The 144,179-nt window shown below is 37.2% G+C and overlaps 1 pseudogene; it reads left to right on the top strand.

The window, feature by feature from the left end:
- LOC102175554 lies at positions 128,755-129,486 on the top strand (annotated as a pseudogene).

The raw sequence follows: 144,179 nt of genomic DNA, 5'->3' as shown, positions 1-144,179 counted from the left end.
CTATTGTTTTACTAATGCTTAAAGCTCATAAATTTACTGATGGGAAAGATCTTACTGTACTGACTTCTCATGATGCAAGTGGGATCTTAAACTCTAAAGTTCAGAGTGACAATGGCTCCATCTTTAAAACCATTGTAACTCAAGCAGTGTCAAAAACTCTAGGAATAGAATATCACTTACACTGCTCCTGGAGACCCCCATATTCGGAAAAAGTTGAAAAAGCTAATGACATTATTAAGAGACATCTGCTTAGGCTAACTCAGGAAACATAATTCAGTTGGTTAAAAGTTTTACCCATACTTTACTGAGGGCTTGAACTGCCCTCCCCGAAATGGAATTATATCAATGACAGACCATTTTTGTGAACAGATATTGTCATAGATCCTAAAGTCTTAGAATGAACTATGTGACTCAGCTTTCAGATTTTCAACCTCCTCATCAATTTGAAGGCTTTGCATGGTGGATTTCTCTGCTTCAAGGCAAAGACTTTCTTCAGCTCTGCAAATACCTTCACCATGACAATTATATGTGATGCATTCTCTTGATCTGATGACATCTAGCAATCCTAAGATTGACTGATGTGACTATGGACATAATGTAACTTTTAATTTTGATTTTGTTTTGACTTGGTTTAATGACTTTTGCTACACATAAGAAGATAAATGGGTCTAGATCTAGTGGTTTCCTACCTGATGCTTATCAAATATGGGATGAGGTCATATGGCTAACTCATGAAAAAGGTTGCCTACTATCTACTACTCACATAGTCTAGAAACAAATAGGGCCATCCCCAGAAGTTAGCCAACAACTTAATTATAATGACTGGAAACCAGTGGGATTTTGCCCTCCAAAATATGCAATGTAATCATTCCTGTGTTTTTCAGTCCCAGTTCAGGTCCTCCTTTTGCCTGGCCAGTAACTCACTGGGACTGGATCCCTCAGTGATGCTGGTTTGCTCCAAATGAGAACTACTAGATATGTGGCTCTTATGTATGGGCGTGGCTTTCCCTGGCTGGATAGGGAGATACAACCGAGGTCTAGCTTTTACTCATGGCTTCATATATTCAGAGCTTCCACTCAGCTCAGTTTAGTCACTCATTTGTGTCCGACTTTTTGCAGTCCCATGGACTGCAGCACACCAGGCTTCCTTGTCTATCACCAACTCCTGGAACTTACTCAAACTCCTGTCCATTGAGTCAGTGATGCCATCCAACCATCTTATTCTCTGTCGTCCCCTTCTCCTCCTGTTTTTGATCTTTCCCAGCATCAGGGTCTTTACCAGTGAGTCGGTTCTTCACATCATGTGGCCAAAGTATTGGAGTTTCAGCTTCAAGATCAGTCCTTCCAAGGACTATTTAGGACTGATTTCCTTCAGGATGGACTGGTTGGATCTCCTTGCAGTCCAAGGGACTTTCAAGAGTCTGCTCCAACACCACAGTTCAAAAGCATCAATTCTTCAGCACTTAGCTTTCTTTACAGTCTAACTCTCACATCCATAAATGACTCCTGGAAAAACCATAGCTTTGATTAGATGGACATTTGCTGGCAAAATAATGTCTCTTTTTAATATGCTGTCTACATTGGTCATAACTTTTCTTCCAAGGAGCAAGCATCTTTTAATTTCATGGCTGCAGTTACCATCTGCAGTGATTTTGTAGCCCAGAAAAATAAAATCTCTCATTGTTTCCATTGATTCCCCATCTATTTTCCATGGAGTGATGGGACCAGATGCAATATCAGTTTTTTTGAATATTGAGTTTTAAGCCAACTTTTTCCACTCTCCTCTTTCACTTTCATCAAGAAGCTCTTTACATCTTCTTTGCTATTTGCCATAAGAGTGGCATCATCTGCATATCTGAGGTTATTGATATTTCTCCTGACAATCTTGATTCCAGCTTATGCTTCCTCCAGCTTGGCATTTCACATGATGTACTCTGCAAATAAGTTAAATAAGCAGAGTGACAATATACAGCCTTGATGTATTCTTTTCCCAATTTGGAACCAGTCTGTTCCATGTCCAGTTCTAACTGATGCTTCTTGACCTGCATACATATTTTTCACGAGGTGGTCAAGTGGTCTGGTATTCCCATCTCTTTAAGAATATTCCATGGTTTGTTGTGATCCACACAAAAGAAGGCTTTGCCATAGTCAATAAAGCAGAAATAGATGTTTTTCTGGAACTCTCTTGCTTTTCTGATGATCTAACGGATGTTTAATTTGGTCTCTGGTTCCTTTGCCTTTTCTAAATCCAATTTGAAAATACGGAAGTCCATGTACTATTGAAGCCTGGCTTGGAGAACTTTGAGCATTACTTTGCTAGCGTGTGAGATGAGTGCAACTGTGCGGTAGTTTGAGCATTTCTTTGGGACTGGAATGAAAACTAACATTTTTCAGTCTGTGGCCACTGCTGAATTTTCCAAATTTGCTGGCATATTGAGTGAAGCACTTTCACAGCATCTTTTTTAGGATTTGAAATAGCTCAAGTGGAATTCCATCACCTTTACTAGCTTTGTTCATAGTAATGCTTCCTAAAGCCCACTTGACTTTGCATTCCATTCTATCTGGCTCTAGGTGAGTGATCACAACATCATCATTATCTGGGTAATGACCTTTTTTGTATAGTTCTTCTGTGTACCCTTTACCACCTCTTCTTAATATCTTCTGCTTCTGTTAGGTCCATACCATTTCTGTCCTTTATTGTGCCAATCTTTGCATGAAATGTTTCCTTGGTATCTCTAATTTTCTTGAAGAGATCTCTAGTCCCCATTCTATTGCTTTCCTCTATTTATTTGCATTGATCACTGAATAAGGCTTTCTTAGTCTATCCTTGCAATTCCTGGGAACTCTGCATTCAAATGGGCATTTCTTTCATTTTCTCCTTTTGCCTTTTGCATCTTTTCGTTTCTCTGGTGTTTGTCCAACCTTCTCTGGACAGCTTCCAGAGAAGCTTACTAACCTGCCATAACTTAAAACTCTTTGGTCAAGATATGTGTTTCACTGTATGGTTATCTGGCTGCAATATTCGTTCCCTCTGTGGGAACTACATATATTATGCTAAAAATTCATGCTCTGACTACATTTAGCCCTTAAAGCTGAACAAATACAAATTCGAAAAGTGGTTTTACAAAATGAGCTTCCCTGGTATATCATATGGTAAAGTATCTGCCTGCAATGCAGGAGACCAGGGTTCAATCCCTGGGTTAGGAAAATTCCCCTGGTGAAGGGAATGCCAACCCACTCCAGTAATCTTGCCTGGAGAATTCCATGGATAGAGGACCCTGACAGGCTAGAGTTCATGTGTTCACAAAGAGTCAGCTTGACTGAGTGAATAACACTGCTACTTAGATATTCTAATGGCTGCACGAGGATGAACTTGTGCCATTATTCATACCCAATGTTGTACGTGTATATCAGATATGAGTACTAATGTTACTCTCTTTACTAAACACATGAACAAGATGATTCAGGATCTCGATTCTCCTGAAGTGCTAGTCACCTCACTTTGGGAAACGCTGACAAGCTCCCCATGGTAGAAATCTATCTTAATTGTAATAATTCTAATTGTTCTGTTTGTCCCTGCATCTATAACTGTGTAACTGGATTTGTTTCTGTCTGAAAGCTTTTAAGTTACAAATGGTTGTCAAGACTCCTTCAAGTGTCACAGCCTCCTCCAACTATCACTTAGGGCCCATGGATCAGAGACCCTCAATATGAGGGTTAGGAGAAAATGCTGTCTCAACAATTTAGGAGTGATGCCCCTCAGGAGCAGGAAGTAGTTATTGAATGAAAATGATACCATTTTCCCTTGGCCACATAATTCTGCAAAAAGAAAAGGGGAGAGAGTCAGTTCCTAAGCAGGTTGATGAGAAGTCCAGTGTTCCCAAGTAGGAGAGAGGGGCTTGGGACTCTCGAGGAAGAAATAGGGGTCTGGAATTCTCAGGCAGGAGGAGAGGACAAATATCTTTTTTTTAACCTACATTCCTTAGTTTTAGTCACATAAAATATATATTTTTTTCTTTAAGCTGGGAACTAATGATCACACAACAAGCCCAGCAAGATGGTAGGAGGGGCAAAATTGCATTTAGAATCAAACCCCATACACACCAGAGATACTCAGAGGACACAGACATGCCTTGTGCGCACCGCCCATCACAAGACCACCTCCCTCCCCACCCCCCCACCCCCCACCCCACCCCCGCCACATTCAGTCTCTTCCATTGGGGAGCTTCCATAAGCCTCTTATCCTTCTCCATCAGAGGGGAGACACTCTGAAAACAACAGTCACAGAAAACTAACCAATCTGATCACATGGAACACAGGTTTGTCTAACTCAGTGAAACTATGAGCCAAGCCATTTAGAGCCACCCAAGATGGATGTGTCATTATGGAGAGTTCTGACAAAATGTGATCCACTGGAGAAGGGAATGGCAAACCACTTCAGTATTCTTGTTTTGAGAACCCCATGAACAGTATGCAAAGGCAAAAATATAGGACACTGAATAGTGAACTTCCCAGGTAGGGAGGCACCCTACTAGAGAAGGTGGAGAAACAACTCCAGAAAGAATGAAGAGATGGAATCAAATCTAAAACAATACTCATTTATGGATATGACTGTTGATGGAAATAAAGTTCGATGCTGTAAACAGCAATATTGCATAGAAGCCTGGAATGTTAGGTCCATGAATCAAGGCAAATTGGAAGTGGTCAAACAGGAGATGGCAAGAGTGAACATTGACATTTTAGGAATCAGCAAACTAAAATGGACTTGAATGGTTGAATTTAACTCAGATGACCATTATATCTACTGCTGTGGGCAGGAATCCCTTAGAAGAAATGGAGTAGCCATCATAGTCAACAAAAGAGTCAGAAATACATTACTTGGATGCAATCTCTAAAACAATTGAATGATCTCTGTTCATTTACAAGGCAAACCATTCAATCTCACGGTAATCCAAGTCTATGTCCTGATCAATAATGCTGAAGAAGCTGAATGAACAGTTCTATGAAAACTTACAAGACCTTTTATAACTAACACCCCAAAAACATGTTCTTTTCATTATAGGGCACTGGAACGCAAAAGTAGTAAGCCAAGAAATACCTGGAGTAACAGGCAAATGTGGACTTGGAGTACAAAACTGAAGCAGGATAAAGGCTAATAGAGTTTTGCCAAGAAAATGCCCTGGTCATAGCAAATAAGCTCTTTCAACAACACAAAAGAAGACTCTACACATGGACATCACCAGATGGTCAATACCAAAATCAGAGTGATTATATTATTTGCAGCCAAAGATAGAGAAGCTCTATACAGTCAGCAAAAGTAAGACCAGGAGCTAAATGGCTCAGATCATGAACTCTTCATTTCAAAACTCAGATTTAAATTGAAAAAGATCGGGAAAACCACTAGACCATTCAGGTATGACCTAAATCAAATCGCTTACAACTATACAGTGGAAGTGACAAATGGATTCAAGGGGTTAGATCTGATAGACAGAGTGCCTGAAGAACTATGGATGGATGTTCGTGACATTGTACAGGAGGCAGTGATCAAGATCATCCCCAAGAAAAAGAAAGGCAAAAAGGCAAAATGATTGTCTGAGTAGGCCTTACAAACAGCTATGAAAAGAAGAGAAGTGAAAGGCCAAAAAGAAAAGGAAAAACATATCCATTTGAATGCAGAATTCCAAAGAGTAGCAAGGAGAGATGAGAAAAACTTCCTCAGTGATCAATGCAAAGAAATAGAGGAAAATAATAGAATGGGAAAGACTAGAGATCTCTTCAAGAATATTAGAGATGCCAAGGGAACTTTTAATGTAAAAATGGGTACAATAAAGGACAGAAATGGTATGGATCTAACAGAAGCAAAATATATTAAGAAGAGGTGGCAAGAATACACAGAAGAACTGTACAAAAAAGATCTTCACGACCCAAGTAATGATGATGGTGTGATCACTCACCTAGAGCCAGACAACATGGAATGCAAAGTCAAGTGGGCCTTAGGAAGCATCATTACAAAGTTAGCGAAGGTGATGGAATTCCAGTTGAGCTCTTTCAAATCCTAAAAGAGGATGCTCTGAAAGTGCTGCACTCAGTATGCCAGTAAATTTGGAAAACTCAGCTGTGGAAACTGGACTGGAAAATGTCAGTTTTCATCCCAGTCTCAAAGAAAGACAATGCCGAAGAATGCTCAAACTACCACACAATTGCACTTATCTCACACACTAGCAAAGTAATGCTCAAAGTTCTCCAAGCCAGACTTCAACAGTACATGAACCATGAACTTCCAGATGTTCAAAGTGGATTTAGAAAAGGCAGAGGAATCAGAGGTCAAATTGCCAACATCCACTGGATCATCAAAAAAGCAAGAGAGTTCCAGAAAAACATCTATTTCTGCTTTATTGACTATGCCAAAGTGTGTGGATCACAGTCAAAACTGTGGGAAGTTCTTAAAGAGATGGGAATACCAGATCACCTGACCAGCCTCTTGAGACATCTGTATGCAGGTCAGGAAGCAGCAGTTAAAACTGGACATGGAACAACAGACCAGTTCCAAATAGGGGAAGGAGTATATGAAGGCTGTATATTGTCACCCTGCCTATTTAATTTATATGCAAGTACATCATGAGAAACTGGGCTGGTTGAAGCACAAGCTGGAATCAAGATTATAGGGAGAAATATCAATAACCTCAGATATGCAGGTGACACCATCCTTACGGCAGAAAGCAAAGAACTGAAGAGCCTGTTGATGAAAGTGAAAGAGGAGAGTGAAAAAGTTGGCTTAAAACTCAACATTCAGAAAACTAAGATCATGGTATCCAGTCCCATCACTTAATGGCAAATAAATGGTGAAACAGTGGAAACAGTGACAGACTTTATTTTTGCAGATGGTGACTGCAGCCATGAAATTAAAAGATGATTTCTTTTTGAAAGAAAAGTTATTACCAACCTAAACAGCTTATTAAAAAGCAGAGACATTACTTTGAAGACAGAGGTCCATCTAGTCAAGGCTGTGGTTTTTCCAGTATTCATGTGTGGATGTGAGAGTTGGACTATAACGAAAGCTGAGCACTGAGGAATTAATGCTTTTAAACTGTGGTGTTGGAGAAGACTCTTGAGATTTCCTTGGATTACAAGGAGATCCAATCTGTCCATCCTAGAGGAGATCAGTCCTGAGTGTTCATTGAAAAGACTGATATTGAAGCTGAAACTCCAATACTTTGGCCACCTGATGGAAAGAACTGACTCACTGGAAAAAACCCTGATGCTGTGAAAGTTTGAAGGCGGGAGGAGAAGAGGCCGGATGACATATGATAGATAGTGGGATTGCATCACAGACTCAATGGACATCAGTTTGAAGAAAGTCCGGGAGTTGGTGATGGACAGGGAGGCCTGGCGTGCTGCAGTTCATGGAGTCGCAAAGAGTGGGAGTCCACTGAGCGGCTGAAGTGAACTCTGAATGATTACACAACAAACAACTCAGTTCAAGCTCTGTACTATGGATTATATAGCGACTGTGTATCTTGTTTGATGACAGTTTCTCCTTCCTGAAAACCCTGTGACTAATGCTGTTATTTTAAAATGTATCTTATTGAAGTGGTCTGGTAGGATCTTTCTATTGTTACTTCTAATCCTGTCATCTTAAAATGTAAATTATGGGAATGGGTTTTGTAAGATCTTTAGAACTTTGAGACATTATCTTGATTCATTGTAATAACCAATTTAAAAAAGTATATAATTACCTTGCTAAGGCTAGTGACAGGGGCACTCTCCATCCCCCTTCTGTTGTCTGTATCAGAAGTTTCTCTGTCCCTTTTTATACTTTAATAAAGCCCTGACACAAAAGTTCTTGAGTGATCAAGCCCGGTGCCTGGTCAGAAGGCCTGATCTTGTTCAGAGATCAAGAATCTAACAGCATTTCCCATCAGCTATCCTAACATAAATAAAACAACTGTGCAATTCTTTACCTGTAGAGAGTAAAATGCACTCATACTGCTTCCTGTTTTATTTTTACTTACAGACTGTATATAGAAGAAAGTGAAATTTTAAAAATTTAATATTTAATTTTGCTGTTTTAAGAGGGAGGATTAGTTCCCTGTGCACAATTCCCATGATCTAATGAGACCTCCCTGAGTCCTCAAACCATAACTAATCTTTACTATTTCAACAATAAGGGTGAGAATGCATTCATATTATACTTCTATTACAACAAGCAGGGCATTTTCTGATCACTAAATGCTTCACATCCAGGAAATATATAGAATAGAGAATTTTTTTGAAACTAGATCACCTTAAGTCTTAGTTAAAAAAAAAAAAGAAGTAAAATTTAGCAATACAGTGAAAAACTACATAGAGAAGTGCTAAGAAAAAAGAAATTACTTTGATAAATAATTTAAAGTTTTAATAATACATTTTTTACACACATTGATACTAATAAAAGAGTCTATCCTTTTTTTTCTGTTCCTTAGAAATTTCAAGTTTTCTGCCCTCCCTCTACTGAAAGCATGTATAAATTAGTATTTCCATTATTTAAAAGATGATGTATTACCTCTTTTTAAGTCTGTCACCAGGTTTAAAGGAAATAATAACAGCATTCAGAAAAAAAAATGTTTTATTCCTTTTGTGCTTATAATGCCATCAAGTTTTAAAGAATTCTCACTTTTTCTCCATAAAAACTATTTAGACAAAGAATATACATGTGTGAATATCTATTTTTAACTATTCTTGGAATTTTTTGGTATTTTATACATATGCCTTTGGGGATGGGAGCAGATGCTAGTAATGTTACCATTGGTGCTATAAAACATAGAATTTGATTAAATAATTGAGACGGTACTTGAAAAGGTAAAGTGTTAATATATAAGTGTAAATAATTACCCTGTTATAATGTCGACAACTCATGTCATCTTCTATCAATTTATCCAACTACAGTAATAGAGACAAATAAAAGAAAAGGAAAACTCATGTTTTAAAAATATCTGTTTGAAATATTTCATTAACTGCTAAAGTAAATACACATATCAAAAGGCCTTTTATACTATATATGTGTATATGATATTCTCTCTATATATATTCTACATTTAAATACATTTATCCTATATTTAAATTATTTATTTTGTATATGTTTACTTCAGTTCAGTTCAGTTCAGTCACTCACTCATGTCCGACTGTTTGTGACCTCATGGACTACAGCACGCCAGGCCTCCCTGTCCATCACCAACTCCCAGAGATTACTCAGACTCATGTTCTTTGAGTCAGTGATGCCATCCAACCATCTCATTGTCTGTCAGCCCCTTCTCCTCCCACCTTCAATCTTTCCCAGCATCAGAGTCTTTTCCAGTGAGTCAGTTCTTTGCATCAGGTGGCCAAAGTACTGGAGTTTCTGCTTCAACGTCAGTCCTTTGAAGGAATATTCAGGACTGATTTCCTTTAGGATGGACTGGTGGGATCTCCTTGCAGTCCAAGGGATTCTCAAGAATTTTTTCCAACACCAAGGTTCAAAAATATCAATTCTTCTGCACTCAGCTTTCTTTATAGTCCAACTCTCACATCCATACATGACTGCTGGAAAAACCATAGCCTTGACCAGATGGATCTTTGCTGGCAAAGTAATGTCTCTGCTTTTGAATATGCTATCTAGGTTGGTCATAACTTTTCTTCCAAGGAGTAAGCATCTTTTAATTTCATGGCTGCAGTTACCATCTGCAGTGATTTTGGAGCCCCCCAAATAAAGTTTTACTTATTTGTGTAATATATAAAATATTTGAGCTTTAAATATTTTAATAGGCTTCTCAGGGTGTGCTAGAACACACCAGCCAGTGCAAGAGACGTAAGACACAGGTTCTGTCCCTGGGTCATGAAGATTCCCTGGAGGAGAGCATGGCAATCCACTCAACTATTCTTGCCTAGAGAATCCCATGGACAGAAGAGCCTGGCTGGCTACAGTCCATAAGAGTCTCAAAGAGTCAGGTATAACTAAAGCAAATGTATAATAAATATCATTAATAGTGGATCAATATCATGAGATACATTTCTAATCCACAAACTTTAGTAAGCATATAAGTGAGGCTCAAAGAAAATCAGACTTTTCTCTCAAAAGTATGCAGTTAGTTAGATTCCCCAAACCATAAAATATGAATCCATCACTGATTGTCAAATTTTTAAGGTCATTTTTTTTTTGATAAGTAGAAAATCTTATCCTCATCTTCTGCATTCTGATGCATTTCTTCCACCACAGTACCTCAATTTGCTTTTTTTTTTTTTCTTAAGATGATAATGTCTTTTCTACAGTCTAGAATTTATCCCTACCATCTAGATTTTGTATACCATGGCTTAATTCTTTATTATTTGAAATATAAAGTAATGCTTTCCATTCACATTATAAATTGCATGATAACATCAACCCTCCCCCCGCCCTTTTTTTTTTTTTTTTTTTTAAAGAAAAAAGCACATTTTTAGCCTTTATAAAATACCAGTACCTCCCAACAGGGAGAAGAAAATTATAGGAGCTAGGCCTTCTCTTTTCATTCTCTTTTTTCTGTATCTCATTATTTCATTATTTTGCTCTTCTATCAGCTAAAAATCACCTTCTTAAATGATCATTCTCTAAAAAGTTTTGAAGAATCTCATTTGTTTAGGGTTATTCTGTATGTCAGTAGCTCAGACAGTAAAGAATCTGCCTGCAATGCAGGAGACCCAGGTTTGATCCCTGGGATTGGAAGATCCTCTGGATAAGGGAATGGCAACCCACTCCAATATTCTTACCTTAAGAAATCCATGGAGAAAAGAACCTGGAGGGCTACAATCCATGGGGTGGCAAAGAGTCAGCCACAACTGAGTGACTGCAGACAAATCAGTCATTCTGTCTTGGAGTTCCCAGGTGGCCCTAGTGGTAAAAAAAAAAAAAAAAAAAAAAAAAAAAATCTTCTGCCAATGTGGGAGAAGCAAGAGATATAGGTTTGAACCCTGGATTGGGAGGATCCCCCTAAAAAGGACATGGCAACCCATTCCAGTGTTCTTGCCTGGAGAATCCATGGACAGAGGAGCCAGGCAGGTGACCTTAGGGGCGCAGAGTCAGACAGGACTGAAACGACTTAGGAAGCATGCACACAATCTGTAATTACCTTGTTTTTGAGGGTGATGGCGCATAGTAGGTGGTGAAAATTATTATAATTACATCAGTAACTGTGTATGAATGAAATACTGGGATTTTGTCATTTATGGAGCATTTTCTATGTGTTAGAAATATGGCATAGTTATACTCTTCTGATAATCCCATAACATTAAATGGTACATACTACTATCTTGATTTTTTTTTTTTTTGAGATAAGAAAAATGAATTTTAGGAAGTCTAGAAAATTCCCAAGGTACTTACTACTGGAAGAAATATGTGTTCAGTCCAGTCAGTCACTCAGTTGTGTCCGACTCTTTGTGACTCCATGAACTGTAGCACGCCAGGCCTCTCTATTCATCACCAACTCCCGGAGTCCACCCAAACCCATGTTCACGGAGTCGGTGATGCCATCTAACCATCTCATCCTCTGTCATCCCCATTCTCCTCCTGCCCTAAATCATTCCCAGCATCAGGGTCTTCTCAAATGAGTCAGATCTTCACACCAGGTGGCCAATTTTATTGGAGTTTCAGCTTCAAAATCAGTCCTATCAATGAACACTCAGGACTGATCTCTTTAGGATGGACTGGTTGGATGTCCTTGCAGTCCAAGGGACTCTCAAGAGTCTTCTCCAACACCACAGTTCAAAAGCATCAATTCTTTGGTGTTCAGCTTTCTTTATAGTCCAACTCTCACATCCATACATGACCACTGGAAAAAACATAGCCTTGAACAGACAGACCTTTGTTGACAAAGTAATGTCTCTGCTTTTCAATATGCTGTCTACGTTGGTCATAACTTTTCTTCCAAAGAGCAAGCGTTTTTTACTTTCATGGCTGCAGTCACCATTTGCAGTGATTTTGGAGCACCCCAAAATAAAATCTCTCACTATTTCCCCATCTATTTAGAGTGGGTAGAATTTATGAATTACATATTTTTATGCTGTAATTTACCATGCAAAAACTTTTCTTTAGCCAAAACTACTTCCTATAGTTCTGGCATTTATTATGGTTAATTATAGGTAAGATGATTTCCCTGGTAGCTCAAAAGGTAAAGTCAGTATGCAATGCAGAAGACCTGGGTTTGATCCCTGGGTCAAGGAAATCTCCCAGAGAAGGAAATAGCAACTGATTCCAGTATTCTTGCCTGGAGAATTTCAAGGACAGAAGAGCCTGGTGGGCCTCAATCCATGGGTTCACAAAGAGTAAGACACACAACTAGTAACTAACACACACACAGGTAAAATGACCACACCTAGATTTTAAGAGGGTGATTTCAACACAAACACAGCTTCATTCACTTTTATGTTAAATCTTCCCTGAATTTTTTTACTCTGAACTTTTGTTTGATTCTAATAGCAGATGGTGATTTCAGCCATGAAATTAAAAGATGCTTACTCCTTGGAAAAAAAAAGTTGTGACCAACCTAGACAGCATATTCAAAAGCAGAGACATTACTTTGCCAACAAAGGTCCGTCTAGTCAAGGCTATGGTTTTTCTAGTAGTCATGTATGGATGTGAGAGTTGGACTGTGAAGAAGGCTGAGAGCCGAAGAATTGATGCTTTCGAACAGTGGTGTTGGAGAAGACTCTTGAGAGTCCCTTGGACTGCAAGGAGATCCAACCAGTCCATTCTGAAGGAAATCAGCCCTGGGATTTCTTTGGAAGAAATGATGCTAAAGCTGAAACTCCAGTACTTTGGCCACCTCATGTGAAGAGTTGACTCATTGGAAAATACCCTGATGCTGGGAGGGATTGGGGGCAGGAGGGATTGGGGGCAGGAGGAGAAGGGGACGACAGAGGATGAGATGGCTGGATGGCATCACTGACTCGATGGACACGAGTCTAAGTGAACTCCAGGAGTTGGTGATGGACAGGGAGGCCTGGTGTGCTGCGATTCATGGGGTTGCAAAGAGTTGGAAACGACTGAGAGACTGAACTGAACTGAATAGCTTTTAAATTTTTCCTTAATATTTTATAACTTTTAATTTGTTTTGATTTTAACTTAGCCCTCAACAAAGGCGAGAGACTTAATTTCCAAAATCACAACTTAACAGGTACTTATGACTTTATGCTTATTTTTGTTCATTTTATAATATATGCATTTGTAATGGACTACATCTTGAACTTCAAGGAGTTCAATTCTAAAGGAAAATTCTAAAGGAAATCAACCTTGAATATTCGTTGGAAGGACTGTTGCTGAACTTGAAGCTCCAATACTTTGACCATTTGATGCAAAGAGCTCTCTCATTGGAAAGACCCTGATGTTGGGAAAGATTGAAGGCAAAAGTAGAAGAGGGCAACAGGGGATGAGATGGTTAGATAACATCATCAACTCATTGGACATGAATCTGAGCAAACTCCAGGAGATAGTGCAGGACAGGGGAGCCTGGTGTGTCCATGGGATCACAAGAGTCAGACACCACTTAGTGACTGAACAACAACAAAATTGAATAGTTATTCTGTTCACTTGAATAAACACTATTAAGAAAAAAATTAAATTATCCATATTAAAAAAAATTAAGCATCTTGTTAAAAGTATCATGTTTATCTGTATAATTAATAGATCTATACTGTTTCTGATGTCTCAGTGGTAAAGACTCTGCCTGGCAATGCAGGAGACATGGGTTAGATCCCTGGGTCATGAAGATGCCCTGGAAGAGGAAATGGCAACCCACTCCAGTATTCTTGCCTGTGAAATCTCAAGGATAGAGGAGCCTGGTGGGCTACAGTCCATGGGGTCACAAAGAATTGGACGCAACTGAGCCACTGAGCATGTACTACTTTTTCATCCTGTCTCATGTTGCTCTTTGCTGCTTTTTTAAAAATCTAGAAATGTCATGAAACTTATGACTGAGTACTTTCTTTTTTACAATTGAATTGTGAATTCCACAAAGTTACAAAAGTAGCCATTTAAAAAATTTGTATTCCACCATATGTATATTACCTTTTGCTTAGGAATCAAATATTATAATATTTTTCCAACTACATTTATTAGCTATATATATTAATCTACTTTTTAAACTAAGGACATTCTTTTTATAGAATATGTAAAATTTTCATTTAGAGAAACAGCAATAATTAAAATAATTATCCAAGATTAAAATAATCTTAAATCTCTTTTAAAATAATTATATAAGATTTTGTATTTGATTTCTGAACCGTTCTGGAACTGTATAATCAATGCATATAAAAGAAACATTGAATTCTTGCATAAGTCTAATACAACCTGCAGGTATAATTAAACATTTTAAACTGAAATATATAATTCAAGAAACAGATGGTTCAGTTGAAAATATTTACAGAATATGTAAACTGTTTGAAGAATTTGGCCTCTGTTTTAAAGTGTTAGTTTTATCTCACTGAATTAAATATATGACCATAGAATAAGCCTAACCATTAGAAAAACATTTGCAATAAACAAAGATTCATGGAAGATTGATAGGTTCATCAATGAATGAGAATTCCAGAAACCTTGAACAAAAGGTGAAGAGAAATAGTGGAGAAATGTTACTTGCATCAGTCTAAAACTGGGAACTCCAGTCAAATATGGAGGCTATGTCTTAAACTTGTATTTTTCTTCTGCACACTGCTGGATGTAATTGCACTACATTTTTGCAATTTTTGCTCCACACAGTTATCACTGTCAGTAGAGATGGTATGGACTGGAGCTACAAGGAGATGGAGAAAAGAGAATCCTGTTGGAATAATGAAAGACAAAGGTTAATGAGACTCCAAATGTTATAAGCACAAAAAAGGATACTGAAAAAAGAAGACACTGAAAATATCATTGTTGTTGTTCACTTGCTAAGTCATGTCTGACTCTTTGTGACCCCATGGACAGTAGCATGCCAACCTTCTCTGTCCTCCACTATCTTCTGGAGTTTGCCTGGATTGAACATATAGGATAAGTAAAATTCAATAAATGATAGAATGGGTCGAGTCAAGAAAGTGAAAGAGTTTTCTATGATTCTTGGGGCTTTAAACCTCAGAAATGACCATGCTATTAATATTATCCAAAATTTGCAGCAGCAGAAGGCAGGTTTCTGAGAGGAATGTTTTTACTTTCATGTTTATTTTAATTTATTCTAATTGAATTTGAGCAGAGCATCTATCTCTATAATTTGACAATTAAAAAGTTATTTCTGTCTTAATGATTTCAACATACTCTTTAATATTAGAAAATTCACTTTTAATAAATATCTAGGGAGACATAACAGAAAAAGAAAAAAATTTCACCTACCATGTCAGCACAATTAGTGTAATTACAAGGGAGATATGAAAACTTGATAATAATTAATGATTGCCATTTGAGTGTTAATCTTTGTTGGAAATAATATAAGATGCTATAAACATTTTATTTTATTTTTTCAATTTTTATTTTTACTTTATTTTACTTTACAATACTCTATTGGTTTTGCCATACATTGACATGAATCCACCACAGGTGTACATGAGTTCCCAAACATGAACCCCCTTCCCACCTCCCACCCCATATCATCTCTCTGGATCATCCCCATGCACCAGCCCCAAGCATCCTGTATCCTGCATCAAACATAGGCTGGCGATTCGTTTCTTACATGATAGTATACAGGTTTCAATGCCATTCTCCCAAATCATCCAACCCTCTCCCCCTCCCAAAGTCCAAAAGTCCGCTCTACACATTTGTGTCTCTTTTGCTGTCTCGCATACAGGGTCATCATTACCATCTTTCTATATTCCATTTATATGTGTTAGTATACTGTATTGGTGTTTTTCTTTCTGGCTTACTTCACTCTGCATAATTGGCTCCAGTGTCATCCATCTCACTAGAACTGATTCAAATGTATTCTTTTTAATGGCTGAGTAATACTCCATTGTGTATATGTACCACAGCTTTCTTATCCCTTCATCTGCTGATGGACATCTAGGTTGTTTCCATGTCCTGGCTATTATAAACAGTGCTGCGATGAACACTGGGGTACGCGTCTCTTTCAATTCTGGTTTCCTCAGTGTGTATGCCCAGCAGTGGGATTGCTGGGTCATAAGGCAGTTCTATTTGCAATTTTTTAAGGAATCTCCACACTGTTCTCCATAGTAGCTGTACTAGTTTGCATTCCCACCAACAGTGTAAGAGGGTTCTCTTTTCTCCACACCCTCTCCAGCATTTATTGCTTGCAGACTTTTGGATCACAGCCATTCTGACTGGTGTGAAGTGGTACCTCATTGTGGTCTTGATTTGCATTTCTCTAATAATTAGTTTTGTTTCAAGATCCAGTAGCCTAACAAAACTACAATACACACATAAAGAGTAGCCTCCCAAACTGTTTGACATCTGAAGAAAATTGGCATATAAAACATTTATCAGTAAGTATTCTGTATTTTTCTACAGACAAAAATGTTTGTCTTTTCAAACAAAGGATATATTTCTTTGACTCCAATTATAGTAAAATCTAAATAAGAGCTTAAATAATCACTTTGAAATGAAATGCAGCTTTTAAGGATATTAAAAGAAGAGACTGATAATGTATTTTTAAAATCTGAAAATAAATGGGAAATTCTTTATTATTTTTTTTATATTTTTGGCTGCACCATGTGTCTTGCAGGATCTTAGTTTCCTGGACAGGGACTGCACTCCACTCTAACAGTGAAAGCAGAGTCCTAACCATTGGATCAACACTGAATTCCAAGGAATTATTTCTAAAATAAATACTAGTACTTCAGGAAAAAATGGCAAGCAGTGTGATATTTTTTAAAATTTAAAATTAGTATCAATATTTTCTCTTTGGGAGCTGTGTCAGATAGCAGTTATTTGCTTCTGATTCACCATTTTTAATGTTAGTTACAATTTGAAATTTCTGAAAAGTGTGAATTCCCCCCACACTGTTAAGAATTACAAATAATGAAACATTATATTTTGAGCAACACACTGTGCTATATAGCAAGTCCTCAAGAGCCATCTATCCTAAACACAACAGTGTGTACATGCCAATCCCAAAATGCTATCTCTGCTCAACATTGTGTAACAACCTAGATGGGAGAAGAATTTTGAAGAGAATCAGTTCAGTTCAGTTCAGTTGTTTAGTCGTGTCCGACTCTTTGTGACCCCCTGAATCACAGCACGCCAGGCCTCCCTGTCCATCACCATCTCCCGGAGTTCACTCAGACTCACGTCCATCGAGTCTGTGATGCCATCCAGCCATCTCATCCTCGGTTGTCCCCTTCCTCTCCTGCCCCCAATCCCTCCCAGCATCAGAGTCTTCTCCAATGAGTCAACTCTTCTCATCAGGTGGTCAAAGTACTGGAGTTTCAGCTTTAGCATCATTCCTTCCAAAGAAATCCCAGGGTTGATCTCCTTCAGTATGGACTGGTTGGATCTCCTTGCAGTCCAAGGGACTCTCAAGAGTCTTCTCCAACACCACTGTTCGAAAGCATCAATTCTTCTGCGCTCAGCCTTCTTCACAGTCCAACTCTCACACCCATACATGACCACAGGAAAAACCATAGCCTTGACTAGCCGGACCTTAGTCGACAAAGTAATGTCTCTGCTTTTGAATATGCTATCTAGGTTGGTCATAACTTTTCTTCCAAGGAGTAAGCGTCTTTGAAAAGAATAGATACATATAAATGCATAACTGAATCACTCTGCTGTACAACTGAAAGTAGCACAACATTGTTAATTAACTATACTCAAATATTAAAAAAAAATTAAAGAAACACCATATTTTGTAGATTCTCTTGCTGCCAGCATAAAGAAATGACGTAAATTGAGCCAATAACATATCTACAGCTCTCACCCAGGTTTACTGATGTGAAGAAATAGAAATCATGTGGCACATTATTTTATAAATGCTGACTGGAAAGTGCAATATCAGAGGATTTAGTCTTATTTCTTACATACTCTATATCATATTTTTCAGCTTGTTTTAAAGAAAGTCTGAATTGAGTTATCTTAATTAAATCAGGGAAACACCATTCTTTCTCCTTTTTCAAATTCAGTATGTTTCAAATATTCAGTTCCAACACTATCTGTATCAGAATTACCTGAATTGTTCATTGAAAATGCTGACAGCTTAACCTCCCCCAGGACAATAATATTAGAATCTCTTGGAGTGAATTTTAGGACTATTTAATTCTAACAGTGGCAACAAACATTTCTGAGATACTTCGAAATTCGAGAACCATATTCTTTGCAGCCAAAGATGCAGAAGCTCTATACAATCAACAAAAACAAGACCAGGAGCTGACTATGCTTCAGAAAATGAACTCCTTATTGGCAAATTCAGACTTAAAATGAAGAAAGTAGGGAAAACCACTAGACCATTCAGGTATGACCTAAATCAAATCCTTTATGATTATACAGGGGAAGTGAAAAATAGATTTCAGGGACTAGATTTGATAGATAGAGCACCTGATGAACTATGGACTGAGGTTCGTGACATTGCACAGGAGACAGGGATCAAGACCATCCCCATGGAAAAGAAATGCAAAAAAGCAAAATGGCTGTTTGGGAAAGTCTTACAAATAGCTGTGAAAAGAAGAGAAGTGAAAAGCAAAGGAGAAAAGGAAAGATATACCCATCTGAATGCAGAGTTCCAAAGAATAGCAAGGAGAGATAAGAAAGGCTTCCTCAGCGATTAATGCAAAGAAATAAAGGAAAACAACAGAATGGGAAAGACTAGAGATCTCTTCAAGAAAATTAGACATACCAAGGGAAGATTTCATGTAAAGATGGGCTCGATAAAGGAAAGAAATGGTATGGACCTAACAGAAGCAGAAGATCTTAAGAAGAGGTGGCAAGAATACACAGAAGAACTGTGCAAAAAAGATCTTCATGACCCAGATAATCACGATGGTGTGATCACTCACCTAGAACAAGACATCCTGGAATGTGAAGTCAAGTGGGCCTTAGAAAGCATCACTACGAACAAAGCTAGTGGAGGTGATGGAATTCCAGTTGAGCTCTTTCAAATCCTAAAAGATGATGCTGTGAAAGTGCTGCACTCAATATGCCAGCAAATTTGGAAAACTCAGCAGTGGCCACAGGACCGGAAAAGGTCAGTTTTCATTCCAATCCCAAAGACAGGCAATGCCAAAGAATGCTCAAACTACCACACAATTGCACTCATCTCACACACTAGTAAAGTAATGCTCAAAATGCTCCAAGCCAGGCTTCAGAAACACATGAACCATGAACTTCCAGATCTTCAAGCTGGTTTTAGAAAAGGCAGAGGAACCAGAGATCAAATTGCCAACATCTGCTGGATCATGGAAAAAGCAAGAGAGTTCCAGAAAAACATCGATTTCTGCTTTATTGACTATGCCAAAGTCTTTGACTGTGTGGATCATAATAAACTGTGGAAAATTCTGAAAGCGATGGGAATACCAGACCATCTGACCTGCCTCTTGAGAAATCTGTATGCAAGTCAGGAAGCAACAGTTAGAACTGGACATGGAACAACAGACTGGTTCCAAATAGGAAAAGGAGTATGTCAAGACTGTATATTGTCAACCTGCTTATTTAACTTATATGCAGAGTACACCATGAGAAACCCTGGGCTGGAAGAAGCACAAGCTGGAATCAAAATTGCTGGGAGAAATATCACTAACCTCAGATATGCAGATGACACCACCCTTATGGTAGAAAGTGAAGAGAAACTAAAAAGCCTCTTGATGAAAGTGAAAGAGGAGACTGAAAAAGTTGGCTTAAAACTCTTCAGAAAACTAAGATCATGGCATCCGGTCCCATCACTTCATGGGAAATAGATGGGGAAACAGTGTCAGCCTATTTTTGGGGGCACAAAATCACTGCTGATGGTGACTGCAGCCATGAAATTAAAAGACATTTGCTCCTTGGAAGGAAAGTTATGACCAACCTAGAGAGCATATTGAAAAGCAGAGACATTACTTTTCTAACAAAGGTCTGTCTATCAAGGCTATGGTTTTTCCAGTGGTCATGTACGGATGTGAGAGTTGGACTGTGAAGAAAGCTGAGCGCCAAAGAATTGATGCTTTTGAACTGTGGTGTTGGAGAAGACTCTTGAGACTCCCTTGGACTGCAAGGAGATCCAACCAGTCCATTCTGAAGGAGATCAACCCTGGGATTTCTTTGGAAGGAATGATGCTAAAGCTGAAACTCCAGTACTTTGGCCACCTCATGCAAAGAGTTGACTCATTGGAAAAGACTCTAATGTTGGGAAGGATTGGGGGCAGGAGGAGAAGGGGATGACAGAGGATGAGATGGCTGGATGGCACCACTGACTCAATGAACGTGAGTCTGAGTGAACTCCGCCAGATGGTGATGGACAGGGAGGCCTGGCGTGCTGCACTTCATGGGTTCGCAAAGAGTCGGACACGACTGAGCGAGTGAAGTGAACTGAACTGAATTGAACTGGTACAGCAATAATAAAAATTGTATCATCATTTTTTTTTTTGCTTCTCAATGTTTCTTATAATGTTTGCAGTGTATTTAGATATAAATGCATTTATTTCATTTATTTTAATGTTGAAACAACTGAACTCATGGCCTCCTTCACATATAAGAAGAGATTTTGGATACATTAACTGTTTACTTCCCAACATTACCCTATTAATTTTTGTTTATTTAAAACATTTATTGGTCAAAAAGTTTATTGCTTTTTTCTTTCAGATGGCCTTAGTAGTTCTTAAGATGTAAAAGTGAAAGTGACTAATCATGCCCCACTCTTTGGGACCCCAAGGACTAGAGCCACCAGGCTCCTCTGTCCATGGAATTCTCTAGGCATGAATACTAAAGTGAGTAGCCATTCCCTTCTCCTGGGGATCTTCCCAACCCAGGGACTGAACCCAATAAACATTGAACACTATAAAAATCCCAAAAGCCCTTTTCAATGGGGGGGGGGGAAAACCCTGCTAAAAATGTTTTGGCATTATGAAAGACCAAAAGTGTCCACAGAAATCTTCAGAAAGAAGAGCAAATGTAGAGACATTTTACTTCTTGATTTTAAATTTGGTTACAAAGCTATAGTAAGCAGAACAACATTATACGAGCCTAAACCATACACATATGCCAATGGAACAGAATAGGGACCCCAGAAATAATCCCACACATATAATTTCAATTAATCTTTCACAAGGATGCCTACACCAGGCAATTGTGTAAGCAATGCTGTCAATGAAAGGTGACAGGAAAACAGAATAGCCACATGCTAAAGAGTGAAACTGGATTCCTAACTTATACCACTTACAAAAATTAACTTGAAATAAATTAAGGACAAATTTAAAACCTAAAACCATAAAATTCAAAGAAGGAAGCATAAGGAAGAAACTCACTGACACTGGTCTTAATGCTTGTTTTGTTGTGACACCAACAGAAAAGGCAATACAAAATAAAATTAAACAGTTGAGATTACACCAACTTAAACAAAACAAAACAAAACCAAAGAACTTCTGCATAGTAAGCAACTAGAAAAATGATTAAAAAAACATTTTATGAAATGGGAGAAAATATTTGCAAAGGTGATAAGGGGTTAACATCCAAAATATTTAAGGAATTCATATGATTCAAAAGAGAAAGCCTCCCAACTAACCCAATTTAAAAAATGGACCTGAATAGACATTTTTCAAAAAATGGCATACACATGACCAGCAAGTAAACAAAAGAGTTTTATTTTGTTCATTCATAAGAGAAATGCAGGTAAACCACAATGCGGTATCATCTTACCAGTTAGAATGGCTATAACTAAAAAAACAAGATACTTTTTGGTTAGGATGTGCGGAAATGAGTACCCTTGTAGATTATTGGTAAGTATGTAAGTTGGAACAGCTATGAATAAAAATAGTATGGAGGTTCTCCAAAAAAACAAAAAGTGGAACTACCGTGTGTGTCCTTTGTCTCTCAGTCATGGTCAACTCTTTGTGACACCCTGAAGCTCACCAGGCTTCTCTGTCCATGGGGGTTTTCCAGGCAAGAATACTGGAGTGGGTTGCCATGCCCTCCTCTAGGGGATCTTCCCAAACCAGGGATCAAACCCAGGTCTCCCACATTGCAAGTGGATTCTTTACCATCTGAGCCCGCAAGGAAGCCCAAGAATACTGGAATGGGTAGCCTATCCCTTCTCCAGCGGATCTCCCTGACCCAGGAATTGAACCAGGTTCTCCTGCATTGTAGGTGGATTCTTTACTAGCTGAGCTACCAGGGAAACCCAGAACTACCATATTATCCCACAAGAAGCCCAAGAATACTGGAGTGGGTAGCCTATCCCTTCTCCAGAGGCTCTTCCTGATTCAGGAATTGAACCGGGGTCTCCTGCATTGCAGGTAGATTCTTTACTAGCTAAGCTACCAGGGAAGCCCAGAATTAGCATATTATCCCACAATCCACTTTTGGTTATATATCTGAGAAAGCAAAATCAATACCTTTTAGCGATATCTGTATTCCCAAATCCATTTCAGCTTCTTGACAATAATCAATACATTGTAGCAACCTGAGTGTCCATCAAATTGCCAACATCTGTTGGATCATCTTTTTATTGACTATGCCATAGTCTTTGGCTATGTGAATTGTAACAAACTGTGGAAATTCTTAGAGAATGGAATACCAGATCACCTCATCTGCCTCTTGAGAAATCTGTATGCAAGTCAGGAAGCAACAGTTAGAACTGGTCATGGAACAACAGACTGGTTCCAAATTGGGAAAGGAGTTCGTCAAGGCTGTATATTGTCACCTTGCTTATTTAACTTAAATGCAGAGTACATCATGAGAAATCCTGGGCTGGATGAAGCACAAGCTGGAATCAAGATTGCTGGGAGAAATATCAATAACATGAGTTTGGGTACATTCTGGGAGTTGGTGATGGACAGGGAGGCCTAGTGTGCTTCAGTCCATGGGGTCACGAAGAGTCAGACACGACTGAGGGACTGAACTGTCTGAGTATCCATCTATGGATGAATAAATAAAAGTATGTTAATACACATACAATGAAATATTATTCAGTTATGAGAAAAAGGAAATCTGTCATTTGCTACAACATGGAGGGTGCTATTCTAGATCGAGAAATACTGTATAATATCACTTACATATGGAATCTTAAAGTTGAATTTATAGGAACAGAAAGTAAAATAATGAAACTGATGCTGGGACTAGGGGAAACAGGGAGAGGATTGTCAAAGTGTACAAGTTTTTCGTTACAAGATGAATAAGTTCTGAGGATCTAAAGCTAATAAAACTGTATTGTATGCTTGAAATTTGCAAAAAAAATGAAGATGTTAAATATTCTCACTCTGTAAAAAAGAAAGGTAACTGTGTGAAGTGATGGATGTGCTAATTAACTTAACAGTGGTAATCATTTCACAATATATTTGTTTATCTAGTCATCACATTTCACATTTTATACAATTTTTACTTATCAGTTGTGTCTCAAAACATAAATTTTGATATAACATTGTTATCAAGTCAGATAGCTAAAGATGATTGAACAACACTTAAAAATTTTCTTTAAATCTTATTATTTTTTTAAAGTGCTGATAATTTTTTAAAGTTTCTGATAAGAAAGCTTTTCTCCTTAATTATCATATGGCATGAATGTCTGGGTAGCGGAATCTATTATATTAGGTGAAATTCTAAGCTGCCATTTAGAATGGGTTGTCAAAACTCATACAAATTAAATTAATATCACCAAAAGTAGCCTTATAATAATTTAAAGACAACCAAGAGGCACAAAAGAAGCAAAAAGAAGCCTAGACACTGAGAGCAACTCCCTCTTTTTCCATAGTAGCCTTGTATCCTTGCCCAGAATGATGGATCAGGTCTGTGAGAGAGTCTGTGGGTCATCTCACATAGCAGCAACATTTTGAACATCTCTACTTTATACCTTAGAGAGTTACAAAACTTATCCTGCCTAATAAATTCATAGATCTGGATATTAACTATAAGTAATCTTTTGCCAGGGTTACCTAGCTAAGAACAGTCTGTAGGCTTTAACTTTTGCAAATATCATTAGCTTATTATCCAGAGTTCCAATTGAGATAGATATTTAGAGCAGGTCACCAGAGAGTTCTCTCTCTCTCTCTCTCTCTCTTTTTTTTTTCCCTGGGGGGCATATCTCAGTAAAGGGAGTAAACATAGCTATAGCTTTGATCAGCTGCTTGCATTGCTTCCTCTCTAGATTCATTTAGTGATCAAATCATCAAATCTGAAGGAGGATTCATCATAGGATAATCTCCTGTAGAGTCTGCTAAAGTGAAGGCAAAAGTAGCCAGCTTTAAGCTTAAAATAAAGTCTAGCTTACTAATAAACCTCTTAGTACTATCTTTTATACTGAAAATAAAAATAAATAGATAGGCAACCTCAAAATATAAATTGGAAACAGCTGAAAAGAAAATTAAAATACAGACAAAAATAATAAATACACATGATATTGGTAATCACCCAAAGAATTATATCAACCAAAACATACTAAAATATAATAATGATTATAAGCAAAAGACTTTGACAGCTTGACTGCTTCAGTTGGGGTGCATAGAGTGCTAAAAACATTTCCCAAAGGGAAAAGAATGTAGAAGAAATATCTTCTTTCCCTTATAAGCCAGAAAAGTAAGTTGCTTTTATCTTTAAATCCCAGAAACCTATATAGGAGGAATCAATCAATAAAACCTATTTGGAATTTTCCAAGTATTTTAATATTATATTTCCTAATTTTGTCATTCTCATTGTTCTCCATAGTTGGATTTAAGGCAATAGATAACTATATGGAAATATTTAACATTTCTGATTACAGTCTTTTAAAAATATAATCAGCCAACCTGTGACTATCTTTTGACTGTAACAGCAATAACAGCTGAGCAGATAATGGATAGTATAAGATATAATGAAAGCATTAGTAGCTCAGTTGTGTCTGACTCTTTGCAACCCCATGGGCTGTAGCCCACCAGCCTCCTCTGTCCATGGGATTCTCAGAGACGAATACCAGATTGGGTTGCCATTCCTTTCTCCAAGGGATCTTCCTGATGCAGGGATTAAGCTCATGTCTCCTGTATTGCAAGTGGATTCTTTACCATGTAAACCACAAGGGAAGCCATAAAATATAATACTTTTGTTAATTTCTTTTCTGTCTGTCTTATAAGGACATGCTCTAAATTATCATATATCTTTTTGAGTGTGAAATGGGAATTTGGTACTAATTTTTGTGAAAATAGAACAGCAAATTAGAGTATCATTTTTATGTTGATGATGATTTGACTTCACAGTTTTTCTAATTTATGACTTTGATTTTCATTCTATTATAGAATTGGCTTTTTGGTGTTGATAAGAGTAAAGGTAGTACAAAAAGTTGATGTATTTTCTTGACAGAAATATATTTGAGGTTAATTTAATTGTGTTTATATTTGAGTCTTTACTGATATCTAAAGACATGCAGATTTTCCTTCTACTATGGACTACTGCTTCTAGTAAAGGGTCTTTCCTTCCAGGTACTACAGAAATGAAAATAAAAGGGTGTTGTCTGCTTACCTAGGTCATCTAATAGTAAAATTGGAAATTGTTTAGTTCCACTGTGTAGAAGGTATTGCATTTTTTCATTTATTATCTTCTTTTACAACAAAAAATTTTTCAAATGTGAGTACTGCTTTAGTTTTCTCTCAAGAAAAAGTCATGAACATCCAGTGGAATTAAAAATATTTATTAAGATGGTATTTCCATAAATAGCATGTCAGGGTATAAATCCTTGTGGTTATAGTTCTTTTACAAGTATAAATTTTTTAAAATTATAAATTATGTATAAATATCCAAATCAAAATAATAGCAATAATAAAAGGTGACTGATCTTATTGATTTCCTAAAACAACCGATTAAGTTCTATTTTATTCTACTCATGTATTATGACTTTAGCAATATCAGTGACAAAGTGGATATTGAGAGACAATGGTGTTTATATAGTATTAATGTCACATCTTTGTTATTCAGTTCAGTTCTGTTCAGTTGCTCAGTCATGGCCAACTCTTTGCGACCCCATGAATCGCAGCACACCAGGCCTCCCTGTCTATCATCAACTCCCAGAGATCACCCAAGCTCATGTCCATCGAGTCGGGGATGCCATCCAGCCATCTCATCCTCTGTCGTCCCATTCTCGCCCTGCCCCCAATCCTTCCCAGCGTCAGAGTATTTTCCAATGAGTGAACTATTCACATGAGGTGGCCAAAGTATTGGATTTTCAGCTTCAAAATCAGTCCTTACAATGAACACCAGCACTGATCTCCTTTAGAATGGACTGGTTGGACCTCCTCGCAGTTAAAGGGACTCTCAAGAGTCTTCTCCAACACCACAGTTCAAAAGCATTAATTATTCTGTGCTCAGCTTTTTTCAAAGTCCAACTCTCACATCCATACATGACCACTGGAAAAAACCATAGCCTTGAATAAATGGACCTATGTTAGCAAAGTAATGTCTGCTTTTCAATATGCTATCTAGGTTGGTCATAACCTTCCTTCCAAGGAGTAAGCATCTTTTAATTTCATGGCTGCAGCCACCATCTGCAGTGATTTTTGGAGCCCCGCCAAAATAGAGTCTGACATTGTTCCCACTCTTTCCCCATCTATTTCTCATGAAGTGATGGGACCAGAGGCCATGATCTTAGGTTTATGAATGTTGAGCTTTAAGCCAACTTTTTCACTTTCCTCTTTCACTTTCATCAAGAGGCTTTTTAGTTCCTCTTCACTTTCTACCATAAGGTTGGTGTCATCTGCATATCTGAGGTTATTGATATTTCTCCTGGCAATCTTGATTCCAGCTTGTGCTTCTTCCAGCCCAGCGTTTCTCATGATGTACTCTGCATATAAGTTAAATAAGCAGGGTGACAATATACATCCTTGATGTACTCCTTTTCCTATTTGGAACCAGTCTGTTTTTCCATGTCCAGTTCTAACTGTTGCTTCCTGACCTGAATATAGGTTTCTCAAGAGGCTGAGCTTTCCAAATTTGCTGGCATATTGAGTGCAGCACTTTCACAGCATCATCTTTCAGGATTTGAAATAGCTCCACTGGAATTCCATCACCTCCACTAGCTTTGTTCCTAGTGATGCTTTCTAAGGCCCACTTGACTTCACATTCCGGGATGTCTGCTTTAGGTGAGTGATCACACCTTCGTGATTTTATGGGTCATGAAGATGTTTTTTGTACAGTTCTTCTGTGTATTCTTGCCATCTCTTAATATCTTCTGCTTCTGTTAGGTCCATACCATTTCTTTCCTTTATCTAGACCATTTTTGCATGAGATGTTCCCTTGGTATCTCTAATTTTCTTGAATAGATCTCTAATCTTTCCCATTCTGTTCTTTTCCTCTATTTCTTTGCATTGATCACTAAGGAAGGCTTACTTATCTCTCCTTGCTATTCTTTGGAACTCTGCATTCAGATGCTTATATCTTTCCTTTTCTCCTTTACTTTCACTTCTCTTCTTTTCACAGCTATTTGTAAGGCTTCTCCAGACAGCCATTTTGCTTTTTTTGTATTTCTTTTCCATGGGGATGTTCTTGATCCATTTCTCCTGAACAATGTCATGAACCTCAGTCCATAGTTCATCAGACAGTCTATCTATCAGATCTAGTCCCTTAAATCTATTTCTCACTTCCACTGTAAAATAATAAGGATTTGATTTAGGTCATACTTGAATGGTCTAGCGGTTTTCCCTACTTTCTTCAGTTTAAGCCTGAATTTGGTAATAAGGAGTTCATGATCTGAGTCAGAGTCAGCTCCCGGTCTTGTTTTTGCTGACTGTATAGAGCTTCTCCCTCTTCGGCTGCAAAGAATATAATCACTCCGATTTCAGTGTTGACCATCTGATGATGTCCATGTGTAGAGTCTTCTCTTGTGTTGTTGGAAGAGGGTGTTTGCATTCTCTTGGCAAAACTCTATTAGCTTTTACCCTGCATCATTCCGTACTCCAAGGCCAAATTTACCTGTTACCCCAGGTGTTTCCTGACTTCCTACTTTTGCATTTCAGTCTCCTATAATGAAAAGGACATTTTTTAGGTGTTAGTTCTAAGAGGTCTTGTAAGTCTTCATAGAATCATTCAACTTCAGCTTCTTCAGTGTTACTGGTTGAGGCATAGACTTAGATTACTGTGATATTGAATGGTTTGCCTTAGAAACGAACAGAGACCATTCTGTCACTTTTGAGATTGCATCCAAGTACTGCATTTCGGACTCTTTTGTTGACCATGATGGCTACTCCATTTCTTCTAAGGGATTCCTGCCCACAGTAGTAGATATAATGGTTATCTAAGTTAAATTCACCCATTCCAGTCCATTTTAGTTCGCTGATTCCTAGAATGTCGATGTTCACTCTTGCCATCTCCTGTTTAACTTACCTTGATTCATGGACCTGACATTCCAGGTTCCTATGCAATATTGCTCTTTACAGCTTTGGACCTTTCTTTTATCACAAGTCAGGCCCACAGCTGGGTATTGTTTTTTCTTTGGCTCCATCCCTTCATTCTTTCTGGAGTTATTTCTCCACTGATCTCCAGCAGCGTGTTGGGCACCTACCAACCTGGGGAGTTCCCCTTTCAGTATCCTATCATTTGCCTTTTCATACTGTTCATGGGGTTCTGAAGGCAAGAATACTGAAGTGGTTTGCCATTCCCTTCTCCAGTGGACCACATTCTGTAAGACCTCTCCACCATGACCCACCCATTTTGGGTGGTCCCACACAGTATGGCTTAGTTCCATTGAGTTAGACAAGGCTGTGGTCCATGTGATTAGATTGACTAATTTTCTGTGATTATGGTTTCAGTGTGTCTGCCCTTTGATTCTCTCTTGCAACACCTACTGTCTTACTTGGGTTCCTCTTACCTTGGACGTGGGGTATCTCTTCACGGCTGCTCCAGCAAAGAGCAGCCGCTGCTCCTTACCTTGGGCTAGGGGAATCTCCTCACAGCTGCCCCTCCTGACCTTGATCGTGGAGTAGATCCTCTCAGCCCTCCTGCATGTGTAGCTAATTAGCCACACACGCAAACAATGAACAGCCACAAATATAAATTTCATTATGTGTCCTCGGTTTTTTTATTAGCACTCTTGTCAATGTAAAGCTAAGTTAAGTACCATGCATGTTAAGTTGCTTCAGTCATATATGACTCTTTGCAACCCTGTGCACTGTAGCCCTCCAGGCTCCTCTGTCCATGGGATTCTCCAGGCAAAATATTGGAGTACATTGCCAAGCCCTCCTCCAGGGAATCTTCCTAATCCTGGGATTGAACCTGATCTCTTATGTCTCATGCATTTTCTCCACAATTTCGTGATCCTATGGTACTAAGGTGGTGCATTATGAAAATGTGCCAAGGCCACTTTATATATAAATATTAGTAGACATGGAAAAAAATATTAAAGCTTTGAAAGTTTGGAATTGAAAATAGAGTATCTACAATCCACTTATTTAAAACTTTAACAGTATTCTGCACTTTGTTTCATGGGTTCTTTAAAGGTAAAAATGCCTGGATGTCATGTGTCATATAATGATTCAAATCTCTTCTCTATTTGAACTTCTGAAAAACCTTGTTCATGCAGTACATTATACTGTAATTTGGGCAAGCACAGAAGAGTGCACTGTAATTAAATATTCTAAAACATTTTCTTTTGGATCGTCATCATAATTAAAGATAATAGAATATGCTTTTTTGTGATTTTTTTCGGGGGCCGATACCACATAAATGTAAGTTAAAGAAAACTTGTATTGCACTGTGATGTCTCAAGAATACTTGGAAAAAGGATGGATAAATATAAAAAGAAATATGAGGACCATTTTATATGCTACCTAAGGAACATAAATTCCTGTGTTATTTTTGTTTTTTAAAATATTTATATTTTCCATCAGACTTCACAATATTTAGCACTTTGGAATGCTAAAATGCTCCTCTCTGCATTAATGCCTTACATATTTTACCATGAAGTCTATTCTAAAAGTGACATACAGCTAGATAATGCCTTTATATTGGTGCTTAAACAGACAATAAGAATGCCTGGAGCAGTCCTGGTACTGGTGAGATCACATTATATAACATGTTAGAAACTAAATATATGCAAAACAATGGAGAAAAGAGAAATTGCAGTGTTACTCTTGCATTTAATAAGCATCATCTTGAAGCTACAGGCAAGCGTTGCCTGTGTTCAAATGATTCCAGGTTAGAATTTCAGTTTTGTGATTTAGAAATGTGATTTTGAGAAATTTTCTTAATCAACCATAAATCAATTTCTATACACATGAAATGTGATAGTAATACTTACTTAATAAAATTATGTTGAAAATTAAAATGGTCACTGTACTTAACATAGGGTTCCATATGATCCAGAGTAGGTATTGAGTAAGGAAATATATTTCACATTATTGGCAACAGAATTAGCAATGGCTTTCTGGCGCAAATTACCATCTAGTTTTATCTTTGATTAATGGGGAAGGGTGATCAAAGTGGGAAGGGGAAATCTACTTTATTACATTTATAAATAGTTGTTATTCAAAAAGTTTTATATAGTTAATTCCTTGGACCTGGGGAGTAATTTTCCCATGGAAACAATACTATAAATGGTAGTTAAATCTCAGACAAGCTCACAGAACTCTATTTAGCCCATAATGTAGTTGAAATAATGTGTACTTGCAATGGAAAATAGTAGAAAAATAATGCTGTTGCAAGACTACCAATTAGACAAAACAGAGAAAAAATTGAATAAAAATTACTTCTTTTATTGATTCTTGGGTTGACTAAAAACATTTGATTAAAAGAGAATGATCAACTGAAATTTCTGTAGAAATTCTAAAAGGGTCACTTTATAGCATTTCAGAAGCTTTAGAGGAAGATTATACTACTCATTTAAAAAATCTGACTTCATTTTGTTTTCTTTTTCCTTTCCTTTGGCCACTTCAAATGCAATAAGGAAATAAGATGAACAGAAAAAATAAATATGGAGAAAACATTCTATTGATACTGGAAGAGAGAAGGAGTTCAGAATAGGAGAGAAGAAAAAGCAGGTTGTTGGAGAGGAGAGTTGATGTAATCAGAAAGGAAAGGGGAGAGAAAGACTAAATGGAACAAAGAAGGAAGTACCAAGGAAAAGAAGGAGCGAGGAGTGGAATTTTTGGAAAGGTTTTATGCAATACGAGACATGGGAAAATAAATTGGATCATAGCATCTGATTGCAATATGAAGCAGCCTACTACAAATGTGAAATTTCATTCATATCTTAAATTTTCTAAAAACTTATGAGAAATTTGCATTTTATGAGATAAAATGTGAATGCACTGGGAATCAATGACTTTTCCTAGGATCCGTCAAATAACTGAGATCGTGGGGCAAATTGTCACTTAGAAATCTGGAATATAGTAGAATAGTGAAAATCATAGTCCAGATCAGCTCACTTGGAGGAATATTTACATGGTCATTTTGACAAATTTGGTTTCCTTCATAGCTCAGTTGGTAAAGAATCCACCTGCAATGCAGGAGATCCTGGTGTGATTCTTGGGTTGGGAAGATCCGCTGGAAAAGTGATAGGCTACTCATTCCAAAATTCTTGGGCTTCCCTGGGGGCTCAACTGGTAAAGAATCTGCCTGCAAAGTGGGAGACCTAGGTTCGATCCCTGGGTTGGGAAGATCCCCTGGAGAAGGGAAGGGCTATCCACCCTAGTATTCTGGCCTGGAGAATTCTATGGATTATATAATCCATGGGATTGCAAAGAGTCAGACATGACTGAGAGACTTTCACTTTTACAAATTGCTGGATGCGTAGTGATAAACCCTGGTGGACTGTTTTAAAGGACCTCTATACTTTTGTGGGTTTACCTGTAAGACTCATTGGGTACTAGTATGATGATCCTAGAGAAGTCCTCTCATGTTTTCTCTTTTGAACAAGTGACAGCAGGATATAAACTAGAACTAATATATCCCTGTTATAAAAGGGGAACTCTGTTTGATGCTCTGTGGTGACCTGGATTGGAGAGGAATCCAGATGGAAGTGTATTGAGTACAGTTTTGGCTCATTCACTTTGCTGTACAGCAGAAACTAGCACAACACTGTGAAGAAACTATAACCAAATAATATTCTAAAAATACATAAAAATAAATATTACAATTAATTCATGGGTACAGAGGGCTGATTGTAAAATTAGATGCAGATTTTTGATTGTGTGGTGGTTGGCATCCCAATCCCTGCCATTGTTTACGGGTCAATTGTAACTGAACAACAAATGTATCCTTTAGTCTAATCCCTATTCTAAAAGGAAAACTAATTTACCAGAGCCTTCTTTAACTGGGAAAAGACATACTAGCCAACTTAAATCCTCTGGCTTCCCTGGTAGCTTAATTGGTAAAGAACCCACATGCAATGCAGGAGACACCAGTTGGATTCCTGGGCTGGGAAGATCCCCTGGAGAAGGGATAGGGTATCCACTCCAGTATTCTGGCCTGGAAGATTCCATGGAATGTATAGGCTATAGGGATGTGAAGAGTGGGGCACAACTTAGTGCCTTTCACTTTTCAGTTTCAATCCTTCTAGCTTTCCTAAGAGGAGGAAAAAAATAAATAAATAAATAAGAAACACTTCTGATCATCACTGTTCCACACACTTAGCTTCAGATGAACATGAAGAGAGGGAAAAAGTTAGAGACAGAAATGTATAATGTAGCTCCACTTCCCATGAAGTGTTACTTGATAATGGACTTAGATTAGTTGTACAGATTCATTAGGTATGCCACAAACTCTAGGACAACCACTGAAAACAATTTAAAAGAAAAATAATTGATATGCTAAGGGAGAAGAGAAAATTGAATCTTTTAATGCTCAGTCCTAACCAGAAAGGGCAGACATAAAAGAAGGAAGATTTAAAAAAAACAAAGAAATAACAAACAGAAAACATGTACAATAAACAGAAAACAGAAACATGGTAGATATTAATCATACTGTTTAAATAGTCACTTTAAACATAAATGGCCTAAAGAAAATTATTAAAGGACAGAAAATATCAAAGTTGATTTTAAAAGACCTGGCAATGCATTGTCTATAAGATATCTACTTTAAAAACCAAGCTAGGTTGAAAGTAAAGATATGGAAAAAAAAATGATACTAATCAAAGGAAAGGGAATGATTATATTAATTTCAGAGAGAGCAGACTTTAGAGCAAGGAAAATTAACAGAGGTAAGAAGAGTCATTCTATAGTGATAATTTGACCAGTTTTCCTAGAAGATAATAACAATCCTTAACATGTGGGCACTGAACAGTGGGAGATCAAATTACATGAGACAAAACTGATAGAACAACCAGGAAGATTAAATTAATCTATTATTATAGTTGAAGATTTCAGGACCTATCCATCTTTCAGTAAAGGCTATAAGGTAGACAGAAAATCAGTAAGGATGTGACTTGAGCAGCATTATTAATCAACCATACCTAACTGACATTTAGAAAATGCTTCATCCAACAACAGTAAAATACATATTAGTCTTGAATTCATGTGGGTCATTTACCAAGAAAAATCACATTATGGATCATAAATCACATCTCAACAAACTTAAGACAGGAAATAGTACTCAAAGTGTGTTCTTAAACTACAATGGAATTAAATAGAAATCAGTACTAGAAAGATAGCTGTTGCTGCTGCTGCTAAGTCGTTTCAGTCATGTCTGACTCTGTGCGACCCCATAGACAGCAGCCCACCAGGCTCCCCCATCCCTGGGATTCTCCAGGCAAGAACACTGGAGTGGGTTGCCATTTCCTTCTCCAATGCATGAAAGTGAAAAGTGAAAGTGAAGTTGCTCAGTCGTGTCCGACTCTTAGCGACCCCATGGACTGCAGCCCACAAGGCTCCTCCATCCATGGGATTTTCCAGGCAAGAGTACTGGAGTGGGTTGCCATTACCTTCTCTGAGAAAGATAGCTAGAACATGCAAAACTGTTTACAGATAAAATCACACATATTTAATAATACATGAGCTAAAGAAATATCAGGAGAAATATTATAAATTTTAAACTAAATCTAAATGAAAATGAAAACATTCCAAAACAATAGAGAAAATTTTATAATACCGAATGCATATATTAAAAAGAGTAGCTGAAGCTAATTTAACCTTCACCTTATGAATTTAGAGAAAGAAGAGTAATTTAAGTCTAAACTAAGCAGAAGAAAGGAAAAAAGGTGCACGGGGATGATCCAGAGAGATGATGTGGGCTGGGAGGTGGGAGGGGGGTTCAGGAGCGGGAACTCATGTCCACCCGTGGTGGATTCATGTCAATATATGGCAAATCCAAATAAAGTAAAAATTAAAATTAAAAAATAAACAAGCAAAAAAAAGTTATAAACACTTGACACTGAAAACAAACTAATATCTCTTATGAACAAAGATGCAAAAATTCTCAACAAAATATTAGGAAGTCACAGCCAACAAATTATACTCCAAGACTAATGGGGAGGAGATATACTAATTGTACAAAGCTAGTTGATAATTAAAAAAATCAGTTAATATAATTCACCAATAAATAGGCAGGGTAATGGTGAAAAGTCATATAAGCATATCAACTGATACAGAAACAATTAACATGTGACAAAGTCCAATACTCAGTGATGAAAAAAAAAAAAACTCGGCAAATTAAGAATAGAGAAAAACTTCCTCAACTTGATAAACAACATTTAAAAAAAAATCTTTTAACTACGACCAACCTAGATAGCATATTCAAAAGCAGAGACATTACTTTGCTGACTAAGGTCTGTCTAGTCAAGGCTATGGTTTTTCCAGTGGTCATGTATGGATGTGAGAGTTGGACTGTGAAGAAGGCTGAGTGCTGAGGAATTGATGCTTTTGAACTGTGGTGCTGAAGACTCTTGAGAGTCCCTTGGACTGCAAGGAGATCCAACCAGTCCATTCTGAAGGAGATCAGCCCTGGGATTTCTTTGGAAGGAAAGATGCTGAAGCTGAAACTGCAGTACTTTGGCCATCTTATGGGAAGAGTTGACTCGTTGGAAAAGACTCTGATGTTGGGAGGGATTGGGGGCAGGAGGAGAAGGGGACGACAGAGGATAAGATGGCTGGGTGGCATCACTGACTCGATGGACGTGAATCTGAGTGAACTCCGGAAGTTAGTGATAGACAGGGAGGCCTGGCGTGCTGTGATTCATGGGGTTGCAAAGAGTCCGACACGAATGAGCGACTGAACTGAACTGAACTGAACTAAACATAATAGTTAATGGTTAGAAGCTGGATGCTTTTGTCTTAACACTGTGAACAATGTAAAAATATTCTTTTTTACCATTCATATTCAACATCATACTGGAAGACTTAGCTAATTCAATAATGCAAAGAAAAATTATACACAATTTGGACAAGGTGAAATAAAATGATCTTCATTTATAAACAGGTTGATAGGCTATGTATAAAATTGTAGTAATTGACAAACAAAAACTTCTGGAGCTAATATGCAATTATAGTCAGGTCACAAAGTACCAGGTAATCAAACATGTCAATTACTTTCCTTAACAACAGCAAAGAACCATTAAAATTTGAAATTAAAAACACAGGGCCTTTTACCTTAGCGCCCACAAATTAAATGTTTAAGTAAAAATCTAACAAGACAAATGCAGGATCTATATTTAGAGAAAAATGCAAAATTCTGATGAACTGAAAGAAAAATTAAATGGAGATATAATATTTAATAGTCATGAACTGAAAGACTCAACATTTTTAAGATGTCAATTATTCTAACTTGATCAATGTAATCTCAGTCAAATGAAACTGTTTTGTAGAGTTCTACACAACCTATTTAAAAGTTTGTATGGAAATTCAAAGATGTAAAATATTCAACACAACATTGAGAAAGTAAAAACTTGATGGTTTTCATTACCCAACTTTAAGAGGCACTTACTATAAAGCTATAGTAACCCAGACAGAATAGTATTAGTGAAAGAATAGGCACATGGTGATCGCTGGGACAGAATGAAGTGTAACAGCAGGGTAATAAGAGGGGGCATACACACTGAAAGAACAGCCTTGACAGATACACACTACCGCGCGTGAAATAGATAGCTAGGGTAAAGCTGCTGCATAATACAGGGAGCTCAGCTTAGTGCTCTGTCACAACCAGAGGGGTGGGATAGGGGTGGTGGGAGGGAGATTCAAGAGGGAGTGGATACACACACACTGACAACTGATCCATGCTGTGGTACAGCAAAAACCAACACAACACTGTAAAGCAATTATCCTCCAATTAAAAAGAAATTTAAAACAAAAACCACAGATAAATGGAGTAGTACGTTCAGTTCAGTTCAGTTCAGCGCTCAGTCGTGTCCGACTCTTTGCGACCTCATGAATCGCAGCACGCCAGGTCTCCCTGTCCATCACCAACTCCCAGAATTCACTCAGACTCACGTATATCGAGTCCGTGATGCCATCCAGCCATCTCATCCTCTGTCATCCCCTTCTCCTCCTGCCCCCAATCCCTCCCAGCATCAGAGTCTTTTCCAATGAGTCAACTCTTCGCATGAGGTGGCCAAAGTACTAGAGTTTCAGCTTTAGCATCATTCCTTCCAAAGAACACCCAGGGCTGATCTCCTTCAGAATGGACTGGTTGGATCTCCTTGCAGTCCAAGGGACTCTCAAGAGTCTTTTCCAACACCACAGTTCAAAAACATCAATTTTTCGGTGCTAAGCCTTCTTCACAGTCCAATTCTCACATCCATACATGACCACAGAAAAAACCATAGCCTTGACTAGATAGACCTTAGTCGGCAAAGTAATGTCTCTGCTTTTGAATATGCTATCTAAGTTGGTCATAACTTTTCTTCCAAGGAGTAAGCGTCTTTTAATTTCATGGCTGTCCTTACCTACAAATAAATGATGCCATAAAGAAAAAGAGTTCACAAAAAGATACATAAATATAGCCAGTGAGTCTTTGCTTAAGAAACAAAGGCAATTAAATGGAAAAAAGGACAATTTTTACAATATATAATAAATGATGTTGGAAGAATCTGACATTCATATACAGACACCCACACACACAGAGTCTAGACACAGACCTTAATATTTTCCCACAATTTAATCTCAAAATGTGTCATAGAACCACAGGTTAAATGCAAAACTATAAAACTACCCTGGCAAAACAAAACAAAACAAAACCCTGGCCTGCCAGTAGTTAAGACTTCGCCTTCTAAAGGAGGGGGTTTATGTTCGATCCCTGGTTGGAAGGCTAAGATTCCACGTGCCTAAGATTACACAAACCAAAATATAAATAATGGAAGCAATATTATAACAAATTCGATAAAGACTTTAAAAGTGGTCCATATCAAAAAAATAATCTTAAATAAAGAAGAAGATAGGGAAAAAGCTAGGTGATCTTGGATTTGGAAATGAATATTTTGATACAAAATTACAGAAAATCACAATCCATGAACTAAAAAAAATTATCATAACTTGGATTTTGTCAAACTTAAAAACGTCTACTCTACAAAAGACACTGTAAGGAGACTGAAAGAGTGATCCACAGACTGAAACAAAATATTTTAATTGGGTTGTTTGGGTTTTTCTTTTTGATATAGAGTTATATAAACTCTTTATATATTTTGGATATTACCCCCCTTATCTGTCATATCACATATTCGACAAACACCTTGTATCTATTTTAAAAACTTCTAAAACTAACCAGTTAGAAAACAACAATGCAAATTATGAACTAGCAAAAATCTTGACATCTCACCAAAGAAAATATTCAGATAGCAAATAAGCATATGAAAAGGTTTCACATCATTTTTCCCTAGGAAATTACTAATTAAAATAAGATATCACTACCCATCTAGGCAGATAACACCACCCTTATGGCAGAAAGTGAAGAGGAACTAAAAAACCTCTTGATGAAAGTGAAAGAGGAGAGTGAAAAAGTTGGCTTAAAGCTCAACATTCAGAAAACGAAGATCATGGCATCTGGTCCCATCACTTCATGAAAAATAGATGGGGAAACAGTGGAAACAGTGTCAGACTTTATTTTTGGGGGCTCCAAAATCACTGCAGATGGTGATTGCAACCATGAAATTAAAAGACACTTACTCCTTGGGAGGAAAGTTGTGACCAACCTAGACAGCATATTAAAAAGCAGAGACATTACTTTGCCAACAAAGTTCTGTCTAGTCAAAGCTATGGTTTTTCCAGTGGTCATGTATGTATGTGACAGTTGGACTGCGAAGAAAGCTGAGTGCTGAAAAATTGATGCTTTTGAACTGTGGTGTTGGAGAAGACTCTTGAGAGTCCCTTGGGACTGAAAGGAGATCCAACCAGTCCATTCTAAAGGAGACCAATCCTGCATCTTCATTGGAAGGACTGATGCTGAAACTCCAGTACTTTGGCCATCTCATGAGACAAATTGACTCATTGGAAGAGACTCTGATACTGAGAGGGATTGGAGGCAGGAGGAGAAGGGGATGACAGAGGATGATATGGCTGGATGGCATCACTGACTCGATGGACATGAGTTTGAGTGAACCCCGGGAGTTGGTGATGGACAGGGAAGCCTGGTGTACTGCGATTCATGGGGTCGCAAAGAGTCAGACACAACTAAGCGACTGAACTGAACTGAAGAAAAGATCCTGGAGAGATTACCTGAAAGGGAGTTCAAACATTTGAGAACTAATAGAGAGGGCAGCCATTCGCAAGCAAGGAAAAGAGATTTCACCCTCTGTTCCTCAAAGGAATAGAGACCTTTCCTGCAAGCAAGGAAACTGAATAGCTCACATCTTAACTTTAGACTTGTCAGCTTCCAAAACTGTGAGAAAATAAGTTTCTATTATTTACATTACCTAGTCTGTGGTGTTTTGTTATGGTAGGCAGATTAACTAAGGCATCAGAGTATAGCAAGCAGGAAAGCTTTAAATGGATAAAAATGTGCTTACTTAAGTTGAGTTTAAAATTGGTACACTTGTGAGATAATGTAACTTATGTTACAATGAAGAAATAATCAACTTCAACAACTGAGATAGAGAAAGCATATTTGATTCATTCATAGGACTCTTACAGAGCTAAACATAGTCATACCATATGATCAACAATCACACACCTATGTATTTACCTAAATGAGTTAAAAGCATGTGTTCACACAACAATGTGCACATGAATGTTTATAGCAATGGTATTCATAATTGCCAAACACTGTTAGCATCCAAGATGTCTTTCAGCATTTAAATAGATAAACTGTGTTATATATGTACAATGAACTATTATTCAGCAAAGAAAGAAATGAGCTGACAAGTCATAAAACACATGGAAAGTCTGAAATGCATATTGTTATCTAAAAGAGCCTAATCCAAAAAAAAGCTATATGTTATAGGACTTCAGTTATATATTTCATAAAAGACAAACTAAAACTAAAGATATTAAATATTTCTGAGTCCATACTGATAAATCAATGGTTGAAAAAATTAACAAATAAGTGAGAAGTAGAAGTATCTCATGAGGAGTAGAATTTAAAATAATTTATGTAGATATTACACCCTAAAAGACAGGGAGCAAAAATCCCACCTCCTTAAGTATGGGCTGGAGAGAGCGATTTCCAAAGAGTAAAGCATGGAAATGGGAGAGGGGAGAGAAATATAACTCAACATCAGAGAAACTTGGAAAAGATACCAACAGCCAGGTGACCCCGGTCAATATCATGAGTCAATAGTCCTGATCAACAGAGTTACCAAGGCCAACAGTCATAAGTCATGTTGATATTATGAAGTGATGAAAATGACAATTAGTTCTGTAATGTTCTCCCAAGTACATAAACCCCAAGTAATCATTAGGAAAAGAATCAAGTTAATTTCAATAGAAGGACATTCTACAATACATATCCATTACTCCTTAAAACTGTCAAGGACACAAACAGAAAGAAAGTCTGGGTAACTCTCATAGCCAGGATAGCCTAAAGAGATATGACAACCCAACATATTTCTGTCTTTCCATGTTGTCTGTTACATTTAAAAGACATAATTGGGACAAGTGTACATGATCACGAGAAATTAGCCTTGAAATGATTTTGAAGAAGAGAATCCCAGGCAAAACAAACATGAAAATACAAAATCTGTAAAATAGGAACTACTCTTGCCAGTTCCAGGAGTAAGACAGATGCAAGTAAGTCATTGAGAATTGCATATTTGAGGAGATTCTGAGTTGATAAGCTCAGTGACATAGCTGATTGTTAGAACACGTGGAACTTTGCACATCACAGAAAAGTGTACAAAGGAGTTCAAGAGAAGACCACTAGACTCCTGTAGAGAGAATGAAAAATATGAGCAGTTCAGACATAGCAACCAAAAAGTGAAGGGTGCTATATATCTTATGAGTAGTTTGGTTTTATTCCATAGAAATTGTAGAGTAGAGATAAATGTTTTTTTGTTTGTTCTTTTAATTTTTATTTTTACTTTATTTTACTTTACAATACTGTATTGGTTTTGCCATACATTGACATGAATCCACCACGGGTGTACAATATGTTTTTGAAAGATAACATTTACAAGGGTAATGATAGAAGAAGGTAGAAAGACACAATGAAGGGACCCCAAGTAGATTAAAGAAAATAAATTTATTTTCATACCTCTCTCAAATTTCTTTCCGCTTCTGAAAATTCCTTTTTTTATTCTTCTTATTAAAATATTTCTAGCTTCTTCAGGTTAATCTGTTCTGTTAACTCTAGCTATAAATAACTCCCTCCTTGACATAAAAATACTTTAGCACTGATCTATGCAATTTGAAATTGATTGCTTCCTATTTTACTAATACATATTATGCCTTTCAATTTAGCTGTAACTCATTGAAGGCAAGGTTATTTCTGTCTTCCAATATCATCTGTTACATTTAAAAGACACAATTGGGACAAATATGTAATCGCTAATGAATTCCAAATTTAAATTCTTCAATCTGGACTTCTCCTGGGGACTCCAGAGCCACACCTTGATTTTTGCAATAGTTCCCTAATTGGTTTTCGTACTTTTTGTTTGCCTACGTTCAATATATTCTTGATATCTCTTAGAATGACACTGTTAAATATAAGCTGAATCCTGTTGCTTTTCTGTTCATTTTAGGGGTTTCTCATCTAAATCAGACTAACAGCCAAGGCTGCATGATTTGCAAAACCTTTTATCACCTGGACCCTGTTATCCCTTGGTGCTAATTTCTGGCTCTCTTTTCTGCTCACTTTGCTTTTGTCACTTGGACTTCTGACTTTCTAGAGTATACAGGATAGTCTCCTTGAACACAGTATGGTCTTTGCTCTTTATGTATCATGGTTTACTGATTTACCAGCTTCATTTCTTTACTCAAGTGTCAGCTCTCAGTGGATCGTTTCTAGCAAACCCTCTACAAAAAAACAAACAAACAAACAAACAAAACAAAAAACTAATTCTTTTATTTCTAATAATTTTCCTTTTCATAAATTTATCATTTTCCAAAATATTTTATATTAATGTATTCATCTTTTTATTCATTAGGAGGAAAGCTCTGTAAGGTTTGCAGTACATTTGTGGTTGTGGTTTAGTCACTAAGTCGTGTCTGACTCTTGTGACCCCATGGTATTTACAGTTCCTAAAAGATCCCCTGGCACATAATCAGCCCTCAAAGGTCACTTGTTAAGTGAAAGAATAAATGAATCATTGAGGATGGTGTGTTGAGTTTATTTAAAACAGAGTAAATGTGATGTCCTGACATATCTCGTTTCAGTTAACGCGATCCATAAAATTATGGCACTAGCTTAGTCACTAATAAAATACTTTAATGTTAATTATGTAAACTGAATGTTTGTTTGAAAGAGAAATCTTTTGTTATAAAAAGAAACTTTCTGTTCAAATTTAAGTAGCTTCAAGTTTCCAAATGATGAGATGTGTCTTTTTCTTGTTTTCTGAATAAAAATCCTTTACTGAAATATATCACAGCAGGAGGATGGATTAGTGCGGTTAAAAGAAAAAAGGAGAAGCTACAAGAGAAACATTCACTTATTTCTTTTTATTGTTGACTCCAACATAGCAGAATCATTTTTTCTCATTTCCTCTCCTTTCTAGCTTGCCTAATTTGCTGAAGCCTCTTCACTTACTGATGTCTTCTTGTCAATCTGACAAACTGGCCCCCTGCCTAGAAAACCTTCACTCTTCACAAGCAATTTTTTTTTCTTTTTTCTACTGCCACCTGATTTTTTCCTTAACCATAATTCCCTTCCCTGAAGCTTTACAATGTCTAATACATTCTTTGTCACACTTCTCTTCACAATTCAGTCCATACTACACAGTACTTCAATGTAATCTTTGTAAAACTCTCACCTAATAAAACTACTGACCTCTTGGAGAAGTATTTCTCTCTTTTACATGTAAAATATTAAATTTGCTTAGCTTTTAAAAGCCAATTCATATATGACTTCATCTGTATGTTTTTCCCTGACCCATCTAACCATAATTCCCCACCCTGAACTGTTTTTTTTTACCTATTTTTCCATTATAGTTTATTAATACTTTGATTCAAACATGTCTTATTTTACTACACATATTTATTTCTATTTCTGCCATTATACACACACACACACACACACACACACACATATATATATATATATCTGAATACCTTGAATATTCTATGAAAGGACTGATGCTGGGAAGAAAGTTGAAGACAGGAGGAGAATGGGACAGGAGAGGAACGGTTGGATGGCATCGCTGAGCCAATGGACATGAGTTTGAGCAGGCTCTGGGAGTTAGTGATGGACAGGGAGGCCTGCCATGCTGCAGTCCATAGGGTCACAAAGAGTGGGACATGACTGAGCGACTGAAGTGAGCTGAGATATATAGAAAATCTTGAAAGAATACTTTGACTTGCTTTCATTTTTGTACTGTTTTTGATCATTGGGTAACTACTTAAAAATAAAATACAGTTATGTTAGGAGCTTTCAATTTATAAAAAAAAATAATAGATACGATTAAGCTAGAGACACAACATTTTGTACGTGTTAAATGTTAACTGATTAATGCCAGCATAACAGTTAATTTTAAAATTAGGTGTATGCTTGCATTTCAACTTATGTCATCCTTATCCTTAGTTTCCCCATGTGCATAAAAGAAAGAAAAAATTAGGAGAGAAAGAAAAAAAAAGACAAGAAAGAAGGAAGCAAGGAAAAAAGAGAGAAAAGGAAGAAAGAAAGCCAGTGAAGGAAGAAGTGAAAGAGAGAAAAGCAAAATAAATAGCAATTAAATAGACAAAGACTATCTGAAAAAGAACTTTAAAAATTCATAGTTTTGCATTTTACCAAGATGAATTTTCCAATCATTTGCTTTTGTAGTCTCACTAGATTCTTTTGATGTCTGCTCGTTTTCTCAAATTTGAGATATCAGTATTTCATTTTATCTTAGCTATAAAATAAAGCAGTTCTTGTTATTTAAGCTTTTGTTAGCTAGCCCCTTTGCCTGCTCTTAACATAGTGAAATGAGAGAGAACAATGGCAGCATTTCCTGGAATACTCTTTCCACATTCTTTGTTCATGGTAGAGAGGTGAAAAAATACCTTCTCACATGGAGAACAAATACAAAGAAGCAAGACCCTCTATGCAATGCTGGCAGTATACTTCCCTCACTCATGCATGAACACTGTTTGATAGAAATGATATAACAGCATATTGATCAGAATGACCAAGGTATTTATCAGTATTTCCAGAAGTCTTACATAAGAGGTCTGTCCTATAGATTTATCTGAAATTTTATCACAAGATATAAAATAAATAACATGTACATTAATGACATTGCAACATTTTTGTAATAGGACTGTATTAGAGTTAAAACAAGAGCCCATTAATAGGAGAGGGAGGCATTAACTATGATTTTATCTTTGCAATGAAATAAAATGTAAGGAAGACAAAAAGATGACCTATGGAATGGAAGAAAATATTTTCAAATGATACTACAGATAAGGGGGTAATATACAAAATAAATGAACAGTTCCTATAAATCAATATTGAAAACATCCAAACAGTTCAATTAATAAATGGGAGAATGCCTAAACAGACACTTTTTCCAAAGCAGACGCACATGTGACATATGGCTAACAGGTTAATGAAGAGATGTTCAGTACCATTGATCATCAGAGAAATGCAAATTGAATCCATATTGAGATACCACCTTACACTTGTCAAAATGTCTATCATCAAAATGTCTACAAATAACAAATGTTGGTGAGGATGTAGAGAAAAGAAGCCCTGGCACACTGTTGGTGGGAATGTGAGTTGGTGAAGCTACTCTGTAAAACAATATGGAGGTTCCTCAAAAAACTAAAAAAAAAAAAAAAAAAAAAGATAGAACTAGCATGTGCAAGAGTGCTCGGTCACTTAATCTTGCCTGAATGTTGACTCTGAGCCCACCAGGCTCCTCTGTCTATGGAATTTTCCAGGCAAGAATACTGGAAACTGAACTTGAAAGTTGCTCAGTCATGTCTGACTCTTTGTGGCCTCATGGACTATTCAGTGTATGAAATTCTCCAAGCCAGAATATTAGAGTGGGTAGCCTTTCCCTTCTCTAAGGAATCTTCCCAACCCAGGGATCAAACCCAGGTCTCTTGCATTGCAGGCAAATTCTTTGCCAGCTGAGTCACAAGGGAAGCCCAAGAATACTGGAGTGGGTAGCTTAACCCTTCTCCAGCGAATCTTCCTGACCCAGGAATTGAATGGGGGTCTCCTGAATTGCAGGTGGATTCTTTACTAGCTGAGCTACTGGAGAAACCAAGAACTACCATATTATCCCACAAGAAGCCCAAGAATACTGGAGTGGGTAACCTATCCCTTCTCCATGGGATCTTCCCAATCCAGGAATCGAACTGGGGTCTCCAGCATTGCAGGCGAATTCTTTACCAAGTGACCTATCAGGGAAGCTGGAATGGGTTGCAATTTCCTCCTCCAGGGAATCTTCCCACTCAGGGATCAAATCTGTGTCTCTTATATTGCAGGCAGATTCTTTACTAAAGAGACACCAGGAGCCCATCCCCCACTCCTCCACTACCAGAACTAGTGTATGAACTAGCATACGATTCAGCAGTTCTACCAATGGGTATATGCATGAAGAAAATGAAAGCACTAATTTGAAAACATAAATATATCTGATATATATAGCACATTTTTAAATAATAGCCAATATATGGTAGAAATCTTAAGTGTATATCAAGTGATGAATGGATAAAGAGTATGGATTCAGTCATTTCAGTTCAGTTCAGTCGTCAGTTGTGTCTGACTCTTTGCGACCCCATGAATCGCAGCACACCAGACCTCCCTGTCCATCACCATCTCCCGGAGTTCACTCAGATTCACGTCCATCGAGTCAGTGATGCCATCCAGCCATCTCATCCTCTGTCGTCCCCTTCTCCTCCAGCCCCTAATCCCTCCCAACATCAGAGTCTTTTCCAATGAGTCAACTCTTCCCATGAGATGGCCAAAGTACTGGAGTTTCAGCTTTAGCATCATTCCTTCCAAAGAAATCCCAAGGCTGATTTCCTTCAGAAGGGACTGGTTGGATCTCCTTGCAGTCCAAGGGACTCTCAAGAGCCTTCTCCAACACCACAGTTCAAAAGCATCAATTCTTCAGTGCTCAGCCTTCTTCAGAGTCCAACTCTCACATCCATACATGACCACAGAAAAAACCATAGCCTTGACTAGACGGACCTTAGTTGGCAAAGTAATGTCTCTGCTTTTGAATATGCTATCTAGGTTGGTCATAACTTCTCTTAAAAGGAGTAAATGTCTTTTCATTTCATGGCTGCAGTCACCATCTGCAGTGATTTTGGAGCCCAGAAAAATAAAGTCTGACACTGTTTCCACTGTTTCCCCATGTATTTCCCATAAAGTGATGGGACCGGATGCCATGATCTTCATTTTCTGAATGTTGAGCTTTAAGCCAACTTTTTTGCTCTCCTCTTTCACTTTCATCAAGAGGCTTTTTGTTCCTCTTCACTTTCTGCCATAAGGGTGGTATCACCTGTTTATCTGAGGTTATTGATATTTCTCCCACCAATCTTGATTCCAGCTTGTGATTCTTCCAGTCCAGCTTTTTTCATGATGTACTCTGCATAGAAGTTAAATAAGCAGGGTGCCAATAGACAGCCTCAATGTACTCATTTTCCTATTTGGAACCAGTCTGTTGTTCCATGTCCAGTTCTATCTGTTGCTTTCTGACCTGCATACAGATGTCTCAAGAGGCAGGTCAGGTGGTCTGGTATTCTCATCTCTCTCAGAATCTTCCACAGTTTATTGTGATCCACACAGTCAAAGGCTTTGGCATAGTCAATAAAGCAGAAATAGATGTTTTTCTGGAACTCTCTTGCTTTTTCCATGATCCAGTGGATGTTGGCAATTTGATCTCTGGTTCCTCTGCCTTTTCTAAAACCAGCTTAAACATCAGGAAGTTCACAGTTCATGTATTGCTGAAGCCTGGCTTGGAGAATTTTGAGCATTACTTTGCTAGCTTGTGAGGTGAGTGCAACTGTGCGTTAGTTTGAGCATTCTTTGGCAATGAAATATTATTCAGCCATAACAAATGACATTCTGTCATGTGCAATGATGTAGATGGATCTAGAGGATACAATGCTTAGTGAAATAAATCTTATAGAGGAACTACTATATTTTATCACTTATATGTGAAATCTAATAAATAAAATAAGCAAATGTATAAAACAAAACAGAAACAGACTCATAGACATAGAAAACCATCTAGTGATTGCCACTGGGGAGAGAAAAGCAGGTAGGGACAAGATAGCAGTATGGGATTAAGAGACACTACTGTGAATAAATCAGCAACAAACATATATCATATAGTACTGAGAATTACAGCCATTATCCTGTAATTAAATGGAGTATAATCTAAAAAAATGAATAACTATATTATATACATGAAACTAAAATAATATTTTAAATCAATTATGCTTTAGTAAAAACATGTACTGGCACATAAATATATTCTAAAAAGATACAAAATAACCTAATATGATTTCTTGTAAACAATAAATCACCTATTGAGAGTTAAATAGAAAGTATATGCATGCAGCTTTATTACATTGAATCAAATCAAAACCCTACACCTTAATATATTTTAGATTCACAAAAGTAAATAGGAATTATTCTTCACTTGAAAGCATGCATTATTAAATTTCAGAGCCTAGGTTCCAAAATCAAGTAGAGATGTTGCATGACTGCTTTAGCAAAACATACTAAGTTGTTCTTTTCCCGAGGATATTTATATGGAAACTAGCATGTTTGTCTTCATTTTTATTTATCCAAATAATGATATCAATCTTCTACATTAAAATTCTGAGAGAAATTTGGCTTTGAGGAAAAGAAACTTTTGCATATCAAATTTAAAGATGATCAAATTTTAAAACACAGACCTCAGAATTCTATAATTGTATATGACTTTTAATATGCCTAAACACTTCAATTTTGCAACCATTAGAGCAAAATCCACTGACACCACTTTTATTTGTTTCTCCACTTGGCTGCACTCCCGCTCTTCCCATCTTCAGCAGAAAGCCAGTCAGCCAAGGGGAAGCCCTGCCCCAGCTGCCGACTGGTATATGCCTCATCACAGCCTGATGCTGATTCTTCTCTCTGAGGAACTGGAAGCACTCCTTCAAGCTGCTGGTAAGCTTCAGTGGAGAGGAGGTAATTGAACAGACTGTTCTTTAGAACTGGCCAGATTTCAGTGTCCATAATGAAAAAACAGACTTCATGAAGGTTTTTATTTTTTGTTTGTTTGTTTTATCCCCTTTACTCTTTAATGGTCTGTTCTTTCAATTGAAAGTTGCCCTATCTGGGTTCCATGGGTCTTATTTTTATTCTAGTTCAAGATGTATAGCCTTAAGCACAATTGCCATCTGACTATGTCTGTAATCTGTGTTGGGTAGTCATTCACTTCCCAAAAGACATCAGGAAGATATTCTCTTGACAGTTCCCAGGTGGCCTAGTGAGACTCTCTTTATAGAATAGGATGTTGTCCAGTGCCAAGTATTCCTCTGTCTCAGAAAAGGTCAGGCCACTCTGTATCAAAAGGGACAACAATTTAATTCAATTTTCATCTGCTTTTTTGATTAAGTTCTCTGGTGTGCATAAGAAGCAGAGGGAGTGATTTCAGCTTGTTTATGCTTGAGCAACATTGTGAAATGAAGGAAGTACTATACTGGGAGTCAGAAAATTTGCACAATGTTTTTTCATCTGTCTCTTGTTGGCTGATCATGCTCTCACATTGGGCCTCAGTTGCCTCCTTGGTAAAGTGCAGTGATAATAATATTTACCCACCTAAAGCGAGGCTTGTATTACTATATGAGGTTCTTTGAAAATCTAGGTTCTAGTCACAGTAAAAATTAAACAAGCTCACCTGAAATTTCCGGTTCCCAAAAGAGGCCCCTATGCTAATAACAGGTAGAACAAAAATATTCCAAGTAAAATGCTCACCACCCAGAGTAGTGACAGGAACCAATCTGTTGAGTCTTTACTTTTTATCCAGCCCTATGAAGGTGATGAATGAAATACTGAACAAAATCAGCATCTCTAACCTCATAGAGATTACTTAGAAATAAAGAGTGAAACACTAGGGGTTGTGATTGATTAGAATACCATGTGCTATGCCAAGCTCTTTATGTTAAAGGGTTCTCACCTGTGAACAATTACTTGTTCTGTCAACAGTATTAGAATAAATGGATGGTCTTAGCAAAACTTTCCTGCTGCCTCAGAATTGGCATCAAAAGCTTTATCTAATGGTATGGAGGCATAAAGATTTCTACTTGCATCCCAAGTTCGGAGAACTTCCAGATGTACTTTCCAAGTAAAGAGGTACAAAGGAGAAAGAGAGAATGTCAATTAATCAATTTACAGGAAAAGGGATTCAAATCCTGGGAAAGCATTCTATTCCTGGAAGATCAACTGTTCCTTATTCCTTTCAAATATCTTTTCAGCCTTCATTTCCTTGGGGAGGTTGTAAGCTCTGGACTGCCTTTCTATATTAGACAGCAGAATTCTAGTGATGCTAAGGCAAGCTCACTTAGCTACTCCCACCTTCCCTAAGATATGTTACAGACAACTTCCAGATTCCCCAAACCACCCTCAATGAACTAGTGCCACACCCACTACTCAGATTCAGGAACAAACCTCAGGATGAAAAAGGTCATTAAGCAACTTGTGCTTCTATTTCCTGACAATCTCTTTCAGGCACTAAAACAATTTTTAGACAAGTGAAAATAACTGGTCTGACTGTACGTGCTATCCCTCTCTGCACTTAAGCCCAGAAATAAAATGTCTTCTTCCTCTTTAGAGTTCAACTAGCTCTTTTTGTCTATAGCACAATGACTGTCATTATTGCAGGCAGAATTCTAAACGTTCAGTCTACTCTCCAGGGAGATTACTCTGCATTATTCAAGCGGAGCCATGCTATCACATTAGCTCTTAGCAGCAGAAGAGAAAGGAACAGGGGTGAGCCAGAGAGATGAAGCAGAACAGAAGGGAGGAGAGTTTTGAAGCTTGAAACAGTCCAGACTCACTGCTGCTGGAAAGAGGTCATGTGGAAAGCACGGGGAAGAAAGTGGACTCTCTATGAGAAAAGACCATTTGTTAACAGCCAGCAAGGAAATGGGGTTCTCAGGTATACAGCTACATAGACCTGGACTCTGCCTAAATAAGTCTGGAATTGGATTTATTGGACGCCAAAGCATCCAGTAAAGAACGAGCCTTGCCAATATTTTGATTTTAGTCCTATAAGATCCATATAAATGGACCTACAAAAACTGTGAGATAATAAGTCTGTGTTGTTTTAAACTGTTAAATTTTGGATAATCTGTCGTGACAACAGTAGAAAACAAATATAGGCATTTCCTCCTCCTACTGTAAGGTACATTTGCCTTCCTGTCCCAGAGGGAAAACCGCAGAAGGAATGTAGGAAGCTCAGTCAGCGAAAGGAGCAAACAGATTGATGGGAGTCAAAATATTATTCATTTCATACTTTTAAACTTGATATTTGTATAATATTCTATAATTAGATTATAAAGGCTTTGCCATACCTTACGCACAAAATAATATCTAAAATACATGTGTGTGTATAAGAGAGAAATATTTGGGTTAATAGTTCTTCATATATTCATATTCATTTTTGAAGTGAATTGAACTTCATAATGTTAGAATAGGGAAAAGGAGTCCAAGATGGCAGTGACTGAAAGACAAAGAAGGGAAAAGTTTGCAAAAACAGAACAAAGGAAGATCCGAAGACCAGAGGAGTGAGGACCTCAGGTGAAACAAACAGCGCTCCTGGCTAGCCCAATTTACATAGGGCAGGCCCTGGGGGGAGGAGACAAATGCTTAAAAGGAGGAAACCTAGAAGGATTGAGGCCTCTCTCCTATTCATCTTTTGGGACCACCTCACTCCTCGAGGGTGTACTATTCTTTGTTTTTCCTAATAAAACTGAGCTGTAATACTGAGTCATTCATCACTTCAAATTTTTGCTGTGGCAAAACAGAACTGGGGAAGTTACAATCTTCCCTGACATCTATAGTGCCATTTCTCAGATTTAACCTGGCTGAAACAACCTCGGCTTGGTCCCTGTGGGACAGAGGCCAAGCACAGCAGAAACCCAACTTGGTGAAAGCTTCCATGGTGGAAGCTGAACATGAAGAAAACCCAGCGCAGGGGAAGTGACAAGAAGCCCACCATGCCAGAAATCGGAACAGCAAAAAACAAACTCGGCAGAAAGCTCACACAGCGCAGTCTCAGATTCCAGAAGACCTTTGGTTAAGGTAGGAGTTACTTGCTCATATGGCTGGAAGGACATATGGCTAACAAAATCTTAACTCCTTTACAATCTCATTTCTTGTTTCCTCAAACACTGTGCAAACAGATGAGTGGCAGTGGGTGTCCCAGGGTGTCCCGAAGGCTCTACTATCTGCTGTGTTTTAGTAGCTGTTGCCCAAGTGGGTGGGGTTTTTTTTGCCCTTAATCTTCTTTGTGCCAAGCATCAGACCAATGAAAATTGTGGGCACAGGTCGGGCATTTAGCAGTTTTTCCAGCAGGATACGAGGGGGATTCCTTGGCACGTTTTTCCACTGCTTTTTTCCTTCCGTCCTTCAGCTCCTCTCTCCATCTATGCCACTGCTTACAAAGTATTGGGCAGGTCACCATCTTTCCATTTCTGAAAGTTATGTTTGAAACCGTTTACCTAAGATTGGGACTCAAACCTGTGTGGCAGGGATTCTGTGCTACACCTAGTCACACAGTCATATCCAGTTGGGACCTGAGCCTGGTCAAAACCCACAGTGCCAGGTTTTAGGACCTAACAAAGCTCAGGCTCTTGATGTCTCATTGCAAAAAATTCAGTGAGACACAGTGATAGGTAAGAGGTGGATTTTTTCAGATTTAGAGAGAGGCACACTGTAGATCCAACCAGTCCATTCTAAAGGAGATCGGTCCTGGGTGTTCTTTGGAAGGAATGATGCTAAAGCTGAAACTTCAATACTTTGGCCACCTCATGTGAAGAGTTGACTCATTGGAAAAGACTCTGATGCTGGGAGGGATTGGGGGCAGGAGGAGAAGGGGACGACAGAGGACGAGACGGCTGGATGGCATCACCGACTCGATGGACGTGAGTTTGAGTGATCTCTGGGAGTTGGTGATAGACAGGGAGGCCTGGCGTGCTGCAATTCATGGGGTCGCAAAGTCGTACACAACTGAGCAAGTGAACTGAACTGACACTCCATAGGGTGTGGGCCATTGCAGAGCAGTGGCCATGGAATGTGGTGCTAATGCGTGTGAGGATCATTCCAACAATATTTGACTTGTCATCTTGGACCCATTTGATTTTAATAGGTTTATGTTTTGCCCTTGGGCTATGTCATTCTTTCAAAACCCTGCCCCCTTCCCTCCTGTTTCATACTCTTTTCCTGAGCCCCATCCAAGCCCACAATGTTGCCTCTACAACCTTCTGGAGGGACAACCAGAAAATTGCTGGCCCTTGGGAGAGAAATATTGTGTAATATCCAATCTCTCTAGACATTCAGGCCTTCATCTTCCACGTTTCCTACAACATGTGCATTGGGACATCTCTCAGTGAACCTGCTAGGACAGGTGAGAGACACACAGTGCCTGCTAGAAGTCCATCTGGTGGCATCCCTTCAGGAGCTGTTGGGCTACCAGGGATAATGTTTATCACTTTGAGAGTTAGCCCTGAAGGCTGTTTGGGCTGAAACCCTTGCCATTCCTCTCCTAAAGTTGCAAACATACCCCCAGATCAAATCTCAACTCCACTTTTATAGAACATCTAGTCTGTTGCCTCTTATCAATTTGTTCTTTAGCCACTTACTAACTCCTGCAAACAGGACCCTGCCCCCTTGTAGGCAATGTCACTCCACCCCACTTATTGTTATTAAAATACTCCTAAAGCCCCTAGCAGGACCAGATAATCTGCTCCTTTGTCATTGCTTTTGTTATTACCTAAAGTGGGTCTATGACAATGAGATGTTTACCATTGGAGACATCCTAAGCTGCTCCTATGAAAGACTAGTGGAGGAAATCAATGACTTGAATTCCCTCAGAACAACAAGAGAATAAGGCTTATGGTTGTTTCACCAGGTTCCCAGTCTCAGGCCACAGGCTTGGATTGCTTTACATCAGGGTATCTATTTCCATCCGCAGTGGACAAACCTGCAATGAGTGAAGATTATGATACCTTAATCCTATCCAGCACTGGTCACAGTGGAGACCTTGGGGATGCCCAGCTCCAGCCTGGGGCCCCAGGTGGTCGACATTCCTCAACCTGCCTAGGGCTCTGGTTCTTGGAAGGTTGTCATGCCTCAACCTGCTTGGAGATCTGCCAGTCCAGGGGTCCCAGGATGTTGACATACCTCGACGTGCTCAGGGATTTGATCTCCAGGAGGCTGTCATGCCTGAGCCTGCTGGGGATCTGCACCCTGGTCTGGGGGCGCCTTGCTTTCAGGTTGCAATAGTACTGGGTAGGATAAGCTTCAGAAAGATTCACCCCTAAGCAATTCTACCCATAAAAATAGAAGGAAGCCTATTAGCTGTGAAACTATGCCTGGTCTCAGCAATAACTCAGGAGTCCAACTAGAACCCCATTGCCTTTCTGGAAAGGCTAAAAGTCCCTCTAAAAGTTTACCAATCTGGACTTAGACTCTTATGAGAGACTGGTGGCTTTAAAGGACAAATTCCTGTCCCAGTGTGCATCAGACATCAGGATAAAGTTACAACAGCTACTGCAGCAGGATCCTGTTGCCTGTTTAGATGAGATAGTCCAGACAGCCACCAATACCTTTTATAACAGAACAGGAGAGGGAGGCCAAGGCCAAGAAAGGGAGAAAAGGAAAGAGATAAGGCATGGCCAAATGCTGGCTGCCCTCCAGGGAAGCCCTATGGCAAACCCCAAGTCCTTGAAGGACAAGGCATGAGATAAATGCCTAATCTGTAGAAAGGCGGGGCATTGGGCCAAAGAGTGTCCAAACCCTGGCAAGTCTCTTAAAATGGCATGCAACAAATGCCATCAATTGGGATATTGGATTGCACTCTACCCTTGGGTCCCAAGAGCCTTAAGGTAAAGCATCAAGCCTTTCCTCACGATGGTTCAACAGTACTGAGGCAGCCCACTCCAACCAGCCCACGTGTCACAGATAACCATCACGGGGCTGGAGCCAAGGGTGCAACTGGATGTGGCAGGTAGATCTGAGAATTTCTTGGCTGACACAAGTGCTACCTACTCTGATCTGACCTCCTACTCCAGAATCTTCTTCCAAACTTGTAATATTTTGGGTGCTACAGGAAAAATAATGACAAAAGATTCACCTAAGCACTTGTGGCACCTGCAACTCCCTTATTGGTAAAATATCTTTCCTGCCTTCAAAATCTTATAGCTATTGCTGTCCTGATAAAAGATGCCTTAAAACACTCTCTTGGGGCAAATTAACTATTTTTACTAGCCACCAAGTGAAATAACTCCTGAATGGGAGAGGTCATTTATGGATGTCTGATCAAAGAATCCTCAGATATCAAGTAGTGCTGATGGAAAATCCAGGTCTGACTATATCACCTTGTGAGTTTCTTAACCCAGCCACCTCTTGCCTACTCCCAAGGGCTCTCTCCCCTTTCACTCTTGCCTATAAACCTTGGACCACTGGACAAAACCCTGAGAGGGATTGTCAGATCCTCTGACCAATCCTGAGAAAATCCGGTACACTGATGGAAGCAGCTTTGTCTTAGATGAAAAAGAAGAGCCGGATATGCACTAGTCTCCAATTTTGAGATTGTAGAGGCTAAACGTTTGCCACCAGGTACTTCCGCCCAATTAGCTGAGCTCATAGCCTTGACTTGAGCTTTAGAGTTGGGAAAAGGAAAAAGATTAGCCCTTTACACTGACTCCAAGTATGCCTTTCTGGTGCTACATGCACATGCAGCTATTTGGAAAGAAAGAGGCCACTTGATCACCTAAGGATCTCAAAGCAAATATGGTGATCAAATCCTTAGGCTCTTGGAGGCAATCCAACTGCCCACTGAGGTTTCAGTCTCCCACTGTAAAGGACACCAAAAAGGGAGCACAGAAGTGGCACAAGGGAGCCAAGCAGTTGATCAGACAGCTAAGAGAGCAGCATTAGAGAACAATGACCTAACAGGGATTGCCACCTTTGTTCCACAGACGAATTTGCCAGAAACTCCTCCATATACTGAAGATGAGACTCTTAAAGCTAAGAGTGAGGGCTTTCAGGAAGATCATATGGGGTGGTTCCAGAAGGAGGGACTCCTTTTTCTGCCTGGGAACCTCCAATGGAAGTTGGTTAACTCTTTACTTGCCACCACTCATTTAGGGGAAAAGGCCCTCCAAATATTATTAGAAAGGTTCTTCAGAGGAACAGGCCTCCAACGACTATATGGTAAGCGGTCTCCTTTTGTCCTACTTGCCAGTTAAACAACCCCAAGGTGCTCGAAGACCCCAGCTGGCCTAGCCCATCCAAAGACGTGGGATCAACCCAGGAGAGGACTGTCAGATGGACTTCACCCAGATGCCAGTTTCTCAAGGGTATAAATAACTATTAGTCATGATAGATTGATTCACAGTATGGATTGAAAGCTTTCCCACCCAGACTGAGAAGGCTGAGGAGGTGTAAAAAAAAACTACACCATGAAATCATTCTGAGACTTGTCTGCCCAGGTCATTACAAAGTGACAATGGGACATCATTTACTTCTAAGGTCACCCAAGGGGTGTCTAAAGCATTGGGCATTGCTTATTATTTCCATTGTGCCTGGAGGCCTCAGTCTTCAGGATAGAAAGAGCCAACCAATTCTTAAAATCAGCAATAAGAAAGAACCCAATGAGAAAGACCTCTGCAGGATGGAAGGAGGCTTTACCAATAGCTCTCCTCCACACCCATATTGTCCCTAAGAAATAGGTTGTTCTTAGTCCTTACGAGACTTTGAGACTTTTTGTTTATGTCAGTTACCTCTTCCTTCATCAATAAGCTCAGTCCCTCTTGTCTTACGCCATGGCCATTGGGCAATTCCAACAGGATATACGCTTGTGGATTGTCAACCAGGACCCAGGCGATTGTTAAGAGCCATCACTATATGCTCCAGAGACTCAAGTCCTAGCTAAAGTCTGGAAAGATAGGTCCCCAAAGGCTCAACTCTAGCCCACATTGAAGGGCCCTACCCTGTAATACTTTCTACCCCCACAGCAGTCAAGGTATCACGACACAACTCCTGGATTCACTACTCACTAGTCAAATAGTGGAAAAAAACATAAGAGGACACTCAATACACCCGTGAGCCCCTGAGAGATCTCAGATACCTATTCAGGACTACAAATGAGTGTCATTCTAATGAACACCCCCAAAATTAAGTTTCTGAGGAAAAGACTTCTCAGGACAGCTCTAAAGAGCCACCACAGCTTGGCAGGGATTGTACTTCAAAAAAGACAGGTTGTACTTCAAAATAGATCTCCTGATCCCTATACAAGGAGGGCCTTGAGCCATGTTAAGTGAGAGGTGTTGTTCCTGGGTTAAAGAAACAACTAACTTAAAGAAAGCCTCATGATCTCAAGGAAAACATTTAGATCCTACTGGATCTCAAAGAACGAACTGGAGAGTTATCAGGGTGGCTATAATCTTTCTTTGGGGGATCCTTCTCCTGGCTAGGGGAAATTTGGAGTTGGCTAGACATAACTTGGCTGACTAAGGTCCATCTAGTCAAGGCTATGGTTTTTCCAGTAGTCATGTATGGATGTGACAGTTGGACTGTGAAGAAGGCTGAGTGCCAAAGAATTGATGCTTTTGATCTGTGGTGTTGGAGAAGACTCTTGAGAGTCCCTTGGACTGCAAGGAGATCCAATCAATCCATTCTGAAGGAGATCAACCCTGGGATTTCTTTGGAAGGAATGATGCTAAAATTGAAACTCCAGTACTTTGGCCACCTCATGCAAACAGTTGACTCATTGGAAAAGACTTTGATGCTGGGAGGGATTGGGGTCAGGAGAAGAAGGGAATGACAGAGGATGAGATGGCTGAATGGCATCACTGACTCAATGGACGCGAGTCTGAGTGAACTCCAGGAGTTGGTGATGGACAGGGAGCCCTGGCGTGCTGCGATTCATGGGGTCGCAAAGAGTTGGACACGACTGAGCGACTGAACTGAACTGAACTGAACTGAATGCCCCTACTAATCCTTGTTATCACCATGTTGATGCTGCTAATGATTGCTCCATGTATTATCTATCATCTAGCTCTTTTTGTCTCTGCTCAAGTCAACAAGCTACAACATGCAGTGCCAGTTTAACAAGGATATATAGAACTACCTCCAACCACAGAAAATCACTCACCCTTAGATGGACACCTCTATAAGGACTCTGAGGCTTGAGACTAGCAAGTGGGGAACGCCCAATGCCCCTCACTGTCTCAACTCAGGGGAAAGTACCCTGAGAGACTTTGATGCCCCTATTCCCAAAGAATTGGGCCTACCATCTCTTGAGGGGGGACTGTTAGGTAGTTTGAATAGGAAAAGGGAGTCCAAAATGGCAGTGGCTAAAAGACAAAGAAGGGAAAAGCCTGCAAAAATAGAACAAAGGAAAATCTGAGGACAAACAGCCCTCCTGGCTAGCCCAATTTACATAGAGCAGTCTCAGGGGGAAGGAAACATAGAAGGATTGAGGCCTCTCTTCCCTTTATCTTTTGGGTTCAGCCGTCCTCACTCCTCCAGGGTGCACTATCCTTTGTTTTTCCTAATAAAACTGAGCTGTAACACCAACTCATCCATCGCTTCAAATTTTTGCTGCAGCGAGACAGAACTGAGGAGATTACAAACTCCCCTGACAATATATTTACTATTCTTTCTCTCAAACCTCAGTAAAACATCATGAATCCTTATGTGTGAAGTATATATAAAGAAACTGAGCCTCAAAAAATTTTAGGGCTCTGCCTAATGTCAATAAAACAAAATTTTGACTACAAAATAGAGCCAACTCCAGGGAAATGAAATGTCTAAAATTATTGAACATGCAAAAATAACCTGAGATCATCAGATCTTGAAGGGGCGGGGGGAAACAACTAGAAGATAGTTTGGCCAGATCTAAAAACACCATTGGAGCAGTTTGTGTCTCACATTTGACAAGATAAGAACAGAGGAATTTTCCATTAATAGACTTAAGTTGTCTTATTATTTCAAAATGAGGCATTTCCATAACAAGGATCAAAGTGACAGAATAGAGTGAAGTAGATCACTATAGCATGCACTCAATAAATATTAAGCATAATTACACTGCACAGTCATCCATTGAACAACTCATCTGAATAGCATTTAAACTTTAAAAAAAAAAAAAAACACTGTTCTTCTTGTCATAATTTTACTAGTTTGGGGTGAGGAGTAAAAACAGGACTAGTCTAGATCTAGTAGGTCTCTTGTACAGGAGGAAGGTCCTATAATACCATCTGTACAATCACACATGTTTCTTCTAAAGGAGCCAAAGAGAAACAAAGGAAAACAATTTAGTATTAGCTGAAGAATTATAGCCCCACACACAGTGGGGCCAATAGATTCTGTACCACCAACGTGGAGTTGCCATTTTCAACTCTCTTTTCTGTGCATCTTCTCAACTATAGAGGTAAGTGGAAGAAGAGGTCCAGGGAAAAGAACAGATTTTATCTCTATCCAACCCAAACTCATGGAAGGAGCTATAAGGCTAACCTAAATCTGAGAAGGAATAGGATTTTGAATCAAATAGTTGATTGAAAATATTTAAAATGATTGAAATTCATGGACTCAAATGAGAAGCAATTATAGTAATCAACTACACAGTGGGAAGGGAGATGTCAAAGTTTGTAGCAAGTATTAGAAAAAATAAGAATGTTTTCTACTTGTACTTTAACGATTTTCAATTCATTGGGCAAACTAATCTCATATTACATTGTTTATATCAATATCTATGTATCTAATACATGTAATTTTAAGTTTAGGAGTATCCTAATAAAACAGCTACAAAAAATTTTTAAATTTATTGAAATGCTCTTCAGATGAGCCATTAAACTCATGTCTGTGCAGGGCAATAATTAATTTATTGAACACTTACTATGAGTAGGACAGTGTTCTAAATATTTTACATGTAACTTTAATCAAATTATCAAAACTACTTAATGGCTTTGGTAAAACAAGACAATTGATACACAGCAAGTTTAAATACTGTGCACAGCTCAAAATTGTTAAGTACCAGAGCTATGATTTGAACACAAAGTTGAAAGCTGGAGTTTTTGTGCCAAATTTCCTGTATGGGAAAAAGCACAAAAGGTTCAAAACAGAAATTCACAGTTTACTCCAAACTGTTTCAAAGCTAGAAGGATAAGTCATAGATAGTGAAAGAATTAACCTACTTCCTCAAACAATATTTATTTGACAATTCCTTGATTCAATTTCACTGGCTTGACAAACATAATAAACAAATTAAAAGGATTGCATCTTCATATCATTTCCTATTCTGAAAACAATTCATTTTCAAAAATCTCTTTGAGGTTACTTCTTTTTCTTTCTCTCTTTTATTCTTCTAGAAATCTTACTAAATACATGTTGGAGACCTACCTTTGATTTTTTGTGCCTTGATTGCTTTTACTATGCAGTCTGTCTCATTACATTGCCTTCTAGGAGATTATAGTAATATAACAGATACACTGAAATTGATTTATTACGTATTTTGGTACCATGTACTGCAGTTGACATTTTACCCATTTGCATTCACAACAACACTAAGATGCAAAAATTGTTATCATTTCCATTTGAAAGATAGTCCAAGAATAATGGGGAGGTTAGAGAATCAAGCCAATTCAGTTTGACCACAAGGCCTGCAGTGTCAGCTCCTGCCTTTATTACTGGTTTCTGTTCATTCATTTTTTTAAGCAAGATTTAGCATACTCTTTATCATTCTTATCTAAATTTTTAAAAATTTAGTTTCAAAGGTGATATTCATCAATTCCAAGATTTCCATGTGATCTTCTTGATCTCTCTGTACACAAAACACCCTACTTGTTTTTCGAAACTTAATTAAACATCTACATTTTGAGGGTTTAAGTTTGTGTTGTTGTGAAAGTTGCTTAGTTGTATCCGATTCTGTGCAACCCCAGGGACTGTCACCTTCCAGGCTCCTTTGTCCATGAAACTCTACAGACAAGAATATGGTGTGGGTTGCCATTCCCTTTTCCAGGGAATCTTCCTGACTCAGTGATCAAACCTGGGTCTCCTGCACTGCAGGCAGATTCTTTACCATCTGAGCCACCAGGAAGCCCCAATTAAACCTTTATCTTTTGAGGGTTTAAGGTTACTTATTACAAAATACTGTTAAACAATCATTTGATCTCTATTTCCTGTGATGTAAAGTTTCCTTCATGTTGAATCTTTCAAATATCAAAAATTCTCTACAGACTGCATCTCACATTCTTTACTAGAGGAATACTTTATCATCAGCCTCAATAAGAGTTCTAATAATATAAGAAGCAGGGATCATACTGTTAGGCTCTTTGGCAGACCTTAGCCTCTGCAGATGAGCAGTCTTAACCTTACACTCACATGTAACACAGATCAAATTCTTATCATTTGTGACAGCATTTACTTTTTCCTCTGAATATTCAAAGTGGCACATGATGGTTTCATCACAAGTTGAGAGCAAATGTAATTAGCACACATTGGTATTTCCCTAGGTTCCAGAGATCATATAGGAAGCCTGGTCTCCTCGCTTCACTTCATCCCTGTATGTATAAGTAAGAGTCGCTCAGTCATGCCTGACTCTTTGTGACCCCATGGACGGCAGCCAACCAGGCTCCTCTGTCCGTGAGATTTTCCAGGCAAGGATACTGGAGTGGGTTGCTTTTTCCTTCTCTAGGGGATCTTCCTGACCCAGGGATTGAACCTAAGTCTCCTGAACAGCAGGCAGACTCCTTACCGACTGAGCTACAAGGGAAACCCAACCCCTGTATATGTAAGGAGTCATCTATCAGTTCCAAGCTGCTAATGGATTAAATTTTTCTTACTCTTGCTTCTTTGGTATTTCTCTTTCTACTTAGGTCCTTACAATCTCTTCTTTCTTTCATTTTTAAGTGTAAGGTTAACATTTTTCAACACTATGAACCAGAATGAATAAAACACTGCAGTTTTTATGGTCACCTGGACCAAAACTGCTTATGTTTTAAAGAAACAAAGTTATAAAAGAAGCATTAAGAATGCAATAGTGGCAATTTATTTTATATATATATATATTTTTTTTCTTTTCTTCACAGAAAAAAATAGAGCTAAAATAGTACTCATCTCTCTGAATAAGTTAATTAAGAATTTAATATCACAAAATATTTTTAAATTAAAAGACAAGTGAATTCAACCATATGTTTGATAAAAAGCCTTAACAGGAATTTTGCCTAACTACAAGAAGATGTTATTTATATGTGATGGAAAATCAAAGTAATTGGAGGTGCATATTTTCAATTTTTCTGTTCTTTGTTATTCAAGAGGTTTTTTTAATTGAATTGAAATAATCTAAATTTTACATTAATTTATTATTTTACCTCAAAAATCTTTCATTTTTGTTTTTCCTGAGAAGATAAGAGAACATAGGTTTTGTTAGAACTGGTTATGAATAGTAAATATAAACTTGCTTGTACAGAAATTTAAATACTCAAGGAATATACTGCTATTCTGTTCATAGCGTAATCATTTATTCCTGAATTGTCTTGTTTTTGTTCATTTCTTCCTCTTTCTTTTAGTTTTCTCTTTCATAAGTATTTATTAATATTTGAAACGTCTCCTAATTCTTAAGTACTCTTCAGCCACCACCACAACAAATTTACTCTCTTGGGTACTTGTTTTAAGAAAAACTCAAAAACATTTTACTTATTGTTTTAAGACTTACTAGCTTCCCAGGTGGCTAGGACAATAAAGAATCCACCTGCAGTGCAGGAAACCTTAGCGCTTAGACTTAGGAAAACTGAGCCCTTAGACTGAGCGACTAAACACAGCAGACAGCAATTATATGACCCTAAGTTGATGATGGACAGGGAGGCCAGGCATGCTGCAATTCATCGGGTCGCAAAGAGTTGGACACGACTGAGCAACTGAACTGAACTGAAGGACAATGATCACAAAAATAATGCCTAAAAGTACAGAGAAAGCAATGATTTAAGTTTTACTTTGGAGAACTGAAAAAAAAAAAAATGGCAAACCAAGTTGAAAGAAAGCAAAAAAGATAAATAATAAAAGTTAAGCAGAATCAATGAGATTTAAAATAGAAAACTAAAGGAGAAAATTTAAACAAATCAAAAAATTGATTATTGAAAAACCATCATAATCAATATCTCCTAGCAAAGCTAACTTAGAAAAAAGATACAAGTTAGTAATATCAGAAATGGAAGGAAGGGCTTTAGATCACTTGGATATTTAAAAGGATAATCAAGGAATACTATGAACAACCCTATGCCACAAATTAAATAAGTGAAATGTACCAGTTTCTTGAAAGACATGATCTGTCAGTCTCACCCAAGAATAAAGAGATAATCTGAATAGGCCCATAGCTATCAAAGAAATTGAAACAATAGTTAATCAATTTCAGTTCACCCGCTCAGTCGTGTCCGACTCTTTGCGACCCTATGAATCGCAGCATGCCAGGCCTCCCTGTCCATCACCAACTCCAGGAGTTCACTCAGACTCATGTTCATTGAGTCAGTGATGCCATACAGCCATCTTATCCTCTGTCGTCCCCTTCTCCTCCTGTCCCCAATCCCTCCCAGCACCAGTCTTGCCAGTGAGTCAACTCTTTGCATGAGGTGGCCAAAGTAGTAGAGTTTCAGCTTTAGCATCATTCCCTCCAAAGAAATCCCAGGGCTGATCTCCTTCAGAATGGACTGGTTGGATCTCTTGGCAATCCAAGGGACTCTCAAGTCTTCTCCAACACCACAGTTCAAAAGCATCAGTTCTTCAGCGCTCAGCCTTCTTCACAGTCCAACTCTCACGTCCATACATGACCACAGGGAAAACCATAGCCTTGACTAGACGGACCTTAGTCAGCAAAATAATGTCTCTGCTTTAGAATACGCTGTCTAGGTGGGTCATAACTTTCCTTCCAAGGAGTAAGCGTCTTTTAATTTCATGGCTGCTGTCACCATCTGCAGTGATTTTTGGAGCCCCCCCCAAAATAGTCTGACACTGTTTCCACTGTTTCCCCATCTATTTCCCATGAAGTGATGGGACCGGATGCCATGATCTTCATTTTCTGAATGCTGAGCTTTAAGCCAACTTTTTTGCTCTCCACTTTCACTTTCATCAAGAGGCTTTTTAGTTTCTCTTCACTTTCTGCCATAAGGTGGTATCATCTGCATATCTGAGGTTATTGATATTTCTCCTGGCAATCTTGATTCCAGCTTGTGTTTCTTCCAGTCCAGTGTTTCTCATGATATACTCTGCATATAAGTTAAATAAGCAGGGCGACAATATACAGCCTTAACGTACTACTTGTCCTATTTGGAACCAGTCTGTTGTTCCATGTCTAGTTCTGACTGTCGCTTCTTGACCTGCATACAGATTTCTCAAGAGGCCGGTCAGGTGATGTGGTATTCCCACCTCTCTCAGAATTTTCCACAGTTTATTGTGATCCACACAGTCAAAGGCTTTGGCATAGTCAATCAAGCAGAAATAGATGTGTTTCTGGAACTCTCTTGCTTTTTCCATGATCCAGCGGATGTTGGCAATTTGATCTCTGGTTCCTCTGCCTTTTCTAAAACCAGCTTAAACATCTGGAAGTTCACAGTTCACGTATTGCTGAAGCCTGTCTTGGAGCATTTTGAGCATTACTTTACTAGTATGTGAAATGAGTGCAATTGTGCAGTAGTTTGAGCATTTTTGGCATTGCCTTTCTTTGGGATAGGAATGAAAACTGACCTTTTCCTGTCCTGTGGCCACTGCTGAGTTTTCCAAATTTGCTGGCATATTGAGTGCAGCACTTTCATAGCATCATCTTTCAGGATTCGAAATAGCTCCACTGGAATTCCATCACCTCCACTAGCTTTGTTTGTAGCGATGCTTTCTAAGGCCCACTTGACTAAGAATATAAATAAAATACTGAAAAATCTAGCTAAAGCAATCAGTGAGGAAAGAAAGAAATAAAATGTATACAGATTGGAAAAGAAGAACTAAAAATGTTTTTGTTCACCGATGAAACAATTGTCCTTGTATAAAATCCAAAAGGAACATCAAGAAACCTCTTGCAAGCAATATGCAATTATATGAAGATTGAAGGATGCAAGGTTAATATATAAAAGTCAATTGCTTTCCTATTTCCCATTATAAACAAATGGAGTTGAAATTAAAAACACAATATTATTTACATTAGTGTCCTTTAATTTATATACTTAGGTATAAGTCTAATAAAATATGTAAAAAACCTATAGGAAGGATACTCACAATTCTGATGAACAAATCTAATAACTAAGTCAATAAATGTATACATATTCATGGACAGGAAGACTCAGTTTTGTCAAGACATAAATTCTGCCTGGGCTTCCAGGGTGGAGCTAGTGGTAAATAACATACCTGCCAATGCAGGAAATGTAGGAGATGTGGGTTTGATATCTGGGTCAGGAAGGTCCCCTGGAGGAGGGCACAGCAATCCACTTCAGTATTCCTGCCTGGAGAATCAGGCAAGAGGACCCTGGACAGAGGACCCTGTTGGGCTACAGTCCATAGGATCACACATTCAGACACAGCTGAATTGACTTAGTAGGCACAAATTCTTCCTAATTTGATCTATGGTTTCATTATATTCTTGTCAAAATCCTAGAAAGTTGCTTCATGGCTAATTTTGCTATAAACTGAAGATTTCTCTAAAAAATAAAGTCTCTTAGAAAATTTAAAGAGGACTAGTGTCAAGGCTTTGTTGAAAAGTTGGAGATTATTTACAGAAGTGAAAATCTATGTGGAAAAAAACTAATACTACATTCCTATGACACCTAGGAATTATCAATTCAATTTAAATAAACATTTGTTAAAATTCTAATATGAACAGTGTGTAATATGATAAAAACAAATTATTGTTTACAATAAGAGCTAAATATATTCCATAGCTTTTAAATTTAACTTATGAGTTATCTTTCAGCTCTTATTTATTTTGACCAACATGAATTAAAAAAAATTATAAGATAATTACTTTACAATGTTGTGTTGGTTTCTTCTGTGCAACAGTGTGAATCAGTTATGAGTATACAAATATTTCCACCCTCTTGAATCTCCCTCCCACCTCCTCATCCAACCCCTCTAGGTCATCACAGAGTAGCAAGATGAGCTCCCTGTGCTATATAGCAGCTTCCGACAAACTATGTATTTAACACACTGCATTGAGTAAACATCAGTGTTTCCTCTTAGTTGTCCCACCCTCTCCTTCCCCCACTGTGTCCACAAGTCCAGTCTCTCTGTCTTCATCTCTCTTCTTGTCCTGGAAATATGTTCATTGGTATCATTTTCTAGATTTCTTATATATGTGTTAATATATGATATATGTTTTTCTCTTTTGGACTTATATCACTCTGTATGACAGACTATAGATTCACCCATTTCACTACAATTGACTCAATTTTGCCCCTCTTTATGTGTGAGTAATATTCCATTGTATTTATAGTACCACACGTTCTTTAGCCATTTATCTGTTCATAGATAACTAGGTTGCTTCCATGTCGTGGCTATTGTAAATAGTGCTACAACAAACATTTCTATCCAAGTCTCTTAGAATTATGGTTTTATCAGGGTATATACCCATGAGAAAAAGAAATGCAAAAAGGCAAAATGTCTGAAGAGGCCTTACAAATAGCTGAGAAAAGAAGAGAAGCTAAAGGCAAAGGAGGAAAGAAAAGATATACCCATTTGAATGCAGACTTCCAAAGAATAGCAAGGAGAGATAAGAAAGCCTTCCTCAGTAATCAAAACAAAGAAGTAGAGTAAAACAATAGAATGGGAAGGATTAGAGATCTCTTCAAGAAAATTAGAGATACCAAAGGAACATTTCATGCAAAGATGGGCACAATAGGATGGAAACAGTACCTAACAGAAACAGAAGATATTAAGAAGAGGTGTCAAGAATACACAGAACTATACAAAGAAAAGATCTTCATGACCCAGATAACCATAATGGTGTGATCACTAACCTAGAGCCAGACATCCTGGATTGTGGGTCAAGTGGGCCATAGGAAACATCACTGCAAACAAAGCTAGTGGAGGTGATAGAATTCCAGCTGAGCTATTTCAAATCCTAAAAGATGATGCTATGAAAGTGCTGCACTCAACATGCCAGCAAATTTGAAAAACTCAGCAGTGGCCACAGGACTGGAAAAGGTCAGTTTTCATTCCAATCCTAAAGAAAGGCAATGCCAAAGAATGCTCAAACTACTGTACAATTGCTTTCATCTCACATGCTAGTAAAGTAATGCTCAAAATTCTCCTAGCCAGGCTTCAGCAATACGTGAACTGTGAACTTCCAGATGGTCAAGCTGGTTTTAGAAAAGGCAGAGAAACCACAGATCAAATTGGCAACATCTCCTGCATCATCAGAAAAGCAAGAGAGTGCCAGAAAAACATCTATTTTTTCTTTATTGACTACGCCAAAGCCTTTGACTGTGTGGATCACAATGAACTGTGGAAAATTCTTAAAGAGAAGGGAGTAACACACCACCTGACCTGCCTCCTGAGAAATCTGTATGCAGGTCAAGAAGAAACAGTTAGAACTGGACATGCAACAACAGACTGGTTCTAAACAGGAAAAGGAGTAAATCAAGGTTATATATTGTTACCCTGCTTGTTTAACTTATATGCTGAGTACATGATGCAAAATGCCAGGTTGGAAGAAGCACAAGATGGAATCAAGATTTCTGGGAGAAATATCATAACTTCAGATACACAGATGATACCCACCCTTATGGCAGAAAGTGAAGAACTAAAGAGCCTCTTGATGAAAGTGAAAGAGGAGAGTAAAAATGTTGGCTTAAAACTCAACATTCAGAAAACAAAGATCATGGTACCCAGTCCCATCACTTCATGGCAAATAGATGGGGAAACAATGGAAGCAGTCACAGACTTTATTCTTGGGGGCTCCAAAATCACTGCAGACGGTGACTGCAGCAATGAAATTAAAAGACACTTGCTCCTTGGAAGAAAAGTTATGACCAACCTAGACAGCATATTAAAAAGCAGAGAGATTACTTTGCCAACAAAGTTCATCTAGTCAAAGCTATGATTTTACCAGTAGTCATGAATGGATGTGAGATTTGGGCTATAAAGAAAGCTGAGCACAGAAGAATTGATGCTATTGAACTGTGGTGCTGGAGGACTCTTGAGAGTCCCTTGGTTTGCAAAGAGATCTAACCAGTCCATCCTACAGGAAATCAGTCCTGAATATTCATTGGAAGGACTGATGTGAAGCTGAAACTCCAATACATTGTCCACATGATGTGAAGAGCTGACTCATTGGAAAAGGCCCTGATGCTGGGAGAAATTGAAGGTGGGAAGAAAAGGGGATGACAGAAGATGAGATGGTTGGATGACATTACCGATGCGATTGACATGAGTTTGATTAGGCTCCGGGAGTTGGTGATCGACAGGGAAGCTTAGCGTGCTGTAGTCCATGGGGTCACAAAGAGACAGACTGAGCGACTGAACTGAACTTATACCCAGTAATGGGATTGCTGAGTCATATGGTAGTTTTGTTCTTAGATTTTAAGGAATCTCCATGCTCTTTTCCATTGTGATTGTATCAATTTAAATTCCCACCAATAGTTCAAGATGGTTCATTTCTCTTTCCACACCCTCTCCAGCATTTATTGCTTCCAGATTTTTAAATAATGATCATTTTTATCAATGTGAAGTGATACCTCATTGTAGTTTGATTTGTATTTCTCTAATAATGAGTGATATTGAGCATTTGTAAAATAATGGAATTAGAGCACTTCCTAACACCATACACAAAAATAAACTAAAAATGATTTTTTTTGATGAGAATAATGAATCTCTCTTTACATCATAGTTTGGCTTGTTAAGTGAAATTATATTTTGAGATTATCTAACGAGGTTAAACTAAATATAAATTGTGCAGGTAATTTGATAATCAAATGAAAGACTTCAATGAGAAGAATCTCATGGATGATATATTTTTATGTATTAATCTGTTTGACTTAAAGTTATTTGAAATTGAAATCAATAGATATTTATTGCCACATAAATCCTAGCAAGTTGTCTGGAATAAAGCACAAAGCAAACATGTTTGTTGAATGTTGCGTAATAGTAAGAAAATTTATGTACCTTTCATATTTTATTGTTTTTTTCACATGTTCTTTAATTTTTCACAGTTTCTTATTTGTGCTATGCTTTGTCACTTAGTTGTGTCTGAATCTTTGTGACCCCATGGACTGTAGCCTGCCAAGCTCCTCTGTCCATGGGGATTCTTCAGGCAAGAATACTGGAGTAGGTTGCCGTGCCCTCCTCCAGGGGATCTTCCCAACCCAGGGATCGAACCCAGGTCTCCTGCACTGCAGGTGGACTCTTTACCATCTGAATATTCATCAAATATATAATGATCAGGTACATTCTATAGAATCATCTACAGCTTCATTCAATGATTCACATGGCTCATCACTGTTTTACCATTAGTGACCACATTTGATCGATAACATGTGAAGGAAAGCAATTGGCACAATGAGAGCTCATTATACTTCAAATAATAAACTTATTATATGGATATAATAAAACTTCAATATAAAATAACATGATAAAATATCAAAAATATTAAAATCTTTGGTGCTTCAATTATTTTCATATAGTTTACCTAACATGAGAGTTTGTACTTTGGCTTTTTATTGATAATTGTAACTTTAATACAATATTTACTATTTGAGATTCTTCAACCTGCAGTGATTCACATGTCTGTTAATAATCTAATTATTTCTTGTTCTATTTAGTAAATTTATTGCATAAAGGAAATCCTACAGTCTGCTCTTGAATAGATGGCAATTATCATAAACTTAAGAATTACTATAAAAGGATATACAATTAATCAGTTCTGTGTTTCACACTACCATGTGCATGCCCTGATGCAATGCTTTCAGCTGTATGGCAGCTGTTCTTTAATGAATTTTTTATATCTCTAAGTAATTCTTTATGATGAATTATGGCATATTCAACCAGAATTAATAATGTACCAGAAGCATGTGTGAAAAAGTAAATTAAATCTTTACTGAAAAATTTAAATTGATTTGAGATTTTAAATTAAAAATAAATATGTAAACAAATTATTTTCAATTTTCAGCTGATGAAAATCCCACCTTGTAAATGTCTTCAGTGACCAAGAATGATACAGTATTTTACTTTAATGAGAAGTAAATGTTCTCTTAATGTAAAAAACAGGAATCACCCACTTATAGTCACAGTAAGAATAAGGTAAGGTCTTTGAAAGAACTACTCAAATATTGCTAAATTTGTAATTTTAACTTTGAGATAACCTTACCTCATATACATCCTATTACTGATGGACTGGCTTTTCAATCCCTGTCACCAGTGGAAATTGTCCAGTAATTTTACTTTTCTTTCTCTCACCTAAATGAACCCTGCAAGGAGAACCTTGAGATCAGTCACTTGATATTGTAGTAAGAATTAAGTAAAATCTATTCAGTTAGCAAATGTTCTTGGAATGCTGATGACTAATGCTGATGTTAGTAGTCTGTGTCCAATCAAGACAGAAAATCCACACAGTAACTTGAACAAGAAAAGGTCAATGTGAAGAAATAATAGCTATTACAAGGAATTGGTGTAACATGGCATAGGGTTGTGAGAAATAAAGCAACACTAAATAATATAGGTACAGAAAAGATAAAAATAGCCACACCCTCTATGGCTAGGTTGAACACCCAAAGGAAAGGCCCCACAGGGCTGAGGTACAGACCATGTGGGAGGAAAAGCCATGACTAATTGGATGGAAGATAATTCACTTTGGTGCAACAGAGGGAAAAACTTGTTGGGAAACTACCCTCTAGCACTTGCCACATTTTCACTCACTGAGATACTGGGGAAAGTTCTTCACTGAGAGGTATCTCACTGGAGACACTCAGGTACAAAACCACTCTAAGTGGATATGTGGTGATGAATGCTATAGGCTTTGGTGCACTACAAAAGTTAAGAACTGAAAAGCTGCAGTGTTAGTTGCTGAGTCCTGTCCGACTCTTTGCAACCCCAGGCTCCTTTGTCCATGGAATTATCCAGGCAAGAATACTGGAGTGGGTAGCCTGTCCTTTCTCCAGGGGTACTTCCCAACCCAGAGATCAATGCTGCTTCTCTTGCACTGAAGGCAGATTCTTTACCTTTTGAGCCTATAGAACTCAGATGCTGAAGAAAGTGTCCACTCTGCATGAGCCCTCTAGGACCTCCTTCAATGTCTTTCCAACCCCCTCTACTGATAAAGCTGAACACTGAACCAGCTGACAAAGCAAAAATATTTTAAAGGCACAGATTCATCTTTACAGAGCAAGTAAGAATTTTGAGTTAGGAGATGAAAGTCAATAAACAAATAACTACCAGAGTGGCATAAATGCAAAAAGGCAATTATCTATGATCCTGAGTCAGTTGTGCTTGAAAATATGATATTCATGTCATGAAAGACACATGACATGAACAGAAGTTGTATGTAAAGTTTAGAGGGAAGAGCATGATCAGAGGAACAGGGGAGAAAATATTGAATAGAAGGAAATGAATGCAAAGTCCCAATTAGCTGTTATGTATCTATTCAGTTTGATGGACTCTAAATTGTGATAGATTTTACTTATTCGACAATTGGGACAATAAATATATTTTAAGTAAAGGGCTAAGGGATTCAAAATGTTCTCTAGGTATATTACTTGTATGTCATGAACAGGACAGATAAAGTCATTGAAATGTCCCTGGGCTTTATCTCTTATCATGAAATCAATAGTTTTATATCTATCTAAACAAAAGCATGCATAGAAAAGCAGATCAAGGAGAGAATAAATGTATAAACTCTTGGTTGGAAATATGTTGATTTTTAAAATACGCCTGTAAATTAGTAGCCCTTACTTTGCTCTATACTTGGGAGCAGAGCAGCCATAGCTGAAAGAACACAGGAGTGATTGTAAAAAAAAAAAATGAGCTCACATGGAGCTACAGTGAAGAAGAAAACTATCCTTGACTACTCTGTAACCTTGTACATAACAGTTTAAGAACATATGCTAATTACTCAATTTCAAAAATCATTTATGCTCAATATTCTTCTCTATTAGCTTTAAGTTAATTGTGGTGCTGTTTTATAATCAATACACAGCAAGTAAACTGAACATAGAATCAAAGGATAAGATATGGATTCCAGTCTAGACTGTGTTCTCTATTTTCGATGTAATGTTAGGCAATGAAAATAACCTTTAAAACAGAGGTGTTAATGTAACACATACTTGCCATAGGAATAAAATAAAATAATGTAGGTGAAACATTTTTATTCACTGGAAAGCACTGTATAAATACAATAAATTTATCTTGATTTAAGTCAACTGTGTTGAAGAATGCTAGTATACTAAATAATGAAAACATCTCTTGAACAATCAATGTTTCACAATTTATTCACAATATCTTTTGTTAATGATATCTAGCTCAAGTTCTTTCAGAAAGAAATCTATTTTTCTGCCCTGAACTGAACAACAAAGAACATATTATCAAAGATAAGGCTTTTTGATAGGCATTTAACAATCTAAAGGAATCCTCATGCATGTTTCATATTTAATTTCTAATTACTCTAATTTTTATATTTTTCAAAGTAATATGCTGCAATATTATTAAATGATTATCTGTACCCACTTTTGCTTTTGTATATGGCTACTCATTCAACTGACATTACAAACATTCTTAATTTCCCAAGATTCATAATTCTAAATATTTTTGACATATTTTAAATTTAATAAGAACTTGATATCTGTTTTAAAATATTTATTTTTAGGTTAAGATTAAATAGGCTTAAAATTTCACTGGTGAGAAACTTACTTAATAAATAAAGTTTAATAAGTAAGTATTTTCTTTTAATATAAATTTATTTATTTTGATTGGGGGATAATTACTTTATAATATTGTAGTGTTTTTTTTTAATTTAAATTTATTTATTTTAATTGGAGGCTAATTACTTTACAATATTGTATTGGTTTTGCCAGACAGCAACATGAATCTGCCACAGGTATACACGTGTTCCCAATCCTGAACCCCTCTCCCACCTCCCTCCCCATACCATCCCTCTGGGTCATCCCAGTGCACCAGTCCCAAGTGGTCTTGCCATACATGACATGAATCCGCATTGGGTGTACATGTATTCCCCATCCTGAACTCCCCCTCCCACTTCCCTTCCCATCCCATCACTCCAGGTCATCCCAGTGCACCAGCCCCAAACCCTGTCTCTTGCATCAAACCTGGACTGGCGCTTAGTTTCACATATGATAATATACATGTTTCAATGTCATTCTCCCAAATCATCCCACCCTCGCCCTCTCCCAAAGAGTCCAAAAGACTGTTCTATACATCTGTGTCTCCTTTGCTATCTCACATACAGGGTTATAATGACCATCTTTCTAAATTCATATATATGCATTAGTATACTGTATCAGTGTTTTTACTTTCTGGCTTGCCTCACTCAGTATAATAGGCACCAATTTCATCCACTTCATTAGAACTGATTCAAATGTATTGTTTTTAATGGCTGAGTAATACTCCATTGTGTATATGTACCACAACTTTCTTATCCATTCGTCTGCTGGTGGACATCTAGGTTGCTTCCATGTCCTGGCTATTATACACAGTGCTGCAATGAACATTGGGGTACATGTGTCTCTTTCAGTTCTGGTTTCCTCGGAGTATATGACCAGCAGTGGGATTGCTGGGTCATATGGCAGTTCTATTTCCAGTTTTTTAAGGAATCTCCACACTGTTCTCCATAGTGGCTGTAGTAGTTTGCATTTCCGCCAACAGTGTAAGAGAGTTCCCCTTTCTCCACACCCTTTTGAGTATTTATTGCTTGTAGACTTTTGGATAGCAGCCATTCTAACTGGCAAGGGATGGTACCTCATCGTGGTTTTGATTTGCAGTTCTCTGATAATGAGTGATGTTGAGCATCTTTTCGTGTGTTTGTTAGCCATCTGTATGTCTTCTTTGGAGAAATGTCTGTTTAGTTCTTTGGCCCATTTTGTGATTGGGTCTTTTATTTTTCTGGAATTGAGCTTCAGGTGTGGCTTATATATTCTTGAGATTAATTCTTTGTCAGTTGCTTCATTCGCTATTATTTTCTCCCATTCTGAAGGCTGTCTTTTCACCTTGCTTATAGTTTCCTTCATTGTGTGAAAGCTTTTAAGTTTAATTAGTTTCCATTTGTTTAATTTTGCTTTTATTTCCAGTACTGTGGGAGATGGGTCATAGAGGACCATGTTGTGATTTACTTTGGAGAGTGTTTTGCCTATGTTTTCCTCCAGGAGTTTTATTGTTTCTGGTCTAACGTTTAGATCTTAATCCATTTTGAGTTTATTTCTGTGTATGGTGTTATAAAGTGTTCTAGTTTCATTCTTTTACAAGTGGTTGACTAGTTTTCCAAGCACCACTTGTTTAACAGATTATCTTCTTTCCTTGTATATTCTTGCCTCATTTGTCAAAGATAAGGTGTCCATAGGTGCATGGATTTACCTCCAGGCTTTCTATTGTGTTCCACTGATTTATATTTCTGTCTTTGTGCCAGTACCATATTGTCTTGATGACTGTGGCTTTGTAGTAGAACCTGAAGTCTGGCAGCTTGATTCCTCCAGTCCCATTCTTCTTTCTCAAGACTGCTTTGGCTATTCGAGGTTTTTTGTACTTCCGTACAAATTGTGAAATAATTTGTTCTAGTTCTATAAAAAATACCATGGGTCGCTTAATAGATAGTGCATTGAATCTATAGATTGCTTTGGGTAGTGTACTCATTTTCACTATACTGATTCTTCCGATCCATGAACATGGTGTATTTCTTCATCTATTTGTGTCCTCTTTGATTTTTTTTTTTCCACCAATGTTTTATGATTTTCTACATATAGGCCTTTTTTTTTCTTTAGGTAGATATATATCTAAATATTTTATTCTTTTCATTGCAATGGTAAATGGAATTGTTTTCTTAATTTCTCTTTCTATTTTCTCATTGTTAGTGTATAGGAATGCAAGGGATTTCTCTGTGTTAATTTTATATCCTGCAACTTTACTATATTCATTGATTAATTCTAGTAATTTTCTGGTGAAGTCTTTAGGGTTTTCTATGTAGAGGATCGTGTCATCTGCAAACAGTGAGAGTTTTACTTCTTCTTTTCCAATCTGAATTTCTTTTATTTCTTTTCCTTCTCTGATTGCTGTGGCCCAAACTTCCAAAACTCTGTTGAATAGTAGTGATGAGAGTGGGCACTCTTGTCTTGTTCCTGACTTTAGGGGAAAAGCTTTCCATTTTTCACCATTGAGGATAAGGTTTGCTGTGGATTTGTCATACATGCCTTTTATTATGTTGAGGTATGTTCCTTCTATGCCTGCTTTCTGGAGGGTTTATATCATAAGTGGATGTTGAATTTTGTCAAAGGCTTTTTCTACATCTATTGAGATAATCATATGGTTTTTAATCATTCATTTTGTTAATGTGGTATATCACATTGATTGATTTGTGGATATTGAAGAATCCTTGCATCCCTGGGATAAAGCACACTTGGTCATGATGTATGATCTTTTTAATATGTTGTTGGATTCTCTTTTCTAGAATTTTGTTAAGGATTTTTGCATCTATTTTCATCAGTGATATTGGCCTGTAGTTTTCTTTTTTGTGTGGCATTTTTGTATGGTTTTGATATTAGAGTGATGGTGGCCTCATAGAATGAGTTTGGAAGTTTACCTTCCTCTGAAATTTTCTGAAGAGTTTGAGTAGGATAGGTGTTAGCTCATCTCTAAATTTTTCATAGAATTCAGGAGTGAAGCCGTCTGGACCTGGGCTTTTATTTGCTGGAAGATTTCTGATTATAGTTTCAATTTCCATGCTTGTGATAGGTCTGTTAAGATTTTTTATTTATTCCTTGTTCAGTTTTGGAAAGTTGTACTTTTCTAAGAATTTGTCCATTTCTTCCAAGTTGCCCATTTTGTTGGCATATAGTTGCTTATACTAGTCTCTTGTGATCCTTTGTATTTCTGTGTTTTCTATTGTGATCTCTCCATTTTTCATGTCTAATTTTGTTGATTTGATTCTTCTCCCTTTGTTTCTTGATGAGTCTGGCTAATCGTTTGTCAATTTTATTTATCTTCTCAAAGAACCAGCTTTTGGCTTTGTTGATTTTTGCTATGGTCTCTTTTGTTTCTTTTGCATTTATTTCTGCCCTGATTTTTAAGATTTCTTTCCTTCTACTAACCCTGGGATTCTTCATTTCTTCTTTTTCTAGTTGCTTTACGTGTAGAGTTGGGTTATTTATTTAACTTTTTTCTTGTTTCTTGAGGTAAACATGTATTGTTATGAATCTTCCACTTAACACTGTTTTTACAGTGTCCCATAGGTTTTGTGTTTTCATTTTATTCATTTCTATGCATATTTTTATTTTTATTTTTTATTTCTTCTGTGATTTGTTGGTTATTCAGCAGCATTGGTTATTCAGCAGCGTGTTGTTCAGCCTCCATATGTTGGGATTTTTAATATTTTTCTCCTGTAATTGACATCAAATATTACTGCATTGTGGTCAGAAAAGATGCTTGGAATGATTTCAATTATTTTGAATTTACCAGGGATAGATTAATGGCCCAGGATGTGATCTATCCTGGACAAGGTTCCTAGTGCACTTGAGAAAAAGTTGAAATTCATTCTTTTGGGGTGAAATGTCCTATAGATATCAGTTAGGTCTAACTTGTCTATTGTCATTTAAAGTTTCTGTTTCCTTGTTAATTTTCTGTTTAGTTGATCTATCCATAGGTGTGAGTGGTGTGTTAAAGTCTCCCACTATTATTTTGTTATTGTTAATTTCCCCTTTCATATTTGTTAGCTTTTTTTTTTTTTTTTTTTGTCTTACATATTGTGGTGCTCCTATGTTCAGTTCAGTTCAGTCACTCAGTCGTGTCTGACTCTTTGCAACCCCATGAATCACAACATGCCAGGACTCCCTGTCCATCACCAACTCCCGGAGTTCACTCAGACTCACGTCCATCTAGTCAGTGATGCCACCCAGCCATTTCATCCTCTGTTGTCCCCTTCTCCTCCTGTCTCCAATCCCTCCCAGCATCAAAGTCTTTTCCAATGAGTCAACTCTTCACATGAGGTGGCCACGGAGGTCAATAAGTGTCTGTTGAATTAATAAATGAGATTTCTAAGAAGTTAAAAAAATATATTAAAAAGACACAAAAATTATAATATATATATTAATTTTGCTTTAAAAATAGCATATTTTTGCAAGGTAATAGTAGGTTATAGAAATGAAAATTAAAGGCATAATAGAGGCCTTAAAAATTAAAAAAAATTAAAAGAAAAAATGATAATAGTAAAAATATATCTAGGACTTTCTCTGGAGCTCTTGCGGACAGTGTGGGGTCAGTTCATTTTCAGATGTTTCTTGATCCCATTTATACTTCTCAAGATCTATAGGCCCCTTCCTATATAGTTGGTGCTAACTACAGGATTTTAATATATTGCACCTGTCACTTCCAAAGCGGTTCCCTCTGTTTATGTTAGCTTCTTCTGTTTGCTGGTCTCTTCAGTGTCTAATTTCTGCCCTGACACAAGGGGGCAAAGATAGTCATTTATTTAGTCTCACTTGTTCAGTAGTGCTGTGGGGAGGGAGGAACACTGTAAACAAATATTACTGGCGTGTTGGGGAGTGCTCACAGTGTATCAGCCACACTGGGTTTGCCCCCACTCATGGCGTGTGTGCTTTCCTGGTCTACACATCTCAGGCTCTAGGTTGCTCTGTCGGAAACTGTCTGAAGTGAGCCCTGGGTTGCATGCCCTTCCCAGGTCTAAGCCGATGAGGTTCAGATTCTCAGGTACTCCACAAAGGTGCAGACTCAGTTGGGCCTGTGTTTTGTGCCCTTCCCAGGTCCGAGCAGCTCAAGTGACCAGGTGTTTGGTGAGCACAGTCTCCCCCAGTTGGAGGGTGCATCTTATCACCCTCCCCATCCCAGCCAATCAGTTTTCTGGGTGTACAACAGACGCGGATCCTCAGGTGTGCCGTGTATCTCTTCTGGGTAGCTGTTCTGTTCTGCGACCCTCCCAGTGGATGTCAACGGTCCAGAATCTGAAGAAGTCTTGGTTAGTAATGAAGCCTGATTGCAGCTTGGTAGAGGATGCCTATCTGAAGCCAGGATTGACCCTTCCAGCTCTGGATGCCCTTGCCTGCCTGTCTCCAGTGGGGGATGGGCCAGTCTGCAGCCAGGCATGGAAGTGTATTCAGTTCAGTTCAGTCGCTTAGTCGTGTCTGACTCTTTGTGACCCCATGTATCGCAGCACACCAGGCCTCCCTGTCCATCACCAACTCCTGGAGTTCACTTAGACTCATGTCCATCGAGTCAGTGATGCATCCAGGCATCTCATCCTCTGTCATCCCCTTCACCTCCTGCCCTTAAACCCTCCCAGCATCAGAGTCTTTTCCAATGAGTCAGCTCTTCCCATGAGATGGACAAAGTACTGGAGTTTCAGCTTTAGCGTCATTCCTTCCAAAGAAATCCCAGGGCTGATCTTCAGAATGGACTGGTTAGATCTCCTTGCAGTACAAGGGACTCTCAAGAGTCTTCTCCAACACCACAGTTCAAAAGCATCAATTCTTCGGCACTCAGCCTTCTTCATAATCCAACTCTCACATCCATACATGACTACTGGAAAAACCATAGCCTTGACTAGACGGACCTTAGTCGGCAAAGTAATGTCTCTGCTTTTGAATATGCTATCTAGGTTGGTCATAATTTTCCTTCCAAGGAGTAAGCGTCTTTTAATCTCATGGCTGCAGTCACCATCTGCAGTGATTTTGGAACCCCCAAAAATAAAGTCTGACACTGTTTCCACTGTTTCCCTGTCTATTTCACATAAAGTGATGGGACCGGATGCCATGATCTTCGTTTTCTGAATGTTGACCTTTAGGCCAACTTTTTCACTCTCCTCTTTCACTTTCATCAAGAGACTTTTTAGTTCCTCTTCACTTTTTGCCATAAGGGTGATGTCATCTGCATATATGAGGTTATTGAGATTTCCCCCAGCAATCTTGATTCCAGCTTGTGTTTCTTCCAACCCAGCGTTTCTCATGATGTACTCTGCATAGAAGTTAAATAAGCAGGGTGACAATATACAGCCTTGACATACTCCTTTTCCTATTTGAAACCAGTCTGTTGTTCCATGTCCAGTTCTAACTATTGCTTCCTGACCTGCATACAGATTTCTCAAGAGGCAGGTCAGGTGGTCTGGTATTCCCATCTCTTTCAGAATTTTCCACAGTTTAATGTGATCCACACAATCAAAGGCTTTGGCATAGTCAATCAAGCAGAAATAGATGTTTTTCTGGAACTCTCTTGCTTTTTCCATGATCCAGCAGATGTTGGCAATTTGATCTCTGGATCCTCTGTCTTTTCTAAAACCAGCTTGAACATCAGGAAATTCATGGTTCACATATTGCTGAAGCCTGGCTTGGAGAATTTTAAGCATTACTTTACTAGTGTGTGAGATGAGTGCAATTGTGCGGTAGTTTGGTCATCCTCTGGCTTTGCCTTTCTCTGGGATTGGAATGAAAACTGACCTTTTCCAGTCCTGTGGCCACTGCTGAGTTTTCCGAATGTGCTGTCATATTGAGTGCAGCACTTTCACAGCATCATCTTTCAGGATTTGAAATAGCTCCACTGGAATTCCATCACCTCCACTAGCTTTGTTCATAGTGATGCTTTCTAAGGCCCACTTGATTTCACATTCCAAGATGTCGGGCTCTAGATGAGTGATCACACCATCGTGATTATCTCGGTTGTGAAGATCTATTTTGCACAGTTCTTCCATGTATTCTTCCCACCTCTTCTTTATATATTCTGCTCCTATTAGGTCGATAACATTTCTGTCCTTTAGGGTTTTTCATGAGATAGCTATCCCACAGTCTGGGTTGCTATCTCAAGTTAGTTCCCTTAGGGACATTCAGGCCTGGTCCTTATCCTAAGCAATGCAGCCCGTGCCTCCCTATCCAGCCCCTGCTTGCTAATGGTGGATGTGAGTGTCTTGGCTGCTTCTCCACTGGGAGTTGCATTAGACATGTAATCTTGGGTTTTAATTATTTGTTTATTTATTTTTCCTCCCAGTTATGTTGCCCTCTGAGGTTCCAAGGCTCCTCACAGACTCGGCAGTGAGAGTGTTTCCTGGTGTTTGGAAACTTCTCTCTTTTTCAAGACTTCCTTCCCGGATGGATCTCTGTCCCTACCTCTTTTGTCTCTCTTTTTATCTTTTATATTTTGTCCTACCTCCTTCTGAAGACAATGGGCCACCTTTCTCGGTGCCTGATTTCCTTTGCCAGCATTCAGAAGTTGTTCTGTGGAATTGGCTCAGCGTTCAAATGTTCTTTTGATAAATTTGTGAGGGAGAAAGTGGTCTACCTGTCCTATTCCTCTGCCATGTTATGACCACCCCTAACAAGTAAGTGTTATTTTTCAGAAAATTGTTTTATATGGGTCATGTATCTCAAGTAATAGAAATTTATGACTAATTTTTATTTTCATTAATCATATATATATTAATATAGTAATGATAATATATTGATATATATTGATATTATATATTATATAGTATTTGCCTTTGATGGAAGAATTCTCATTGTTCCAGATTATGCCATACCAAGATGAAATAAGCCTTAAAGTGCAGCCCCAAATTGGCATTTGTCACAGTGGTTGAAAGAGAATTTTGTCAGGATAAAAGTAATAACATGAGGCTTGATACTTGAACCTTATCAAATTTCATACAGCATGTCTTCTCTGCAGAATAAAATATTAAAACTAAACTATCAATAAGGGGGCCATGGATAAAATGCAAATCAGAGCCTGAAGTATAAAACTAGAAACCTGCTTATATTTATCCAGAATAAAGAAATCATTCACCATATGTTTGAGTTTATTTGAAGTAAGCCTAAGTGTTACATGATAAAGGATGATTCTGAAATAGAATGACCTAGTCAAATATCATGAAAAAGCAAAAGTCACCAATACATAACTGTGAGAAGATAAAATGCAAATATCAGTGTTTAATTCCATTTAAAAATATTTTATTTGATCTCAAGATGGTAATTAACTTAATAATAAGTTTAGGTCACAGAAACTATTGAACTATTAAATAGATTTAGAAATTTAAAAAGCTATTGATTTATTCAAGTGATGTGTATCTTTACCTCATTATGCACTATAATGATTTTACCTACACAGCAGAACATGAGCCTTATTATTAATTACAAAAACTGCATGTGTCACGAAAAAGTGTGCTTTTATTTTTTAGACATTCTTTAAATTTAGTTATCTAACTAAAATGTTAAAGTGTTTTTTTAATTGAGAGTTACTGTTGATTATCCCTTTCCACTTTTTTAACAGGACTGAAAACTAAATTTAGATGATTTCATTTTCTGGTTATAGTGGAATAGCTTATATCAGACAAACTCTCTCAACAAGAGTAAATACAAAATTGAAATAAAAATGAAAACTGTTTGAAGACATTGGAAATCAACTCAGGAAATCAGGACTGGAATCAAGATTGCCAGGAGAAATATCAATAACCTCATATATTGCAGATGACACCACCCTTATGGCAGAAAGTGAAGAAGAACTAAAGAGACTCTTGATGAAAGTAAAAGAGGAGAGTGAAAAAATTGGCTTAAAGGTCAATATTCAGAAAACGAAGATCATGACATCCGGTCCCATCACTTCATAGCAAATAGATGAGGAACAGTGGAAACAGTGGCTGATTTTATTTTTCTGGGCTTCAAAAACACTGCAGATGGTGATTACAGCCATGAAATTAAAAGACACTTGCTCCTTGGAAGGAAAGTTATGACCAATCTAGACAGCATATTAAAAAGCAGAGACATTACTTTGCCAACAAATGTCCATCTAGTCAAGGCTATGGTTTTTCCAGTCGCCATGTATGGATGTGAGAGTTGGACTCTGAAGAAAGCTGAACACCGAAGAATTGATGCTTTTGAACTGTGGTGTTGGAGAAGACTCTTGAGAGTCCCTTGGACTGCAAGGAGATCCAACCAGTCCATCCTAAAGGAGATCAGTTCTGGGTGATCACTGGAGGGACTGACGTTGAAGCTGAAACTCCAATACTTTGGCCACCTGATGTGGAGAGCTGACTCATTTGAAAAGACCCTGATGCTTGGAAAGATTGAGGGCAGGAGGAGAAGGGGACGACAGAGGGATGAGATGGTTGGATGGAACCATCGACTCAATGGACATGAGTTTGGGTGGACTCTGGGAGTTGGTGGTGGACAGGGAGGCCTGGTGTGCTGCAGTTCACGGGGTTGCAAGAAGTCAGTCACAACTGAGCGACTGAACTGAACTGAAGAGCCCAAAATTCCCAAGAGAAGAAAAACACACAGAAAAGGCTCCAATACTGTTTGTCTGCCACTTCTCTTCTTAATATATTTGTAAACTTGTCATCTACACCGGGCTGTTGCTGTCTAAAATGGATCTCACAGATTTCTGAAGTAGCACAAAATGGTAAAAACAAAAATTAGAATTCAGAGCTATCACCAGTAGTTTGGAGTTTAAAGACCAAAATCTCAAAGGCTACGGCCAGTAATGAAGAGGTGATCATAAAATTAAGTAACTCTTTGCCTGTATAGTACTTTCCAAATTTTTTATTCTGCAGAGAAAGAGGCTGGGTAAGCAAGAGTAATCTCTGCCCAAAAGGGAAGAAAAAGGCTGTTCAGCTCCTGACTAGGAGGAAATTCTCAGGAAAAGTACTCCAGGTTTTTAATAGAGATACAGCTGAATAAAGTATTAGATAAGTCAATAGAAAATATTGGTTCATAACAAAGTGAATATGAATTAAAATGTAAAAAATTGTCATATATATATATGTAAAAAAATAAAAAAAAAAATTGTAGACCTGTAACTGGAATCCTAGAAAGAGCAAAGAGAAAAAAGGTGGTAAGTTTTGTTTGAAAGAGACACTATAATGACTTTTCTAAAACTGATTTAAAACAAAAAAGACATAATGTTACAGAGACAAGAATGATAAATATTATAAATATTAAATATTATATTATAATATCTAATAATATAATAAATATATTATATTATATAGTATATTATTTATATTATATAAATATATAAAATATATATTTAATTATATAAATATAATATACTATATGATATAATTATAAATATATTTAATAAAATAATATTAAACATTATACATTATAAATAATAATATTATATTATAAATATTAAGATTATAAATATTAAAATGGTGATGTAAAGATAGCAATATCAAGAATTATGAAGAAAAAATCCTGACAAAGAAGTACAAAGCGTGGGAATGAGTCAGTCCTAACAAACTATAGGAAATCACCAAAATTCGTTCAGAAATACAAAACTGTTAAAAGCAGTCAGAGAAAACTAAATCATTGCCTTCAAATAAGAAGCAATAATAACAGCATTCAATTTTTAAACATAAATGGTAAAAAGAAGAGTACAACAGGTGATATATTTTAAATTACTGAAAATAAATAAATGGTAAGCTATAATTAAATATTCACATAAAGTATGTTGAAAACAAGTTGAATTTTACCTAAGACTCTTCCTACCTACAGAAGAATAATCTACATTAACAGAAATACCAAAAAAATTCTTGAAGCAAAAGAAAAGTTATCTCAATTGCGTTTTCAATAATAAATGAAGACATAAGAACACTGAAAAGATAAAGGTATGGCAAAATTAAAGAAAACTGGTGATGTAAAGATAGTAATATCAAGAATTATGAAGAATAAAAATACCTGACAAAGGAAGTACAAAGTGTGGGAAGGAATAAATATACTTAATATTTTAATAGGAATTTCATGCACATGCCAAAAAGGACATAAAAACAATCTCAAGTTGAATTAATAACACTTTTTCTCCTAAAAAAATGGCTGCATTTTTCTGACATTTAATATTCATTCAAATATATATTTTTATGTGTCATGTACCAAGATCTATATAGACCTTGGATATACACATAAGAATATGAAACATTCCTTGTTGTCAAGAATATTAAATATAGTTTAAGCAAATTTTCTCTAGTCTCAGATTCACTATTGATTTAATTCAGATTAGAAGGGAAGAATCACTACTAAAATACACACTTAAGGAAAAACAAAACAAAAACAGAACTGAAAACAAGACATTCATCCTGCCATTTGAATCAAAATTTGAAACCAAGATTTTCTTCTGCAATTTTAACTTAATTTCTTGATATTAAAACTGTCTTACGTTAATCGGCCTCATTATTATATATCCTCTTTATAAAAACTGTTTACTTTACTGTGCCATGTTATGACCACCCCTAACAAGTAAGTGTTATTTTTCAGAAAATTGTTTTATATGGATCATGTATCTCAAGTAATAGAAATTTATGTCTAATTTTTATTTTCATTAATCATATATATGTTAATATAGTAATGATAATATATTGATATATATTGATATTATATATTATATAGTATTTGCCTTTGATGGAAGAATTCTCATTGTTCCAGATTATGCCATACCAAGATGAAATAAGCCTTAAAGTGCAGCCCCAAATTGGCATTTGTCACAGTGGTTGAAAGAGAATTTTGTCAGGATAAAAGTAATAACATGAGGCTTGATACTTGAACCTTATCAAATTTCATACAGCATTTCTTCTCTGCAGAATAAAATATTAAAACTAAACTATCAATAAGGGGGCCATGGATAAAGTGCAAATCAGAGCCTGAAGTATAAAACTAGAAACCAGCTTATATTTATCCAGAATAAAGAAATCATTCACCATATGTTTGAGTTTATTTGAAGTAAGCCTAAGTGTTACATGATAAAGGATGATTCTGAAATAGAATGACCTAGTCAAATATCATGAAAAAGCAAAAGTCACCAATACATAACTGTGAGAAGATAAAATGCAAATATCAGTGTTTAATGCCATTTAAAAATATTTTATTTGATCTCAAGATGGTAATTATGTTAATAATAAGTTTAGGTCACAGAAACTATTGAACTATTAAATAGACTTAGAAATTTAAAAAGCTATTGATTTATTCAAGTGATGTGTATCTTTACCTCATTATACACTATAATGATTTTACCTACACAGCAGAACATGAGCCTTATTATTAATTACAAAAACTGCATGTGTCACAAAAAGAGTGTGCTTTTATTTTTTTAGACATTCTTTAAATTTAGTTATCTAACTAAAATGTTAAAGTGTTTTTTTAATTGAGAGTTACTGTTGATTATCCCTTTCCCCTTTTTTAACAGGACTGAAAACTAAATTTAGATGATTTCATTTTCTGGTTATAGTGGAATAGCTTATATCAGACAAACTCTCTCAACAAGAGTAAATACAAAATTGAAATAAAAATGAAAACTGTTTGAAGACATTGGAAATCAACTCAGGAAATCAGGACTGGAATCAAGATTGCCAGGAGAAATATCAATAACCTCATATATGCAGATGACACCACCCTTATGGCAGAAAGTGAAGAAGAACTAAAGAGACTCTTGATGAAAGTAAAAGAGGAGAGTGAAAAAATTGGCTTAAAGGTCAATATTGAGAAAACGAAGATCATGGCATCCGGTCCCATCACTTCATAGCAAATAGATGAGGAACAGTGGAAACAGTGGCTGATTTTATTTTTCTGGGCTTCAAAACACTGCAGATGGTGATTACAGCCATGAATTAAAAGACACTTGCTCCTTGGAAGGAAGTTATGACCAATCTAGACAGCATATTAAAAAGCAGAGACATTACTTTGCCAACAAATGTCATCTAGTCAAGGCTATGGTTTTTCCAGTCGCCATGTATGGATGTGAGAGTTGGACTCTGAAGAAAGCTGAACACCGAAGAACTGATGCTTTTGAACTGCGTGTTGGAGAGACTCTTGAGAGTCCCTTGGACTGCAAGGAGATCCAACCAGTCCATCCTAAAGGAGATCAGTTCTGGGTGATCACTGGAGGGACTGACGTTGAAGCTGAAACTCCAATACTTTGGCCACCGATGTGGAGAGCTGACTCATTTGAAAAGACCTGATGCTTGGAAAGATTGAGGGCAGGAGGAGAAGGGGACGACAGAGGATGAGATGGTTGGATGGAACCATCGACTCAATGGACATGAGTTTGGGTGGACTCTGGGATTGGTGGTGGACAGGGAGGCCTGGTGTGCTGCAGTTCACGGGGTTGCAAGAAGTCAGTCACAACTGAGCGACTGAACTGAACTGAAGAGCCCAAAATTCCAAGAGAAGAAAAACACACAGAAAAGGCTCCAATACTGTTTGTCTGCCACTTCTCTTCTTAATATATTTGTAAACTTGTCATCTACACCGGGCTGTTGCTGTCTAAAATGGATCTCACAGATTTCTGAAGTAGCACAAAATGGTAAAAACAAAAATTAGAATTCAGAGCTATCACAGTAGTTTGGAGTTTAAAGACCAAAATCTCAAAGCTACGGCAGTAATGAAGAGGTGATCATAAAATTAAGTAACTCTTTGCCTGTATAGTACTTTCCAAATTTTTATTCTGCAGAGAAAGAGGCTGGGTAAGCAAGAGTAATCTCTGCCAAAAGGGAAGAAAAAAGGGCTGTTCAGCTCCTGACTAGGAGGAAATTCTCAGGAAAAGTACTCCAGGTTTTTAATAGAGATACAGCTGAATAAAGTATTAGATAAGTCAATAGAAAATATTGGTTCATAACAAAGTGAATATGAATTAAAGTGTAAAAAATTGTCATATATATATATGTAAAAAAATAAAAATAAAAAATTGTAGACCTGTAACTGGAATCCTAGAAAGAGCAAAGAGAAAAAAAGGTGGTAAGTTTTGTTTGAAGAGACACTATAATGACTTTTCTAAAACTGATTTAAAACAAAAAAGACATAATGTTACAGAGACAAGAATGATAAATATTATAAATATTAAATATTATATTATAATATCTAATAATATAATAAATATAATTATATTATATAGTATATTATAATTATATTATATAAATATATAAAATATATATTTATATTATATAAATATAATATACTATATGATATAATTATAAATATATTTAATAAAATAATATTAAACATTATACATTATAAATAATAAATATTATATTATAAATATTAAGATTATAAATATTAAAAATGGTGATGTAAAGATAGCAATATCAAGAATTATGAAGAATAAAAATCCTGACAAAGGAAGTACAAAGCGTGGGAATGAGTCAGTCCTATACAAACTATAGGAAATCACCAAAATTCGTTCAGAAATACAAAACTGTTAAAAGCAGTCAGAGAAAACTAAATCATTGCCTTCAAATAAGAAGCAATAATAACAGCATTCAATTTTTAAACATAAATGGTAAAAAAGAAGAGTACAACAGGTGATATATTTTAAATTACTGAAAATAAATAAATGGTAAGCTATAATTAAATATTCACATAAAGTATGTTGAAAACAAGTTGAATTTTACCTAAGACTCTTCCTACCTACAGAAGAATAATCTACATTAACAGAAATACCAAAAAAATTCTTGAAGCAAAAGAAAAGTTATCTCAATTGCGTTTTCAATAATAAATGAAGACATAAGAACACTGAAAAGATAAAGGTATGGCAAAATTAAAGAAAACTGGTGATGTAAAGATAGTAATATCAAGAATTATGAAGAATAAAAATACCTGACAAAGGAAGTACAAAGTGTGGGAAGGAATAAATATACTTAATATTTTAATAGGAATTTCATGCACATGCCAAAAAGGACATAAAAACAATCTCAAGTTGAATTAATAACACTTTTTCTCCTAAAAAAATGGCTGCATTTTTCTGACATTTAATATTCATTCAAATATATATTTTTATGTGTCATGTACCAAGATCTATATTAGACCTTGGATATACACATAAGAATATGAAACATTCCTTGTTGTCAAGAATATTAAATATAGTTTAAGCAAATTTTCTCTAGTCTCAGATTCACTATTGATTTAATTCAGATTAGAAGGGAAGAATCACTACTAAAATACACACTTAAGGAAAAACAAAACAAAAACAGAACTGAAAACAAGACATTCATCCTGCCATTTGAATCAAAATTTGAAACCAAGATTTCTGCAATTTGAAACTTAATTTTCTTGATTTCTTTAGTTATCAGTAAGAATTTATGCCATCATTATTATATTATCCTCTTTATAAAAACTGTCTTACTTTACTCCTTTTGAACTTTTGGAATTGATAGTTTCATATGTGGCTAATTTTTATTTCATTCCTTGCTTATCTAAAATTGTAGTAGTGTTTACATATGTATAAAGTAGCATCTTGTAAAATATTTTATCTTATTTTACTTTGATGCTTCAGTGATATTCCTTCTTGATTTATGAACTAGTTATATCTAACTTGCCTGGCTCTGAAAATTGTAATATTTATTTAAAGAGGTTTGGCATTTTATTTAACATCAATTACTTTCCTAGCAACAGGATAATGTTCTAACCACATAATGATCATTAATCATCTTTTTAAAAATAATTTACTATAAGTAGAAATTCAAATTATATTAGTAGTATATCTCATACAGTGACATAGATTAAAATAATTCAAGTGATATAATAATCAGATTCGTGGAATATTTTAGCAAGACAAATTAAGCCAGCTAAGCCAAAGTAGATAGCATATTCAAAAGCAGAGACATTACTTTGCCGACTAAGGTCCACCTAGTCAAGGCTATGGTTTTTCCTGTGGTCATGTATGGATGTGAGAGTTGGACTATGAAGAAGGCTGAGTGCCGAAGAATTGATGCTTTTGAACTATGGTGTTGGAGAAGACTCTTGAGAGTCCCTTGGACTGCAAGGAGATCCAACCAGTCCATTCTGAAGGAGATCAGCCCTGAGATTTCTTTGGAAGGAATGATGCTAAAGCTGAAACTCCAGTACTTTGGCCACCTCATGTGAAGAGTTGACTCACTGGAAAAGACTGATGCTGGGAGGGATTGGGGGCAGGAGGAGAAGGGGACGACAGAGGATGAGATGGCTGGATGGCATCACGGACTCGATGGACGTGAGTCTGAGTGAACTCCGGGAGTTGGTGATGGACAGGGAGGCCTGGCATACGGCGATTCATGGGGTCACAGAGTCGGACACGACTGAGCGACTGAACTGAAATGAACTGAACTAAACTGAACTGAAGTCAATGACAGAGGATCAAATAAAGTCCCACTTGCTTAATATGATGAAAGTTATTTTTTTCTAGTTATTATTATAGGGCATATTTCAATAATTCAATTAGAGGAAGGTTAAAATATAACTGAGAATTGATGAAATATGATCATTACAAGGCAATGAACAACACAGAAATGAAATTGTAAATACAAAGCATTGTGAGGCACAGAAGAGTGGTGCTAGTACTTATTAATGAACATTTCTCTTCCATTTCTGAAAACATTTTCTTCACTATTACTTTTATTCATATTTAAACATAAAAATGGCTTCCCTGATGGCTCAGAGGGTAAAGCTTCTGCCTGCAATATGGGAGCCCTGGGTTCAACCCCTGGATCAGGAAGATAAATAAGCAAAAGGTCTAATTAACTCATTTCTGACATTAGCTTCCTCAGTGTTCAGAGCTATCCCTTATTCTGATAAACAGACAATGACATCAGCCATGGAATTAAAAGACATGTTCCTTGGAAAGAAAGCTCCGACAAACCTAGACATAGTATTAAAAAGCAAAGACATCAGTTTGCTGACAAATATCTGTATAGTCAAAGTTGTGGTTTTTCCAGTAGTCATGTATGGAAGTGAGAGTCAGACCATAAAGAAGGATGAGTGCTGAAGAATTCAGTCCATTCAGTCACTCCATCATGTCCCACTCTTAGCAACCCCATGGACTGCAGCGCACCAGGCCTCCCTGTCCATCACCAACTCCCGGGGCTTGCTCAAACTCATGTCCAAGGAATTGGTGATACCATACAACCATCTCATCCTCTGTCATTCCCTTCTCCTCCCACCTTCATATTTCCCAGCATCAGGGTCTTTTCTAATGAGTCAGTTTTTTGCATAGGTGCCAAAGTATTGGAGCTTCAGCTGCAGCATCAGTTCTTCCAATGAATATTCAGGATTGATTTCCTTCATTGACTAGTTTGATATCCTTGCAAACCAAGGGACTCTCAAGAGTCTTCTCCAACACCACAGTTCAAAAGCATCAATCCTGTGGTGCTCAGGTTTCTTTACATTCCAACTCTTACATGCATACATGACTATTGGAAAAACTATAGCTTTGAATATGTGGATCTTTGTCGGCACAGTAATGTGTCTGATTTTTAATACGCTGTCTAGGATTGTCATAGCTTTGTGACATTGTCATGTCAAACTGTTTCCATTGTTTCCCCATCTATTTGCATGAAGTTATGCCATGATTTTCACTTTTTGAATGTTGAATTTTAAGTCAGCTTTTTCACTCTCCTGCTTCACCTTCATCAAGAGGCTTTTTAGTCCCTCTTCACTTTCAGCCATAAGGGTGTTGTCATCTGCATATCTGAGGTAATTGATATTTCTTCCAGAAATCTTGATTCAAGGTTGTGCTTCATCCAGCCCAGCATTTTGCATCTTGTACTCTGCATATAAGTTAAACAAGCAGGGTAACAATATACAACCTTGGCACATTCCTTTCCTGGTTTGGAACCAGGCCATTGTTCCATGTCCAGTTCTAACTATTGCTTCTTGACCTGCATATGGATTTCTCAGGAGGCAGGTCAGGTGGTCTGGTATTCCCAGAAAATCTTGTTAAGAATTTTTCAAAGTTTTTTGTGATCCACACAGTCAAAAGATTTAGCACAGTCAATTAAGCAGAAGTACATGTTTTCCTGGAATTCTCTTGCATTTTCTATGATCCAATGGTTGTTGGCAATTTGATCTCTGGTTTCTTTGACTTTTCTAAATCCAGCTTGAACATCTGGAAGTTCACAGTTCATGTATTGTTGAAGCAAGGCTTGGAGAAGTTTGAGCATTACTTTACTACGGTGTGAGAAGAGTGCAATTGTGCAGTAGTTTGAGCATTCTTTGGCATTGCCTTTCTTTGGGATTGGAATGAAGACTAATCTTTTCCAGCCCTGTGGCTACTGATGAGTTTTCTAAACTTGTTGACATTTTGAATGTGGCACTTTCACAGCATCATCTTTTAGGATTTGAAATAGTTCAGCTAGAATTCCATCATCTGCACTAGCTTTATTCTTAGTAATGTTTTCTAGGTCCCACTTGACTTCACATTCCAGGATGTCTGGCTCTAGGTGAATGATCACACCATCATGGTTATCTGGGTTGTGAAAATCTTTTTTTTTGGTATAGTTCTTCTGTGTATTCTTGCCACCTCTTCTTAATATCTTCTGCTTCTGTTAGATAGATACCATTTCTGCCCTTTATTGTACCCATCTTTGCATATAATATTCCCTTCATATCTCTAGTTTTCTTGAGGAGATCTCTAGTCTTTCCCATTCTATTGTTTTCCTCTTTATTTGCATTGATCACTGAGGAAGGCTTTCTTATCTCTCCTTGCTATTCTATAGAACTCTGCATTCAGATGGGTATATCTTTCCTTTTATCCTTTACCTTTCACTTCTCTTTTATTCTCCACTATTTGTAAGCCCTCCTCAGACAACCATTTTGTCTTTTTGCATTTCCTTTTTGGGGGGATTGTTTTGATGACAACCCCCTGTACAATGTTATGGACCTCACTCCATATTTCTACAGACACTCTGTCTATCATATCTAATCCCTTGAATCTGTCACTTCCACTGTATAATTGTAAGGGACTTGATTTAGGTCATACCTGAAAGGTCTAGTGGTTTTTCCCTACTTTCTTCAATTTAAGTGTGAATTTTGCAATACGGAGTTCATGATCTGAGCCAAAGTCAGCTCCTGGTGTTGTTTTTGATGACTGTACACAGCTTCTCTATCTTTGGCTCTAAAGAATGTAATCAATCTGATTTCCATATTGACCATCTGATGACACCCATTTGTAGAGTCTTCTCTTGTGTTGTTGGAAGAGGGTGTTTGTTATGACCAGTGCATTCTCTTGGCAAGGCTCTGTGAGTCTTTACTCTGCTTCATTTTGTACTCCAAGGCCAAATTTGCCTGTTACTCCAGGTATTTCTTGACTTCCTCGTTTTGCATTCCATTCCCTGGAATCAAAGGGATTGTATCTAAATTATCTGAATCATCAGATGCTCCCTATGATGGAAAGAACATCTTCTTTTGGTGTTCTTCTAGAATGACTTTTAGGTCATCATAGAACAGCAGAATTGAAGCCAAAAAATTTGTGCCTTCAAATTGTGGTTCTGGAGAAGACGCTTGAGAGTCCGTTAGGCTGCCAAATCAAACCAGTCAATCCTATGGTTAATCATCCCTGAATATTCAGTGGAAAGACTGAATCCAAAGCTCCAATACTTTTGCCTGATGCAAAGAGATGACTTTGGAAAAGTACCTGATGCTAGAAAAGAGTCAAGCTGAAAGGAGAAGAGGGTGGTAGAGGATGAGATAGTTAGATAGCATCACTGACCGAATGGACATGAATCTGAGCAAATCCCAGGAGATATTGAAGGAGAGATAAGCCTGGTGTCCTGCAGTCCATGCGGTCACAAAGAATCAGACAGAGCTTAGCAACTGAACAACAACACCAACAAACAAAAAGTATTCATACCATGTGACTGAAGGCAAAAAGAAAAAAAAGGGAAAAAAAAAGTGTTTGTCTTATCCTTAACAGAATTCAGGTAAGATTTAAAACCTTCCATTGCCATGCTAATTATATGCTTATCATCAGTTGTCAATATATTTAGATAAATATACTTATCTAAATACAATGGAAATCTAGTGAACATCTGGCATAATTTAATTCTTTCTTCAAATTAGAGCTGGAACAAGTTACAACACACCAAAAAATTTCTCTTAGCCTTTTTACATACTTTTGAAACCCAAGGAACTTGATTTCAAATATACAGAGGGTAATATCTCTATATTAAAGTAAAGATGTTCATAGGCCAGATTACCTTTACAACATTTTTTTAATAGTGGCTCAGATGATAAAGAATCTGCCTGCAACAGCGCACTGCTCACTAACTATTCTGCTAGTCTGGAAATGATCACCATGTAGATAGACCCTCTGATTAGGTATTCACGGTAAGATGTTGTATCTCAGACTGTAAAGAACCTGCATACAATGTAGGAGACGGGAGTCTGACCCCTGCATCAGGAAGATTCCCTGGAGAAGGGATTGGCAACCTATTCCAGTATTCTTGCCTGGAGAATTCCATAAACAGAGAGACCTGGTGGGCTACAGTCCTTGGGGTTGCAAAAAGTCGGATGTGACGAACCAGCGTGACTAGCATAAGCACCTTTTATTTTTAAGTCAATGCTGCTGCTGCTGCTGCTGCTGCTAAGTCGCTTCAGTCGTGTCCGACTCTGTGCGATCCCATAGACGGCAGCCCACCAGGCTCCCCTGTCCCTGGGATTCTCCAGGCAAGAGTACTGGAGTGGGTTGCCATTTCCTTCTCCATTTTAAGTCAATATATTTTATAAAATAATAAGTTAGGAGAATATTCATGTAAGACAGTTACTGAAGTTTCTCAGCATTCTTGTAAAATGCTAAAGTCATGATCGTTTTCTCAGTGCTCCTTAAACAGGTCACAAAATACTTATTTCATAAATGAGTATAAGGAACACAAAAAATAAATTGTAATAATAGAGTGTAAAAAACGAATAAGATTTATTGAAAAGATGTGTTCTTCCTAAGTAAGTAAAGTAAGTAAAGTCACTCAGTCATGTCCGACTCTTTGCGACCTCATGGATTGTAGCCTACCAGGCTCCTCCCTCCATGGGATTCTCCAGGCAAGAGAACTGGAGTGGGTTGCCATTGCCTTCTCCAGGGGATCTTCCCGACCCAGGGATAGAACCTGGGTCTCCTGCATTCCCAGGTCTCCTGAATTCCAGGCAGACGCTTTAACCTCTGAGCCACCAGGGAAGCCCATTCTTCCTAATAAGAATATAAAAATTGAGGATATGCTTTATAATGGAAGTATCTTTTGTGGACAATTTGAACATATGTGAATGAGGCACATGGGCATCCAAATGAAACTGGCATTATATTATTAGAAAAGAAAGAGTGTATGCTGATAGACTTCTGAGAGTGCCTGTTTCTGTAGTCTTATTTATTTTCCATTTAAAAAATGAAGAAATTGTGCGATCTGTAGAATCCAGATCAATTCTGAAAATGAGATTATATACCACCTGAAAAGAATTTGAGCTTGTATTCAGATATGAGTCAAATTTCATATCATAAATAATACAGAAAACAATAGCCTTGGCTGTAAATGGCTCAATCCTGGTAATTGTATCTGTGGCTATGATAGTAAAATGTTTCATTATAATTCGATTTCCTTTTCATCAGAATAAGTGATAGTTCTGAACACTGAGTAAGCTAATGTCAGAAATGAGTTAATTAGACTTCTTGCTTTTTAAATTGTTTACATCAGTTCTAAAGGACTCTTGTATTTCAAAGTAGCAGAAATGCAATTTCATGGTATTCTGCTTAACTGACTTAGAGATATACACTAACTACCTAAAGTTTGATTATTTTAATGATTTTAAGTCTCCTAAACAACAAATAGAAATTTGTGATTTTTCTAACCAATATACTCGGTCCAGAATGAAGACTCTAATCTGAACACTAAATTATAAATTTGCTCATCAAAACTAATAGGCAGATCACAGAAAAGATAATCTTAGTAAAAGGAACTAAAAATCTGTAAAAGTTTTGTACATAACTTATAACAGGCATAGAATAAACTATCACGGAACATAAACATAATTATGAAATAACCCAAGGTTATTGGTAAAGCTAATCTAGACTGTTAATCAAAAATTCACCAAAATGAATTTAGATTGTTGACAGAATAATTAGTAGATTAAAATTTCTATTTCATAAACTAGCTTTTTGTTATTATATTCATGCAATAGTTTGAGATCTTGATAGCTACTGGATTTGAGTAAAATATTTAAAACTGTCTACTATTTGTATTAAGTTAGTAGAATGATGCATTCATTACCTATGAACAATCTAAAGAGTTATGTTTAGAAACATCCTCTGCTTTAGATTAATTTATTTACTCATTACACATGATAAAGATTTTTCCACATTATGACTAATAAGCAATATAAACACATTTTGCAAAGGCAAATACAGTGTCATTTACTTCATAAATAGCATTTCTTATTTGTATAATCAATGTATATATTTTATATCTTTGAGTTGCAAACTATTTTAGGAATGATAATAGTGATGTTGTGTTGGTTATTTTGATTGTGGTAGTCCATTATATATTACAAATTATATACTGCCCAAATAGCACATCTTCTTACTTAATTTTCAGTTGTAGATTGGTAAGTGGATACTGGAAACTTTCCAGTAGACAGTTCATATAAATAAATTCATACATATCTACAAATATACATACCACATGAATTTATAAGAGCATAAAAGTGTACAGATATGTATATTCATTAGCATGCATGTATATATATATGTATATATATATATATATATATATGCACAGATTTAAAGACTTCCCTGTTTGCTCAGCAGTAAAGAATCTGCCCACAATGCAGGACATGTGGTTTCAATCCCTGGGTTGGGAAGATCCCCTGGAGAAGGAAATGACAGCCCACTCCAGTATTCTTGCCATGGAATCTCATGGACAAGGGGTTGCAAGAGAGTTGGGCATGATTTATGGACTAAACAATAGCAGCATATGTACAGATTTATATTTAAAAGTGTCTAAGAAATGCTATAGCACTAAAAATAAATTGATAAGACTATGTAGATGTTCAAAGATTGATTCTGGTTCCCACCCTTATGAATATTAAGTAATTCAGATAGCTTTTTCAGGGAGAATAATTAAAAGAGCTGCACAAATATTTCACTTTTGCTTTCACTAGGTAACCTTAGAGATATTTGGTTTTGATTTCAGACCACTGCAACAAAGTGAGTCACATAAAATTTTTGGTTGTGCTGGCAGAAATGAAATATCATTGTATATCTCCATCAGAACTCTTGGGTGTATTGTTCATTAGCAGTAATATTTTTAAAGAATTTTTTTTTTCCTGAGTAGCCAGTCTCAACAGCAGGATTAACATTTTCAATAAACCATATTATAAGCCAATGCACTGTCATAGAGGCTATGTTGTTTTAGGTATAGAGCACAGTAAAGGAATAAAGCAATTTGTAGTTTGTAATATACTATCTCACTTAAACCATAGTGCAGCAATTCAATATAAGAATTATTGGCCCATTGTACAAATAAGAAAACTGAATATTGAGAAGAAAAAGAAATTTTCACAAATTTTGTACTAGGAATACCCACCAGATTGATAACGTGCTTGAATGAGCTTATATCACCTTATGGAAACCAATTGTTAAATGTTGCAGGGATGTTTTTAAAATACTAGCATTTTTAAAATAGTCATGAGGCAAGTATTTTACACCACAGAGATAGGCAAATGCTACAAGTCAGAGCTGCTTCTTTTCAGAGATCTGCTTTCAGTTCAGTTCAGTTCAGTCGCTCAGTCGTGTCCGACTCCTTGCGACCTCATGAACCACAGCATGCCAGGCCTCCTTGTCCATCACCAGCTCCGGAGTACACCCAAACCCATGTCCACTGAGTCAGTAATGCAATCCAACCACCTCATCCTTTGTTGTTCCCTTCTCCTCTGGCCCTAAATCTTTCCCAGTATCAGGGTCTTTTCAAATGAGTCAGCTCTCCGCATCAGGTAGCCAAAGTATTGGAGTTTCACCTTCAACATCTGTCCCTCCAATGAACACCCAGGACTGATCTCCACTAGGATGGACTGGTTGGATCTCCTTTCAGTCCAATGGACTCTCAAGAGTCTTCTCCAGCACCAAAGTTCAAAAGGATCAATTCTTCCACACTCAGCTTTCTTTATAGTTCAACTCTCTCATCCATACATGACTATTGAAAAAACCATAGCCTTGACTAGACGGACCTTTGTTGGCAAAGTAATGTCTCTGCTTTTTAATATGCTGTCTAGGTTGATCACAACTTTCTTTCCAAGGAGTAAGCATCTTTTAATTTCATGACTGCAGTCACCATCTGCAGTGATTTTGGAGCCCAGAAAAATAAAGTCAGCCACCGTTTCCACTGTCTCCCAGTGTATTTCCCATGAAGTGATGGGACCTGATGTCATGATCTTAGTTTTCTGAATGTTGAGTTTTAAGTCAACTTTTTCAATCTCTTCTTTCACTTTCATCAAGAGGCTCTTTACTTCTTCACTTTCTGTCATAAGGGTGGTGTCATCTGCATATCTGTGGTTATTGATATTTCTCCTGGCAATCTTGATTCCAGCTTGTGTTTATCCAGTCCAGCGTTTCTCATGATGTACTCTGCATATAAGTTAAATAAGCAGGGTGAAAATATACAGCCTTGACATATTCCTCTTCCAATTTGGAACCAGTCTTTTGTTCCATGTCCAGTTTTAAATGTTGCTTCCTGACCTGTATACAGGTTTCTCAAGAGGCAGGTCAGGTGGTCTGGTATTCCTATCTCTTTCAGAATTTTCCACAGTGTATTGTGATCCACACTAAGGGTTGGCATACTCAATAAAGCAGAAATAAATGTTTTTCTGGAACTCTCTTGCTTTTTTGATAATCCAGTGGATATTGGCAATTTGATCTCTGGTTCCTCTGCCTTTTCTAAAACAAGCTTGACCATCTGGAAGTTCACAGTTCACATATTGCTAAAGCCTGGCTTGGAGAATTTTGAGCATTACTTTACTAGCATGAGATGAGTGCAATTGTGTGGTAGTTTGAGCATTCTTTGTCATTACCTTTCTTTGGGACTGGAATAAAAACTGACCTTTTCCAGGTCTGTGGCCATTGCTGAGTTTTCCAAATGTGCTGGCATATTGAATGCAGCACTTTCAGAGCATCATCTTTTAGGATTTTAAACAGCTCAACTATAATTCCATCACCTCTGTTAGCTTTGTTCATAGTGATGCTTCCTAAGGCCCACTTTACTTCACATTTCAGGATGTCTGGCTCTAACTGAGCATGAGTGATCACACCTTCATGATTATCTGGGTCATGAAGACTTTTTTGTACAGTTCTGTGTATTCTTGCCACCTCTTCCTAATATCTTCTGCTTCTGCTAGGTCCATACCATTTCTGTCCTTTATTGAGCTCATCTTTACATGAAATGTTCCCTTGATATCTCTAAGTTTCTTGAAGAGATGTCTAGTCTTTCCCATTCTATTGTTTTCCTCTATTCCTCTGTATTGATCACTGCGGAAAGCTTTCTTATCTCTCCTTGCTATTCTTTGGAACTCTGCATTCAGATTGGTATATCTTTCCTTTTCTCCTTGTTTTTCACTTCTCTTCTTTTCACAGCTATTTCTAAGGCCTCCTCGGACAGACATTTTGCTTTTTTGCATTTCTTTTTCTTGGGGATGGTCTTGATCCCTGTCTCCTGTACAGTGTCTGAACCTCCGTCCATAGTTCATCAGACACTCTGCCTATCATATCTAGTCCCTGAAATCTATTTCTCACTTCCATTGTATAGTCATAAGAGATTTTATTTAGGTCATACTTGAATGATCTAATGCTTTTCCCCACTTTCTTCAATTTAAGTCTGAATTTGGCAATAAGGAGTTCATGATCTGAGCGACAGTCAGTTCCTGATCTTGTTTTTGCTGACTATATAGAGCTTCTCCATCTTTGGCTGCAAAGGATATAATCTGATTTCAGTGTTGACCATCTGGTGATGTCCAAGTGTACAGTCTTCTCTTGTCTTATAGGGAGAGGGTGTTTGCTATGACCATTGCGTTCTCTTGGCAGGACTCTATTAGCCTTAGCCCTGCTTCATTCTGTACTCCAAGGCCAAATTTGCCTGTTACTCCAGGTGTTTCTTGACTTCCTACTGTTGCTTTCCAGTCCCCTTTAATGAAAAGGACATCTTTTGGGGGTGTTAGTTCTATAAGATCTTGTAAGTTTTCATAGAAACTTTTGACTTCAGCTTCTTCAGTGTTACTGGTTGGAGCATAGACTTGGATTACTGTGATATTGAATGGTTTACCTTGGAAATGAACAGAGATCATTCTGTCGTTTTTGAGATTGCTTCCAAGTACTGCATTTCGGACTCTTTTGTTGACCATGATGGCTACTCCATTTCTTCTAAAGGATTCCTGCCCACAGTAGTAGATACAATGGTCAGCTGAGTTAAAGTCATCCATTCAAGTCCATCTTAGTTGCTGATTCCTAGAATGTCAACGTTCACTCTTGCCATCTCCTGTTTGACCACTTCCAATTTACCTTGATTCATGGACTAACATTCCAGGTTCCTATGCAATATTGCTCTTTACAGCATCAAATCTTGCTGTTATCACCAGTCCCATCCACAACTGGGTGTTATTTTTGCTTTGGCTCCATCTCTTCATTCTTTCTGGAGTTATTTCTCCACTGATCTCCAGTAGCATATTGGGCACCTACCGACCTGGGGAGTTCATCTTTTAGTGTCATATCTTTTTGCCTTTTCATACTGTTCATGGGGTTCTCAAGGCAAGAATACTGAAGTGGTTTGCCATTCCCTTCTCCAGTGGACCACATTCTGTCAGAGATCTGGTTTACCAGTACATAAGTCGGCTAATTTTTCTAGAGCTAGGATTTATGTTCTTCCTTGTTTTGTTATAGACCCCATGGTTTTATCTTTGTGTAATATGGTTTTTGAATGACATTGTCACTTTTCTAAGATTTATCATGTATTAGGATAGCATTAGTAAGGTTACTAAATCTTAAAATTATATTTTATAGTGCTTAATAGTAAATCATGCTTACACTGATTAAATTAGTGATCCTTGAATGTCAAACTAGAGAATGAGTCCTTTAACAGCTAAGGGGGATGTTTCAGGTAGGGGAAGGGCCATTAAAAGAGATATGATAAGCTTAGCACAATCTTAGACATTAGGGTGAAAGTAGCGTTCATTTTAGAGGAGACTAGAGGTAAGCAATCCAAAAGCTCATTTAAATAGTCTCTGTGAAAGATAACAAGGTGGTCACTAACACAGTAGTGGCAAGCGTGGCTCTTGAATCTTCTTGTTACTACGGGAGGACATCTGCATACCATAATAAAGTGCCATATGGGAACTTAGCTTTGGTGAATCAGTACAAAATGTGCTCCTGCACACGATTTAATTTGCATGAACTGATACTATTTTACCTGAGTGTCTCCCTTTAAACAGTTGTTCTCTCCCAGAGAGCACTGTGCCGTCTCTAATTATTTCATGAGAGCAATGAAGTGGATTCATCTTCACATTTTAGAGGCTTATGCATATATGCCTGACTGAAGCCATTTTTATCCTAGGGGTATCCACTCTTTTCATGTTGAATTTTCTTCCATCTGCCCAAACATTCAGAATGTGAAGAATATATTTGATCATATCCAAATTGCTCTTTCTCTTTTTTATTTTGCTAAGTGGATTCCTCTAAAGAAAGACCTCTCTACATTTTATAAGATTTTAATCTGTCTTGGAAACATAGCAACAATGAGCCCCTTTTGTTTAAGTGCTCTTAAAATGCTATGAATTCTTATTTTTAAACAGGAAAGAACTGATCACTTCTAACATCATAAGTAGAAAGAGGAACAAATATATGCTTAAGGGGTTTTATCAGTAGATATTTATGTGAAATTTGTACAGTTGATAGTTTGTAATTTGATGAATTAATTTAACCATTAATAATCCATAACTTTAAAAAATACATAAAGGTAAAAATCTCAGTTTATAAACTCTATTGTGAAAGGAAAAAAGAATTACTTATTTTTAGTAACTTTATTAAGTTTTTACATTGAGCTCCCATCCTCTTAGTATTGAGCTCAGTAATTATTATATCCTCCTTTCTCATTTGCCCTGGTTCCAAGAGCCTATGCATTACCAGTCCACTGGCATAAGTGGTTCTGGCTTCTAGTTATCTATTTCCAACGGTCACCAAACATCTTGCACTTATATTCGCTTTAGGTCTGGTGGCTCGCTGTCATTCTGGTAAAATTATTTGTAAATGGAAATTTCTGTTGCATTTTGAAGCTCTACACCTAGGGCCTGAAGTAACTTGTAATCATTTCTCTGTATAATCTTGGTGCCCATGTTCCCAGATGACTGCCCACAGCTCTGTTATGAAGCAAATTCTGGTTTCCTATTCCTGTAGACCTGAAGACCTTTCCCTGGTTTCTCTTCTGAGGCCAAGGAAGTCTCCATATAATGGGGAAAAAAAAATCCTTCTTCCATCCCATTTCATAATCACCTGCTTTCATCTGAAACTTTTCTTATACTCCTTTAGATAAGTCTCTAAGTTCTCCTAAGAGTGCAAGCTACTGAAAGGGAACCAGTTCTTCTGTGTACCCCTCCAAGTGCTTCCCTTGGAGCTATGAAATATAGATAAAACTGCCTGAAGGAGAAAGATGCTGTGGTCAGACTTTCAGGAGAATCGTCCACTCACATAAGAAATACTACAGTTGCACACACAATTAAATGTATCCATAAGATATTGATTATGAGGACTTACTGACTCAATATAAATATACTTATGCTTATTTGTAAATGAAGATAACGTAGGTTGCCAGGGAAAGTATTACTATACAAAATATACATCTATTCTTTATCAGAAGAATCTATAATTAATACTGCTATTCACTCGACATTCAGTAATATCATCCTTGCTAAGAAAGGACATGGTTAGGACATGTATCAAATCTCTGACCATGATACAGCAAAACTAAGCTGACCCACAGAGTGAATGATGGTCTAGCCCTGATGACCCTGATGCTCTAAAAAGCTGTTTTAGCTACAAAACACCAAATTTTACCAACATACATACAAAGCAGCAGCAGTTCACTACTTGTCCTAATTTTCATGTATCACAGATTCAGAAGAATAAGTAAAATTAATTTTTTCGTGTGGTTGATTCCCTTATCCCTATGTATTTGCTTGGAGCATAAGAAGTTAAATTAGTCTAAAGTGGAAGTGAAAGTGAAGTCGCTCAGTCGTGTCCGACTCTTTATGACCCCATGGACACCAGGCTCCTCCGCCCATGGGATTTTCTAGGCAAGAGTGGGTTGCCATTTCCTTCTCCAGGGAATCTTCCTAACCCAGGGAACGAACCCAGGTCTCCTGCACTGTAGACAGACGCTTTACTGTCTGAGCCACCAGGGAAGTCCTAAGACAAATTAGTCTAAATTAGTCTAAAGACAGAGACTAAACTACCTTTGCAGTTTAGTTTGTCTTTACACCTCCAGCATCCTATCAGTGGGGGGAGGGGGAATCACAGTTTTTCAAACAATAGAATCAAATTTATATCAACAAAAATAAATCTAAAAACAAAAATAGTGTCATTAAATCTTTGCCTTAATTTTTCTGTTTCTCATCATAAGTCCAGATTACCTTGTGTCAGCATGGCTTACTGATCACTCAAGGATTGAATAGAAATTGTGCTCAGACTCCTTGCATCCCTAAGGCTTCCTCTCTGTGTGACAGAACTGGGAATATGGTATTGAACATTTTCAAGCCTGCCTTAGCTTTTACTTTCTGATCCAGCTCAGACTTCTCTGAGCATGCGTACTTTTTCCCAGTCAGCCAAGAATGTATGAGGAGCTTAATTTTCAAGGATCTTTCATTTACAAAGATCTCCCCTCAAAGGTCCAGCTTGATCACCACTTTTCCCAGTCAGTCTACAACCTCAGGCTAGCAGAGATTTGATTGTACACCCTTGCTTCCTATTCAATTTGTTACTTTTATTTAACTACGGTGTAGGGTATGGCTTTCCACTCTGTTCAAAATCAACCAAGGTAGCTTCCTTCATCAGCAAAGATATTAGTTCCCTTGGTCATCTACACCTTAATTAAACTATTATGCTGATAACACTGAGAGTGAAGTGTGGGATTGGGGGGCAGGAAAAGGAACAGTTCCAGGTTAGGAGACTATAGAATCTCACTTCTTTTTAACAGAAATTCTAGCAGTTTTTCTAGATAAATATTTCACAATTTGCTTTTTGCTTTTGATCAGCTTTCAGTGTCCTAACATGGTTGTCTTCAACAATATTGTACAATTTTATACTTGCTTTTTTTAGAAGAAGATTTTCCAACATCTTCTATCAATCACTGCTGGAAATCCTGCTTTATTCTTTGCATTGTTGAGAAATTATGCAATGATCTCATTTTATCCTCACACTCTAGAATTAATGCTTTTATATTATAATCTTATAGGACCAGAATCTATGAACAATGGATTCAGAAGTGCCAGCAGGAGTAGTGTCTACATATGCTCAAAGGTATATAATTGGATTGCTCCAGAAAACTCATTTATACCAAAGTGATAGAAAATCATTCTTGACATTAATACATTATGGAAAACAAAACAGAACCATGGTGCTTCAGAAATAAACACACACATTCACACATAAAGTCCTTCACCTTCATAACTGAGAACAAAATGATCTCTTTCCACTACCCCTGCATCACTTTTCCTCCCATACAATATCCAATTCTTTTCAGCATTGTAATATATTAATTGACTTTCTTAAGTGTAATGAATGCATCTGAAATTAGGAGCATACTTAGATTCCAAAGAAAAGCTGGAAACTGCTTATTTATGCAACGTGCAACAAAAACACAGCTCCATTAGGAAAAACACTTTTTAAAACACAGCATAAAAGTGATAAATTATTTTAGCATCTAACAATCACTTTAATTATGTATTCCAATTCTATCATTGTGGTTGGATACATATTTTCATAAAATGTTTCCCACATTTTCATTCAGTCTTTCCATAAAGCACTTAGTTTTGTGATAAAAACATAGCTTGTTTTTAACGTGGAAATTCTGGGTAGTCCAAATAGTACAATTTCTGACAGTGAAGCTAAGTGCTATTAAGAGATAACATGAAACAAACAATTCTAAATTCGTATCACCTTTTCAGTTTAATTGAAAAGATACATGCAATATCTCAATTATAATTTGTATTTTGATATTTAGTTTTGCTGAGTATATGATGCAATAGTGTAGCTTAGATTTAGCTTAGAATGTTGCTTTAGCCATCTTCAGTTCAGTTCACTTCAGTTCAGTTCAGCTGCTCAGTCATGTCTGACTTTTTGTGACCCCATGGACTGCAGCATGCCAGGCTCCCTGTACATCACCAACTCCCAGAGTTCACTCAAACTCATGCCCATTGAGTCAATAATGCCATCCAACCATCTCATCCTCTGTCGTCCCCTTCTCCGCCTGCCCTCAATATTTCCCAGCATCAGGGTCTTCTCAAATGAGTCAGCTCTTCACATCATGTGGCCAAAGTATTGGAGTTTCACCTTCAACATCAGTCCCTCCAATGAACACCCAGAACTGATCTTCTTTAGGATGGACTGGTTGGAACTCCTTGCAGTCCAAGGGACTCTCAAGAGTCTTCTCCAACACCACAGTTCAAAAGCATCAATTCTTTTGCACTCAGCTTTCTTTAGAGTCCAACTCTCACATTCATACATGACTACTGGGAAAACCATAGGCTTGACTAGACAGACCTTTGTTGGCAAAGTAATGTCTCTGCTTTTCAATATGCTGTTTGGCCATAGCTTTTCTTCCAAGGAGTAAGTCTTTTCATTTCATGATTGCAGTCACCATCTGCAGTGATTTTGGAGCCCCCCACCCCAAAATAAGGTCATCAATGTTTCCTCTGTTTTCCCATCTATTTCCCATGAAGTGATGGGACCAGATGCCATGATCTTCGTTTTCTGAATGTTGAGCTTTAATCCAACTTTTTCACTCTCTTCTTTCATTTTCATCAAGAGCCTCTTTAATTCTTCTTTGCTTTTTGCCATAAGGATAGTGTCATCTGCATATCTGAGGTTATTGATTTTTTTCCTGGCAATCTTGATTCCAGCTTATGCTTCTTCCAGCCCAGCATTTCATGATGTACTCTGCATATAAGTTAAATAAGCAGGGTAAAAATATACAGCCTTGATGTACTCCTTTCCCTACTTGGAACAACTCTGTTGTTCCATGTTCAATTCTAACTGTTGCTTCCTGACCTGCATACGGATTTCTCAAGAGGCAGGTCAGGTGGTTTGGTATTCTCATCTCTTAAAGAATTTTCCAGTTTGTGGTAATCCACACTGTCAAAGCCTTTGGCACAGTCAATAAAGCAGAAATAAATGTTTTTCTGGAATTCTCTTGCTTTTTCAGTAAACCAATGGATGTTGGCAATTTGATCTCTGGTTCCTCTGCCTTTTCTAAATCCAGCTTGAACATCTCTAAGTTCATTGTTCATGTACTGTTGAAGCCTGGCTTGGAGAATTTTGAGCATCACTTTACTAGCATGTGAGATGAGTGCAGTTGTATGGTACTTTGAGCATTATTTGGCATTGCCTTTCTTTGGGATTGGAATGAAAATTGACCTTTTCCAGTCCTTTGGCCACTGCTGAGTTTTCCAAATATGCTGGCATATTGAGTACAGCACTTTCACAGTATCATCTTTTAAGATCTGAAATAGCTCAACTGGAATTTCATCATGACCATGACTACTTTTTCTCCTAATAAAAATTTAATATTTAATATAAAACAGTTTACATGGAGGTAGTAACTATTAAACACATCATATGATATTCTTGGAGGTTCCTCTCTGCTGTTTTTATCATTATAATATATAATCCATTTACCAATTTCATAAATACACAGTGATAAATTTATCTTAACTCTGCTTCTTCATTCTTATCTTTTCAAAGGATAACAAAGTGGAAAGATGAGAGGTTTTTGAGCACTGGGTAAAATAAATACATAGCATGAATCCAAAATGATATAGCAGTGATAATTGAAAATTGTGATAAAAATATTTTATGTCCAACTACAAATATTTTTGTTAAAATACACACTATAAATCTAGTTTGAAACAGAGCTTATACTTTGATATCAGTTTTTCCTGTTTTACAACTTTTTAAAATTGTGTCACCCTCCCTCAATTTGTTAAAACTATATATTTTGGAGAAAGCCAGCATTCAGTATTGTTTTTTACAATTTAACTGTCATTATGATATCATCTTTGGAAGTACTGTAGCCTTCTTTGCTTGAGGGTTTTTGGGACATTCCAAATCGTTATACACAAATTTTTAGCTGGCATTCACGGCCCTCCACCCTATGATATAGACGGAACACTATCCTTCCTTCTCCTCACTCATCCTCACTGGCCATGTCTCATATTGTTCCACTTTCCAGGGAGACTGAATTAAATACTACCTGCTGAACAATCCTAAATCACTTTCACATCTGTGCCATTTCTCATGCTGTCCTTTTCCAGGAATAAAACACTCACACATATAAAAACACATATGGAAGATGTATATATATATATATATATATATATATATATATATATATATATTAGGGCATAATTCACTTTTTACATTTCTGAATTTTCCTAAGCACTCTTGCGACTTCATTGAACCTCCAATCATATTTCATAACTAAATTTGAAGACAAATCTTTTAAGTGTTTTGAAGTCAGATGAAACAAACCAGAATCACACAAAGGACCATTCTTTTCATGTTCCATGAAAATATATTGTTAAAGACATTTTCATTATGTAGTCAAAGCTCTTAAATTAAAAAAAGATGTAAGATACTTTTAAAAAATGTTCTATATATTCTGTTTTTCTTGGTCATAAAATGATAATTGTGTGGTAATTATTTTTGTTCCTTCAAGTTAGCTAGCTTGGAAGTAAATTTAATATTCAATTGTAGTACTTTTATACAAATATTAACGCTCAGGGGGGTTTTGCTTATTCATAAGATGTTGTGCATAGGAGAACCACAGACCCAAGAAATGCCATACTCAAGAATTCAAATCCTATGCTAGTACTCAGTGAATTAAAATCCTAAGCATACAGATGTTTAGAGATTTTGATCTATGGGTGCATGTTAAAAACTGTTTTGGGAGAAAAGGAAAGGTACATTGAAATATTATAATAGCAAAGCAACATTATAATACATTCTATCTGATCACGGTGAGGAACTATAAGTATAAAGCTGACAGAAATGAGGCAAGAATTCATTCTGTGGTCAGCTGGTCGGCTGTGTAGCCAAGAGGTCATTCAACCCTAATACAAGAGAAAACAAACTCAGACCTTGTTTTGAAATTGACACACTACTCATGTCCTAGAGTACTGATGAGAAAAAAACAAAAGCCCTGCTCTCATGACAAATACATTCTTATATAGAGTCACAGAAAATAAACAAACACACTATTATTTCAAAGAGTGATAATAGTCAAAAAGCTAAATAAATGTGGACAGAATGTGGTCCACTGGAGAAGGGAATGGCAAGCCACTTCAGTATTCTTCCCTTGAGAACCCCATGGACAGTATGAAAGGCAAAATGATAGGATACCAAAAGAGGAACTCCCCAGGTCATTAGGTGCCCAATATGCTACTGGAGATCAGTGGAGAAATAACTTCAGAAAGAATGAAGGGATGGAGCCAAAGCAAAAACAATACCCAGTTGTGGATGGGACTGGTGATAACAGCAAGATTTGATGCTGTGAAGAGCAATATTGCATAGGAACCTGGAATGTTAGGTCCATGAATCAAGGCAAATTGGAAGTGGTCAAACGAGATGGCAAGAATGAACGCCAACATTCTAGGAATCAGCGAACTAAAATGGACTGGAATGGGTGAATTTAACTCAGATGACCATTATATCTACTACTGCGGGCAGGAATCTCTCAGAAGAAATGGAGCAGCCATCATGGTCAACAAAAGAGTCCAAAATGCAGTACTTGGATGCAATCTCAAAAATGACAGAATGATCTCTGTTCATCTCCAAGGCAAAAAATTCAATATCACAGTTATCCAAGTCTATGCCCGAACCAGTAATGCTGAAGAAACTGAATTTGAACAGTTTTATGAAGACCTACAAGACCTTTCAGAACTAACACCCCCAAAAGATGTCCTTTTCATTATAGGGGGCTGGAAAGCAACAGTAGGAAGTCAAGAAACACCTGGAGTAACAGGCAAATTTGGCCTTGGAATGCGGAATGAAGCAGGGCAAAGACTAATAGAGTTTTGCCAAGAAAATGCACTGGTCATAGCAAACACCCACTTCCAACAACACAAGAGAAGACTTTACACATGAACACCACCAGATGGTCAACACCAAAATCAGATTGATTATGTTCTTTGCAGCCAAAGATGGAGAAGCTCGGTACAGTCAACAAAAACAAGACCGGGAGCTGACTGTGGCTCAGATCATAAATTCATTATTGCTAAATTCAGACTTAAATTGAAGAAAGTAGGGAAAACCGCTAGACCATTCGGGTATGACCTAAATCAAATCCCTTATGATTATACAGTGGAAGTGAGAAATAGATTTCAGGGCCTAGATCTGATAGATAGAGTGCCTGATGAACTATGGAATGAGGTTTGTGACATTGTACAGGAGACAAGGATCAAGACTATCCCCATGGAAAAAATATGCAAAAAACAAATGGCTGTCTGGGGAGGCCTTACAAATAGCTGTGAAAAGAAGAGAGGCAAAAAGCAAAGGAGAAAAGGAAAGATATACCCATTTGAATGCAGAGTTCCAAAGAATAGCAAGAAGAGATAAGAAAGCCTTCTTGAGTGATCAATGCAAAGAAATAGAGGAAAACAACAGAATGGGAAAGACTAGAGATCTCTTCAAGAAAATTAGAGATACCAAGGGAATATTTCATGCAAAGATGGGCTCGATAAAGGACAGAAATGGACCTAACAGGAGCAGGAGACATTAAGAAGAGATGGCAAGAATAGGCAGAAAAACTGTACAAAAAAGATCTTCATGACCAAGATAATCATGACGATGTGATCACTAATCTAGAGCCAGACATCTTGGAATGTGAAGCCAAGTGGGCCTTAGAAAGCATCACTATGAACAAAGCTAGTGGAGGTGATGGAATTCCAGTGGAGCTGTTTCAAATCCTAAAAGAGGATGCTGTGAAAGTGCTGCACTCAATATGCTAGCACATTTGGAAAACTCAGCAGTGGCCACAGGACTGGAAAAGGTCAGTTTTCATTTCAATTCCAAAGAAAGGCAGTGCAAAAGAATGCTCAAACTACAGCACAATTGCACTCATCTCACATGCTAGTAAAGTAATGCTCAAAATTCTCCGAGCCAGGCTTCAGCAATACTTGAACCGCGAAATTCCTGATGTTCAAGCTGGTTTTAGAAAAGGCAGAGGAACCAGAGATCAAATTGCCAACATCTGCTGGATCATGGAAAAAGCGAGAGTTCCAGAAAAACATCTATTTCTGCTTTATTGACCATGACAAAGCCTTTGACTGCGTGAATCACAATAAACTGGAAAATTCTGAAAGAGATGGGAATATCACACCGCCTGACCTGCCTCTTGAGAAATCTGTATGCAGCCCAGGAAGCAACATTTCGAACTGGACATGAAACAACAGACTGGTTCCAAAGAGGAAAAGGAGGACGTCAAGGCTGTATATTGTCACCCTGTTTATTTAACTTCTATGCATCATGAGAAATGCTGGGTTGGAAGAAACACAAGCTGGAATCAAGATTGTCGGGAGAAATCTCAGTAACCTCAGATATGCAGATGACACCACCCTTATGGCAGAAAGTGAAGAGGAACTAAAAAGCCTCTTGATGAAAGTGAAAGAGGAGAGCGAAAAAGTAGCTTAAAGCTCAACAGTCAGAAAACGAAGATCATGGCATCCGGTCCCATCACTTCATGGGAAATAGATGGGGAAACAGTGGAAACAGTGTCAAACTTTATTTTTGGTCTCTGCGGATGGTGACTGCAGCCATGAAATTGAAAGGCGCTTGCTCCTTGGAAGAAAAGTTATGGCCAACCTAGATAGTATATTCAAAAGCAGAAACATTACTTTGCCGACTAAGATCCCTCTAGTCAAGGCTATGATTTTTCCTGTGGTCATGTATGAATGTGAGAGTTGGACTGTGAAGAGGGCTGAGCGCGGAAGAATTGACGCTTTTGAACTGCGGTGTTGGAGAAGACTCTTGAGAGTCTCTTGGACTGCAAGGACATCCAACCAGTCCATTCTGAAGGAGATCAACCCTGGGATTTCTTTGGAAGGAATGATGCTGAGGCTGAGACTCCAGTACTTTGGCCACCTCATGCGAAGAGTTGACTCATTGGAAAAGACTCTGATGTTGGGAGGGATTGGGGGCAGTAGGAGAAGGTGACGACCGAGGATGAGATGGCTGGATGGCATCACGGACTTGATGGACCTGAGTCTGAGTAAACTCCGCGAGATGGTGATGGACAGGGAGGCCTGGCGTGCTGCGATTCATGGGGTCGCAAAGAGTCGGACACGACTGAGCGACTGAACTGAACTGAACTGAACTGAAAGGAAAAAAAAAAAATGAAAACCCACTAGATTAGATAATATAAATAGTCAAGACCTTTCAAGTTAGGTGAAATATGACCAGGGGCCTGTATAAAATAATGGAGGGAGCTATAAAAATTCCTGAGTATTGTACATTTGAGGCAGCCCCCTGTCTAGTAAGAATTTACTTGATTTGAAGACCAGCAAGATAGAAATGGTGATTTAGGATGAAGTGGAAAGGGAGAGTGGCAATTTGTGGATAAGGATTTAATAAAATATTTTAATGAATATTATAAAAGTTAAATAAAGTATTATATCCATTTATAAAGAGTAGTAGAATTTTTAAAAATGTTAGAGATTTAAATTAGGAATGATTATCTCCTATCTATCTATATCCACCCCAGTGCAGTCACCTCATTGTTAAACTTAGAGTGAATGACAACAATTTAGCTCACATTTCTTGATATTTTGTGAACTGTAAGGGTTCTTGTAGTACCTAGAATTTATTTGTACACTGACAAGTATAAAAAGTACCTAAGAAAGTTATCATCATGTTTCTTCTCTAATACAAGTTCTTGGAAACAGTTCATGTCTGGTAAGCTCATTTTGACTTTCTAACTTTTTGTAGTTTAATACAGCAATATTTTTTATTATGAGATAACAATGCTGGGATAAAAATACATTCTTATAAAATAATTCAATTTTTTGTTTCTTCTAACTACAGGAGATATACAGTTCATCAAAAACAGTATAGTAGGAAAGTATGAGGAATATTTTTATCTATTTTTCCAGAAAATTTAAGAATGAGATCATTTATCCTTATTTTTAAACCATAAGATTGAAGGAATTTGGCATATCCTCACTCCTGGGAGAATCTCATTAGCAGGACTTATAGTATTTGGATATAATCTAGGACAGTTGAGCTTTTCTATATATAACTGTGACTGATTTGACAGCAATTATTAGTATTAAAAGTTGAAATAAGCCAGAAAGATGACTATAATACTTTGGTTATAAATAATGAAAAATGTACATTTTTATTACTAGCTTGTTAATAAGTACTGCTTATTTAAGAAGTACAGATGGATATATATATATATATATATAAAGATGTAGATTAAGTGAAACAATGAATTATTCTGTTTTACTTTTTGCTAGGGTTTGTGCCTACAGCTATAACCAAAAATAACATTATCTGTGTCTTTGTAAACCTTTTTTTTTTTAATTTTTCCACAATGACAAACAAGAATTTAATAGATATGCTCAAAAGCATTTCGAAGTGTAAATAATTTCCATTCTTGGTAATGTCAGACTAGGTAAATCTAGACTCCATCCTACTGTGAATAACCAGGGGAAAATGGTTAAAGTGTGACAACAAATGTGCTTTAAAGCACTGAAAATCTAACAAGATCCTAAAAACATATAGTTCTAAGATCTGAGAAGAAAAGTAACTGAGGTCAGTGAGTAGCATTTGGGAGCTGCTTTTGCAATAAGAACAGTATCAGTTCTGGAAGAGATGACTTTGAGTATTAGAAACCTTGAAGAGCTAAGGAAATCAATCTAAGAGTACAGGGTCCATCAAGGAGAAGACACGCCTGAGAATTTTACACATATATGGTGGGGTGATCTGTAGAGCCTAACTGTAGGATTCACAATAGAGAAGATAAATGTTGGCCAGGAATGAATCCTAGTTTTAAAATGTAACAACTTCTGATTGAATGAGGCGATCTAGCATTGTCAAGGTCATGCTATCTGCTACCCCTAATGATTAAAGTAGCTGCTGCTGCTGCTGCTAAGTCACTTCAGTCATGTCCGAATCTGTGCGACCCCATAGACAGCAGCCCACCAGACTCCCCCGTCCCTGGGATTCTCCAGGCAAGAGCACTGGAGTGCGTTGCCACTTCCTTCTCCAATGCATGAAAGTGAAAAGTGAAAGTGAAGTCCCTCAGTTGTATCCTACTCTTAGCGACCCCATGGGCTGCAGCCTACCAGGCTCCTCCATCCATAGGATTTTCCAGGCACGAGTACTGGAGTGGGGTGTCATTGCCTTCTCCCGATTAGAGTAGCATCCAGGCTCAAATAATATCTATAATGCACCATGTAAAATTCCTGGAACTCAGCAAGACAATCAGGTAAATGAGCAGATAAGACAGTGTCATTGAAATCTGTGTGGAACCACAGCTCCCAGAAGTGTCTCTTACTGGGAATCCTGGAAAATGTAGCCCATAGCATCTCTTCTGTGATGTAGGGGGAGGGCCCTGATAAGAAACACCTTGGTAATGGAGAGTTGACAGTGAACCTGCCTCACAGTGGGACAGATCTGAACATGATTAAACTTCAGTTAACCCATATAGACTGCTGCACCTAATAGAGTAATTCATATTTTAAAAATCAGTTTGTAAGAATTGTACATGTGAACCAAAAAGGAGGTCTCAAGCAATTTTAAAGAACTGAAATCATATGAGTAACTTCACTATTAAGAGAGAAATTAAGCTAAAAATAAGACAATTAGCAAATAATAGTTTATGTTCCGGAGAAAGCACTGGTGACCCACTCCAGTACTCTGGCCTGGAAAATCCCATGATGGATGAGCCTGGTAGACTGCAGGCCATGGGGTCGCTAAGAGCGACTTCACTTTCACTTTTCATTTTCATGCATTGGAGAAGGAAATGGCAACCCACTCCAGTGTTCTTGGCTGGAGAATCCCAGGGACAGAAGAGCCTGGGGGGCTGCCATCTATGGGGTTGCACAGAGTTAGATACGACTGACACAACTTGGCAGCAGCAGCAGCAGCAGTTTATGTTAATGAAAAATAATTAGTAAATGAGTACTAGCAATATTGCCAGACACAAAGTCACTGTGTAAAATCTAGATATATTTCTACATGCAAAGGTCAGAAAAATAAATTTTAAATGATATTATTCATGAGCTGCAGGGTCTTCCCTGTAGTTCAGAAAGTAAAGAATCTGCCTGCAATGCCTGAGACCCAGGTTCTATCCCTGGGTTGGGAAGATACCCTGGAGAAGGGAATGGTAACCCACTTCAGTATTCTTGCCTGGAGAATTCCATGGACAGAGGAGTCTGGTGGGCTACAGTTCATGGGGTAGCGAAGAATTGGACATGACTGAACGACTGACACTTTCACTTTCATACATGATAGCAATATACACATATACTAACACATATGGGAATAAAGTTAATAAGTATCAGAATTCCAACAAAACTTTAAAACATTTTAAGAGCTATTTGATGTTATAAATAAATCAAAGAATATTCCATTTGCAAGATATTTCAAAGATATTTCAAATAGCATTTAATGCAATTCCAATAAAAAGTTCAACAGGTTTGTGTGTGTGTGTGTGTGAGTGTGTACATGTGCAAATTAAACTGTGATTATTAAATTTGTACAAAAAATGTGAAGGGTTTAGAATAGTCAAATCACTCATGAAAATGATAGTCAAATCATTCATTGAACTAGGATAAAGGACTATACCCTGTGAGGTTCCTCTGTCCACTGAATTCCAGGCAAGAATACTGGAGTGGGTAACCATTCCCTTCCCTAAAAATCTTGGGTAACCATTCCCTTCTCCAGGGGATCTTCTAGATCCAAAGATCAAACCCAGGTTTCCTGTATTGCATGCAGATACTTTATAATCTGAGCCACCAGGGAAGTACATGATAAAGGACAATGTTTTTAATAAAAGACAAGAAAAATTTATCTGTATAAAAATATGAAACTTGAATATACTTTGTTATATTTAAATATAAATACCAAGAACACTACAGATTTAATTATAAATGCCAAAATAAAGTGGTACAGATACATACATACATACAGCATCTAGATTGTAGTATAGTAAAATAGATTCACAATTTTGTGATACCGAGCGACTAACTAGGACTAAAACATATCATTGAAAATAAATAAAAATATTTATAGGTTGCACTACATGACTGGAGAAGGCAATGGTAACCCACTCCAGTACTCTTGCCTGGAGAATCCCATGGACAGAAGAGTCTGTGGGCTGCAGTCCATGGGGTTACTAAGAGTCGGACACGACTGAGTGACTTCTCTTTCACTTTTCACTTTCATGCATTGGAGAAGGAAATGGCCACCCACTCTAGTGTTCTTGCCTGGAGAATCCCAGGGACGGAAGAGTCTGGTGGGCTGCTGTCTATGGGGTCGCACAGAGTCAAACACAACTGAAGCAACTTAGCAGAAGCAGCACTACATCAAAATTAAAAGCCATTAAATTAGAAAGAAAGTAAATCTAGCAGTGAGAAAATACTCTTGCAATACATGTAACCAACAAAGAGAGCATAGTCACTGCATATGAATGAGTTATAAATAACTCATTATTACCAATAAGAAAATGATGAACAATCTACCAGGAACAAATTGTCAAAGCCACAGTCAAATACTTTATAAATCAGCTCAACTGGCTCATAAACATAGAAAAAAAGTGTTTAAAACTTATTTAATCAGAGAAATAAACACCAATTGATATCACAATAAAATACCGCTGCATATGTACTAAACTGTTAAAAAAAAAAAGTATAGAGTTAAGTATTAGGAAAGGTAAGGGACAAAAGGCCCACTTAAACAGTGCTAAGACTGTTAATTCATATAATCTCCAATATAGTAATATATTATGACTCAATAATTCCATTCCTAGGCCTATTTTCAATAAAACTATACATATAAAAAGTTTATTTAAGATTGTTCTAAGCAGTATTATTATGAACGAATATACTAAAAATAACCCAAATGTTCATCAACAGAAGAATAGATAGATAATATTGTTTAGCACATTCATAAAATGTAATCTACCACAAAATGAAAATAAATGAAATACAGCTTCATGACACAACATGGATAGATTTTACAAGCACAATAGTGAGTAAAAGAACACACAAAATTTATATAATTCATGATTGTCAGTTGAGGACAAAAGCAGGCTAATCTTTCTGATTATTAAAGTTAGAATATTGGTCATCTTGAGTAAGATAGAGAGGGTAATAATTGGTTAGAGTCAAGAGATGATTTGTGATGTGCTGATAGCATTCTCTCTTCAGACCTGGGTGGTAGTTGCATAAATTTTCAGTTTTTTGTCTTACAATTGGTTTCACATTTATTTTCTTGTACATTTTTGCTGTACATGTGTTTTACTTCAATTTCTAGTGTTAATTTTTTTTCTGTTTTTATTTTTTATATTTTTTAAATTTTATTTTATGTTTTACTTTATTTTACTTTACAATACTGTATTGGTTTTGCCGTACATCAATATGAACCCGCCACGGGTGTACATGAGTTCCATATCCTGAACCCCTGTCCCCCCTCCCTCTAGGTCATCCGAGTGCACCAGCCCCAAGGATCCTGTATCCTGAATCGAACCTAGACTGGCGATTCATTTCTTACATGATATTATACATGTTTCAATGCCATTCTCCCAAATCATCCTACCCTCTCCCTCTCCCACAGAGTCCAAAAGTCTGTTCTATACATCTCTGTCTTTTTTGCTGTCTCACAAGAAATTTATAAACATAGCAATGTTTCTAAAGTTGCCAACTTTAGCCATATATCCAAGAAAACAAGGAATTGTGGCTAATGTAAAGGGGTTTTTCTCTGTCTTTTGCTTCGGAACACAAAGGTTATTACAACAAGTGATTATAGAGCTAGACATGTAATCCAATGGATGAGATATAATTAAGGACTCAACAGGGGATCAAAAAAAAAAAAAAAAAAAAGAGAGAGAGAGAGAAAGAAAAGTTTCTTCAGAAAATCAACACATTACTGGCAGCCAAATAGTGCTATGCAGAAAAACATGCAAGTTCAAAATCAAACCACCAATAACCATGAGTTTTTATTGCATGATTTGCAGTCAAATAAATTTAAATTTAAATATTTTATAGTTATGTGATCTTGATCATGTCATGTTTCAATAGATTTGAGCCTCAATTTCCTCAACTGTAAAAACGTCATGTTATATTACATAGGTGTTGTCAGAAATCAATATAAACATATAAGAATTAGTTTAGTGTAATATATAATACATAGTATTTCAAGTGGTTGTGAATATTTCTGGTAAGATAATCAGAGGTTATTCTCATTGTCTTGAACATCAAATTCTTTTAGGTGCGTGCATGCATGTTAAGTTGCTTCAGTTGTGTCTGACTATTTGCGACCCTATGGACTGTAGCCTTTCAGGCTCCTCTCTTCATGAGACTCTCCAGGCAAGAATTTTGGAGTGTGTTGCCATGCCCTTCTCCAGGGGCTCCTCCTGACCCATGGATCAAATCCAAGTTTCCTGAGTCTCGCGCATTGCAGGTGGATTCTTTACTAGCACCACCTGGGAAGCCCCTATTAGGTGACACTTGCTTAATAAAATGATAAAGTGGAGATTCCTGCTTATAGTTCCTAATCTTCCTTTACAGGGTAACTGCATGTAAACACAATTTCTCTAAATACAACCACAACCCTTGAAATATCTTCATCTTGGTCTTCTGAATATCTATGCTAAAATTTGTATAGTTACTCAGATGGTAAAGAGATGCTTGCAGTGCCAGAGACCTAGGTTGATTCCTGGGTCAGGAAGTTCCCCTGGAGAAGTGGAACTACCTGCTGTAGTATTCTTGCCTGGAGAATCCCATGGACAGAAGAGCCTGACGGATTATAGTCCATGGGGTTACCAAGAGTCTAACAAGACTGAATGATTAAGCACACACTCCTTCACCAGCATTCTCTCAGTTCTCTGCCTAATTACTTCTTCTATTCTGGGTAACTGATATTAAAGAAAATCTTACATTTTTGTTAGATATAAGTCTAACTCTTCTTTATAGAAATGGGTACTTTTTATGCTAATAGGGGACCATCTTTCACATGAAATAATCTCCCAACATTCAAGCAGCGCTGCTGCTACTAAGTCGCTTCAGTTGTGCCCAACTCTGTGCAACCCCATAGATGGCAGCCCACCAGGCTTCCCTGTCCCTGGGATTCTCCAGGCAATAACACTGGAGTGGATTGCCATTTCCTTCTCCAATGCATGAAAGTGAAAAGTGAAAGTGAAGTCACTCTGTCGTGTCCGACTCTTAGCGACCCCATGGACTGTAGCCCACTGGGCTCCTCTGTCCATGGGGTTTTCCAGACAAGAGTACTGGAGTGGAGTGCCATTGCCTTCTCCTACATTCAAGCAGAGTAGACCACAAAAGTGGCTTTGTGGCTGACCTCTCCTAACATCTCTAGTTTCATTTTAAATTACTCTTTCTCACTGTGCTTTGATATATGAGATATCCGGGAAACCAAGAGCATTTTTTTTTTTTAAGTTTACCAACTAAGCCTTGGACTCCAAGACCAGCAGAAGGTTAAGAGAAAACCTTTTTATCTAACCTTTATCTATTTTATTATTGTTATTTTTACTTTACAATATTGTATTGGTTTTGCCACACACCCATGGTGGATTCATGTTGATGTGTGGCATAACCTTTATCTAGTATAAAACCTTTTTATACTGATCATTTATCTTATGCCCATTATTATAAGAATGGGAGAATTTAATTCAGATGACCATTATATCTACCACCGTGGGCAAGAATCCCATAGAAGAAATGGAATAGAACTTATAGTTGACAAAAGAGTATGAAATGCAGTATTTGAGTGCCTCAAAAAAGAATGATCTCAATTCATTTCCAAGGCAAACCATTCAACATCCCAGTAATCCAACACTATGCCCCAACCTATGATGCCAAAGAAACCAAAGTTGATTGGTTCTATGAAGACCTACAACATCTTCTAGATCTAATGCCAAAAAAGATGTCATTTTCATCATAGGGGATTGGAATGCAAATATACAAAGTCAAGAGATACCCAAAGTAACAGGCAAGTTTGGCCTTGGGGTACAAAATAAAGAAGGCCAAAAGCTAACAGAGTTTTGTTAAGAGAACACATTGGTAATCACAGAAATACTTTCCCAATAACACAAGAGATGACTCTACATATGGACATCACCAAATGGTCAATAGAGAAATCAGATTGATTAAGTTCTTTACAGTCAAAATTGGAGAAGTTCTATACAGTCAGCAAAAACAAGAAGTAGCACTAACTCTGGCTCAGATCATGAGCTCCTTATTGCAAAGTTGACACTTAAATTGAAGAAAGTAGAGAAAACCATTAGGCCATTCAAGTATGAGCTACACGTTGAGAATAAATTAAATCCCTTATACAGTGAAGGTGAGGAATAGATTCAAGGGATTTGTTCTGGTAGACACAGTGCCTGAACAAGTATGGACAGAGGTTCATAACATTGTACAGGATGCAGTGACCAAAGTTATCCCAAAGAAAAATGCAAGAAGACAAAGTAGTTGTCTGAGGAGGCTATACAAATAAGTAAAGAAAAGAGAAGGGAAAGGCAACAGAGAAAGGGAAAGATACACTCAACTGAATGCAAAGTTCCATAGAACAGCAAGGAGACATAAGAAGGCATTCTAAATGAACAATGCAAAGAATTAGAAGAAAACAATAGAATGGGAAAGACTAGAGGTCTCTTCAAGAAAATTCAAGATATCAAGGGATCATTTCATGTAGGGATGTGTATTAGCCACTCAGTCATGTCTGACTATTTGTGACACCATGAACTGGAACCCTCTGTCCATGGGATTCTCCGGGCAAGAATACTGATAGGCACAATAAAAGACAGAGATGGTAGGCAATAAATAAAAGCAGAAGAGATTAAGAGGTGACAAGAATACATAGAAGAACTATGAAAGAAAGGCCTTAATCACTCAGATACAACAATGATATGGTTGCTCACCTAGAGCTGGACATCCTGGAATGTGAAGTCAAGTGGGCCTTAGGAAGCATTACTAAGAACAAAGCTAGTGGAAATGATGAAATTCGAGCTGAGCTATTTCAAATCCTAAAATATGATGCTGTGAAAGTGCTGCACTCAATATGCCAGCAAAATTATGCCAGCAAAATATGCCAGCAGTGGCCACAGGACTAGGAAAAGTTAATTTTCATTCCAATTGCAAAGAAAGGCAATGTCAAAGAATGTTCAAACTATCATACAATTGCACTAATTTCACATGTTCGCAAGGTAATGCTCAAAATCCTTTAAGTTAGGCGTCAACAGTACCTGAACCAAGAACTTCCCGATGTACGGACTGTATTTAGAAAAGGTAGAGGAACCAGAGATCAAATAGCCAATATCTGTTGGATCACAGAAAAAAACAAAGGAATTCCAGAAAAACACCCAATTCTGCTTCAATTGACTATGCTAAAGCCTTTGACTTTGTGGATCACAGCAAGCTGTGGAAAATTCTTAAACAGGTGAGAATACCAGACCACCTTACTTGCCTCAGGAGAAATCTGTTACAAGTCAAAAAGTGACAGTTAGACCCAAATGTGGAACAATGGACTGATTCCAAATTGGGAAGGGAGTATTTCAAGGCTATATATTGTCACCTTGCTTATTTAACTTTCATGCAGAATACATCATGAGAAATGCTGGCCTGGATGAATCACAGCTGGAATCAAGATTGATGGAGAAGATCAATAACCTCAGATATGCAGATAATACAATGTTAATGGCAGAAGGTGAAGAAGAACTAAAGAGCCTCTTGATGAGGTGAAAGAGGAGAGTGAAAAAGCTGGTTTGAAACTCAACATTCAAAAAAATAAAATCACAGTAACCAGTCTCATCCCTTCATTACAAATAGATAGGGAAACAGTGGAAGCACTGACAGATTTTATTTTTTGGGCTCCAAAATCACTGCTTATGGTGACTACTTTCATGAAATTAAAAAATGCTTGCTCCTTGAAAGAAAAACCATAAAAAAACTAGATAGAATATTCAAAACATAGACATCTCTTTGCCAACAAAGGTCCGTGTAGTCAAAGCAATGGTTTTTCCAATAGTCGTATATGGATGTGAGAGTGAAACCATAAAGAAGACTGAGCACTGAAGAACTGATGCTTTTGAACTGTGGTGTTGGAGAAGACTTTTGAGAATCCCTTGGACTGCAAGGAGATCTAACCAGTCAATTCTAAAGGAAATCAACCCTGAATATTCTTTGGAAGGACTGATGCTGATTCTGAAGCTCCAATACTTTGACCACCTGATGCAAACAGCTGACTCCTTGGAAAATACCCTGATGCTGGGAAAGACTGAAGGTGAAAGAGAAAGGGGGACAGATGATGGATGGATAGGCAGTATAACTGGCTCAATGAACATGAATTTGAGAAGACTCAAATAGAGAGAGAAGAACAGAGGAGGCTGGGTTACTCAAATCTAGGTCACAAACAGTTGGACACGACTTGGTGAATGAACAGCAACAACAACAATATTACAAGATTGACGACAGGGATGCAGTTTGATGTTCACCCCTTGGCTATGTATTGGTGATTTTTTTTTTAAAAAGTGTAATAGTTCTTAAAAACAAGACTGAGATACTTTGTGTGAATCAAATTCAAATTGAAAGCTGTTTGGTTTAAGGAATTTCCTGAATAAGTGAAGTAAATCACAAGAACATGATTTTCATAACTGACCATTTAAAATATATTTAAAGTAAAAATATTTTTTCTCATATTTAAGTTGCATCAATTTTATGGTAGTTCCGAATGATAGAGCATTTCTCAGTGGATCCCAACATCCATCCTTAATCTAAAAAGGTTTGATTTTATGAAGACTATATAACTCTATTTACATGATGAAATGAGCATATACATTAAGAAAGAACTGGAACAACTGTGTTATTGCCAATTCAATTCATCAATTGATATTGTGCATGTTCACAGCTAAGATTCCCTCATATTTTTTAGAAAGGTGTATTTAAAAATTATTTAAAAGTGGTAAAGATTAAGATTAATCTCCCTTCCAAACTTGAAAATGTGGCTTTTCAAGCTATAATTTCAAGGGAAAAAGAGTAACTTCTAGGCATATGCTTATCATGTTTTGTGTAGAGAATGTCAAGAAAAAAACTATTAAATCAAAGTGAATTTTTGCCTTGAAATGCATATAAAGAATCATAGAACTAATGGCAATTTAAATAAAGAGCTTTAATATATACTGAGGAGCATTCAATGTAACAAGAAAACTCATGAGTCTTGAATGCACTTGATCTACCTGGGTTTCAGTTCTCTACTCTAACTTGGAAGAGACTGATTAATATCTTTCCAACTTTAAAATCATATGCTATTTCATTGAAATTAGACAGAAAAGAAGACTTTCAAAAATTCTTAAATCCATTGTCTTTTTGCTTTAAAAATTGACATTTTTGTTTAATATCTCAGACCAAAAGAATAAAAGTGATAAATATTTTATCTAATATAAAAGCTTATGATGTAGAGTCACTGTTATACTAAATTGGTCATCTTATATCAATCAAGTATTTCACTGTCAATATTTGAAAATTTTCCAGAACAACTTCTATTTTCAAGTATATTGTCTCATGTTTTCAGAAATTAAGAAAGTGATGTGTCCCAAGTGTTAATTGAAAAATACAATCACTAAGCTTTTAAAATATATAATAAATATGATATTACATATGTAGAATATTAAGTAATTTTGATCCTAAATATATATTACATATAAAATATAGTAAATGTGCATGCTGCCACCCGTACTATAAACTGATGAAAGACATAGTGTAAAAGCACAACACGTCTCAATAAAATATATTTTAGAGAAGTTTAGGGAAATTTTTGTAGACAGGACATGCTGCCAAATAAACTAGAAACTTATTCTGAAAACTAGTTGACTCCAGTAAACCTTCTTAAAAGAGTTTCTAGAGGATGTATGAATAACAGAAAACATCACTATATAAATGAATGCTTTCATCAGGGTCTATGTATTACATGTCTATTATAGGTCCCGATTTCATTTTATCACTCCACATAGTCATTCAGCTCTCCCCCGAGTCCCGTGTTTTCCTTTCTAACTTGTCCATCAGATGGTTCCTGGCTTATGACAGCTGACAAGGTAAAAATAAAATCCTAGTCACAAATGTCTCTTCTACCTATTTCCTAGGTGAGTTCTCAAATTTAACCTACTTAAGAATTACCAAGAGGGCTAGTGAAAGCATCCATCCCCAGACACTCCGGTTCAATGCATTTGGAATGGTACTAGAAAGTGTACATTTCTAACACGTTCCCAAGTGATGCTGATCCTGAAGTTCTGTGAACCACACTTTCAGAAGTACTGTCGTAGATGATTTAGATGCTCACCTAAATCTATTAGAAGTTTAAATTTTAGCCAAGCCTGTTTCTTCCATTTCTAAAATATTAGAAGCTCACTATATAAAGTATTTATAAGTAATCATTTATTTTCTATTTTTTATAATAAACAAACTGAATAACTGCTGATTTCACCAGAGAGGCACTATCTGTTTGGCCAAATCAAGCAACTTAACAATGACCAACTTTCTGACAGTTCCAACCAGCTGCATTAGATAAGAATCATGAATTTTAAGAGTGTTTCCAAAAGTTGTTTATTCTAACTGGCTCTCACACTTTTACAAACTGAACATAATAGTGTTTTTCTTTCCTTTGTATATAATTTATGTGTTTTTTTTTAATGTGTTTGTTTTAGGAAAAAATGGAAAAAGCAAAATCTTTCTTTAAACAGAGACAATTCCTCTTTGATGTTAATTAGCACAATTGAGGGATCAATATCTCAGATTTTTTTTTGTTTCATCTTCCTCCTAACCCCTGCCACTCTAGATAAAGCAGTTCACTCTAAAATAAGAGGCTAACAATCCAGACTTCCGACTTCCTTCTATTACCAAGGGAAAAAATGTACATACTGATGTCCACAAATCTATAACTTTGAAAACTGAAGTTACAAGTTTAAAAGACAAGTTAACTTTTCTGATCATTACATTTATGAGCACAGTACAGGGAAGATGCAGAAGGGCCAGCTTCTCAGCCTGGATTGCATTAAAACTTCTCAAACAAACCCTTTCTGGACAGCCCATTCTTAGAAACTAGATGTTTCCATGTTGTAACAGTCTTGAAGGAGATTCATGCCCTGGCACTCTAAGGATAATAGAATACTGGTGACATTTGTCATAATGATGACATTATATTATATCAGTTACTAAGAGAACCAAGTAAAGCCTCTATTGGGGGGAAAAAAGAGTGAAGATTGTTACCTATGATTAAATGCCACTATCAAACAGAGAAAGATGAATTATACACTAAAGGAGCTTGTTTTACAAGAACATACCATCACTAGAGTCAATCAGATATTACTTCAAAAAATTTTGTCATTGATGTATGATACAAAGTATGTTTCTAAAGAAATAAAGCATTATTAATGATTTTAATACATTTGTTTTTTTCATTAAATGTTTCACTCATTCAGCAAAAATTGGACTTTAGTAGGTAGTTTTCTAATTCTATATGAGAACAATGATTTCTTAACTGAAAAAATTTTGAAAATATTTTTGTGTATCTAGATATTACATAAGATCTAGCAATACTGGGAATTTTTTTATCCCTAGATATATCAGTATGACTTTATAGTATGATATATATTTTGCCTCTGTATTTTACCCTTATAAAATGCATAGGTATACATGTTTGTTTGAATATCTATAAGCCAGTATTAGGGTGTATAATTTGTAGGATTTTGGAAAAATAGGGGTGTGGAGATTGTGTAAAACAAACCATACACGGAAAGAAAGAAAAACATTAAAATCCATGACATGCTTATAAGCCAAAGGGAAGCCCAACATGTTTTGCATCTCTTAAAAATCCACTCTTAGAAATGTTTTTAGTATGTTCAAGAAAGCCACTGTGATACTATCATTCAAAGATAGTCTTCTTATTTCTAGCTGTGCTGTGCCCCTGGGAAAAGTCAGTCATTGAAAAACAATTTAGAATAAGGGAAAAAGAAAACAAATAAATAAAAAGGCTAGATATGATTCCAGAATCCACCCATTAATGACATGGAAGCTTGAAGAAAATATTCAACCTCTCCAAGCTTTAGTTTTCATCTCAGGAACCACATAAACTTGTTAGCATTTTTTTTTTTTTTTGGTCACTTTATGTTTTGTGTAGCACTGGAAAAATTATTTTTTAAACTGCCTGGTTCTAAGATTAAAAGGGGAACAGTACAAGAATCTATGGAGTGAGGATATACAGAAACATGTAATTTAAAAGATCAAAACTTAAGATGTTAGCTTGTAAAGAAGAGTGAACACAAAGTTTTCAGTGACTTCACGTTTTTATTAAAGATAGCTACAGTTCAACTTTCTACCTATTATGAAGACCCATTTACATGTTAAAGAACTTATGAAAGCTAAGAGCATTAGAAATCAGTAGAAAGGAAGATTTTTGTTTGCTTGTTTGTTTAATTTAGGAGCTTTTATGAAATACATTTCTATATTTTTAAACAAATAAATTCATTCTGAAAAGAACTAGAAAAATACCTATGAAAAGAAACCAGACATGTTAGCTAATGTCTTAGAAAATAAATTTAAAATGCAGAATCAAAGGGGCTATTGCTTTGCTTATACTGCTGAAATGTCTAGGAAAAAGAAAGCAATAAAATTCATATAATTTAAATTGATTATAAATTAGAGAGCAGTTGTAATTTTACTAAGGGATGAGTAAATACAGAGTACACCAAATTCACACATTCCTCAAGGTGTTCCAGAGATAACTCCACAATTACATCCTCACATGTGGATCAGTACAACTCCTTTCCTTGCAGTTCAGATATTACTTGTGGCTTGGAACCAGGGACCAGGAATGAAAAAAGGATAATTTTATCTTTTCATCATTTTGCCAATTTCTTCTTACAGTCTACCTTTTCTATTCGCTATACTGTCTTTGGTTCTTTCAAAATCAAGGTATAGAAACTGGGTATAACTTTTTAAAAACAAGGAAAATAATATCATTCATGAGTTTCTCTTGGTTGTTCATTGTGATAGCAGAACAAAAGCTGTGTGTTTCTTGAGAAGACCACTCTTCAAAGGGAAATTCTGCTTTGAACTCATTCTGAAAGATTGATCATTAATATCATATATATTTGTCCTTCCAAATTGACTGGAACTTGCTTCTTTTTTCACTGCCATGGAAGTTGGTCTAGCTAGTGACACTAGACTTCAATATTCTTAGGATAAGATATGGGCACAAATATTATACCTATTTTCACAAAAGTCTCCACAGTGCTGCGACTCCCACGTTTCTAGCAGAACTCTCTCATGCTCTCTTTAGTGGTAGCATGGGACAACCCTACAAGTTTTGCATCATAACACATGTCCTTCACAGAGTTCAGCTTTCTTGGAGACATCAGAAATATCTTTGTGTTTCTCTTACTGACATCTACAAATTTGGGTGTGAAAGAAGTGTATGCTTAGGTTTGAAACATTTCAGCATCCTGGATTCCTATAAAATCTCTTTGATTAATCAAAATTCTTCTAGTGAATCTGCAATTTTTATAAGCAATATGGATTATACAGTGGAGGTGATGAATAGATTCATGGGATTAGATCAGATAGACAGAGTGCCTGAAGAACTATGGACTGGTGTTCACAACATTGTATAGGAGGTGGTAACCAAAACCATCCCCAAGAAAAAGAAATGCAAGAAACCAAGTAGTTGTCTGAGGAGGCCTTACAAATAGCTAAGAAAAAGAAGAGAGGCAAAAGGCAAAGAAGAAAGAGAAAGATATACCCAACTGATACAGAACTCCAGAGAATAACAAGGAGAGATAAGAAAGCCTTATTAAGTTAATGTTGCAAAGAAATAGAGACAAATATTGATTACACTAAAGACTTTAACTATGTGGTCACAAAAACTCTGTGGAAAATTTTTCAAGAGATGGCAATATCAGATCATCTTACCTACACCCTGAGAAACCTGTATGTAAGTCAAGAAGCAACAGTTAGAATCAGACATGGAACAATGGACTGGTTCATAATTGGGAAAGGAGTATGTCAAGGCTGTATATGGTCACTCTGCTTATTTAACTTGTATGCCGAGTACATCATGCAAAATGCTAGGGTGGATGAATCACAAGATGGAATCAATCAAGATTGCCAGGATAAACATAAATAACCTCAGATATTCAGATGATACCACCCTAATGGAAGAAAGTGAAGAGAACCTAAAGAGCCTCTTGATAAAGGTGAAATAAGAGAGTGAAAAAGCTGGCTTAAAACTCAACATTCAAAAAACTAAGATCATGGCATCCAGTACCATCATATCATGGCAAATGTATGGAAAAACAATGGAAACAATGACAGAGTTTATTTCCATGGGCACCAAAATCTCTGCAAATGGTGACTGCTGCCATGAAAAAAACAAAACAAAACAAAACAAAACAAAAAACCAACTTGTTCCTTGGAAGAAAAGCTATGACAAACCTAGATAACATTTTAAAAAGCAGAGATATCACTTTGCTGACAAAGGTCTGTATAGTCAAAGCTATGGTTTTTCCAGTAGTAATGTATGGATGTGAGATTTGACCCATAAAGAAGGCTGAGTGCCAAAGAATTAGTGCTTTCAAATTATGGTATTGCTATTTACAATAGCTAGAACATGGAAGTAACCTAGATGGTCATTTACAGATGAATGGGTAAAGAAGCTTTGGTACATATATACAGTGGAATACTACTCAGCCATAAAAAGGAACACGTTTGAGTCAGTTATAATGAGGTAGACAAACCAGGAGCCTATTATACCGAGTGAAATAAGTCAGAAAGAGAAATATAAATATTGTATACTGATGCATATACATGGAATCTATAAAGATGGTTTCGATGAATTTATTTTCAGGACAGCATGGAAAAACAGACATAGAGAACAGACCAATGGGCATGGGGAGGAGAGATAGGGTGAGATGTATGGAGAGAGTAACATGGAAACTTGCAATACCATTTGCAAAATAGATAGCCATTGGGAATTTACTGTATGACTAAAGGAACACAAACGGGGGCTCTGTGACAATCTAGAAAGGTGGGGTGGGGAGGAAAATGGAAGGGAGGTCTGGTTCAAGAGGGAGGGGATATGGATATACCTATGGCTGGTTTTTGTTGATGTCTGATAGAAAACCACAAAATTCTGTAAAGCAATTATCCTTCAATTAAAAATATAAATAAAGTGGCAAAAAAAAAAAAATTGTGGTGTAGCAGAAGACTCTTGAGAGTATGTTGGACAGCAAAGAGAACAAACCAGTCAATCCTAAAGGAAAAAACCAGTCAATCCTAGAGGAAATTAACCCTGAATACTCTTTGGAAGAACTGATGCTGAAGCTGAAGCTCCAATACTTTGGCCACCTAATACAGAGATGACGCATTGGAAAAGACCCTGATGCTGGGGATAGATTGAGGGCAGAAGGAGAAGGGGGCAAAAGAAAATGAGGTGGTTGGATGGCATCATTGGCTCAATAGACATGGATTTGAACAAATTCTGGGAGATAGTGAAGGACAGGGAAGCCTGGCATGCTACAGTCCATGAGGTCGCAAATAGATATGACTGAGCAACTGAACAACATATGGAGTTATACGCACTGCACTGCTTTTATTGCCTCTCATTATGCCCTGCAAAGTTTTGTCTGCTCTGCGACTGCTCTGGAAAATGTATATGCAGTTCTACCCATTATCTTCAGGTTTGGCTCCCCTGGTAAAAATTCAGAGACAACATGAAAATACCCTTGTGAGACTTTGTTCCCATTAAAAAGCTGACCAATAGGAAAATATTGATTCAATGAGCAAAAGTAGGGGGTGAAAGGAAGAAGTAGAGGTAAAAGGAGTGAAAGTATATTAATATCCTTTTAAAGCCTAAATGTATAGCCTGGAAAATAGAATTTTAGTTGTATGATAAATCAGTAGTTACAGAAAAGGATATTTGAAATCTATTATCATTGATTGCCTTTGGAATTTACCCAGGGAACTGGGAATTAAAAAGGCTTTTAATATTATGTCATCTTCTATCTCTTGAAAGAATGATGGTTGTGCCCCTGTTCAGAATGCCTTCCGTTTCTGTGTGTGTCAGTGTGCGTGTATGCACATGTGAATCAGAACAGTTGACTGACTGACTAATATTCTCATATAGTGGGTAATTTCCTGCTCTAATCAGATACTAGGTCAATTTTCCTCAAATACAGAGAGTGGACTTCAGTATACATAAAGGATATTATTTTTGTCTTAAATATACCAACAGAGTACTTAGTAGAAGAGATATATTCATTATTCATCTTATTAAACAGTCTTTTAAAATTGCTTCTTGTTTGTTGGACAGTAAAGATATAAAGGTTATTAAGATATACTCTCTATATTTCAAGAAAATATAATATACAAGAGAGTGGAATGTTTTTAACAAAGTTTTCATGGTAAAGTTTAGACAATTTCTTTAACATATAGTAACTGTTTCACTGAGAATGTTGAATAAGTAGTTTAAGTCTTTTCCAAGTTTCTTCAGGAAAAATAAATTAAATGATTTACTGGATCTACTAGATTTAGATTTATTAGATTTAGCTTCTTTTTTTAAAACTCTCATAAAAATTCATGTTAGCATCAGAATTGATTAAATTCTCATCATATATACTTGCACACTAAACTTAAGGGAAAATATTTTTGAAAAATAGTTTCATGAATTACTTTTTAAAGTGATTAAAAACACTGCTGTCCATACATAACTAATAAGAACAGATTTTGAAGCTTTAGGGGTATCAACTTCCTTGATCCTTATCCGTACATGATTTTTCTAGCAAAACTCAGGTACTGCAGTTAAAATGTCTAAGCTGTCCCTTCTCCTAGGGACAGAGATGTCTGATTAGAATACTTCTGCCTTCTGCCCATTCCTACCTTCCAATGAGAATAACCACCTATTGTATTTAACTACTCCCTTCAGACAACCTGTCTGCATTTGGCCACTAATGTAATCTCTTATTTAACATTGCATGCAAGCCATGTTCTGATTTGATATTTCTGATAACTCAAGGGAGAATTTTATAACATTTTTTTTTGCCAATTCCAAGTAAAGATAAAAATCTCTGTGAACAGTATCCCTGATTCCATTATTGCTTTACTTCTCATCAGAATATAAACATAAGAGCTTCTTATTTATACACTGCACTTCCACGTTACATTCTTTTTGCTACCAATATGAAGATTTCCATACAACATAACATTGCTTAAGTATATATGTTTAAAATAGAATTAGTACCAATTTTTAAGCAAATCACAAAATTCAAAATGTATGAAGGGTGGAATTTTGCTAAGTTTCTAAAATTATTAACTTACTCCATTCACTTCAAGAATGTTTAGCAAGTGGATACAATGTGCCAAGGATTCTTCTAGTCATTTGGGTATATCTGTGTATAAAAGAGAATAGATTTCTATCTTCATGGAGCTTATATTTTAACAAGGAGATAGACAATAAAACTGAGTAGCAAATGCATTTTCTACCATTTACAAGTATGAAGATTGAAAAAAGCTTATCAATATATAGAGATCAAGAGTGTCAGGAGCAATCTTAGTGAGACCCAGGAGCCTGTGGGAGAGGCCGCTGCAAACCCGCTGTTGACCTACAAAGACATGACCACCAACACCAGCCCCACGCACCCCTACTGGCCTCGGCATCTGAGACTAGACAACTTTGTGCCTAATGACTGCCCCACCTGGCATATCCTGGCTGGCCTATTCTCCGTCTCTGGAGTCTTAGTTGTGGCCACATGGCTGTTGTCAGGGCATGCTGCGGTCGTCCCACTGGGGACTTGGTGGAGACTGTCCCTGTGCTGTTTTGCAGTATGTGGGTTCATTCACTTGGTGATTGAGGGCTGGTTCAGCCTTTACCACGCGGACCTTCTTGGAGACCAAGCCATCTTATCTCAACTCTGGAAAGAGTATGCCAAGGGAGACAGCCGATATATCCTAAATGATAACTTCATGATATGCATGGAGACTGTCACGGCTTACCTGTGGGGACCACTCAGCCTGTGGGTGGTGATTGCTTTTCTCCGCCCTCAACCCCTCTGCTTTGTCCTACAGCTTGTGGTCTCTGTCGGTCAGGTATATGGAGATGTGCTCTATTTCCTGACAGAGTACCGTGATGGATTCCAGCACGGGGAGCTGGGCCACCCACTCTACTTCTGGTTTTACTTTGTTTTCTTGAATGCCCTGTGGTTGGTGCTGCCTGGACTCCTCATACTGGATTCTATAAAGCAACTTGCTCACGCCCAGAGCATACTGGATGCCAAAGCCCGCAAAGCCAAGAGCAAGCAGAACTAAAGACTGATGAACTAGGCTTAAACACGGGCTATCGAGGAACTCTCTCCACCTGCCAGAAGATTCCAATCCTTGCTCCCACAGGTTGGAAGGACAAATCGAATTGATCTGTCAAACTCAGGTTGATGGGTGGGCAGTGGGAAGAAAGGAGCCATTTGGAGCCACTGTCAGGAGCCAATGGGACAAAGGTACAAGAGAACCTAGGAAGTCTGTGATGGGGACAATTTTTTTTTTAACTTTACAATACTGTATTGGTTTTGCCATACATTGACATGAATCCACCACAGGTGTACATGAGTTCCCAACCCTGAGCCCCCTCCCACCACCCTCCCTGTGTCATCTCTCTGGGTCATCCCCGTGCACCAGCCCCAAGCATCCTGTATCCTGTATCGAACCTAGACTGGCGATTCGTTTCTTACATGATAGTATACATGTTTCAATGCCATTCTCCCAGGGACAATTTTTTAAATCAGGAAATAAAGATCTTGACCCTAAAAAAAAAAAAAAAAAAAAGAGTGTCAGGGGCTGGTCAACATGAGGGTACTATTAAATAGGGTGATAAGACAATTCTTGAAATGATACAGTTTGAGTAAAGATTTAAGAATGTAAGTTGTTTAGTCATATGGATTTCTAGATTTATTCCAGGAGAAACAAATATCACATATACAATCTTTACAGGGCTTTCCTGGTGGCTCAGTGGTAAAGAATCTGCCTGCAATGCAGGAAACCCTGGTTCTACCCCTGTTTGGAAGATCCCCTGGAGGAGAGCATGGCAACTTACTCCAGTATTCTTGCCTGGAGAATCCCGAGGACAGAAGAGGCTGGTGGGCTACAGTCATAGGATAGCAAAGAGTTGGACACGACTGAAGTGACTGAGCACACACCATCTTCATGGGATTTTTTCCCATAGCTCAGATGGTAAAGAATCTGCCTACAATGCAGGAGATCCAGGTTTGATCCCTGGGTTGGGAAGATACCCTCAAGTAGGGAATGGCAACCCACTCCAGTATTCTTACCTGCAGAATCGCATGGACAGAAAAGAGTCCGGTGGGCTACAGTCCATTAGATTGCAAAGAGTCAGTCACGGCTGAGCACACAAGCATATACAGTCTTTACAGTGGAACCAAAGAGGCCAGTGTGGCCAGGACATTTGATTCGGGGTAAGGACAGGAAAAATAGAAAATGAAGTCATAGAGTTAAGGAGGAGTTGGAGGGGTAAGATTAGATACAGCTTCATAGATTGCATAACGGTTGTGACTTTTACTCTGAATGAACTCGGAAGCTATCACAGTTCAGAGGTGACACGCTCTGACTTTGGCTTAGATGATACCTCCCATTCTAGTGGCTTCTGTATATTGATCGTATCGGACTAAGGGTAGAAGTAAAAGTCCAGTTAGGTAGCTATTGAAGTAATCTCAGTTAGAAGAGAAGATGAAGAGTTGTTTGAGGGAGGTACAGCAGATCAGGTAAGAAGCTTCAAGATTCTAGAGAAGACAATATTGCCAGGAAGTGGAGAGGAGAGTCAAGGAGGAATCCAGAAATCTTGGTGCTAAGCAACTGAAAGGATGCATTTAGGTGTAAGTGGGTTTGGGAGGAGAAAAAACAAGGGTCAATAATGCACATATTCTGTTTGAAGGTCAAAAGGAATTAAAAACTAAAAATATAAATGGAGGACCATTGGCAACTATATTGTACTTGAAGTTATTAGGCTGCACAAACTCACCAAGGGAGGGAGGGTAGTGCCAGAAGAGGAAAAGACAAAACTCTGAACCTTTAAATGAGTTGGGAATATAAGGATAAACAGCCAGCATTAATAAGGAACAGCTGTGATGTATAGCGGGCTTCCCTGGTGGCTCAGACACTAAAAGCATCTGCCTGCAATGCAGGAGACCTGAGTTAGATCTCTGGGTTAGGAAGAGCCTCTGGAGAAGGAAATGGCAACCCACTCCAGTACTCTTGCATAGATGCAGCAACATATAGTAGTATCTTGGAGAAGAAGTGATGAAATATATCAGAGGAGAGAATGAACATCTGTGTGAAGAGCTGTTAACAGATCCAATAAAATGGGGCCATGAAATAATAATTGGATTTAAGGGTGTGGACAGCACCAGTGAACTGGACAAGAGCAGCAATATAAGAAGTAAGAAAACAAAAGTCAGACTATAGAGGGATCTAAGAAAAGTGAAAAGAGAGAATTAAAGAAATGTAATATGATGAATACTTCCAAGGAGATTCATTACAAAAGAAAGGAGTCTTTCAACATAAGAGTTATTAGGATTTTATAGATGAGAAGACCAAAACTGATATAATACATAAGTACAAAGTCAAACAGTTTGTAAGGGATAGAAATGGATTCAAATTCAAACCTACCTGTCTCTTTTTATTGTACTCTGCTATTTTCACAAATAGCCAAAGAAATTGGAGAGTGATCAGTTAATTCTTACTTTATGTGATTCTGTGAGAATTAAGTGATTTATTTATACAAATTGTATGGCATGAAATCAAGCACATTATAGGTGAGAAATACAGGCTAGATTTCTTCTCCTAATGTTCCCTACTCCTGTTTACTGTATGAAATACACAGAGTTATTGGGAAATGTAAAGCAAGTGTTTATTGCTTATGAACCATATGGTAAAATCAAACATTCAACTGGCTACTAAAAGAACATATGATATTTGCAACTTACGTTTCTTTTTATAACAGAGGGATACAAGAAATGTATTTTTGTTCACATTTTGTCATTAGAAAAAAAGGAATATTAGATCCTATCCAGGCTTCCCTGGGGGCTTAATTGATAAAAAAAAATCTGCCTGTTATGTTGGAGACCAGGATTTGATCCCTGGGTCAGGAAGATCCTCTGGAGAAGGGAATGGCAATTCACTCGTGTTATTGCCTGGAGAATTCCATAGACAGAGGAGCCTGGTGGGCTACAGTCTAAACAAAATGTGGGCCTATTCAGCTGACTGATAATACTAGTACTCATGTATAATTTATAAACTTACATTACTCTAAAAAATAGCCATTCATCTATGTAAGGAAGAAAGTTAGAATCTCCTATCAGTTTGTCTCTAATATTATTTAAAGTGTATTTTCTCTTCTAAATTTTTTTGTTTAAGACAGGACAATTTTGAAAATGAACATTATGAGGTTTGGAAATATTCACATTATTTAGATAATTATTTCAGTTACTGAACAGAAGTATAAAAATTAATCTAAATATGTATAAAATGATATTTAAGGATTAGTGAGCATACATGATTATTTATATTTCAACACCTTAGAAAAATAGCACTTTGAAAATGCAGGCATATGGTCAAAGTTTTAGATGTATTTAGGAAATAGTAACTGGTCTTGTTTTGTTGGAACTTAGACAAACAGATGAATTATAGAGACACATAGTTGTATATGTTTATATAGGTATGGTTAAGAAAATAATATCAGAATAGGCCTTTAAGAATTGCAAGCTTTGCAGATCCTTTCCAATACAGATTCAGTTCAGTTCAGTTCAGTTGCTCAGTCATGTCCGACTCTTTGCGACCCCATGAATCACAGCATGCCAGGCCTCCCTGTCCATCACCAACTCCTGGAGTTCACTCAGACTCACGTCCATCGAGTCCATGATGCCATCCAGCCATCTCATCCTCTGTTGTCCCCTTCTCTTCCTGCCCTCAATCCCTCCCAGCATCAGTCTTTTCCAATGAGTCACCTCTTCGCATGAGGTGGCCAAAGTACTAGAGTTTCAGCTTTAACACCATTCCTTCCAAAGAACACCCAGGGCTGATCTCCTTCAGAATGGACTGCTTGGGTCTCCTTGCAGTCCAAGGGACTCTCAAGAGTCTTCTCCAACACCACAGTTCAAAAGCATCAATTCTTCGGCCCTCAGCCTTCTTCACAGTCCAACTCTCACATTCGTACATGACCACTGGAAAAACCATAGCCTTGACTAGACAGACCTTAGTCGGCAAAGTAATGTCTCCGCTTTTGAATATACTGTCTAAGTTGGTCATAACTTTTCTTGCAAGGAGTAAGCGTCTTTTAATTTCATGACTGCAATCACCATCTGCAGTGATTTTGGAGCCCCGAAAAATAAAGTCTGGCACTCTTTCTACTGTTTCCCCATCTATTTCCCATGAAGTGATAGGACCAGATGCCATGATCTTCGTTTTCTGAATGTTGAGGTTGAGGCCAAGATTAGTAATGTTAAAATACTATTTCTTCAAAATTACATCCTACCTTAGGGGTGAGGATTGGAAAGAGACAATAAATATGCAAATAAATAAGTCATTCATGGATGTTGGGGATTTGGAATGCTTACTTGAGTTACATTATCAGGAGATAACTATCTTAGGGGATATTTAACCTTAGAGCAAACTGACAAGAAGAAGGTAGTCATGCAGGTATTTTGAACAAAGCTTTCTAAGTAAGAGTTAAAGCGAGTGTAAAGACCTTAAATATATCACAGTATCATTCTGAAATTTAGAAATCAGAAAAAAAGGAGGTCTCTGTGCAAAATGCAGTAAGAATATTAGAAAATCATGGGAGAGATTATTGGAGAAGTTAGCCAGACAGATTGCACAGGACCTGGTATGCCAGAGTAAGAGTATGCACTTCATTGCAATGGTGATGGGAGCCTTTAGAGAACTGGTAAGTTGTAGGATGAGGTGATTTAATAAAGGCTTTACAAATCCTCTGGCTGATTTATGCAGAATGGATCAGAGCACTTATAAAAGCCTATTATTAGAAGGCTGTCAATGGAGTTAAGATGACTGACAAGGTGATGTGAAGTATGACCTTAGCAGAGAAGACAAAATATACAAGCTAGATACCATAATTACTGGTTCAGCCAAAAATTTATTCAAGTCTTTCCATAAGATATGAAAAACCAAATGAAATTTTTTGCCAATCCAATACAACAGATGAACTAAATTACCTATCTGTTTTGTTTTACAATAGGCTTTTATAAGTGCTCTGATCCATTCTGCATTGTGTGAAAGGGAAGAGAAAAAAAAACTTTCACTGATTGGGTACACCTCAGTTTAAACAGAGTTTGAGAGACTAGCAGTAGAATTCGGAAAGACACTGAAAATCAAGATTAAAATTTATTGTAAAGAGAGAGTCAGTCTTGCAGTTTGGGGCAACATCAGCCTAGAGAAATCATTAAACTATTAGAAAGACTGGCCTTTCCCTAGCACAAGGGTTTAGGGCCTTTGTAGAACACTTCTCTTTTATGATGCAAAGTCTCTAAACTGAAGTGGGAAAGAGAAAGTTTTAGATTCTATTATGAAAGGAAATTTGTCCGTGGGATTCTCCAGGCAAGAATACTGGAGTGGGTTGCCATTTCCTTCTCCAAAAAGGCTGATGAAAGTGTGTAAAATCAAGATGATAACTGTACTTAGCAGCACAGTCGCAATAAAGCATCCCTGAAATCTGAGGAAGTATTATCTTCTTAGGAATTCCTGCTTTGGACTGAGTTAGCTTGAGACAGTGAATTACTCCAGTGTCCTAAATCCATCAACAGGAACACAGATGCTCTATTTGTCATAAATATCTATTAAACTTTTTACACTGACAGCTAAGCCATGCCGAATTAAGAAGAATCTGGGCCCACATTTTCCTTCTCTCCTGTTATAATCACAGCTGCTCAGGGCTGGCCCCCAGCCCGCCAGGCCTGTCTGCCGTGACCTGGCCTCCCGGTCGGGCTCCTGGACGGGGAGTCTCGCGGCCTGTACAGGCAGCAGGCCCGCAGTGGTGAGGACCCTCGATGTCAGACGGCGCAGGCAAGCGGGGACTGCCGGCGCCCAGCAGCACTTATCGGACTCGGAGGGTGCCCTGCCGGGCTGCTTGGCCGGGAAACAGAGGAAGCGTATTCTTGCCTGGGGAATCCCACGGACAAAGGAGCCTGGTGGGCTATAGTCCATGGGGTCACAGAGAGTCGGACACGACTGAGCGACTAACACATGAAAGGAAGAAAGTAATGAGAAAGAGAGATTCAAATTTCCTGTTTCTCATCAGTGGGATTCCGTGGTGGCTCAGCTGGTAAAGAATCCACCTGCAATGTGGAAGACCTGGGTTCGATCCCTGGATTGGGAGGATCCCCTGGAGAAGTGAAAGGCTACCCACTCCAGTATTCTTGCCTGGAGAATTCCATGGGGTGGCAAAGAGTCAGACAAGACTGGGAGACCCATCAGAGCCTTTTCTTTTATGGGAAGATCCAGACACATTACTATGTTCCCATAATATAAATGGTGTATTTATTGATGCAACTTAATCTTTAGAAGAGTACATGAAAATGTGCATACTGCCCTCAATAAGGTTATAATTCAATTGTGAAGCAAAAGCAATGGCCTTCTTGCTTTTATTTCAAAATTCACAATTATGCAATATTTCAGAGGAAAGTTGCATAGCTTAGTCCTAAATGGAATTTTTACTTTCTCACTTTACATGGCTTTTCTTAACCAGCTTCTCTTTGTGCTAAACCCCTCTGTGACTGATAACTCTCCATTCATCCCTCTCAATCCTACCATATTTTATAACTCTCCATCCATCCCTCTCAATCTTACCATATTTTAAATCATCTTGATTTGTTCCCTGTTATATTTCTACATGACAGTAAACAAATTCAGAGTTTTTGTCCTCTTTGAATTTTTCAGTCTACATTTTACTGGGATCCAACAGAAGACCAGCAGGACAGTTGATCAAACAAATGCTCTTCCATAGAAGGGGTATGTCTATGTGTGTATTGTTGTTGTTGGGAATAAGGGGCTACAAATACTTCTATAGTAATTATATTTTGTCCCTGAGAGATGAGATATCATTTTTTAGAATTTTTTAAATACACACAAAATGTGTGAAGAATCTTCTCACAAAAGATATATATTCTGAAATCATGAAGTAGCTAAATTTTCCATCCACAGTTTTAAATTCTTAAGTATACTAAGCCAATAATCAGAAACTCACACACTTTCAAAAAAGGATAGAAAAACAATTAGTCTTTATCTTAATTAAATGATGAAGCAATTCAACCAACTCAGCTTTTAAATTTAATCACAATTAATCTAAATAGGTATACAGTGCTGTAGCATTTAGTGGTTCAATAAGACACTAGGCATCTGGCAGAATCATTCCAACTCTATAGGTTGCTTCATTTATTCAAAAAGTGATAACAAGGCAGAAAATCACTAAGAAGCTTTTTGTTGTGATGACAGTGCATTTTTCAAAGTTTGTCTTGAGATATACTAAAAGATGTAAACCTCATATACATTTAGAGTGAAAAAATTCTTAGATCTGATATCAAAAGCATGAACCACAAAAAGAAAAAAATGAAATCATACCTCATAAAATATTTTGCCTTGCAAAAGGCTATGTAAAATAACAATACAGTAACTAGAGCTATAATGAAGGCTTCATTTTTTTACATATGTCAATCACTTATTTAATTTAATGTTCTTATGTAGACTTATATAAAGGTCCAACATAATAGCTGTGTTGTACTGAGAGCAATTTGAGATAAAATGTGATGAGTATTCTCATTGTTTTCATCAAACTATTTGGTTCAACTTGCTTAGTCTAACATTACTGAAGGCAGAAGTTTTTAATTCAATTTTCAAAGTATCATTTCATTCTCCATGTCTAAAACAGTAAATATTTTCTGCAAAAGACATATCATCATAATGGATGAAGAAGGCATTGTCTTATATTATTGTTAGATGATAATTTGGACAGATAGAGAGAAAGAGAGGAGACCTGTTTATAGGTATAATGCATGTATAGAATCTGGGTAAACATAAACTCCTGATTTGAGCATGGTGACTCAAAAAGAGACAAGAAATATGAAAAATTTACATAAATTATTCATTATTCTATTTATTATGCTTCTTCATTTATTATTTTTAAAAAAATGATAGTATAAGTGTAAAGCTTTTGGTGATACATTGCCAAGCTATAAGTTAGGTTAAATAAATAAAACAAAAGTTAAATAGGGAAAGGCTATGCTTGAAAATCTGAGCATCATCAAGAAGCAGGATTATCTAAACAGCAGAATTCTTTGTGATTATGAATCTCAAAATGAAGAAGAGAAATTGTGCCTGATGAATAGTCCAAATTATTACATATATTTTCAAAGATATGGATGAGTTAACACTGATGCTACTATAATAATTTTTGAATATCTATAAATTAACATTAACCTCATGATGAACATTTGGATTTACTTTTACTCAGCAATGAATTACTTATAATCAAAGGACTTTTCAACAACCAGTTCTGGAGAATGTACATAGGCAAAAAACACAAAACTAAGCTAAACTAAGCAAATCACAGACCTATATAGGGAATATAAGGCATACATATTCTCATATTTTTGAGGATATACTGACTGATAATGAGAACATGGCTTCGTACTTGGTGGGCCCTTGCCCATCAATAGAGTTTCCAATATTATCATAACTACTGAAAACAGAGCTACCTCCTCCTTAGCAGAAGGAAGCATCTTTGAGAAAATGAAGAATTTCTTACAGAGAATAGATGTTCTTCTGCAGTGGATAAGCAGATTAAATCTTATGAAAGATAATGAGATAGTCTGCAATTTAAAAAATGTTTTCTACTCATGTATTTATATTATTTTTAAGTTTATAGACAAAATTAATTGATAGGTTTAATTTGAACATATTTAATAGGGACATATTGAGTGGTTAGTTGAGAAGGCAAGTCTGAAATGCAGAAGAAATGTGATACCAGCAGAAGAAAGTTGATGCCAAGATAAATTATCAGTAGGTAGATGGGATTACAAGATGCATGGATGAGTAAGATCATCCTTCATGGGATATAAGTATGGGGTCAGGGCAGAACCCTGTGCAGTGGCTATAATCTAAAGACTAAAAGCGAAATCAAGGAGAAAAATGTAACCAGATATTCAGCAAATATTTGAATAAAATCTAAAAGGAAAATCTAAATGTTGAATATACAAAAACTAATCTCAAATGTTATTTGCCTCAAATTGCATTTCCCATCCTTTTATTCGTTATATATAAGAATACTGAGCATCATTTACCTTCCTGAGTGTACACATAGAATATAAAATACTGACAATTTGAAGAAAGGCTGATTCATATTTCTAATCTTTTTTTCTTTGCTATTATTACATACTTATTTTAACAACACTTTAAAAATGTTTAAATTTAAAAAGTAAAGAAAGATTGGGATTAAAAAATTCTATAGCAAATCATTACCTATAGCATTTCAATAATGACATTAAAATTTTCCCTGATTTCAAATGAATTTTATTCCCCCTCAGTTGAATCACATCATAGATTTCAGTAGTTCACAATTTTTTTTTAATTTGAGGATTATTTGTGATATTACTGAAAATTGTGAAGCCTTTCTAATGAAAGGCTCCTGCTGCTGCTAAGTCACTTCAGTCGTGTTCGACTCTGTGCAACCCCATAGACGGCAGCCCACCAAGCTCCCCCGTCCCTGGGATTCTCTAGACAAGAACACTGGAGTGGGTTGCCATTGCCTTCTCCAATGCATAAAAGTGAAAAGTGAAAGTGAAGTTGCTCAGTCGTGTCTGACTCTTAGCAACCCCATGGACGGCAGCCTTCCAGGCTCCTCCATCCATGGGATTTTCTAGGCAAGAGTACTGGAGTAGGGTGCCATTGCTAGATAGTCAAAATTGCTCTTGAATTTTTCTCAAAAGATCTGATTAAGAATTCATCTGTATACAGGGATATGCATTATTAAATTAATTGCACTCAGAACTAGAAAATATATCATTTAATTGAGAAATTATATTCCAAATTAAATCATTTAAGGGCTTAACCACTTAACATTAACATTTCAGTAATTCACTAAATCACTACTAACATCTACAATTGAATATTTTGTTTAAATTTAAAGGCATTAAAGATTTCACTTACATTGGTAAAAGAGAAATTGCTAATTTCTGACAAGTAGAGGCAAAAAGGGGCTTTCTTGGTGGCTCAGATGGTAAAGAATCTGCCTGCAATGCAGGAAACCTAGGTTCTATCCCTGGGTTGAGAAGATCCCCTGGAGAAGGAAATGGCAACCCACTCCAGTATTCTTGCCTGAAGAATCCCATGGACAGAAGAGCCTGGTGGGCTACAGTCTGTTGTGTTGCAGAGTCGAACATGACTAATGCGCATGCACGCACACACACACACACAGAGGCAAAACAGTTATCTAAATTACCACTGATAGCCACTTAACAATCAAGTGCTTATAAGTGTCAGGACTCTGAGTGCCTAGTAGAAAGTAAATATAAATACCAGCTATGAGCACATGATCCTTGCAATTTGAAGTCTGTATGAGTTGAGTATTTTCCCTTTACCTTAAAAGTTTTATGTATGTATCTATTATAATAATTTTGTTTCTTCCTGTCTCCCATGTCCCTACCATTTAGCATAGTATGTATTAATTGTTTTGGACCTTACATTTCAGTGTTTAAGTTATAAAATATGAAAATAGAAGTTTGACAAAGTTAAAAGAAAAGTAAACACTATCCAAAGATGGAATAAAAGAGTTGTATCCTCTTTTGATTAGCAGTTTTCAATTGTGCAACAGACATACTTATCTCTTCAGTTCAGTTCAGTTCAGTTCAGTTCAGTCGCTCAGTCATGTCCGACTCTTTGCTACCCCATGATTCGCAGCACGCCAGGCCTCCCTGTCCATCACCAACTCCCAGAGTTCACTCAGACTCACGTCCATCGTGTCCGTGATGCCATCCAGCCATCTCATCCTCTGTTGTCCCCTTCTCCTCCTGCCCCCAATCCCTCCCAGCATCAGGGTCTTTTCCAATGAGTCAACTCTTCGCATGAGGTGGTCTAAGTACTGGAGTTTCAGCTTTAGCATCATTCCTTCCAAAGAAATCCCAGAGCTGATCTCCTTCAGAATGGACTGGTTGGATCTCCTTGCAGTCCAAGGGACTCTCAAGAGTCTTCTCCAATACCACAGTTCAAAAGCATCAATTCTTCGGCCCTCAGCCTTCTTCACAGTCCAACTCTCACATCCATACATGACCACAGGAAAAACCATAGCCTTGACTAGACGAACCTTAGTCAGCAAAGTAATGTCTCTGCTTTGGAATATACTATCTAGGTTGGTCATAACTTTTCTTGCAAGGAGTAAGCGTCTTTTAATCTCATGGCTGCAGTCACCATCTACAGTGATTTTGGAGCCCCCCAAAATAAAGTCTGACACTGTTTCCACTGTTTCCCCATCTATTTCCCATGAAGTGATGGGACCAGATGCCATGATCTTCGTTTTCTCTTAGCAGAAGAATGGGCTTGCTATTGTTTTTACTTGTAATATATTCTAGTTACATGGAGAAGGAAATGGCAACCCACTCCAGTGTTCTTGCCTGGAGAATCCCAGGGATGGGGGAGCCTGGTGGGCTTCCTTCTATGGGGTCTTGCAGATTCGGACACAACAAGTGACTTAGCAGCAGCTGCAGCATTCTAGTTAAGAGAGATGAGAATGAATGTCAAATCGATGAGTTACAGAGTGTGACTTTATACTGGGGCACTTTAGGAAAGCTGGAATTCTGTTTCCTGCACTCTCTTCCAGGAAAATGGAAGCAATAAGAGAAATCAATGTTTGTGAGATGTGGAAAATGTAAGTGAAGCAGCAGCCACATTTTCCTCCTCTGACAGTTGGTGCAGGGTAATTGTTGGTCTTCTTGCAAACTGTATTGGTGTGGAGCAGCATCACACCTGCAACTTCCAGCCTCTGCCCAATCTCCTTCGTCAGCTTTCCCAAGTCTTTAGTTAAATGCACGTGCAACCCCACGGTGAAGAGAACTAGTTTCTCCCTCAGAGATTGGAAGTGGTGAAAAACAGATGCAAGTGCTGGTTTTCTCTCATATGTCCTAGTTGTCTTCAGAGATTTCAGTTTGTTCATGTTCTGTCCATGTCAGTTTTCTTTCCCCATTGCTGAACTGACTAACCTATAGCAAATTTGACCAGATATATAACATAGACAACATCCATGCACAGATACCTTCACCAACTTCACAGCTATGTAAGGGCTGATTTTTACAATATCTGTATCATTTATAGTGTCTCTATTTCTCTTAATGAACCCTGAGTTAAATAATAGAGAATAAAAATAATGACACTGGAAGAAGCTGTATCAAAAAGTGATATTTCAATACATGCATTGGTCTATATTATCTATATTACATAAGAAAGTAGCTTATGTAAGTTCCATAATTTGAGTAGAAAAACAAGAAAACAAACAGACCAAAATGAGATAGGAAAATAAAAAATAAAAATAAAATAGGGCACATATTTTTCTAAAGTCTCTTTGTGAAACAAATTAAAAATTAAAACAGGCCCTCAAATCATCCGATTTAATAATAACAATAAAAAATTTCATGATGTAACAGCTTCATGACCCGTTATTTAAATGGTATAGAAAAAATGTGACTCTAGAGTAACATCACCTTTGAAATGACTTAATCTAAAGTCCATAAATATTTCTGTTTTAATATAGTATATAGTAGCCTGTCTTTAAAAGGGATGAAAGAACAAGTTAAAATAATGACTATATAGTTATACTTTTAAAAATATGTGTTTTTTGCTTGGCACAAATGCAATTATTTATTGTGTGTTTGCTTGGACCAGGAACTAAATACTACACTAATATTTTATATTCATTTATTTTTTGTTACATTCCTTATAAATTATATTTGTATCATAGTTTATAAATGGAGAAAGAAACACAGGAAAATTAAATAGTCTGCCTGAAGAGATACATCTAGTAAAGAGTACCAAATGTTGAACTTAATTTATCTGACCTCAGACTGCAGATAGATGTTCACTTCTTTGACATTCTCATTAAAATTTTATTTGAAAAATATAAAAATATGAATCAACACCAACAAAATGTTGGGTTCATTATTTCAATCTGAGGAATCATCTTTTTAAAATCATCGTTTTATTAGGTTACTTGAGGAGATGAGGTTGAGGAGATGGAAAGAAGGGTTAGATAAGAAGGGAAGGCTAAATGTCTATACCTGTGTATAAGTCTATATACATAGATATCCATATCAATATACACATATATGTGTATATATGTATCAAATGGGTAGGATTAGATAGTTGATAATGAAACACTGAAGCACTTTCAGATACTTTCAGTAATTTTAGATAATTTTTCCTCTATCTGAAGTTCCATTACTAAATTCTTACTTTTGCTTCAATATCTTGTTTCAATTTTAGATGTTGTATAGCAATCTCCTACTATGGAAGATAGTTTAGACCTCCTTTGTTGCATTAAAAAAAAATATTTCCCTTGCCTCATTCTCTCAATGATTTTGAATCACAGCTTTTTGTTAAGTAAACACTTGGTTTACATTATCACGATCATATAAATATTGGTCACATTTGACCTCTATAATGTTCTATATTCACATAATTTGAGAGGGGCTTAAATATTGGTATTATCTGGGTAGAAAAATTATCATATCTTTGGTTTCTCTCTTTTTTCTATTCCCATCCTTAATTCCTCCCCAGGCCCTAAAACTATATTTGGTCTAGTCAACCATATTTAATCTCTAATTTAAAAAAGAACTTAATTTGAAATCATCTCTCATGGATCTCTCCCTCTGCCTCCTCCTGGGTTGTTTGATCACTACCATGGAAAGAAAGCTTATTGGAAGTGGGTACATGTGAACTCATGCTTTATCAAGGGATGATACAACAATACATTGGTCTCTGCATTAAAAGTCCCCTAAAATTCAGGGAGTATTTTCTTTTGAGCCTTCCACTTAATGCTGCTGTTTCTAGGCAGCATTTCATCTTTGGCCTCAATGGGAACAAATATCACCAGAACACAATCATATTCTTTTTTTCAGAATTGGATATGAATGGCTACAGGCAAACACTTAAGCAGTTGAGATCTGTTTCTTACTGACCCTTTCACAATAATATGTTCACCCACACTTCTGATTTCAGCTCCAAGATCACATCTCACTACATTCAAATGTACCTGGTGCCTTCAGTCCTGGAGTTTCTCCAGAGTTTATTCAAGTTTAAAGTCAGCTTTCTGTGGATTATTATGTTAGTATTTAATTTTCCATAGCTCTGCAGGTGGTTTTTACTTTCCCCATTATACTATTCTTGTGACTGTTAATTTTTTATTCTTTTATTTGCACTATTAAATACTTAACTCTAGAAGACTTAACTATGTATATTATATAATCATAGTAAACTAGAAGAATGTTTCTGTTATTTTAATTTAACACTCAATATGTATTTTTCTGTATAGCTTGGATGGTATGATTTGTAATAAAAATGATCAGAAATTAGAAATCAAGCCTGAAAATTTCAACAAAAACCTTGACTGCAATCAAATTATGAAGCCAATTTATTGACTTACCTGTTGTTTCTAAATAACTTATTTATCTAAATGTAATCTTACTATACCTGAGCTTAGTATAGTATTATAAAGAAGAGTCAATCTGAATAATTAAGGTGGGAGATGATGTAAATTAAATTCAGTTTCCACAGCAATATAGAGACTGTTTACACGAGAAGAAACGTATATGCAAATATGATATTGAGCTTATAACTTTTGTGAATTCTTTTAATAAATGAAATGTTGATTAATCATCAAGCTTTGAGATAATATAAGAAGTACCAGAAACAAACTTCCAGCTTGGAAAAGAAAACATTTGGAA

The sequence above is a fragment of the Capra hircus genome, chromosome 5 (genome assembly GCF_001704415.2).
Source record: "Capra hircus breed San Clemente chromosome 5, ASM170441v1, whole genome shotgun sequence".
Lineage (NCBI taxonomy): Eukaryota > Metazoa > Chordata > Mammalia > Artiodactyla > Bovidae > Capra > Capra hircus.
This window is presented reverse-complemented; position numbering and strand designations above follow the sequence as displayed.